General features: G+C 48.7%; 6 protein-coding genes and 4 long non-coding RNA genes across 21 annotated transcripts in view; 9 read left to right on the top strand and 1 right to left on the bottom strand.

Annotated features, from left to right (window-relative positions):
* Positions 1–3,953, bottom strand: part of maff (MAF bZIP transcription factor F) — a 5,042-nt gene extending 1,089 nt beyond the window's left edge. The window contains exons 1-3 of one of the 2 annotated variants that reach the window (XM_088607158.1): positions 3,760–3,953; positions 1,944–2,004; positions 1–794 (exon numbers count right to left, since the gene is read on the bottom strand). The exon at positions 1–794 is cut by the window's left edge and continues 1,089 nt beyond it. In XM_088607158.1, coding sequence (XP_088463284.1) covers positions 342–794; positions 1,944–1,979 — 489 coding nt within the window. In that variant the 5' untranslated portion in view covers positions 1,980–2,004; positions 3,760–3,953 and the 3' untranslated portion in view covers positions 1–341. Of the gene's footprint in view, positions 795–1,943; positions 2,005–3,452; positions 3,695–3,759 lie in introns of those variants that run through there. The other variant, XM_088607159.1, reaches the window with a different exon arrangement.
* Positions 3,954–9,749: 5,796 nt separating this feature from the next.
* On the top strand, positions 9,750–58,489 carry LOC148648609 (uncharacterized). 6 transcript variants are annotated; one of them, XM_088607136.1, is made up of 10 exons: positions 9,773–9,838; positions 10,170–10,280; positions 12,286–12,345; positions 14,014–14,076; positions 16,215–16,277; positions 17,304–17,405; positions 18,142–18,285; positions 19,332–19,433; positions 20,210–20,355; positions 24,371–24,728. In XM_088607136.1, exons 3-10 carry the CDS (start codon positions 12,327–12,329, stop codon positions 24,449–24,451), a joined length of 720 nt encoding a protein of 239 aa, XP_088463262.1. In that variant the 5' UTR covers positions 9,773–9,838; positions 10,170–10,280; positions 12,286–12,326; the 3' UTR covers positions 24,452–24,728. The 6 variants fall into 6 exon arrangements, with proteins under 6 accessions (XP_088463266.1, XP_088463261.1, XP_088463264.1 ...); XM_088607140.1 differs by lacking the exons at positions 10,170–10,280; positions 24,371–24,728 and adding an exon at positions 58,293–58,489 and having other exon boundaries at positions 9,750–9,838; positions 12,289–12,345; XM_088607135.1 differs by lacking the exon at positions 10,170–10,280 and having other exon boundaries at positions 9,750–9,838; positions 12,289–12,345; positions 24,371–24,727.
* LOC148648611 (uncharacterized) lies at positions 30,318–34,183 on the top strand. Its single transcript, XR_015926537.1, has 2 exons — positions 30,318–32,198; positions 33,221–34,183. It is a non-coding gene; the product is annotated as an uncharacterized LOC148648611 (long non-coding RNA).
* Positions 43,517–49,321, top strand: LOC148648610 (uncharacterized). The gene is made up of 3 exons (XR_015926538.1): positions 43,517–44,468; positions 45,240–47,623; positions 49,292–49,321. It is a non-coding gene; the product is annotated as an uncharacterized LOC148648610 (long non-coding RNA).
* Positions 58,490–70,912: 12,423 nt separating the features above from the next.
* LOC148648608 (uncharacterized) lies at positions 70,913–74,867 on the top strand. Of its 2 annotated transcripts, none has more exons than XM_088607113.1 (3): positions 70,913–71,888; positions 73,039–73,095; positions 73,441–74,867. In XM_088607113.1, exons 1-3 carry the CDS (start codon positions 71,861–71,863, stop codon positions 74,298–74,300), a joined length of 945 nt encoding a protein of 314 aa, XP_088463239.1. In that variant the 5' UTR covers positions 70,913–71,860; the 3' UTR covers positions 74,301–74,867. The 2 variants fall into 2 exon arrangements, with proteins under 2 accessions (XP_088463239.1, XP_088463240.1); XM_088607114.1 differs by having other exon boundaries at positions 70,921–71,888; positions 73,483–74,867.
* Positions 74,868–88,060: 13,193 nt separating this feature from the next.
* Positions 88,061–89,501, top strand: LOC148648607 (uncharacterized). The gene is made up of 5 exons (XR_015926533.1): positions 88,061–88,185; positions 88,279–88,401; positions 88,453–88,596; positions 88,873–89,016; positions 89,437–89,501. It is a non-coding gene; the product is annotated as an uncharacterized LOC148648607 (long non-coding RNA).
* Positions 89,502–100,438: 10,937 nt separating this feature from the next.
* On the top strand, positions 100,439–106,382 carry LOC148648606 (GTPase IMAP family member 1-like). Its single transcript, XM_088607088.1, has 4 exons — positions 100,439–100,653; positions 100,979–102,227; positions 103,986–104,054; positions 104,592–106,382. Exons 2-4 carry the CDS (start codon positions 102,200–102,202, stop codon positions 105,473–105,475), a joined length of 981 nt encoding a protein of 326 aa, XP_088463214.1. The 5' UTR covers positions 100,439–100,653; positions 100,979–102,199; the 3' UTR covers positions 105,476–106,382.
* Positions 106,383–107,960: 1,578 nt separating this feature from the next.
* On the top strand, positions 107,961–121,674 carry LOC148648605 (GTPase IMAP family member 8-like). The gene is made up of 6 exons (XM_088606618.1): positions 107,961–108,257; positions 111,461–112,253; positions 117,275–117,345; positions 118,012–118,104; positions 118,670–118,720; positions 119,058–121,674. The coding sequence occupies exons 1-6, from the start codon at positions 108,224–108,226 to the stop codon at positions 119,996–119,998; spliced, it is 1,983 nt and encodes a 660-aa protein (XP_088462744.1). The 5' UTR covers positions 107,961–108,223; the 3' UTR covers positions 119,999–121,674.
* A 931-nt stretch (positions 121,675–122,605) lies between these two features.
* Positions 122,606–127,762, top strand: LOC148648604 (GTPase IMAP family member 8-like). Its single transcript, XM_088606999.1, has 3 exons — positions 122,606–122,769; positions 123,875–124,600; positions 125,546–127,762. The coding sequence occupies exons 1-3, from the start codon at positions 122,766–122,768 to the stop codon at positions 126,541–126,543; spliced, it is 1,728 nt and encodes a 575-aa protein (XP_088463125.1). The 5' UTR covers positions 122,606–122,765; the 3' UTR covers positions 126,544–127,762.
* A 2,667-nt stretch (positions 127,763–130,429) lies between these two features.
* Positions 130,430–139,322, top strand: LOC148648603 (uncharacterized). Of its 5 annotated transcripts, none has more exons than XR_015926523.1 (6): positions 130,430–130,498; positions 132,618–132,686; positions 134,058–134,114; positions 135,791–135,853; positions 137,422–137,523; positions 139,157–139,322. It is a non-coding gene; the product is annotated as an uncharacterized LOC148648603 (long non-coding RNA). The 5 variants fall into 5 exon arrangements; XR_015926524.1 differs by having other exon boundaries at positions 130,437–130,498; positions 132,621–132,686; XR_015926525.1 differs by lacking the exon at positions 134,058–134,114 and having other exon boundaries at positions 130,450–130,498.
* Positions 139,323–140,476: the final 1,154 nt, after the last annotated feature.

Here is a 140,476-nt window from a genome sequence, read left to right as displayed (position 1 = left end):
GTCTCCCAGGTGGGGTTATTGGTGCAGGATGTTCACTGTGTGTCTCCCAGGTGGGATAAAGTGGGTCCCCTCTGCACATGAAGCGTTTTCCGATCTTCTGGGGGGCAAAAGGTGTGGAGGAGTTCTCAGAGGTCCGTCTCCGCTGGGCGGAGGAGCCCGTGCTGGGTGAGATCCCGGCTCCGCCAGCGGGCAGGACCAGTCCGTCCGTCCTGGGAAAAGCCCGGCGTGTCCACATCGTTCCCTCCCCCGCGGAGGAGGCGCCGCTGGTCCGGGGGTCTGTCGAGCGCGCGGGACCCGGGACCGACCCGGCCCGAGAGAGAGACGCCCCCCCCCTCCTCCCCCTAGGAGCTGGGCGGCTCCCTCCGCGGGTGTGGCGGCGCGGCGGCGGCGGCGGCGGGGGGGGCGCTCTTGACGATGGTGATGACGGAGGCGGTGTTGAGGCGGGCGGGGCCGGCGGGGCCCTGCTCCAGGCCGCGGGCGAAGCGCTGCAGGGCGGCCATGCGCGCGCCCAGCCCCTCCAGCTCGCGCCGCAGCCCCGCGTTCTCGGCGCCCAGCCGCTCCACCTCGCCCTGCAGCTCGCGCCGCTGCTGCTCCAGCGTCTCCCGCTGCGACACCCGCTTCACCCGGCAGCTGGCCGCGTAGCCGCGGTTCTTCAGCGTGCGCCGGCGCTGCTTGAGCCGCTGCACCTCCTCGCGGGACAGGCCGCGCAGGTGCAGGTTCAGCTCCCGCACCGACAGGGACATCAGCTCGTCGTCCGACAGCACCGGCACGTTCTCGCCACACTCCCGCTTCACCTGCGGGCACGGGGGGAGGGGTTACACACGGGGGCGTGGCTTGGCGGACAAATAGGGGCACAAAGGGGAGGGGCCAGGGTGATTAGACATGAGGGTGTGGCTTGTTGGACAAATAGGGGCATCAAGGGGAGGGGCCAGGGTGATTAGACATGAGGGCGTGGCTTGTTGGACAAATAGGGGCATCAAGGGGAGGGGCCAGGGTGATTAGACATGAGGGTGTGGCTTGTTGGACAAACAGGGGCACAAAGGGGAGGGGCCAGGGTGATTAGACATGAGGGTGTGGCTTGTCAGACAAATAGGGGCATCAAGGGGAGGGGCCAGGGTGATTAGACATGAGGGTGTGGCTTGTTGGACAAATAGGGGCATCAAGGGGAGGGGCCAGGGTGATTAGACATGAGGGTGTGGCTTGTTGGACAAACAGGGGCACAAAGGGGAGGGGTTTGTAGAGGGGTGTGTTTATTTAGGTGGATATGGGCACAAAGGGGAGGGGTTATGTAGAGGGGTGTGTGTTTTTAAGGTGGATATGGGCAAAAAGGGGAGGGGTTTGTAGAGGTGTGTTTTTTAGGTGGATATGGGCAAAAAGGGGAGGGGTTTGTAGAGGGGTGTGTTTTTTAGGTGGATATGGGCAAAAAGGGGAGGGGTTTGTAGAGGGGTGTGTTTTTTAGGTGGATATGGGCAAAAAGGGGAGGGGTTTGTAGAGGGGTGTGTTTTTTAGGTGGATATGGGCAAAAAGGGGAGGGGTTTGTAGAGGGGTGTGTTTTTTAGGTGGATATGGGCACAAAGGGGAGGGGTTTGTAGAAAGGGGGTGGTCTGACATGAGGGTGTGGTCTGTGGCCAAATAGGGAAGAGGGGGAGGGGTAATATACACGGGAGTGCTTAGGTTCTAGTGACACTGCGAAGAGTAAGGCATGGGGGGGTGTGGCTATGTTGGACAAATATGGACGAACGGGAGGGGAAAGGAGAGGGGGGCGTGGCTAGGATAGACAAAGAAAGACAAGGGGGAGGTGCCAGGCAGGTGGGGGGAGGGGTTATGTCAGGGGAGGTTTTACACAGAGGATGGGGAAGAGACAGGGCTCAGGGCACTGTACTCGATGAAAGGGAGAGGGGTTCGAGAGGAGGAAGGAGAGTCGGGCGAGAGCCCTCCTGTACCTTCAGCGCCTTGCTGGCTCGGCTATCGGATGTCATCGTGGGGCTGTGATCCGCGCTGCCTCTGTCAGAGAGAGAGAGAGAAATACGTCTTAGAACCCGTGTGTCTGCGTGGCGCAGGGGAGAAGAGAGGTGTTAGGCGCTTCAGGCTGGCAACGTAAAGAAACAACAACTCAAAGATTCATCACAGCAGATGAATCCAGACTCTTACAGACAAACAGTGTCTACAGTGCAGCACAAACACAAGATTCAGCAGCAGTCAGTCAGATACTGGAGAGACACACACACACACGAGTGAGTCACATATACACACACTATGTGTGCGCCCTGATTTTCCTGTGGTTAGAACTGAAAGCTCGTTTGAGGTTGTGAAAGCAGGGCGACACTCCTACCCTGATTAAACACTCTCAGCTGACAGCTGCCCCACTCGGCAGAGGGCAGCCAATGGAGAGGAACTTGGCTGGGAAGCTCGTTTCACACTCCCACCCCCCTGAGCGTAAAGAAACGCCTCCTCTTTTTTTTTTAAATGCACCCGTCTCTGGGTTTTGACCCAAAGAAAATCGTCCTGAACCAAATGGAAGGGCAGACTGTTACACTCTCCCACCACTCTTTGTGTCAAGAAGAGCCTCCTGTTCTCAGTAAGGGGAACGCAGACAGGGTGTCAACTTCATAACACCCTACAAATCACCCCCAGCCGGGCTGCGTCTCCCAGAGGGAACCGTCTCCCACTCCAAAACAACCTGTGACTCTTTCCTGCGCGGCTCTCCGAGAGACTGACAGCCGTCAGCCCCACTTCCTGCCTCCGAGGAGAGGAACGGGGATCAAAGGAAAAGAGGAAAGAGGGGAGAAACGGGAGGCAGACAGACGTTGGGGGAGACGCTTTACAAACAGTTTTCCCGTCTCGAAAAACCCGCAGCCGCCGAGTTTTGCCGAGTCACTCCGAACGGACCTGCCCCCTTTCCCGAAGGCGTGGGCAGCCCGAGGCGTGGGGGGGGCTGTAGTATCACAGACACGAGGCCGTGTGTGTGTTGTTGTAAAACGCCTTCTTCGCCGGAGTTTTTCGAGTCACTGTGAATCAGCACAAACAGCCCCCGCCCTCTCCGCCGCAGCGGGACAGCGACACGGAACAGCGGCGCTTCCTCGCTAATTAATAACGAGGAGACGAGCGCGAGTTAAATACCCCGTCTCTACCCCCCCTGTGCAGGATACCCCTCACTTAGTGCCCAGACCCACAGGGGTAGGCCCGGCTGCGATTCCGCCCGTCAACCCCCTGTCCGGGCAATCACGACCGGGACGTGCGTGGGGCTCTGGACCCGCCCGCACCGGCGCACAGACCCGGATCTGTTCAGAAACACACAGACTCACTGCCCGAACCGGCCCGGGACCGACCCCGGAACCGGCCGCGGAGCCCCTCCACATGACAAACACGAGCTCTTCCCGGGAGGCCAGACGGGTGGGCTCGGGTTGTGCGACACACACACAAACACACACTGCACACAGCCGGCCCGGTACCGGGGGCCTGGATCTCCGTGTGGACTCGAGTTCAACCCCGGGGCCCGGCCGCGGCTCGGCTCGGTTCGCCCTCGGCTCGGGCCCGCATGTCCTCATGCCCGTATCTACCGTCTCGGAAGACGACCATTTTATTTCAGAGACGAAAAACACAACAAGAGGCGAGTCGCTGACTGGTAACAAGTGACACGACAGGTCTGCCGCGGAACTGCACGCCAGCGGTAGGTCGTGGTTCGATCTCTCGGACGGAAAAGACGAGATTATTCCACGCAAGCCGCCGCTCAAACGCTTCGTTAAAAGACGCCCTCACCTCACTCGCTGGCTGTGCCGTGGCTCCTTGGGTCGGAGAGCGCCCGCTGGCCGCGTTTCGCTGCCCGTACTGGGGTGGATGTGTACGCTCGGCTGTTGTTTAGTATCTCGACGTCAGTTCGCCCCCTTTCCCGGAATTACTCACCAGCGGGGCTCAGTTCCATTCATAAAAAAAAAAACACAGGCGGGGTGACGTCACCCCCCAGGAATGGCAGGGGGGCGGGGCGGGCACGTCGCGCTCGGGATAGAAGCCGTGCAGCGGGAGCGCGCCGGAAGGGCCATGTGACCGGCGGGCCGCCATGTTGGGCAGGGGTCGGAGTCTCCGCCCACGGGGATTAGATTTTCAGGGCATACAGTATGGAACAGCTAGGAAACCCGCTGATTCTCCGCCCATGAACTCCTTGGAAGCATTGACCCCTGCTTGAAGAAAAAAAGAAATCCCAAAATATCAGCTCATCCTGTACAGTTGTTCATCTTTGACTCTCATCACATTGGAGAAAGATAGGGACATGTTTTCTCTGTCTTTAAAGCAGTATCCCTTAACTCTTGGTGTGGACGCTGTGCTCAGACATGAAAGGCTTTTCATTCGTTCCAGAATTGAACCCAACAGGAGCTGTCCATCGTGGCCCTGAGGAACGAGCTCTTTGGAGGGGTCTCTCTCGTTACCCACCCCGGCCTCCAGCCCCAGCGGTGGTCACTGTGCCCCCTGCGGTCAAACACGAGCCCCTGTGATCGCCTGCCCTGCGGTCAGTGTCCTCGGGCTGCACTCGCCCGGGTCCTGACCTGGCACTAAGACAGCAGGACAGCAGTTCGGTGAAATTATGATTAATGTGAAACACTGAGAAGGATGACTTGGATTGCACTGGGCAGCTGGCAGTGGGGAGTGTAAGTTTGGGGTACACCTCCCCAATGGGGTAACTGCCCAGCTCTGTGATTCAGCAAACCCAGCATTCCCCCACTGACAGCAAACATGGGAAACAAGCGTCTGGGGCTGTGACCCCAACACTCAACATGAAGTCGCTCCCCGGGCGACTCCTGAACTTGGGGATCCCATCGCTGCGCCCCACCGCACTGAGCCCGCACTCTGTTACAGCCCCACAGGCCAGATCAGGCCTGAGACACGGGGGTGATGTCGTGTGGAGGGGGGGTGAGGGGGGCTGTAGGGGAGTGGGCGGGGGCGCGGGGGGCTGTGGATGAGTCACAGCGCGGCGTGGGGGGCTGTGGGTGGGGGAGTGTTCCGTGACGCTGGCTCTGAGCCCCCTGCCCGACGGACCACTTCCTTCCTGTGGGAGCTGAGCAGAAACGCTGTGAGCTCCTCTCTCTCCCTCGACTGCACTGGCCTGGGGCTCGGGCCTGTTCCATTCGCTGTGCCTGTCTGCAGCTCCCATCGCTGCTCCCATCACTGCTCCCTTCACTGCTCCCATCACAGCTCCCATCACAGCTCCCATCACTGCTCCCATCACAGCTCCCATCACAGCTCCCATCACTGCTCCCATCACAGCTCCCATCACTGCTCCCTTCACTGCTCCCTTCACTGCTCCCATCACTGCTCCCTTCACTGCTCCCATCACTGCTCCCTTCACTGCTCCCTTCACTGCTCCCATCACTGCTCCCTTCACTGCTCCCTTCACTGCTCTCATTACTGCTGCTGCTCCCATCACTGCTGCTGCTACAGCTCCCATCGCTGCTCCCATCGCTGCTCCCATCACTGCTCCCTTCACTGCTCCTGCTACTGCTCCCATCACTGCTCCCATCACTGCTCCCTTCACTGCTCTCATTACTGCTGCTGCTCCCATCACTGCTGCTGCTACAGCTCCCATCGCTGCTCCCATCACTGCTCCCTTCACTGCTCCTGCTACTGCTCCCAACACTGCTCCCATCACTGCTCCCTTCACTGCTCCCTTCACTGCTCCCTTCACTGCTCCCATCACTGCTCCCTTCACTGCTCCTGCTACTGCTCCCATCGCTGCTCCCAACACTGCTCCCATCACTGCTCCCATCACTGCTCCCTTCACTGCTCCTGCTACTGCTCCCTTCACTGCTCCCTTCACTGCTCCCTTCACTGCTCCTGCTACTGCTCCCAACACTGCTCCCATCACTGCTCCCTTCACTGCTCTCATTACTACTGCTGCTCCCATCACTGCTGCTGCTACAGCTCCCATCGCTGCTCCCATCACTGCTCCCTTCACTGCTCCTGCTACTGCTCCCAACACTGCTCCCATCACTGCTCCCTTCACTGCTCCCTTCACTGCTCCCATCACTGCTCCCTTCACTGCTCCTGCTACTGCTCCCATCGCTGCTCCCAACACTGCTCCCATCACTGCTCCCATCACTGCTCCTGCTACAGCTCCCAACACTGCTCCCATCGCTGCTCCCATCACTGCTCCCTTCACTGCTCCTGCTACTGCTCCCAACACTGCTCCCATCACTGCTCCCATCACTGCTCCCTTCACTGCTCCCTTCACTGCTCCCTTCACTGCTCCCATCGCTGCTCCCATCACTGCTCCCTTCACTGCTCCTGCTACTGCTCCCATCGCTGCTCCCAACACTGCTCCCATCACTGCTCCCATCACTGCTCCCTTCACTGCTCCTGCTACTGCTCCCTTCACTGCTCCCTTCACTGCTCCTGCTACTGCTCCCAACACTGCTCCCATCACTGCTCCCATCACTGCTCCCTTCACTGCTCCCTTCACTGCTCCCATCACTGCTCCCTTCACTGCTCCTGCTACTGCTCCCATCGCTGCTCCCAACACTGCTCCCATCACTGCTCCCATCACTGCTCCCTTCACTGCTCCTGCTACTGCTCCCTTCACTGCTCCCTTCACTGCTCCCTTCACTGCTCCTGCTACTGCTCCCATCGCTGCTCCCATCACTGCTCCCAACACTGCTCCCATCACTGCTCCCTTCACTGCTCCCATCACTGCTCCCTTCACTGCTGCTGCTACAGCTCCCTTCACTGCTCCCATCACTGCTCCCATCACTGCTCCCAACACTGCTCCCTTCACTGCTCCCATCACTGCTCCCTTCACTGCTCCCATCACTGCTCCTGCTACAACTCCCATCGCTGCTCCCATCGCTGCTCCCATCACTGCTCCCATCACTGCTCCCATCACTGCTCCCTTCACTGCTCCTGCTACTGCTCCCATCACTGCTCCCATCACTGCTCCCTTCACTGCTCCCTTCACTGCTCCCTTCACTGCTCCTGCTACTGCTCCCATCACTGCTCCCAACACTGCTCCCTTCACTGCTCCCATCACTGCTCCCATCACTGCTCCTGCTACAACTCCCATCACTGCTCCCATCACTGCTCCCATCACTGCTGCAGCTGCTCTGCTGTTGCGGTGAATTGCCTGCTCGTGACCTTTTTTGTCGTCCCGGTCTCCGCGGACCCGTGTGTGTGGAGTTGTGCGTGGAGCTGTGTGTGGACCTGTGTGTGTGGAGCTGTGTGTGGAGCTGTGTGTGTGGACCCGTGTGTGTGGAGTTGTGTGTGTGGAGCTGTGTGTGTGGACCCGTGTGTGTGGACCCGTGTGTGTGGAGCTGTGTGTGTGGAGTTGTGTGTGTGGAGCTGTGTGTGTGGGTTCAGTCTGCTTTTCGGATCCGTGTCTCAGCAAAACTGAAAAGTGCAACACAGCTCCTGTCCGGCGGTCCCTTCACCGCTTGCAATGTGACGTGCGGCACTGGCTGAAGATACACAGTCTGTCCACAGGAGGGAGACAGCGCTCAGCGTTAGGAATATACGGGCTACCGAGTGAAGTTGTGAGAACTAGGACCTCTTATTCTCAGCCCTCATATTAACTCAGTTCAGAGCGAAGACGCCTGTTTTCTCCACTCTGCTGCAGATTCTCTTGTATGTGTCAATCTGCATATCCCTTGTAGCATATAGTATTCTCATACTCAATACAAACTGAACCACCATCAGACTCCCCCAGCAGTCACTCCAGGCATGAGCAGTGTCTCTCTGGCAGCTGCAGCCTGATGGCAGTGCTACAGTCCGTCTCTCATGGTACAGCGACACGGGAAAGGGCCGTGAATCACGAGCGCACGAAGAGGCGTCCTCAGTTCACAACCTGCAGGTACGGAAAACAAGTGAAGCATTTCTCTAGTAGATGCAGAGGAGCAATTATTCAATCGATGGAATGAAATGATAGATAGATAATACTTTATTAATCCCGTAGGGAAATTGATGTGTTACAGCAGTCCAGCCCAAGACAAGCAAAACAGACATCAGAATAGTTATAAAACAAAAGACAAACAAGATAAATAAAAATAAATAAATACATAGGTGTGTGCAAAATGTGCTGATCATAGTCACTGTAAAAACAATAAAATATGTGCAAAATATGCATAGGTTTATACAGATTGATTGTCCAAAAAGTACAATGGAGTAAACATGCTGCCCATAGAGGAGCAAATGAAGGGCTAACAGTCCTAGCCTAGGGCAGCGTTATACACCCTGACAGCCGCCGGGAGGAGAGACCTGCGGAAACGTTCCCTTGAACACCGGAGCTGGAGCAGTCTGGTGCTTAAAGTGCTCCGCTGCCCAGTAACAGTCCCATGAAGCGGATGAGAGGTGTTGTTCATGATGGCGGTGAGCTTGGTCAGCATTCTCCTCTCAGCCACCAGCTCCAGGGGGTCAAGGCTCATCCCCAACACAGACCCAGCCTTCTTGATGAGTTTATTGAGCCTATTTGCATGAGCATTTTGTTTGATTTTTTTATGAGCATCCAATCCCTCTTCAGTCTGGGATACCATTAACCCTTCAGCTGCCACTGTTACGGCTGCAGGACCAACACATGAAACACTGGAACGGGATCAGCCAACGGCTGCTCTGGAACGACACCAGACCAGCCAGACAGGGCCTGGGGAGGGTCAGACGAGGACTCATTGGGACCCAGGGGTATGACACAGCGCCGCCGGCCTCACTCGCCCTCGCAGGGCGACCCCAGAAAAAGCCTCAAGTGCCACAGTTGATCCCCAAAACAGGCCGCAGAGCCTCTCCGTCACGGCCTTGACGCACATCGCCGGGAACCCTGCGCCCCCCTGCCGCTGGGCCCCTCGATGTCCTGGCGGCCCCCGGCGTGGAGCCCCCAACCGGTGCCCCTGACACCACACTGGCCATGACCCCTGGCACCTCTGCTGCGGCTGCTCTCCCCTGTGCCCCAGCACAAACCCCGCCCCCAGCACCGACACCGCCTTGTCCACTGACCCCGCCCCCAGCGCCAGCCCCCTCCCACCCCCATCAAAACCCCTCCCCCTGCACCAGCACCACCCACCCCACCATCAGCAGCACCAGCGCCACCTTCAGCGCCTTGAACCCCAAGAGCTCCCGCAGCGCCCCTGGAGAGCCCCCATCGCCTGCAGTCACGTGCTCCCCAACACCCAGCGTGTTTTCCCAAGCCCTGACCCCACAGCCCCCCCCAACAAGACACCCAAACAGACTCCCATAAATTACCCCACAATTGCCCAGATTACCACCCCCAGACCCTGCCCTTCCCCCCCTGCTCCCAGAGGGGTACCCCGAAAGTGTCCCCAGCACCATCCACTGGACGCCTCCTAGAGGGTGTCAGAGAGGGCGTTAGGAGCACCAGGTTGGACCCTATGCAGCACTGAGACTGAAGGTGATCGCAGCATCCAAATGCCAGAAGCAAAAGGCAAAAGTCGTAGCCTGAAACAGAGAACCAGAGAGGCCTGGCGAAATCAGAGCAGGAGGAAACCAGGGCCGTCCCATAAGTATTAAAAAAATAAACAGCTCTTAATGTTTTATTATTCACTCCACCCATCTACTACTTAATTTTGCTGTATGACTCTAAATCCCTTTCCAATATTTTCTCACGTGTATCTGTGTGTGGCCTTCCTTGTTGTTCCTATGCCGGTCAGGTCTGGTTCTGTTGGTCACCTTTTTAAGTGAAATGTGCAACAATTTCTTTTCAGCTCCTCACTTAGGGAAAAAAAGCACACGATGTCTCCAGTGTGCGCATGCGCATTACAACAAACCCTTTCCAAATCACTTCCGGTGTTGGCGCGAACTTCTGAGTAGAGTGGAGTTGTAACTAGATGTCTTCTGTCGAGTACAGATCCCCGTGAGTATTGGTGATATTTAGGGTGACTGTTGTGTAGTTTCAGGAGCATACTGACTGGACGTTTTATTATTTTAATAATTTCAAAATTATATTTCTTTAATTAAATAATAACGATAATAATACACGGAAGCTCTTGAAGATATAAAATGGAGAACAAGGACGAGTTTTACTTTCGGTTATACAGAAAAACATACAGTATTTATGCTGCTGTGTTATTAGCAGTAAAAGGAATAAACTAGACTGCAGATTTATTTGTGTGCATAAACGTATTTTTTCAGATCTCCAAAAATGACTCTCAATTCGAGTTTGTCGCTTCTGCAAATATTTAAAGTGAGTTTCAGGAAAGTGTTGGAGGAAATGGTAGATCGTCGGCCCCGCTGGTCAACGAGCTGAACGTGTCAAAGCAGCAGTGTGAAATCTGGGGTCTCTGCTGCTCTGCCAGGTGTGTAAGAGCGCAGGGAGTCGAGCCCGGGTCATGAGCAGGGTGACAGCACCAGGACACTGACACCGGTCAGAGCAGCCGCTTGCATCGTGCACAGAGAGAAACGGCAGATCTAAAAACACCTTCTGATGTGCTATTGAGGTTTAGAGCTGTGCCAGTTTTAAAATGACTATATAGTGATTGAACCTTCTGGGGGAAATATTAAATATTTTATCTTGTAATTACGAGTAAATGAGCACATTATGACTGTCACACGATACCTACATGATCGTGAGCTGGGGTCCAGTTGTGAGCGGTGCAGTCGGCTGCACACTCGGTCTGGCTGGAGGGTAGGTGTGAGTGTCCTCACGGGGGGGACGAGTGGGGTCCCATGAGGTACAAACTGGACACCTCCCTGCAGCTGAAGCAAGTGGAGGCCACTGTGTGCAGATTCTGAGCGCTGGGCACCGTGAGCAACACTGACCCCACAGCTCCAGCTGGGCACCGTGAGCAACACTGACCCCACAGCTCCAGCTGGGCACCGTGAGCAACACTGACCCCACAGCTCCAGCTGGGCACTGTGAGCAACACTGACCCCACAGCTCCAGCTGGGCACTGTGAGCAACACTGACCCCACAGCTCCAGCTGGGCACTGTGAGCAACACTGACCCCACAGCTCCAGCTGGGCACTGTGAGCAACACTGACCCCACAGCTCCAGCTGGGCACTGTGAGCAACACTGACCCCACAGCTCCAGCTGGGCACTGTGAGCAACACTGACCCCACAGCTCCAGCTGGGCACTGTGAGCAACACTGACCCCACAGCTCCAGCTGGGCACTGTGACCAACACCGACCCCACAGCTCCAGCTGGGCACTGTGAGCAACACCGACCCCACAGCTCCAGCTGGGCACTGTGAGCAACACTGACCTAGCAGCTCCAGCTGGGCACCGTGAGCAACACTGACCCCACAGCTCCAGCTGGGCACTGTGAGCAACACTGACCCCACAGCTCCAGCTGGACACTGTGAGCAACACTGACCCCACAGCTCCAGCTGGGCACTGTGAGCAACACTGACCCCACAGCTCCAGCTGGGCACTGTGAGCAACACTGACCCCACAGCTCCAGCTGGGCACTGTGAGCAACACCGACCCCACAGCTCCAGCTGGGCACTGTGAGCAACACGGACCCCACAGCTCCAGCTGGGCACTGTGAGCAACACTGACCCCACAGCTCCAGCTGGGCACTGTGAGCAACACCGACCCCACAGCTCCAGCTGGGCACTGTGAGCAACACTGACCCCACAGCTCCAGCTGGGCACTGTGAGCAACACTGACCCCACAGCTCCAGCTGGGCACTGTGAGCAACACTGACCCCACAGCTCCAGCTGGACACTGTGAGCAACACTGACCCCACAGCTCCAGCTGGGCACTGTGAGCAACACTGACCCCACAGCTCCAGCTGGGCACTGTGAGCAACACTGACCCCACAGCTCCAGCTGGGCACTGTGAGCAACACCGACCCCACAGCTCCAGCTGGGCACTGTGACCAACACTGACCCCACAGCTCCAGCTGGGCACTGTGAGCAACACTGACCCCACAGCTCCAGCTGGGCACTGTGAGCAACACCGACCCCACAGCTCCAGCTGGGCACTGTGACCAACACTGACCCCACAGCTCCAGCTGGGCACTGTGAGCAACACCGACCCCACAGCTCACCTGATCACTGTCTGTCAAGGTCGACTATCGGCTAATAATCAGACACAGCTCACATTTTTCTCCCTTGATATGGCAGCAATGTGCTTTTGGAAAAGCTGACTGTATTTAAAATTTCTTAAATTTAAATGAGCTAGGAGAGAAAGAGATGTCTTGGATGAGGTGTTTCTCAAATTATACATAGCATTATCAAACCATGAAAACACACATCTGACTGTTTTGTTGAGTCTGAGTGATTGCTTTCAGAGAGAAGTTTCTTCTGGGGACACATGTGACCTGTCTTTAATATGAGGTGTTTTTCCTCTTTATCAGCAGAGAGGGGTGAAGAGACTGGGCTGAGGAGGAGAAACAGTATGGACGACCGCCCAGACAGTGAGTACAGAGATCAGATCACACCACAGGACAGCACAGCCAGAGGGATCTGTACTGCAGGGATATTAACTCCCAGTCCTATAGGGATCAGATCACATCACAGGACAGCACATCCAGAGGGATCTGTACTGCAGGGATATTAACTCCCAGTCCCATAGGGATCAGATCACATCACAGGACAGCACAGCCAGAGGGATCTGTACTGCAGGGATATTAACTCCCAGTCCCATAGGGATCAGATCACATCACAGGACAGCACAGCCAGAGGGATCTGTACTGCAGTGATATTAACTCAGTCCCATAGGGGATCAGATCACATCACAGGACAGCACAGCCAGAGGGATCTGTACTGCAGGGATATTAACTCACTGTCCCATAGGGATCAGATCACATCACAGGACAGCACAGCCAGAGGGATCTGTACTGCAGGGATATTAACTCCCAGTCCCATAGGGATCAGATCACACCACAGGACAGCACAGCCAGAGGGATCTGTACTGCAGGGATATTAACTCACTGTCCCATAGGGATCAGATCACATCACAGGACAGCACAGCCAGAGGGATCTGTACTGCAGTTATATGCCTCTAAAAATCTTGAGTTCAGTAGTGAAATCATGTGTCAAAATTGAGAAAAAATATTCATTTTTTCTACAACATCAGCGTGTGATTCTCCACCTGTGCTGATGCTCCTGTCTCACCATTAACCTGTTAGCCTTCCACACACCTGTACTCCTTTCAATCTATCACCATTGACCTGATAGCCTTCCACACACCTGTACTCCTCTCAATCTATCACCATTGACCTGATAGCCTTCCACACACCTGTACTCCTTTCATCCTCACCTTTGTCTTTCAGCCTTCACTGAGCCCCTCGATCCCTCTTTTGCTGTTCTTTTACACCTCCCTACTGAGAACATTCCCGTGGGGAAGAAATGATTTTTGTTCCTATTTAGAGCCATCTTCAGAGATTTTGACAACAGTCATGGTTTGTTATAAGGGAGTACAGTGCGAGATTTCAGAGGCATAACAGTATTGTCACACAAGGTTATGTGAGTAGTAGCTGTATCAGTTTGTGGAGCTCAGATCTTGACTGTTTAAACATGTCCGGTCAGTGCACTCCTAGCAGTGCTGCAGTGGCTGTACAGAGTCCTCTGTCCACACGGTTCGGCTCTCCCTCTCCTCAGGGCAGCTCTGTAGGTGGGAAGCGAACACCCCACACTGTGGGCAGAGGAGCCCAGAGGCGCCTGAGCACTGGATTTGTAAGCCTTCTTCACTGATGAGGATGGTGACGTGATTGTTGTAGTGTACAGTGGTGACAATCCCCTGTGATGATATTGGGATCGTCAGGGAAGCTGTGAAAATGCTGTACTGTGTGGGTGATTGTCTCTGCTGCTCTAATCGCGTTGGCCTTTGGAGGAATATAGACCACAGTTACAACAGTGTGAGGGAGCTGTAGAGAGGTAATAGGGCTCACAAAGCCTTTCTCTCTCATCAACAGTGTTGCTCCAGTGTTTGTTTCGGTGCAAGCAGACACCTCTGGCACACAGCTTACCGGTCTCACGGGCATCTCGGTCCACTTCGTAGACCACAGTATGAACCATACAGGGCAGATCTGCCAGAGCTGAAATAATACAGGAGGCAAATGAACAAATATGTTTTCTTTCAGTACGAGAACCAAATCAAGAAACCAGTCGCCAAAGAAGAAACAGCCTAGAAGAGCCTCTAAACTGTGAGTAGAATCCACACAACTACTGTTGATGAGTCAACGTACAAGTGTCACCAGATCTGTACTGCAGGGATATTAACTCACTGTCCCATAGGGATCAGATCACATCACAGGACAGCACAGCCAGAGGGATCTGTACTGCAGGGATATTAACTCACAGACCCATAGGGATCAGATCACATCACAGGACAGCACAGCCAGAGGGATCTGTACTGCAGGGATATTAACTCACTGTCCCATAGGGATCAGATCACATCACAGGACAGCACAGCCAGAGGGATCTGTACTGCAGGGATATTAACTCACTGTCCCATAGGGATCAGATCACATCACAGACAGCACAGCCAGAGGGATCTGTACTGCAGGGATATTAACTCACAGTCCCATAGGGATCAGATCACATCACAGGACAGCACAGCCAGAGGGATCTGTACTGCAGGGATATTAACTCACAGTCCCATAGGGATCAGATCACACCACAGGACAGCACAGCCAGAGGGACCTGTACTGTAGTTATATGCCTCTAAAAACATTTGAGTTCAGGAGTGAAATCATGTGCCAAAATTGAGAAAAAAAGATTCAGTTTTCTACATCAGCGTGTGATTCTCCACCTGTGCTGATGCTCATTTCTCACCATTGACCTGATAGCCTTCCACACACCTATACTCCTCTCAATCTATCACCATTGACCTGATAGCCTTCCACACACCTATACTCCTCTCAGTCTATCACCATTGACCTGATAGCCTTCCTCACACCTATACTCCTCTCAATCTATCACCATTGACCTGATAGCCTTCCACACACCTATACTCCTCTCAATCTATCACCATTGACCTGATAGCCTTCCACACACCTATACTCCTCTCAATCTATCACCATTGACCTGATAGCCTTCCACACACCTATACTCCTCTCAATCTATCACCATTGACCTGATAGCCTTCCACACACCTGTACTCCTTTCAATCTCTCACCATTGACCTGATAGCCTTCCACACACCTGTACTCCTCTCAATCTATCACCATTGACCTGATAGCCTTCCACACACCTATACTCCTCTCAATCTATCACCATTAACCTGTTAGCCTTCCACACACCTATACTCCTCTCAATCTATCACCATTGACCTGATAGCCTTCCACACACCTATACTCCTCTCAATCTATCACCATTGACCTGATAGCCTTCCACACACCTATACTCCTCTCAATCTCTCACCATTATCCTGTTAGCCTTCCACACATCTATACTCCTCTCAATCTATCACCATTGACCTGATAGCCTTCCACACACCTGTACTCCTTTCATCCTCACCTTTGTCTTTCAGCCTTCACTGAGCCCCTCGATCCCTCTTTTGGTGTTCTTTTACACCTCCCTACTGAGAACATTCCCATGGGGAAGAAATGATTTTTGTTCCTATTTAGAGCCGTTTTCAGAGATTTTGACAACAGTCATGGTTTGTTATAAGGGAGTACAGTGCGAGATTTCAGAGGCATAACAGTATTGTCACACAAGGTTATGTGAGTAGTAGCTGTATCAGTTTGTGGAGCTCAGATCTTGACTGTTTAAGCATGTCCGGTCAGTGCACTCCTAGCAGTGCTGCAGTGGCTGTACAGAGTCCTCTGTCCACACGGTTCGGCTCTCCCTCTCCTCAGGGCAGCTCTGTAGGTGGGAACCGAACACCCCACACTGTGGGCAGAGGAACCCAGAGGCGCCTGAGCACTGGATTTGTAAGCCTTCTTCACTGATGAGGATGATGTGGTGATTGTTGTAGTGTACAGTGGTGACAATCCCCTGTGATGATATTGGGATCGTCAGGGAAGCTGTGAAAATGCTGTACTGTGTGGGTGATTGTCTCTGCTGCTCTAATGGCGTTGGCCTTTGGAGGAATATAGACCACAGTTACAACAGTGTGAGGGAGCTGTAGAGAGGTAATAGGGCTCACAAAGCCTTTCTCTCTCATCAACAGTGTTGCTCCAGTGTTTGTTTCGGTGCAAGCAGACGCCTCTGGCACACTGCTTACTGATCTCATGGGCATCTCGGTCCACTTGGTAGACCACAGTATGAACCATACAGGGCAGATCTGCCAGAGCTGAAATAATACAGGAGGCAAATGAACAAATATGTTTTCTTTCAGTTCAAGAACAAGATCAAGAAACCAGTCGCCAAAGAAGAAACAGCAAAGAAGAGCCTCCAGACGGTGAGTAGAATCTACAGAACTACTGTTGATGAGTCAATATACAAGTGTCACCAGATCTGTACTGCAGGGATATTAACTCACTGTCCCATAGGGATCAGATCACATCACAGACAGCACAGCCAGAGGGATCTGTACTGCAGGGATATTAACTCCCAGTCCCATAGGGATCAGATCACATCACAGGACAGCACAGCCAGAGGGATCTGTACTGCAGGGATATTAACTCCCAGTCCCATAGGGATCAGATCACATCACAGGACAGCACAGCCAGAGGGATCTGTACTGCAGGGATATTATCTCACAGTGCCATAGGGATCAGATCAGATCAGGCTTATTAAGTGATTGAGAGGGTTTTATAAAGGAGTATAAATTCTGCTGAGAAGGGTAGGCTATCCAGTCGAACACTCGGGAAGGATAGGAGTCAGACAGGAGACTCTGAGACTAAAGGTTATAGCTCGATCAGGTTGAAGACTCTGAAGGTAAAGAAAGGGTAGTTAAAGATGAGCTAAACATTACTGCTCAGTCTGCTTCAGATTCCCGACAGGAAGATCCCAGGTTCAGCAGTGTTAGACTCCAAACCAAGAATCAGGAAGCCTGAGGCAGGGAGTTTAGCAGAGCAGCTGTTTTCGCTCTGCAGAAGGGGAGCTTGTACAGTGACAGAGACCACCATCAGACCAGTTCTCACAAATCAGAACTTACCTTCTCCTTAACTGTGGTACAACACTCTTAAATACACACAGTCTGTTCATTCTAGCAGACGCTGTTACTGTTGTTATCGCAGTTGTGTCCTCTTCCTGTCCCCTGTTCTTCCTTTCCTGTGGATCTCCTGTGTTCCTAGTTAGTGCGTCTGTCTCATCCTCGTTAGTGTGCTGAGCTGGCGTGAGTTCACAGTAAGGGGTTCGACCTGCACAACCTGAGCCCTTCAGCCCAGTCAGGTTACCCATGAGCCTCCACGCACATCAGCAGTGCCCATCGATCTATAATCTGACACTTCAGGTAATTTGCACATTTTTTCCTTTTCTCCAGGTGTTGAACATGTTGTGAAAGTGAAATATAAAACTATGACAAAGTACATGAGGCTGGTGAAAGATGCTGGCAGCTTTTCATACCAGAGCTTCATTTCTGATGGTGAGATATTTACATTTTTAATCATCTTGTTTGCATGTTAACTATTTCTGGTGGAAAAACATGTTTCATTGTGAACAAATAAGAGGAAACTTTAGAGTTTCTTTTCTTTTAACGTGAAATGAGGGCAGCAGGGTGGCGCAGTGTTCAGTATTTCTGGGTCGTAGTGCTGGGGTCCAGGGTTCAACTCTGGACCTGGGGTGCTGTCTGTGTGGAGTTTGCATGCTCTTCCTCCCACAGTCCAAAGACATACTTTACTGGCAGGTTAACTGGCTTCTGGTTAAATGTTAAATTGGCCCTGATGTGACAGTGAGTGTTTGTGTGTGTCCTGTGATGGACTTGTGTCCTGTCCAGGGTGTGTGAGTTTGTGTTTGTGCCCTATGATGGACTTGTGTCCTGTCCAGGGTGTGTGAGTGTGTGTTTGTGTCCTGTGATGGACTTGTGTCCTGTCCAGGGTGTGTGAGTGTGTGTTTGTGCCCTGTGATGGACTTGTGTCCTGTCCAGGGTGTGTGAGTGTGTGTTTGTGCCCTGTGATGGACTGTCCAGGGTGTGTGAGTGTGTGTGTCCTGTGATGGACTGTCCAGGGTGTACCTGCCTTGTGCCTGTTGCTTGGTGGGATGGACTCTGGCTGCCCTGCGACCCTGAATTGGAAGAAGTGGTTAGAAATTGGATGGATGAATGTATGTTTTTTATACTCGGTATGTATGGAATGAACATGTGACAGATCTCTCTTCTTCAGTCCTACAGAAATTCTCCTTGGCTCCAGGCACTCAGGTGAAAGTGACAGATGCCACAGGGACAGAAATTGATGAAGATGCCTTCTCTTGTGTGCTGACTAACAACCCACAGCTGTTACTGGTCATTCATGAAAAGACGTCAGCTGGTGAGGAATAGGAATATTCAAGCAGAATACAGCAGATCAGTCTGTCTAAATAGTACTGACAGGTGTTAACTGTGCTGTCATCTCTGACCTGCTGACTGACAATCCAGTTCTTATTGAGCTGACATCTTTCCAACCATGATAACAGAAATAACCTTTGAGGTGGGAAAGAACTTTGGGAAGGAGATCAGTGCTGCACCAGCCCTTTGAGACAGAACTGTGGTGCGACACTGAAAAGATTCCCTACTGCTTCCTCTTCCTGAGACTGCAGTGGACAGAAGCTGGATGACAAGATCCAGGAATATATTGTGTAAAGGGACATATACTTGTAGCATGGAGATGATAATAAGAGGCTTATTAAGTGATTGAGAGGGTTTTATAAAGGAGTATAAATTCTGCTGAGAAGGGTAGGCTATCCAGTCGAACACTCAGGAAGGATAGGAGTCAGACAGGAGACTCTGAGACTAAAGGTTATAGCTCGATCAGGTTGAAGACTCTGAAGGTGAAGAAAGGGTAGTTAAAGATGAGCTAAACATTACTGCTCAGTCTGCTTCAGATTCCCGACAGGAAGATCCCAGGTTCAGCAGTGTTAGACTCCAAACCAAGAATCAGGAAGCCTGGGGCAGGGAGTTTAGCAGAGCAGCTGTTTTCGCTCTGCAGAAGGGGAGCTTGTACAGTGACAGAGACCACCATCAGACCAGTTCTCACAAAGCAGAACTTACCTTCTCCTTAACTGTGGTACAACACTCTTAAATACACACAGTCTGTTCATTCTAGCAGACGCTGTTACTGTTGTTATCGCAGTTGTGTCCTCTTCCTGCCCCCTGTTCTTCCTTTCCTGTGGATCTCCTGTGTTCCTAGTTAGTGCGTCTGTCTCATCCTCGTTAGTGTGCTGAGCTGGCGTGAGTTCACAGTAAGGGGTTCGACCTGCACAACCTGAGCCCTTCAGCCCAGTCAGGTTACCCATGAGCCTCCACGCACATCAGCAGTGCCCATCGATCTATAATCTGACACTTCAGGTAATTTGCACATTTTTTCCTTTTCTCCAGGTGTTGAACATGTTGTGAAAGTGAAATATAAAACTATGACAAAGTACATGAGGCTGGTGAAAGATGCTGGCAGCTTTTCATACCAGAGCTTCATTTCTGATGGTGAGTTATTTACATTTTTAATCATCTTGTTTGCATGTTAACTATTTCTGGTGGAAAAACATGTTTCATTGTGAACAAATAAGAGGAAACTTTAGAGTTTCTTTTCTTTTAACGTGAAATGAGGGCAGCAGGGTGGCGCAGTGTTCAGTATTGCTGGGTCGCAGTGCTGGGGTCCAGGGTTCAACTCTGGACCTGGGGTGCTGTCTGTGTGGAGTTTGCATGCTCTTCCTCCCACAGTCCAAAGACATACTTTACTGGCAGGTTAACTGGCTTCTGGTTAAATGTTAAATTGGCCCTGATGTTACAGTGAGTGTGTGTGTGTCCTCTGATGGACTTGTGTCCTGTCCAGGGTGTGTGAGTGTGTGTTTGTGCCCTGTGATGGACTTGTGTCCTGTCCAGGGTGTGTGAGTGTGTGTTTGTGTCCTGTGATGGACTTGTGTCCTGTCCAGGGTGTGTGAGTGTGCCCTGTGATGGACTTATGTTCTGTCCAGGGTGTGTGAGTGTGTGTTTGTGCCCTGTGATGGACTTGTGTCCTGTCCAGGGTGTGTGAGTGTGTGTTTGTGCCCTGTGATGGACTGTCCAGGGTGTGTGAGTGTGTGTGTCCTGTGATGGACTGTCCAGGGTGTACCTGCCTTGTGCCTGTTGCTTGGTGGGATGGACTCTGGCTGCCCTGCGACCCTGAATTGGAAGAAGTGGTTAGAAATTGGATGGATGAATGTATGTTTTTTATACTCGGTATGTATGGAATGAACATGTGACAGATCTCTCTTCTTCAGTCCTACAGAAATTCTCCTTGGCTCCAGGCACTCAGGTGAAAGTGACAGATGACACAGGGACAGAAATTGATGAAGACGTCTTCTCTTGTGTGCTGACTTACAACCCACTGCTGTTACTGGTCGTTTGTGAAAAGGTGCTGTTTAAGGTAAGAACACTACTAGGAAAGCAGTTTATTTTGGCATAATTTATAAAGTCTGTTGTCACTTTACAAATTGCTTTTGGTACTATAGTCCTTCATATGTACATTTTATCTGCTCACTTTGTTCACAATGCTATTACTCCAACACTGGGGAAGGAGATCAGTGCTGCACCAGCCCTTTGAGACAGAACTGTGGTGCGACACTGAAAATATTCCCTACTGCTTCCTCTTCCTGAGACTGCAGTGGACAGAAGCTGGATGACAAGATCCCAGAATCTAACATAGACTGCCGTCTGTCCTGTAGTGTGGAGGTCTTGACTCTTAGAACAAAGTGAAGTCCTGGCACTCAGACTACTGCTGCCTCTTCCTGAGACTGCAGTGGACAGAAGCTGGATGACAAGATTGATAACGTACAGTAGGTCTAACATGGACTGGAACCCGTACCGTGGTGTGGACAGGAGTATTAAGAAGAGTAGAATTAACCTGTTGAGGGGCTTTTATAAAGGAGTATACGATCTGCTGAGAAGGGTAGGCCATGCACTTACACACTCAAGAAGGATAGCAGTCAGACAGGAGACTCAGTTAAAGGTTATGGCCCAATCGGGTCATTCTAGCACTGGTGGTGTAGGTGAGGGCTTACTGGTAAAGCCCTAGTTACCTTTCTTTAATTACAGTTATGAAATAACTGAATTGTACTCACTCTTTAATAACAAATGACAAAGCTAATGACAACCCAGCTCTGAGGCTCCTGCAGTGACAACTAGCCAGCGTCTCACTGACGGCCTCATGCTCGTCAGTGAGAAAGCACACTGGCTTGGCGTCACCTGTACAGACTGATTAGGAGAGATTACAGTGGTGCACTTCCCTTCAAGCAGACATCCTGAATCAAGCTACTGAAGTTTACTGCTGAATCATCGAGGGCAGCAGGAACAGGGCCTTCATTCTTCAAGCTCTTAGCTATCACAGCACCTGTAGTAAGATACATTAGACAGCAGCTGCTGGCCTCCCGTTGGAAGAAACCGAATATAGTTTCTCTTGCAGTCAAAACAACATTAAAAAGTTAGAAATGAAAGGAGGTCATTAGGCCCATCTAGTCTGTTTGGGAGTTCATAGCTAATTGAACCAAAGATCTCATCTGGCCACCCCACACCTCAGACGTTGGGAACATTGGCTTGAACATCCATTACAGCTGTGTAGCTTGTTCCACACCCCCACCACTCCTTGTGTAAAGAAGGTTGTGTAACCCCAATCAAAGGTATTATAGTAAATTCACATAATAAGAATCTGCAGTAGCTTAATGTGGCTGATGCTATGGCCCAGTTGAGTCAATTGAAAAAAAAATGAAACTTAATTTGGCGGTGCCTCCACCAGAAACAACTGTGCCTCATGTGAACAGTTTCCACCCTGAGGACACTCACACATATCCTGAATCAAGAGCAAGTGTTCTCTGGATTCGATTGAACAGCTAAAAACTGATGTCAGATAATCACGATGTAGATATTATATGACATCAAGTACGCAAGTAATTCAGAGATAATTTGATATCTTGTAATCATGAAATAATCTGTGATATTAATTTACCTTGGAATTACAAGGTAATCAATTCTCGCATACTGTATGCAATCACACGATAGTAAATTTTACTGGTTCACTGAATAAAAGAAATACTCTAGTAATGGTGGGTTTTAAAGTTTTCATTATCTGGATTGAGAATATCAGGATACACTCTATAATTAAAAATTAAAGGAAGTAGATGGACCCTATGCAGGTAAACACATAACACAGAAGCCGATAACGGGGTGATCAGTAATCATAGTCAGAAGAGAAGGCAAAGAGATACAAAGGCCAGAAAAAGCAACAGCTCATCAATATCCAGAACAAGCTGCAGGAGTCGGGGTCAAGTAGACAAGCCAAAGGTCCACAAACAAGGAAGCAGTCCGTTTACGAGATGACTCTGACATGAAGCTCACAGAGTACAGCCCGATACTGAGGAAACGGACAGCTGGGTTTAAATAGGCTAAAGGGGAGGCCTGCTTGACCTTCGCCTCCCTGGAGTGAAGTAGGCCGTTACTGTATAGGTGCCCTCTGGTGGTTGGAAGCCAGTACTGTAACACTAACTCTAAACTGCATAATTTTCAGTCACCTCTTGCAAACTCACACTCCTCAGCACACTCCAGTTCGCAGATCAAATAACACGCATATGAAGTCACAGTGAGGGCGGTAAAACTCAGACCATTTAATTGGTAAAATCACATTTTCCAGCACGGCCCTCTGGATACAGCTCTGCAGACTGCCTGACAGGTTGGCACTGCTAAGCCACTGTTTACAAAGCTTTGGAAACAGATGGATAAAGAGACCTGTAGATTTCCCCAGAGCTTTTCTCTCTTTTCTTCACAATTTCTTTCATTAGAACAACAGGACTCCAGTGTCCTCAAGGGTCCCGATAACAGCAGAGAGTCGACATGGAGTTGAGCCATGAGCTTCTCACACTGGAAGGCAGTGTGAGTGTTTGAGAATCTGAGTAACAGATGTACAGTATAAAACTGTACTTTTACAGCTGTATGCTTGCTGCTCAGGGTTGTGTCGTTTGGGGTGTGATGTGTAAAAGGTGAAGTATTATTCCTGCACAGTTCAGGCAGTGTCCTGGGGGAGCGACAGTCTGGGGTGTCACTGAAAGGCAGTGTACTAGTTTGACGATCTGCCTCTTGTCCACTCGACATGATTCTGCTTTTCTCTCTATATTTCTCAGTGGTGGTGTTATATCAGCGAGTGGGGTTTGTGTATAAATCTCTTGCTCACCAGGCAGTCTCTGCTCAGGGGTTGTCTGCTCAGACCGTGTTGTGAGGCAGGGGCTCACACATAGACCCGGGCCACTCTTGTGTGTGTCTGTCGTGACTTTGTCCTTCCTCTGTGCTGTTCGCTTGTCGGCCCCGTGTCTGTGCTGCTCTTGGGCTGTGCTCTGTGGCAGGAGTTGAGCTGTTGCCATGGATCCAAGTGCCAGCATCTGGGCAGCTTTGGGATCTCCCTCTTGGGGGAAAGGGATTTGAACCCCTTTCTGCTCCCAATCAGGGTCACGAGAGAGAGCGCTTGAGTGAGCCCTTCACCTCAGATTCCCTTTCAGACTGACGGCTCATCCAAGGCTGCAAGCTACACTCATTCAGCTTTCAGTCCGGAAGGATTAACCTCACTTTCTCTTTGTTATTTGGGAATCATTTTCTTTATGGTTTTTGCTTTTTTGAGAGCTAGAAAGACTTTACTTAACTAGTCTGTCTGCTCCATTTTCTAATGAGCATGTATGTCCTGCTGCACTTCATAACACTTGTGTTTCTTATATTATAATTTGTATCCTTATAACAGTTTTCTTTTATTTTAACAGTTTTTTAACTACTGTTGTAAAGTGTTGGAAGATGCAACTTCCCAAGGCACTATATCAAGTGAAGATAATTACTAAGATACATCTTTGTAATTTGTGTTTACCATTTTTAATGTTTCTTATTTTGTTAAAAATTATATATATATTTCTTTTACATGGTGGAAATCTGCCTCCACTGTTGCCACAGGGGCAGAGTGTTTTGTGCACCTGCCCCCTGTCAACCACTGCTGGGGGACAAACGCCCCACTCCTGATCACAAGTCAAGTCTCCTGACACAGGAAGTGGGCTCATGACTGCTTCCTTTCCTGTAGGGAAATGTAGTTTCTTCTGCCCTGTTTCAATGAAGAAACTACAACGTCCTCAGCCATAACTCTACTGGGTTTAGGCTAAGGTTAATGCCTCTTTGCTCTTCGGCCCTTATTCACTTGCAATACTCAGCTCTTCAGACTGGGGTGAAGGAGACAATTTGTCTTCTACTCATGCTGCTGTGATTATGGCAAGGAGACATTATCGTCATGGTCACTCATTCAGTCAGAAACAGAGGAGCTGCTGATCTGAGCTCAGTCCCTGGTCCTATATAATGTGTTGTGCTCTAACCTGTATTTCTCTCTCTCTCTTTCACATGGTCCTGCTCTGTCCACCCTGCAGGAGCAGGTAAGTACTGTTGACATGAGTGTTGTGCTGTCCTGTCCCTGTGTGATGTGTGAATTGTCATTATTCCTTCCATAGGAAGGAAGCCTGACATCAGGGCGGAGGTCCTCTTTGTGCTGGAGAGGATTCAGGGTTCAACAGTCCTCACTGCTTCCATCACAATGTCTTATCACAGTGTACAGAAGTGTTCTAGTGTAGGAACATGTACAGGTGGACTGAGGGTAGTGGCTCAGACACCTGACAGAGAGAAACAGGGTGTCCATCGTTTCTGTGATTGGAAAGAAAGAGAGAGACAGGAGGAAAGACAATGAGTGACCTAATTAGAGGATGAGTGTATGTACATTATAACACACAGACGTGGTCCAGTTGGGTTGTGCTCTAACCTGTATTTCTGTCTCTCTGCCTCTTTCACATGGTCCTGCTCCTTTCACCCTGCAGAGGACAGTAAGTCCTGTTGACATGAGTGTTGTGCTGTCCTGTCCCTGTGTGATGTGTGATATTATTAGTATTAAACACTGAGGTACAGATGTGTAAAACTGTCAGGTTTAGGATGTTGCTGCTCTGGATAGAGCTGCTCAAACAACTTTATTTTCATCCTTTGTCAAACGATGGATAAAGAGCTCTAGAGATTCCCCCAGATCCTTTTCTCTCTGTATCTTGTTTTTAATTTCTGTGTTAGTGCCAACAGGATTCCTTTATCCCAGTGGTCCTGGAGACAGTAGACAGAGAGCTGTGCTTGCCCTGCCTTCTGTACACTGAGGGAGAGTGTCTTTGCTAAAGGTTCTCCCAGGAAATGGGTGGATGAGCCCCCTGGTCTTGCTGGGAAATGTAGTTCCTTCAGGGGAACAGGGCAGAGGAAACTGGAAATGATCACGCAGGATTATACTGTGTGTTTCTACACTTCTGGCCTTATTCATAATTCATTCATTAACCTGCATATCTCTCTCTCTCTTTCACATGGTCCTGCTCTCTCCACCCTGCAGTGGACAGTAAGTCCTGTTGACATGAGTGTTGTGCTGTCCTGTCCCTGTGTGATGTGTGATATTATTAGTATTAAACACTGAGGTACAGATGTGTAAAACTGTACTTTTCTAGCTGTGTGCTTGCTGCTCAGGGTTGTGTAGTTTGGGGTGTGATGTGTAAAAGGTGAAGTATTATTCCTGCACAGTTCAGGCAGTGTCCTGGGGGAGCGACAGTCTGGGGTGTCAGGTGAGAGCTGGTCAGGCTCTGTTATCTGTGTCTTCAGTGTCGGAGTGGAAAACAGCCTCAGGACCAGTTTTCTCTCAGTGTCACAGTGCTGTGTGTCTGTTAGCACTTCCAGTGTCAGTCAGGTTTAGGATGTTACAGGAGCCTCCAGTAACCCAGCTCCTGCTCTGGATACAGCTGCTCACAGTACCTGACAGGCTGGTGTTGGTCAGACTTTTCAATCTTTGGGAATAGATGGTTATAGAGCCATATAGTTTTCTCTAGTTTTTTCCTCTCGTTTATTTAATTATTTTAGGCAAACAAATCTCCTTTATCTCGAGGTTCATTGAGACGATAGACAAAGATTGGTGCTGACCATGCCTCTTATATGCTTAGAGAGAGTGTACTTGCTGAAAGTTTCGTCTCATCTCACAGGAAATGTTCTAATTACTCCCCATTCCCTGCTGGGAAGTTTTTTTTCTTTTTGGGAACAGAGCAGAGCAAATTGCAACATGTATGAGATAGGATTATACGATGTTTCTATATACTTCTGTCTTTATTCATTATTAATTTAAGATGTTTAAATTTAGAGGTGATCAGTCATTGTCTAGTTTGTGATTATAGCAAGAAGGAGCCATTGTCTTGATGGTCACTCATTCAGTAAGAGAGAGGAGCTGCTGGCCTGAGCTCAGTCCCTGGTCCTATATAATCCCCACTCCACTGTGTCATCAGGACAGAGGGAGTCTCTACAGTAGAACACACAGACGTGGTCCAGTTGTGTTGTGCTCTAACCTGTATTTCTCTCTCTCTGCCTCTTTCACATGGTCCTGCTCTGTCCACCCTGCAGATACAGGTAAGTACTGTTGACATGAGTGTTGTTCTGTCCTGTCCCTGTGTGATGTGTGATATTATTAGTATTAAACACTGAGGTACAGATGTGTAAAACTGTACTTGTATAGTTGTGTGCTTGCTGCTCAGGGTTGTGTAGTTTGGGGTGTGATGTGTAAAAGGTGAAGTATTATTCCTGCACAATTCAGGCAGTGTCCTGGGGGAGCGACAGTCTGGGGTGTCAGGTGAGAGCTGGCCAGGCTCTGTTATCTGTGTCTTCAGTGTCGGAGTGGAAAACAGCCTCAGTTTTTTATTAATTTCTTTATAGTGCAAACAAGTACATTATTCCAAAGATTCCTTCAAATAACTTACAGTTATTTGGATGGGATGATACTATGTGTTCTGTACACTTCTGCACTGATTCATTTGTCATTCTAGGCTGTTTTAATTGGAAGCTGATGAGTAGTGTTCTAGCCTGTGATTCTGTTCTGATACAGTAGACATAGAGCTGTTCGTGCCATGACTTGTACACTCCAAGTGTACTTACTTACAGCTGAGCCTCATGACACAGGAAATTGTCTACTGATCCCTCCCTTCCCTCCTGGGAAATGTAGTTTCTTCATGGGAACGGGGTGGAATAAACTACAAAATTAATGAGAAAGGATTATATTGGATACAGGGTAAGGTCAATGATTTTTCGTTTGAGCCCTTATAGATTTGCAATTCTGATTTCTTAACATTGAGAGGTGAGTAGTTGTTTTGTAATCATGGTGCTGTGATTATAGCAAGAAGGAGCCATTGTCTTGATGGTCACTCATTCAGTAAGAGAGAGGAGCTGCTGCCCTGAGCTCAGTCCCTGGTCCTATATAATCCCCACTCCACTGTGTCATCAGGACAGAGGGAGTCTCTACAGTAGAACACACAGACGTGGTCCAGTTGGGTTGTGCTCTAACCTGTATTTCTCTCTCTCTCTCTTTCACATGGTCCTGCTCTGTCCACCCTGCAGACTCCTGTAAGTCCTGTTGACATGAGTGTTGTGCTGTCCTGTCCCTGTGTGATGTGTGATATTATTAGTATTAAACACTGAGGTACAGATGTGTAAAACTGTACTTTTCTAGCTGTGTGCTTGCTGCTCAGGGTTGTGTAGTTTGGGGTGTGATGTGTAAAAGGTGAAGCATTACTCCTGCACAGTTCAGGCAGTGTCCTGGGGGAGCGACAGTCTGGGGTGTCAGGTGAGAGCTGGCCAGGCTCTGTTATCTGTGTCTTCAGTGTCGCAGTGGAAAACAGCCTCAGGACCAGTTTTCTCTCAGTGTCACAGTGCTGTGTGTCTGTTAGCACTTCCAGTGTCAGTCAGGTTTAGGATGTTACAGGAACCTCCAGTGAACCAGCTCCTTCTCTGGATACAGCTGATCACACTACCTGACTGGCTGGTGTTGGTCAGACTTTATTTTCATCCTTTGTCAAACGATGGATAAAGAGCTCTAGAGATTCCCCCAGATCCTTTTCTCTCTGTATCTTGTTTTTAATTTCTGTGTTAGTGCCAACAGGATTCCTTTATCCCAGTGGTCCTGGAGACAGTAGACAGAGAGCTGTTCTTGCCCTGCCTTCTGTACACTGAGGGAGAGTGTCTTTGCTAAAGGTTCTCCCAGGAAATGGGCGAACGAGCCCCCTGGTCTTGCTGGGAAATGTAGTTCCTTCAGGGGAACAGGGCAGAGGAAACTGGAAATGATCACGCAGGATTATACTGTGTGTTTCTACACTTCTGGCCTTATTCATTATTCATTCATTAACCTGCATATCTCTCTCTCTCTTTCACATGGTCCTGCTCTGTCCACCCTGCAGTATCTTGTAAGTCCTGTTGACATGAGTATTGTGCTGTCCTGTCCCTGTGTGATGGTTGATATTATTAGTATTAAACACTGAGGTACAGATGTATCAAACTGTACTTTTCTAGCTGTGTGCTTGCTGCTCAGGGTTGTGTAGTTTGGGGTGTGATGTGTAAAAGGTGAAGTATTATTCCTGCACAATTCAGGCAGTGTCCTGGGGGAGTGACAGTCTGGGGTGTCAGGTGAGAGCTGGCCAGGCTCTGTTATCTGTGTCTTCAGTGTCGCAGTGGAAAATAGCCTCAGGACCAGTTTTCTCTCAGTGTCACAGTGCTGTGTGTCTGTTAGCACTTCCAGTGTCAGTCAGGTTTAGGATGTTACAGGAGCCTCCAGTAAACCAGCTCCTGCTCTGGATACAGCTGCTCACACTACCTGACAGGTCAGGGTTGGTCAGACTTTTCAATCTTTGGGAATAGATGGTTATAGAGCCATATAGTTTTCTCTAGTTTTTTCCTCTCGTTTATTTAATTATTTTAGGCAAACAAATCTTTTTTATCTCGAGGTTCATTGAGACGATAGACAAAGATTGGTGCTGACCATGCCTCTTATATGCTCAGAGAGAGTGTACTTGCTGAAAGTTTCGTCTCATCTCACAGGAAATGTTCTAATTACTCCCCATTCCCTGCTGGGAAGTTTTTTTTCTTTTTGGGAACAGAGCAGAGCAAATTGCAACATTTATGAGATGGGATTATACGATGTTTCTATAGACTTCTGTCCTTCTTCATTAGTAATTGTGAGCTGTTTTAATTGAGAGGTGATCAGTAGTCGTCTAGTTTGTGATTATAGCAAGAAGGAGCCATTGTCTTGATGGTCACTCATTCAGTAGGAGAGAGGAGCTGCTGACCTGAGCTCAGTCCCTGGTCCTATATAATCCCCACTCCACTGTGTCATCAGGACAGAGTCTCTACAGTAGAACACACAGACGTGGTCCAGTTGGGTTGTGCTCTAACCTGTATTTCTCTCTCTCTTTCACATGGTCCTGCTCTGTCCACCCTGCAGGCTGCTGTAAGTACTGTTGACATGAGTGTTGTGCTGTCCTGTCCCTGTGTGATGTGTGATATTATTAGTATTAAACACTGAGGTACAGATGTGTAAAACTGTACTATTACAGTTGTGTGCTTGCTGCTCAGGGTTGTGTAGTTTGGGGTGTGATGTGTAAAAGGTGAAGTATTATTCCTGCACAATTCAGGCAGTGTCCTGGGGGAGCGACAGTCTGGGGTGTCAGGTGAGAGCTGGCCAGGCTCTGTTATCTGTGTCTTCAGTGTCGCAGTGGAAAACAGCCTCAGGACCAGTTTTCTCTCAGTGTCACAGTGTTGTGTCTGTTAGCACTTCCAGTGTCAGTCAGGTTTAGGATGTTACAGGAGCCTCCAGTAACCCAGCTCCTGCTCTGGATACAGCTGCTCACACTACCTGACAGGCTGGGGTTGGTCAGACTTTTCAATCTTTGGGAATAGATGGTTATAGAGCCATATAGTTTTCTCTAGTTTTTTCCTCTCGTTTATTTAATTATTTTAGGCAAACAAATCTCCTTTATCTCAAGATTCATTAAGACGATAGACAAAGATTGGTGCTGACCATGCCTCTTATATGCTCAGAGAGAGTGTACTTGCTGAAAGTTTCGTCTCATCTCACAGGAAATGTTCTAATTACTCCCCACTCCCTGCTGGGAAGTTTTTTTTCTTTTTGGGAACAGAGCAGAGCAAATTGCAACATGTATGAGATGGGATTATACGATGTTTCTATAGACTTCTGTCCTTCTTCATTAGTAATTGTGAGCTGTTTTAATTGAGAGGTGATCAGTAGTCGTCTAGTTTGTGATTATAGCAAGAAGGAGCCATTGTCTTGATGGTCACTCATTCAGTAAGAGAGAGGAGCTGCTGACCTGAGCTCAGTCCCTGGTCCTATATAATCCCCACTCCACTGTGTCATCAGGACAGAGGGAGTCTCTACAGTAGAGCACACAGACGAGGTCCAGTTGGGTTGTGCTCTAACCTGTATTTCTCTCTCTCTTTCACATGGTCCTGCTCTGTCCACCCTGCAGGCTGCTGTAAGTCCTGTTGACATGAGTGTTGTGCTGTCCTGTCCCTGTGTGATGTGTGATATTATTAGTATTAAACACTGAGGTACAGATGTATAAAACTGTCCTTTTCTAGCTGTGTGCTTGCTGCTCAGGGTTGTGTAGTTTGGGGTGTGATGTGTAAAAGGTGAAGTATTATTCCTGCACAGTTCAGGCAGTGTCCTGGGGGAGCGACAGTCTGGGGTGTCAGGTGAGAGCTGGCCAGGCTCTGTTATCTGTGTCTTCAGTGTCGCAGTGGAAAACAGCCTCAGGACCAGTTTTCTCTCAGTGTCACAGTGCTGTGTGTCTGTTAGCACTTCCAGTGTCAGTCAGGTTTAGGATGTTACAGGAGCCTCCAGTAAACCAGCTCCTGCTCTGGATACAGCTGCTCGCACTACCTGACAGGCTGGTGTTGGTCAGACTTTTCAATCTTTGGGAATAGATGGTTATAGAGCCATATAGTTTTCTCTAGTTTTTTCCTCTCGTTTATTTAATTATTTTAGGCAAACAAATCTCCTTTATCTCAAGGTTCATTGAGACGATAGACAAAGATTGGTGCTGACCATGCCTCTTATATGCTCAGAGAGAGTGTACTTGCTGAAAGTTTCGTCTCATCTCACAGGAAATGTTCTAATTACTCCCCACTCCCTGCTGGGAAGTTTTTTTTCTTTTTGGGAACAGAGCAGAGCAAACTGCAACATGTATGAGATGGGATTATACGATGTTTCTATAGACTTCTGTCCTTCTTCATTAGTAATTGTGAGCTGTTTTAATTGAGAGGTGATCAGTAGTCGTCTAGTTTGTGATTATAGCAAGAAGGAGCCATTGTCTTGATGGTCACTCATTCAGTAAGAGAGAGGAGCTGCTGACCTGAGCTCAGTCCCTGGTCCTATATAATCCCCACTCCACTGTGTCATCAGGACAGAGGGAGTCTCTACAGTAGAACACACAGACGTGGTCCAGTTAGGTTGTGTTCTAACCTGTATTTCTCTCTCTCTCTTTCACATGGTCCTGCTCCTTCCACCCTGCAGAGGACAGTAAGTACTGTTGACATGAGTGTTGTGCTGTCCTGTCCCTGTGTGATGTGTGATATTATTAGTATTAAACACTGAGGTACAGATGTGTAAAACTGTCCTTTTCTAGCTGTGTGCTTGCTGCTCAGGGTTGTGTAGTTTGGGGTGTGATGTGTAAAAGGTGAAGTATTATTCCTGCACAGTTCAGGCAGTGTCCTGGGGGAGCGACAGTCTGGGGTGTCAGGTGAGAGCTGGCCAGGCTCTGTTATCTGTGTCTTCAGTGTCGCAGTGGAAAACAGCCTCAGGACCAGTTTTCTCTCAGTGTCACAGTGCTGTGTGTCTGTTAGCACTTCCAGTGTCAGTCAGGTTTAGGATGTTACAGGAACCTCCAGTAACCCAGCTCCTGCTCTGGATACAGGTGCTCACACTACCTGACTGGCTGGTGTTGGTCAGACTTTATTTTCATCCTTTGTCAAACGATGGATAAAGAGCTCTAGAGATTCCCCCAGATCCTTTTCTCTCTGTATCTTGTTTTTAATTTCTGTGTTAGTGCCAACAGGATTCCTTTATCCCAGTGGTCCTGGAGACAGTAGACAGAGAGCTGTGCTTGCCCTGCCTTCTGTACACTGAGGGAGAGTGTCTTTGCTAAAGGTTCTCCCAGGAAATGGGTGGATGAGCCCCCTGGTCTTGCTGGGAAATGTAGTTCCTTCAGGGGAACAGGGCAGAGGAAACTGGAAATGATCACGCAGGATTATACTGTGTGTTTCTACACTTCTGGCCTTATTCATAATTCATTCATTAACCTGCATATCTCTCTCTCTCTTTCACATGGTCCTGCTCTCTCCACCCTGCAGTGGACAGTAAGTCCTGTTGACATGAGTGTTGTGCTGTCCTGTCCCTGTGTGATGTGTGATATTATTAGTATTAAACACTGAGGTACAGATGTGTAAAACTGTACTTTTCTAGCTGTGTGCTTGCTGCTCAGGGTTGTGTAGTTTGGGGTGTGATGTGTAAAAGGTGAAGTATTATTCCTGCACAATTCAGGCAGTGTCCTGGGGGAGCGACAGTCTGGGGTGTCAGGTGAGAGCTGGCCAGGCTCTGTTATCTGTGTCTTCAGTGTCGCAGTGGAAAACAGCCTCAGGACCAGTTTTCTCTCAGTGTCACAGTGCTGTGTGTCCGTTAGCACTTCCAGTGTCAGTCAGGTTTAGGATGTTACAGGAGCCTCCAGTAACCCAGCTCCTGCTCTGGATACAGCTGCTCACACTACCTGACAGGCTGGGGTTGGTCAGGTTTTGATTTTCATCCTCTGGGAATAGAATTCCCATCAGCCTTATAGTATTCCAGAGCTTTCTCGTGTCTCTTTATTAGTGTTCAATCTCTGATCCTATATAATGAAAACTGTAATGTGTCATTGAGACAAAGTCTATATTACAACACAGTGAGTACTTGTCACTAGTATGAGGACATAGAGACCAGTGTGTACAACCAGTCCACTGGACACACAGTGAGCACTGGTCACTATGAGGACATATAGACCAGTGTGTACAACCAGTCCACTGGACACACAGTGAGCACTAGTCACTATGAGGACATATAGACCAGTGTGTACAACCAGTCCACTGGACACACAGTGAGCACTGGTCACTATGAGGACATATAGACCAGTGTGTACAAGCAGTCCACTGGACACACAGTGAGCACTGGTCACTATGAGGACAAATAGACCAGTGTGTTAAACCAGTTCACTGGACACACAGTGAGCACTGGTCACTATGAGGACTTACAGACCAGTGTGTTAAACCAGTCCACTGTGTGTTTCTGCACTTCTGGCCTTATTCATTATTCATTCATTAACCTGTATTTCTCTCTCTCTCTTTCACAGGATCCTGCTCTGTCCACCCTGCAGAAAAAGGTAAGTCCTGTTGACCTGAGTGTTGGGCTGTCCTGTCCCTGTGTGATGTGTGAATTGTCTTTCAGCTTTCAGTCCGGAAGGATTAACCTCACTTTCTCTTTGTTGTTTGGGAATCATTTTCTGTTTGGTTTTTGCTTTTTTGAGAGCTAGAAAGACTTTACTTAACTAGTCTGTCTGCTCCATTTTCTAATGAGCATGTATGTCCTGCTGCACTTCATAACACTTGTGTTTCTTATATTATAATTTGTATCCTTATAACAGTTTTCTTTTATTTTAACAGATTTTTAACCGCTATTGTAAAGTGTTGGAAGATGCAACTTCCTAAGGCACTATATCAAGTGAAGATAATAACTAAGATACATCTTTGTAATTTGTGTTTACCATTTTTAATGTTTCTTATTTTGTTAAAAATTATATATATATTTCTTTTACATGGTGGAAATCTGCCTCCACTGTTGCCACAGGGGCAGAGTGTTTTGTGCACCTGTCCCCTGTCAACCACTGCTGGGGGACAAACGCCCCACTCCTGATCACAAGTCAAGTCTCCTGACACAGGAAGTGGGCTCATGACTGCGTCCTTTCCTGTAGGGAAATGTAGTTTCTTCGTTGAAACAGGGCAGAAGAAACTACAACGTCCTCAGCCATAACTCTACTGGGTTTAGGCTAAGGTTAATGCCTCTTTGCTCTTCGGCCCTTATTCACTTGCAATTCTCAGCTCTTCAGACTGGGGTGAAGGAGACAATTTGTCTTCTACTCATGCTGCTGTGATTATGGCAAGGAGACATTATCGTCATGGTCACTCATTCAGTCAGAAAGAGAGGAGCTGCTGATCTGAGCTCAGTCCCTGGTCCTATATAATGTGTTGTGCTCTAACCTGTATTTCTCTCTCTCTCTCTTTCACATGGTCCTGCTCTGTCCACCCTGCAGAAAAAGGTAGGTACTGTTGACATGAGTGTTGTGCTGTCCTGTCCCTGTGCGATGTGTGAATTGTCATTATTCCTTCCATAGGAAGGAAGCCTGACATCAGGGAGGAGGTCCTCCTTGTGCTGGAGAGGATTCAGGGTTCAACAGTCCTCACTGCTTCCATCACAATGTCACATCACAGTGTACAGATGTGTTCTAGTGTAGGATCATGTACAGGTGGACTGAGGGTAGTGGCTCAGACACCTGACAGAGAGAAACAGGGTGTGCATCGTTTCTGTGATTGGAAAGAAAGAGAGAGACAGGAGGAAAGACAATGAGTGACCTAATTAGAGGATGAGTGTGTGTACATTATAACACACAGACAAGGTCCAGTTGGGTTGTGCTCTAACCTGTATTTCTCTCTCTCTCTTTCACATGGTCCTGCTCTGTCCACCCTGCAGTCTCCTGTAAGTCCTGTTGACATGAGTGTTGTGCTGTCCTGTCCCTGTGTGATGTGTGATTATATTAGTATTAAACACTGAGGTGCAGATTTGTAAAACTGTACTGTTATAGCTGTGTGCTTGCTGCTCAGGGTTGTGTAGTTTGGGGTGTGATGTGTAAAAGGTGAAGTATTATTCCTGCACAATTCAGGCAGTGTCCTGGGGGAGTGACAGTCTGGGGTGTCAGGTGAGAGCTGGCCAGGCTCTGTTATCTGTGTCTTCAGTGTCGGAGTGGAAAACAGCCTCAGGACCAGTTTTCTCTCAGTGTCACAGTGCTGTGTGTCTGTTAGCACTTCCAGTGTCAGTCAGGTTTAGGATGTTACAGGAACCTCCAGTAACCCAGCTCCTGCTCTGGATACAGCTGATCACACTACCTGACAGGCTGGGGTTGGTCAGGTTTTGATTTTCATCCTCTGGGAATATAATTCCCATCAGCCCTATAGTATTCCAGAGCTTTCTCGTGTCTCTTTATTAGTGTTCAATCTCTGATCCTATATAATGAACACTGTAATGTGTCATTGAGACAGAGTCTGTAGTACAACACAGTGAGTACTTGTCACTAGTATGAGGACGTAGAGACCAGTGTGTACAACCAGTCCACTGGACACACAGTGAGCACTAGTCACTATGAGGACATATAGACCAGTGTGTACAACCAGTCCACTGGACACACAGTGAACACTGGTCACTATGAGGACATACAGACCAGTGTGTTAAACCACTACGCTGGACACACAGTGAGCACTGGTCACTATGAGGACAAATAGACCAGTGTGTTAAACCAGTCCGCTGGACACACAGTGAGCACTGGTCACTATGAGGACTTACAGACCAGTGTGTTAAACCAGTCCACTGTGCGTTTCTGCACTTCTGGCCTTATTCATTATTCATTCATTAACCTGTATTTCTCTGTCTCTCTCTTTCACATGGTCCTGCTCTGTCCACACTGCAGCCTCTTGTAAGTACTGTTGACATGAGTGTTGTGCTGTCCTGTCCCTGTGTGACGTGTGAATTGTCATTATTCCTTCCATAGGAAGGCAGCCTGACATCAGGGAAGAGGTCCTCCTTGTGCTGGAGAGGATTCAGGGTTCAACAGTCCTCACTGCTTCCATCACAATGTCACATCACAGTGTACAGAAGTGTTCTAGTGTAGGATCATGTACAGGTGGACTGAGGGTAGTGGCTCAGACACCTGACAGAGAGAAACAGGGTGTGCATCGTTTCTGTGATTGGAAAGAAAGAGAGAGACAGGAGGAAAGACAATGAGTGACCTGATTAGAGGATGAGTGTATGTACATTATAACACACAGACGAGGTCCAGTTGGGTTGTGCTCTAACCTGTATTTCTCTCTCTCTCTTTCACATGGTCCTGCTCTGTCCACCCTGCAGCCTGCTGTAAGTCCTGTTGACATGAGTGTTGTGCTGTCCTGTCCCTGTGTGATGTGTGATATTATTAGTATTAAACACTGAGGTACAGATGTGTAAAACTCTCAGGTTTAGGATGTTGCTGCTCTGGATAGAGCTGCTCAAACAACTTTATTTTCATCCTTTGTCAAACGATAGATAAAGAGCTCTACAGATTCCCCCAGATCCTTTTCTCTCTGTATCTTGTTTTTAATTTCTATGTTAGTGCCAACAGGATTCCTTTATCCCAGTGGTCCTGGAGACAGTAGACAGAGAGCTGTGCTTGCCCTGCCTTCTGTACACTGAGGGAGAGTGTCATTGCTAAAGGTTCTCCCAGGAAATGGGCGAACGAGCCCCCTGGTCTTGCTGGGAAATGTAGTTCCTTCAGGGGAACAGGGCAGAGGAAACTAGAAATTATTACACAGGATTATACTGTGTGTTTCTACACTTCTGGCCTTATTCATTATTCATTCATTAACCTGCATATCTCTCTCTCTCTTTCACATGGTCCTGCTCTGTCCACCCTGCAGTATCTTGTAAGTCCTGTTGACATGAGTGTTGTGCTGTCCTGTCCCTGTGTGATGTGTGATATTATTAGTATTAAACACTGAGGTACAGATGTGTAAAACTGTCCTTTTCTAGCTGTGTGCTTGCTGCTCAGGGTTGTGTAGTTTGGGGTGTGATGTGTAAAAGGTGAAGTATTATTCCTGCACAGTTCAGGCAGTGTCCTGGGGGAGCGACAGTCTGGGGTGTCAGGTGAGAGCTGGCCAGGCTCTGTTATCTGTGTCTTCAGTGTCGGAGTGGAAAACAGCCTCAGGACCAGTTTTCTCTCAGTGTCACAGTGCTGTGTGTCTGTTAGCACTTCCAGTGTCAGTCAGGTTTTGGATGTTACAGGAGCCTCCAGTAAACCAGCTCCTGCTCTGGATCCAGCTGCTCACACTACCTGACAGGCTGGTGTTGTCAGAGTATTTTTTACATTTTTATAAAAAAATTGGGAACGAGCACTTCAGACTTCCCCTGAGATTTTCTGTCACTGTTTTTTCCTAATTTGTTTTAATGAGACAAACAAGTCTCCTGTATCACGATGTCTATTGAAACAGCAGGCATAGAGCTGAATTTGCTGTGATTTTCTCACACTGAAAGGCAGTGTACTAGTTTGACGATCTGCCTCTTGTCCACTCGACATGATTCTGCTTTTCTCTCTATATTTCTCAGTGGTGGTGTTATATCAGCGGGTGGGGTTTGTGTATAAATCTCTTGCTCACCAGGCAGTCTCTGCTCAGGGGTTGTCTGCTCAGACCGTGTTGTGAGGCAGGGGCTCACACATAGACCCGGGCTACTCTTGTGTGTGTCTGTCGTGACTTTGTCCTTCCTCTGTGCTGTTCGCTTGTCGGCCCCGTGTCTGTGCTGCTCTTGGGCTGTGCTCTGTGGCAGGAGTTGAGCTGTTGCCATGGATCCAAGTGCCAGCATCTGGGCAGCTTTGGGATCTCCCTCTTGGGGGAAAGGGATTTGAACCCCTTTCTGCTCCCAATCAGGGTCACGAGAGAGAGCGCTTGAGTGAGCCCTTCACCTCAGATTCCCTTCAGACTGACGGCTCATCCAAGGCTGCAAGCTACACTCATTCAGCTTTCAGTCCGGAAGGATTAACCTCACTTTCTCTTTGTTGTTTGGGAATCATTTTCTGTTTGGTTTTTGCTTTTTTGAGAGCTAGAAAGACTTTACTTAACTAGTCTGTCTGCTCCATTTTCTAATGAGCATGTATGTCCTGCTGCACTTCATAACACTTGTGTGTCTTATATTATAATTTGTATCCTTATAACAGTTTTCTTTTATTTTAACAGATTTTTAACCGCTATTGTAAAGTGTTGGAAGATGCAACTTCCTAATCAAGTGAAGATAATTACTAAGATACATCTTTGTAATTTGTGTTTACCATTTTTAATGTTTCTTATTTTGTTAAAAATTATATATATATTTGTTTTACATGGTGGAAATCTGCCTCCACTGTTGCCACAGGGGCAGAGTGTTTTGTGCACCTGCCCCCTGTCAACCACTGCTGGGGGACAAACGCCCCACTCCTGATCACAAGTCAAGTCTCCTGACACAGGAAGTGGGCTCATGACTGCTTCCTTTCCTGTAGGGAAATGTAGTTTCTTCATTGAAACAGGGCAGACGAAACTACAACGTCCTCAGCCATAACTCTACTGGGTTTAGGCTAAGGTTAATGCCTCTTTGCTCTTCGGCCCTTATTCACTTGCAATTCTCAGCTCTTCAGACTGGGGTGAAGGAGACAATTTGTCTTCTACTCATGCTGCTGTGATTATGGCAAGGAGACATTATCGTCATGGTCACTCATTCAGTCAGAAAGAGAGGAGCTGCTGATCTGAGCTCCGTCCCTGGTCCTATATAATGTGTTGTGCTCTAACCTGTATTTCTCTCTCTCTCTCTTTCACATGGTCCTGCTCTGTCCACCCTGCAGAAAAAGGTAGGTACTGTTGACATGAGTGTTGTGCTGTCCTGTCCCTGTGTGATGTGTGAATTGTCATTATTCCTTCGATAGGAAGGAAGCCTGACATCAGGGAAGAGGTCCTCCTTGTGCTGGAGAGGATTCAGGGTTCAACAGTCCTCATTGCTTCCATCTCAATGTCACATCACAGTGTACAGAAGTGTTCTAGTGTAGGAACATGTACAGGTGGACTGAGGGTAGTGGCTCAGACACCTGACAGAGAGAAACAGGGTGTGCATCGTTTCTGTGATTGGAAAGAAAGAGAGAGACAGGAGGAAAGACAATGAGTGACCTGATTAGAGGATGAGTGTATGTACATTATAACACACAGACGAGGTCCAGTTGGGTTGTGCTCTAACCTGTATTTCTGTCTCTCTGCCTCTTTCACATGGTCCTGCTCTGTCCACCCTGCAGAAGCTGGTAAGTACTGTTGACATGAGTGTTGTGCTGTCCTGTCCCTGTGTGATGTGTGATATTATTAGTATTAAACACTGAGGTACAGATGTGTAACACTGTACTTTTCTAGCTGTGTGCTTGCTGCTCAGGGTTGTGTAGTTTGGGGTGTGATGTGTAAAAGGTGAAGTATTATTCCTGCACAATTCAGGCAGTGTCCTGGGGGAGCGACAGTCTGGGGTGTCAGGTGAGAGCTGGCCAGGCTCTGTTATCTGTGTCTTCAGTGTCGGAGTGGAAAACAGCCTCAGGACCAGTTTTCTCCCAGTGTCACAGTGCTGTGTGTCTGTTAGCACTTCCAGTGTCAGTCAGGTTTAGGATGTTACAGGAACCTCCAGTAACCCAGCTCCTGCTCTGGATACAGCTGATCACACTACCTGACAGGCTGGGGTTGGTCAGGTTTTGATTTTCATCCTCTGGGAATAGAATTCCCATCAGCCTTATAGTATTCCAGAGCTTTCTCGTGTCTCTTTATTAGTGTTCAGTCTCTGATCCTATATAATGAACACTGTAATGTGTCATTGAGACAGAGTCTATAGTACAACACAGTGAGTACTTGTCACTAGTATGAGGACATAGAGACCAGTGTGTACAACCAGTCCACTGGACACACAGTGCGCACTGGTCACTATGAGGACAAATAGACCAGTGTGTTAAACCACTACGCTGGACACACAGTGAGCACTGGTCACTATGAGGACAAATAGACCAGTGTGTTAAACCAGTTCACTGGACACACAGTGAGCATTGGTCACTATGAGGACATACAGACCAGTGTGTTAAACCAGTCCGCTGGACACACAGTGAGCACTGGTCACTATGAGGACAAATAGACCAGTGTGTTAAACCACTACGCTGGACACACAGTGAGCACTGGTCACTATGAGGACTTACAGACCAGTGTGTTAAACCAGTCCACTGTGTGTTTCTGCACTTCGGGCCTTATTCATTATTCATTCATTAACCTGTATTTCTGTCTCTCTCTTTCACATGGTCCTGCTCTGTCCACTCTGCAGGAGGAGGTAAGTACTGTTGACATGAGTGTTGTGCTGTCCTGTCCCTGTGTGATGTGTGAATTGTCATTATTCCTTCCATAGGAAGGAAGCCTGACATCAGGGCGGAGGTCCTCCTTCTGCTGGAGAGGATTCAGGGTTCAACAGTCCTCACTGCTTCCATCACAATGTCACATCACAGTGTACAGAAGTGTTCTAGTGTAGGATCATGTACAGGTGGACTGAGGGTAGTGGCTCAGACACCTGACAGAGAGAAACAGGGTGTGCATCGTTTCTGTGATTGGAAAGAAAGAGAGAGACAGGAGGAAAGACAATGAGTGACCTGATTAGAGGATGAGTGTATGTACATTATAACACACAGACGAGGTCCAGTTGGGTTGTGCTCTAACCTGTATTTCTCTCTCTCTCTTTCACATGGTCCTGCTCTGTCCACCCTGCAGCCTGCTGTAAGTCCTGTTGACATGAGTGTTGTGCTGTCCTGTCCCTGTGTGATGTGTGATATTATTAGTATTAAACACTGAGGTACAGATGTGTAAAACTGTCAGGTTTAGGATGTTGCTGCTCTGGATAGAGCTGCTCAAACAACTTTATTTTCATCCTTTGTCAAACGATAGATAAAGAGCTCTACAGATTCCCCCAGATCCTTTTCTCTCTGTATCTTGTTTTTAATTTCTATGTTAGTGCCAACAGGATTCCTTTATCCCAGTGGTCCTGGAGACAGTAGACAGAGAGCTGTGCTTGCCCTGCCTTCTGTACACTGAGGGAGAGTGTCATTGCTAAAGGTTCTTCCAGGAAATGGGTGGATGAGCCCCCTGGTCTTGCTGGGAAATGTAGTTCCTTCAGGGGAACAGGGCAGAGGAAACTAGAAATTATCACACAGGATTATACTGTGTGTTTCTACACTTCTGGCCTTATTCATTATTCATTCATTAACCTGCATATCTCTCTCTCTCTTTCACATGGTCCTGCTCTGTCCACCCTGCAGTATCTTGTAAGTCCTGTTGACATGAGTGTTGTGCTGTCCTGTCCCTGTGTGATGTGTGATATTATTAGTATTAAACACTGAGGTACAGATGTGTAAAACTGTACTGTTATAGCTGTGTGCTTGCTGCTCAGGGTTGTGTAGTTTGGGGTGTGATGTGTAAAAGGTGAAGTATTATTCCTGCACAGTTCAGGCAGTGTCCTGGGGGAGCGACAGTCTGGGGTGTCAGGTGAGAGCTGGCCAGGCTCTGTTATCTGTGTCTTCAGTGTCGCAGTGGAAAACAGCCTCAGGACCAGTTTTCTCTCAGTGTCACAGTGCTGTGTGTCTGTTAGCACTTCCAGTGTCAGTCAGGTTTAGGATGTTACAGGAGCCTCCAGTAAACCAGCTCCTGCTCTGGATGCAGCTGCTCACACTACCTGACAGGCTGGTGTTGTCAGAGTATTTTTTACATTTTTATAAAAAAATTGGGAACGAGCACTTCAGACTTCCCCTGAGATTTTCTGTCACTGTTTTTTCCTAATTTGTTTTAATGAGACAAACAAGTCTCCTGTATCACGATGTCTATTGAAACAGCAGGCATAGAGCTGAATTTGCTGTGATTTTCTCACACTGAAAGGCAGTGTACTAGTTTGACGATCTGCCTCTTGTCCACTCGACATGATTCTGCTTTTCTCTCTATATTTCTCAGTGGTGGTGTTATATCAGCGGGTGGGGTTTGTGTATAAATCTCTTGCTCACCAGGCAGTCTCTGCTCAGGGGTTGTCTGCTCAGACCGTGTTGTGAGGCAGGGGCTCACACATAGACCCGGGCCACTCTTGTGTGTGTCTGTCGTGACTTTGTCCTTCCTCTGTGCTGTTCGCTTGTCGGCCCCGTGTCTGTGCTGCTCTTGGGCTGTGCTCTGTGGCAGGAGTTGAGCTGTTGCCATGGATCCAAGTGCCAGCATCTGGGCAGCTTTGGGATCTCCCTCTTGGGGGAAAGGGATTTGAACCCCTTTCTGCTCCCAATCAGGGTCACGAGAGAGAGCGCTTGAGTGAGCCCTTCACCTCAGATTCCCTTCAGACTGACGGCTCATCCAAGGCTGCAAGCTACACTCATTCAGCTTTCAGTCCGGAAGGATTAACCTCACTTTCTCTTTGTTGTTTGGGAATCATTTTCTTTATGGTTTTTGCTTTTTTGAGAGCTAGAAAGACTTTACTTAACTAGTCTGTCTGCTCCATTTTCTAATGAGCATGTATGTCCTGCTGCACTTCATAACACTTGTGTGTCTTATATTATAATTTGTATCCTTATAACAGTTTTCTTTTATTTTAACAGATTTTTAACCGCTATTGTAAAGTGTTGGAAGATGCAACTTCCTAAGGCACTATATCAAGTGAAGATAATTACTAAGATACATCTTTGTAATTTGTGTTTACCATTTTTAATGTTTCTTATTTTGTTAAAAATTATATATATATTTGTTTTACATGGTGGAAATCTGCCTCCACTGTTGCCACAGGGGCAGAGTGTTTTGTGCACCTGCCCCCTGTCAACCACTGCTGGGGGACAAACGCCCCACTCCTGATCACAAGTCAAGTCTCCTGACACAGGAAGTGGGCTCATGACTGCTTCCTTTCCTGTAGGGAAATGTAGTTTCTTCATTGAAACAGGGCAGAAGAAACTACAACGTCCTCAGCCATAACTCTACTGGGTTTAGGCTAAGGTTAATGCCTCTTTGCTCTTCGGCCCTTATTCACTTGCAATTCTCAGCTCTTCAGACTGGGGTGAAGGAGACAATTTGTCTTCTACTCATGCTGCTGTGATTATGGCAAGGAGACATTATCGTCATGGTCACTCATTCAGTCAGAAAGAGAGGAGCTGCTGATCTGAGCTCCGTCCCTGGTCCTATATAATGTGTTGTGCTCTAACCTGTATTTCTCTCTCTCTCTCTTTCACATGGTCCTGCTCTGTCCACCCTGCAGAAAAAGGTAGGTACTGTTGACATGAGTGTTGTGCTGTCCTGTCCCTGTGTGATGTGTGAATTGTCATTATTCCTTCCATAGGAAGGAAGCCTGACATCAGGGAAGAGGTCCTCCTTGTGCTGGAGAGGATTCAGGGTTCAACAGTCCTCATTGCTTCCATCACAATGTCACATCACAGTGTACAGAAGTGTTCTAGTGTAGGAACATGTACAGGTGGACTGAGGGTAGTGGCTCAGACACCTGACAGAGAGAAACAGGGTGTGCATCGTTTCTGTGATTGGAAAGAACGAGAGAGACAGGAGGAAAGACAATGAGTGACCTGATTAGAGGATGAGTGTATGTACATTATAACACACAGACGAGGTCCAGTTGGGTTGTGCTCTAACCTGTATTTCTGTCTCTCTGCCTCTTTCACATGGTCCTGCTCTGTCCACCCTGCAGAAGCTGGTAAGTACTGTTGACATGAGTGTTGTGCTGTCCTGTCCCTGTGTGATGTGTGATATTATTAGTATTAAACACTGAGGTACAGATGTGTAACACTGTACTTTTCTAGCTGTGTGCTTGCTGCTCAGGGTTGTGTAGTTTGGGGTGTGATGTGTAAAAGGTGAAGTATTATTCCTGCACAATTCAGGCAGTGTCCTGGGGGAGCGACAGTCTGGGGTGTCAGGTGAGAGCTGGCCAGGCTCTGTTATCTGTGTCTTCAGTGTCGGAGTGGAAAACAGCCTCAGGACCAGTTTTCTCTCAGTGTCACAGTGCTGTGTGTCTGTTAACACTTCCAGTGTCAGTCAGGTTTAGGATGTTACAGGAACCTCCAGTAACCCAGCTCCTGCTCTGGATACAGCTGATCACACTACCTGACAGGCTGGGGTTGGTCAGGTTTTGATTTTCATCCTCTGGGAATAGAATTCCCATCAGCCTTATAGTATTCCAGAGCTTTCTCGTGTCTCTTTATTAGTGTTCAGTCTCTGATCCTATATAATGAACACTGTAATGTGTCATTGAGACAGAGTCTATAGTACAACACAGTGAGTACTTGTCACTAGTATGAGGACATAGAGACCAGTGTGTACAACCAGTCCACTGGACACACAGTGCGCACTGGTCACTATGAGGACAAATAGACCAGTGTGTTAAACCACTACGCTGGACACACAGTGAGCACTGGTCACTATGAGGACAAATAGACCAGTGTGTTAAACCAGTTCACTGGACACACAGTGAGCATTGGTCACTATGAGGACATACAGACCAGTGTGTTAAACCAGTCCGCTGGACACACAGTGAGCACTGGTCACTATGAGGACAAATAGACCAGTGTGTTAAACCACTACGCTGGACACACAGTGAGCACTGGTCACTATGAGGACTTACAGACCAGTGTGTTAAACCAGTCCACTGTGTGTTTCTGCACTTCGGGCCTTATTCATTATTCATTCATTAACCTGTATTTCTGTCTCTCTCTTTCACATGGTCCTGCTCTGTCCACTCTGCAGGAGGAGGTAAGTACTGTTGACATGAGTGTTGTGCTGTCCTGTCCCTGTGTGATGTGTGATATTATTAGTATTAAACACTGAGGTACAGATGTGTAAAACTGTCCTTTTCTAGCTGTGTGCTTGCTGCTCAGGGTTGTGTAGTTTGGGGTGTGATGTGTAAAAGGTGAAGTATTATTCCTGCACAGTTCAGGCAGTGTCCTGGGGGAGCGACAGTCTGGGGTGTCAGGTGAGAGCTGGCCAGGCTCTGTTATCTGTGTCTTCAGTGTCGGAGTGGAAAACAGCCTCAGGACCAGTTTTCTCTCAGTGTCACAGTGCTGTGTGTCTGTTAGCACTTCCAGTGTCAGTCAGGTTTAGGATGTTACAGGAGCCTCCAGTAAACCAGCTCCTGCTCTGGATACAGCTGCTCACACTACCTGACAGGTCAGAGTTGGTCAGATTTTGATTTTCATCCTCTGGGAATAGAATTCCCATCAGCCCTATAGTATTCCAGAGCTTTCTCGTGTCTCTTTATTAGTGTTCAATCTCTGATCCTATATAATGAACACTGTAATGTGTCATTGAGACAGAGTCTATATTACAACACAGTGAGTACTTGTCACTAGTATGAGGACGTAGAGACCAGTGTGTACAACCAGTCCACTGGACACACAGTGAGCACTGGTCACTATGAGGACTTACAGACCAGTGTGTTAAACCAGTCCACTGTTTGTTTTCTGCACTTCTGGCCTTATTCATTATTCATTCATTAACCTGTATTTCTCTCTCTCTCTTTCACAGGATCCTGCTCTGCCCACCCTGCAGAAAAAGGTAAGTCCTGTTGACCTGAGTGTTGGGCTGTCCTGTCCCTGTGTGATGTGTGAATTGTCTTTCAGCTTTCAATCCGGAAGGATTAACCTCACTTTCTCTTTGTTGTTTCGGAATCATTTTCTGTTTGGTTTTTGCTTTTTTGAGAGCTAGAAAGACTTTACTTAACTAGTCTGTCTGCTCCATTTTCTAATGAGCATGTGTGTCCTGCTGCACTTCATAACACTTGTGTGTCTTATATTATAATTTGTATCCTTATAACAGTTTTCTTTTATTTTAACAGATTTTTATCCGCTATTGTAAAGTGTTGGAAGATGCAACTTCCTAAGGCACTATATCAAGTGAAGATAATTACTAAGATACATCTTTGTAATTTGTGTTTACCATTTTAATGTTTCTTATTTTGTTAAAAATTATATATATATTTATTTTACATGGTGGAAATCTGCCTCCACTGTTGCCACAGGGGCAGAGTGTTTTGTGCACCTGCCCCCTGTCAACCACTGCTGGGGGACAAACGCCCCACTCCTGATCACAAGTCAAGTCTCCTGACACAGGAAGTGGGCTCATGACTGCTTCCTTTCCTGTAGGGAAATGTAGTTTCTTCATTGAAACAGGGCAGAAGAAACTAGAACTTCCTCAGTCATAACTCTACTGGGTTTAGGCTAAGGTTAATGCCTCTTTGCTCTTCGGCCCTTATTCACTTGCAATTCTCAGCTCTTCAGACTGGGGTGAAGGAGACAATTTGTCTTCTACTCATGCTGCTGTGATTATGGCAAGGAGACATTATCGTCATGGTCACTCATTCAGTCAGAAAGAGAGGAGCTGCTGATCTGAGCTCCGTCCCTGGTCCTATATAATGTGTTGTGCTCTAACCTGTATTTCTCTCTCTCTCTCTTTCACATGGTCCTGCTCTGTCCACCCTGCAGAAAAAGGTAGGTACTGTTGACATGAGTGTTGTGCTGTCCTGTCCCTGTGTGATGTGTGAATTGTCATTATTCCTTCCATAGGAAGGAAGCCTGACATCAGGGAGGAGGTCCTCCTTGTGCTGGAGAGGATTCAGGGTTCAACAGTCCTCATTGCTTCCATCACAATGTCACATCACAGTGTACAGATGTGTTCTAGTGTAGGATCATGTACAGGTGGACTGAGGGTAGTGGCTCAGACACCTGACAGAGAGAAACAGGGTGTGCATCGTTTCTGTGATTGGAAAGAAAGAGAGAGACAGGAGGAAAGACAATGAGTGACCTGATTAGAGGATGAGTGTATGTACATTATAACACACAGACGAGATCCAGTTGGGTTGTGCTCTAACCTGTATTTCTCTCTCTCTCTTTCACATGGTCCTGCTCTGTCCACCCTGCAGTTTGCTGTAAGTCCTGTTGACATGAGTGTTGTGCTGTCCTGTCCCTGTGTGATGTGTGATATTATTAGTATTAAACACTGAGGTACAGATGTATAAAACTGTCCTTTTCTAGCTGTGTGCTTGCTGCTCAGGGTTGTGTAGTTTGGGGTGTGATGTGTAAAAGGTGAAGTATTATTCCTGCACAATTCAGGCAGTGTCCTGGGGGAGCGACAGTCTGGGGTGTCAGGTGAGAGCTGGCCAGGCTCTGTTATCTGTGTCTTCAGTGTCGCAGTGGAAAACAGCCTCAGTTTTTTATTAATTTCTTTATAGTGCAAACAAGTACATTATTCCAAAGATTCCTTCAAATAACCTACAGTTATTTGGATGGGATGATACTATGTGTTCTGTACACTTCTGCACTGATTCATTTGTCATTCTAGGCTGTTTTAATTGGAAGCTGATGAGTAGTGTTCTAGCCTGTGATCCTGTTCTGAAACAGTAGACATAGAGCTGTTCGTGCCATGACGTGTACACTCCAAGTGTACTTACTTACAACTGAGCCTCATGACACAGGAAATTGTCTACTGATCCCTCCCTTCCCTCCTGGGAAATGTAGTTTCTTCATGGGAACGGGGTGGAATAAACTACAAAATTCATGAGAAAGGATTATACTGGGTACAGGGTAAGGTCAATGTCTTTTTGCAATTAAGGCCTTATTTATTTGCACATCTGATTTGTTAAAATTGAGAGGTGATTACATGTATATTAATCATGGTGCTGAGATTATAGCAAGAAGGAGCCATTGTCTTGATGGTCACTCATTCAGTGAGAGAGAGGAGCTGCTGCCCTGAGCTCAGTCCCTGGTCCTATATAATCCCCACTCCACTGTGTCATCAGGACAGAGGGAGTCTCTACAGTAGAACACACAGACGTGGTCCAGTTGGGTTGTGCTCTAACCTGTATTTCTCTCTCTCTTTCACATGGTCCTGCTCTGTCCACCCTGCAGGAGGAGGTACGTACTGTTGACATGAGTGTTGTGCTGTCCTGTCCCTGTGTGATGTGTGATATTATTAGTATTAAACACTGAGGTACAGATGTGTAAAACTGTCAGGTTTAGGATGTTGCTGCTCTGGATAGAGCTGCTCAAACAACTTTATTTTCATCCTTTGTCAAACGATAGATAAAGAGCTCTACAGATTCCCCCAGATCCTTTTCTCTCTGTATCTTGTTTTTAATTTCTTTGTTAGTGCCAACAGGATTCCTTTATCCCAGTGGTCCTGGAGACAGTAGACAGAGAGCTGTGCTTGCCCTGCCTTCTGTACACTGAGGGAGAGTGTCTTTGCTAAAGGTTCTCCCAGGAAATGGGTGGATGAGCCCCCTGGTCTTGCTGGGAAATGTAGTTCCTTCAGGGGAACAGGGCAGAGGAAACTAGAAATTATCACACAGGATTATACTGTGTGTTTCTACACTTCTGGCCTTATTCATTAATTAACCTGTATATATCTCTCTCTCTTTCACATGGTCCTGCTCTGTCCACCCTGCAGTATCATGTTGACATGAGCTGTCCTGTCCCTGTGTGATGTGTGATATTATTAGTATTAAGATAAGATTCTTATCTTGTCTTATGATCAATTTCCCTACAGGATCAGTAAAGTCTTATCTTAAACACTGAGGTACAGATGTGTAAAACTGTACTTTTACAGCTGTGTGCTTGCTGCTCAGGGTTGTGTAGTTGAGTGTGATGTGTAAATGGTGGAGTATTATTCCTGCACAATTCAGGCAGTGTCCTGGGGGAGCGACAGTCTGGGGTGTCAGGTGAGAGCTGGCCAGGCTCTGTTATCTGTGTCTTCAGTGTGGGAGTGGAAAACAGCCTCAGGACCAGTTTTCTCTCAGTGTCACAGTGCTGTGTGTCTGTTAGCACTTCCAGTGTCAGTCAGGTTTAGGATGTTACAGGAGCCTCCAGTGAACCAGCTCCTGCTCTCGATACAGCTGCTCACACTACCTGACAGGTCAGGGTTGGTCAGATTTTGATTTTCATCCTCTGGGAAAAGAATTCCCATCAGCCCTATAGTATTCCTGAGCTTTCTCGTGTCTCTTTATTAGTGTTCAGTCTCTGATGCTATATAATGAACACTGTAATGTGTCATTGAGACAAAGTCTATATTACAACACAGTGAGTATTTGTCACTAGTATGAGGACGTAGAGACCAGTGTGTACAACCAGTCCACTGGACACACAGTGAGCACTGGTCACTATGAGGACATATAGAGCAGTGTGTTAAACCAGTCCACTGGACACACAGTGAGCACTGGTCACTATGAGGACATACAGACCAGTGTGTTAAACCAGTTCACTGGACACACAGTGAGCACTGGTCACTATGAGGACATATAGGCTAGTGTGTACAATCAGTCCACTGGACACACAGTGAGCACTGGTCACTATGAGGACAAATAGACCAGTGTGTTAAACCAGTTCACTGGACACACAGTGAGCACTGGTCACTATGAGGACAAATAAACCAGTGTGTTAAACCAGTTCACTGGACACACAGTGAGCACTGGTCACTATGAGGACTTACAGACCAGTGTGTTAAACCAGTCCACTGTGTGTTTCTGCACTTCTGGCCTTATTCATTATTCATTCATTAACCTGTATTTCTCTCTCTCTCTTTCACAGGATCCTGCTCTGCCCACCCTGCAGAAAAAGGTAAGTACTGTTGACATGTGTTGTGCTGTCCTGTCCCTGTGTGATGTGTGAATTGTCATTATTCCTTCCATAGGAAGGAAGCCTGACATCAGGGAGGAGGTCCTCCTTGTGCTGGACAGGATTCAGGGTTCAACAGTCCTCACTGCTTCCATCACAATGTCACATCACAGTGTACAGAAGTGTTCTAGTGTAGGATCATGTACAGGTGGACTGAGGGTACTGGCTCAGACACCTGACAGAGAGAAACAGGGTGTGCATCGTTTCTGTGATTGGAAGGAAAGAGAGAGACAGGAGGAAAGACAATGAGTGACCTGATTAGAGGATGAGTGTATGTACATTATAACACACAGACGAGGTCCAGTTGGGTTGTGCTCTAACCTGTATTTCTGTCTCTCTGCCTCTTTCACATGGTCCTGCTCTGTCCACCCTGCAGAAGCTGGTAAGTACTGTTGACATGAGTGTTGTGCTGTCCTGTCCCTCTGTGATGAGGTACAGATGTGTAAAACTGTACTTTTCTAGCTGTGTGCTTGCTGCTCAGGGTTGTGTAGTTTGGGGTGTGATGTGTAAAAGGTGAAGTATTATTCCTGCACAGTTCAGGCAGTGTCCTGGGGGAGCGACAGTCTGGGGTGTCAGGTGAGAGCTGGCCAGGCTCTGTTATCTGTGTCTTCAGTGTCGCAGTGGAAAACAGCCTCAGGACCAGTTTTCTCTCAGTGTCACAGTGCTGTGTGTCTGTTAGCACTTCCAGTGTCAGTCAGGTTTAGGATGTTACAGGAGCCTCCAGTGAACCAGCTCCTGCTCTCGATACAGCTGCTCACACTACCTGACAGGTCAGGGTTGGTCAGATTTTGATTTTCATCCTCTGGGAAAAGAATTCCCATCAGCCCTATAGTATTCCTGAGCTTTCTCGTGTCTCTTTATTAGTGTTCAGTCTCTGATGCTATATAATGAACACTGTAATGTGTCATTGAGACAGAGTCTATATTACAACACAGTGAGTATTTGTCACTAGTATGAGGACGTAGAGACCAGTGTGTACAACCAGTCCACTGGACACACAGTGAGCACTGGTCACTATGAGGACATATAGAGTAGTGTGTTAAACCAGTCCACTGGACACACAGTGAGCACTGGTCACTATGAGGACATATAGAGTAGTGTGTTAAACCAGTCCACTGGACACACAGTGAGCACTGGTCACTATGAGGACATACAGACCAGTGTGTTAAACCAGTTCACTGGACACACAGTGAGCACTGGTCACTATGAGGACATATAGGCTAGTGTGTACAATCAGTCCACTGGACACACAGTGAGCACTGGTCACTATGAGGACAAATAGACCAGTGTGTTAAACCAGTTCACTGGACACACAGTGAGCACTGGTCACTATGAGGACAAATAGACCAGTGTGTTAAACCAGTTCACTGGACACACAGTGAGCACTGGTCACTATGAGGACATACAGACCAGTGTGTTAAAGCAGTCCACTGTGCGTTTCTGCACTTCTGGCCTTATTCATTATTCATTCATTAACCTGTATTTCTCTCTCTCTCTTTCACAGGATCCTGCTCTGCCCACCCTGCAGAAAAAGGTAAGTCCTGTTGACATGAGTGTTGTGCTGTCCTGTTCCTGTGTGACGTGTGAATTGTCATTATTCCTTCCATAGGAAGGAAGCCTGACATCAGGGAAGAGGTCCTCCTTGTGCTGGACAGGATTCAGGGTTCAACAGTCCTCACTGCTTCCATCACAATGTCACATCACAGTGTACAGAAGTGTTCTAGTGTAGGATCATGTACAGGTGGACTGAGGGTAGTGGCTCAGACACCTGACAGAGAGAAACAGGGTGTGCATCGTTTCTGTGATTGGAAAGAAAGAGAGAGACAGGAGGAAAGACAATGAGTGACCTGATTAGAGGATGAGTGTATGTACATTATAACACACAGACGAGGTCCAGTTGGGTTGTGCTCTAACCTGTATTTCTGTCTCTCTGCCTCTTTCACATGGTCCTGCTCTGTCCACCCTGCAGAAGCTGGTAAGTACTGTTGACATGAGTGTTGTGCTGTCCTGTCCCTGTGTGATGTGTGATATTATTAGTATTAAACACTGAGGTACAGATGTGTGAAACTGTCCTTTTCTAGCTGTGTGCTTGCTGCTCAGGGTTGTGTAGTTTGGGGTGTGATGTGTAAAAGGTGAAGTATTATTCCTGCACAATTCAGGCAGTGTCCTGGGGGAGCGACAGTCTGGGGTGTCAGGTGAGAGCTGGCCAGGCTCTGTTATCTGTGTCTTCAGTGTCGGAGTGGAAAACAGCCTCAGTTTTTTATTAATTTCTTTATAGTGCAAACAAGTACATTATTCCAAAGATTCCTTCAAATAACCTACAGTTATTTGGATGGGATGATACTATGTGTTCTGTACACTTCTGCACTGATTCATTTGTCATTCTAGGCTGTTTTAATTGGAAGCTGATGAGTAGTGTTCTAGCCTGTGATTCTGTTCTGAAACAGTAGACATAGAGCTGTTCGTGCCATGACGTGTACACTCCAAGTGTACTTACTTACAGCTGAGCCTCATGACACAGGAAATTGTCTACTGATCCCTCCCTTCCCTCCTGGGAAATGTAGTTTCTTCATGGGAACGGGGTGGAATAAACTACAAAATTCATGAGAAAGGATTATATTGGGTACAGGGTAAGGTCAATGTCAATGTCTTTTTGCACTTGAGCCCTTATTTATTTGCACGTCTGATTTGTTAAAATTGAGAGGTGATTACATGTATGTTAATCATGGTGCTGAGATTATAGCAAGAAGGAGCCATTGTCTTGATGGTCACTCATTCAGTGAGAGAGAGGAGCTGCTGCCCTGAGCTCAGTCCGTGATCCTATATAATCCCCACTCCACTGTGTCATCAGGACAGAGGGAGTCTCTACAGTAGAACACACAGACGTGGTCCAGTTGGGTTGTGCTCTAACCTGTATTTCTCTCTCTTTCTTTCACATGGTCCTGCTCTGTCCACCCTGCAGTCTGATGTAAGTCCTGTTGACATGAGTGTTGTGCTGTCCTGTCCCTGTGTGATGTGTGATATTATTAGTATTAAACACTGAGGTACAGATGTGTAAAACTGTCAGGTTTAGGATGTTTCTGCTCTGGATAGAGCTGCTCAAACAACTTTATTTTCATCCTTTGTCAAACGATAGATAAAGAGCTCTACAGATTCCCCCAGATCCTTTTCTCTCTGTATCTCGTTTTTAATTTCTGTGTTAGTGCCAACAGGATTCCTTTATCCCAGTGGTCCTGGAGACAGTAGACAGAGAGCTGTGCTTGCCCTGCCTTCTGTACGCTGAGGGAGAGTGTCATTGCTAAAGGTTCTCCCAGGAAATGGGCGAACGAGCCCCCTGGTCTTGCTGGGAAATGTAGTTCCTTCAGGGGAACAGGGCAGAGGAAACTAGAAATTATCACACAGGATTATACTGTGTGTTTCTACACTTCTGGCCTTATTCATTATTCATTCATTAACCTGCATATCTCTCTCTCTCTTTCACATGGTCCTGCTCTGTCCACCCTGCAGTATCATGTTGACATGAGTGTTGTGCTGTCCTGTCCCTGTGTGATGTGTGATATTATTAGTATTAAGATAAGATTCTTATCTTGTCTTATCATCAATTTCCCTACGGGATCAGTAAAGTCTTATCTTAAACACTGAGGTACAGATGTGTAAAACTGTACTTTTCTAGCTGTGTGCTTGCTGCTCAGGGTTGTGTAGTTTGGGTGTAAAGTATTATTCCTGCACAGTTCAGGCAGTGTCCTGGGGGAGTGACAGTCTGGGGTGTCAGGTGAGAGCTGGCCAGGCTCTCTTATCTGTGTCTTCAGTGTCGCAGTGGAAAACAGCCTCAGGACCAGTTTTCTCTCAGTGTCACAGTGTTGTGTCTGTTAGCACTTCCAGTGTCAGTCAGGTTTAGGATGTTACAGGAGCCTCCAGTGCACCAGCTGCTGCTCTGGATAAAGCTGCTCACACTACCTGACACCTCTGATGCTATTATAAAATCATATATGCAGTAGAAACGTTTTCTTTTTGCAAAAATTTACCATGTTTTTTTGGATTTATACCAAGTTAAGACAAGGTGTCAGTTTGTTACATTGAATTCAATAGAAAATGTTTGTGCTTTCTGACCTCAACGAAACTAACATTTACCAGTGGTGACCTTGAGGTTTCCATGAGGTGGTAGGTTAGCAACTGACAAGAAATGAAAGTTACTATATGTCTTGTGTGCATATATATGCAGCACACACTGCTTTTCAGAGAAGCGTTTTCTTTTCACCTGTATTTCGAGGGACAGAAAGACTTTAGACGTTGAAATAAGGTTTTACTTTTGGCCGTTGTTTCAATTTGAGTTATATTCTGGTTATTCCTGCTCCTCAAAAGGAACCAATCCCAATTTCTAATTCCCAGTCCCACTTTCTCAGACCAGTAATTTAATGTATTTAAAGTACTGGAAGTCGCCATGGTTTCGCAAACCAGTGGTGTTGCCACAGGCAAGAGCAAGAGTTCCCATGAACTGCAACTTGATGAAGCCCTTTCTGCTCACTAGTCACTGTAATAGACCGGTGTGATGTGATGGATGAGCCAATACGTACTAAATTTCCTGGTTGTGCAGCAGATATTTCCCTGCAGAACTGTTCCAACATGATCTGCATGTAGAGTTAATAAGTGAGTAGTAATTGTCAGCAAAACCGTCTCAAAGACGAGAGCAATATTTCTATTTGATTAAAAGAGAGGGAGTCACAAGCCTGCTTGTTTCCAGTGTCAAAGGGCCACTTCACCTCACCAGAAGTTGTGTTGCCTCATTCTGATTCACAGAACATGGTGCTACGCAGACCTGGAAATTGGGTCTATTTTGTGATGTAAATTGGAGGATTTATACGTTACTGAGCACATTTTACTGTCATTGTGATTTGAAATGCTCTCATCAATGCTGATCCTTTCTTAACCTGAGTTCATGAGGAATGACAACGCCCAAAATCAAAGCGTAACGAACTACTGTGGAGCGAATGTTTGGCTTAACCCGCTTGGCTGAGGGCCGACCTCCTGGCCATAGGACGAGGAGGCCAGGACCCCCAAAAAGATGCAAGCGGGACCCCAAACCACCAATGCAGAGTTTGGACGGGCCTGAAGAAGGAGAGAAGGTGTGATCTGGGTTGTGGCAGCGGTACAACTGTGTTGTGGTTTACTGTAGGGAAGTGGGCTTCTGTTGGCGTAGGCGAGTCGCTTATTATGAGTACGCGTTGAGGTGTTGATGGAAGGGAATTCAAACGAACGCAGGGTCTAAATGATGAGAAACCATGTAGGCTCTTCGTAGATGGGAAAGGAAATCGCTGCTATTATTGGAATGGGTTAGTGGTACCGGTGTTATCTGGATGGATGCGGGCCTGTGTTTCTAATTGTGACCCCCAAAAGCAGCAATGGAAATTGAAGACTCCTGCACTTGATGCGTGCGGTGGTCAGAAGGAGAGATGGAGGTTGGCAGAAGCAACTAGGCCTTTTATAGCCGTTAACTTTGATGAGGGTTTCCTGGACGGATGGAGTGGCAGGCTTGAAGAAAGTGTGGAGGCTTGTCCGGGGGGTCCCGGCCCAATGGATTCCCCCCCTCCGGGCAGCTAGGCATTTATGGATAGCTCCAGACTCCAGCTGTGGTACTGTAGCTCATGGCATTTACGTGTGTGGATGTTACGTGAAGTGAGAGCAGTTCTGGATCCAAGAGGTAGCGGTGTGGAGTGGGAGAAATGATCCCAGTGCTGGATTGGACGTCGGGGATAGAGACTTGAGTCGAGGGGCGTTTGTTGGGTAGGCAGAGGTAGGAGGCTGGGTGGACCCAGGGCCAAGAGGTGGTGGCAGCAGCCACTGAGGATGAGAGGAAGAGAAATGGGCCTGGGATCGGATCGGATGCCGGGGATAAAACGCGCATGAGATGGGGGAATGAGGCGAGGGACTTACCTGTGCGGACGTCGAGGGGGGTGGCTTTGGTAGGAGCAGAGGACAGAAGGGATGAGACTGAGGCTGGACAGGGGGAGAGGGGTAAAGAGGAGACGAGACAGGGACGTGAAACATAGGGCGACTGGCAGGAGAAATGAACTTGGAGCCCGAACTGGATACCAGGGATGGGGAAGCGAACGAAGGAGGAGCAGATTGGACATGGAGGGGGGTGGGGTAAAGGACAGAGATGAGATGGGGGCATGGGACGAAGGACTTACCTGCTGATGAGGTGGTACCAGTGGCGGAAAGGGCGAGAGAAAAAACAAGTCGAGACAGAGATTTAAAACCAAATAATTCTAATGGTGAATTCTGGTATAGGTTCGAAAGCACTCTGTCTTTTTAACTTAGTTGTGTGCAAAACCTTCAGCGCCCCTGGTCAGCTGTATGTTTCAGTGAATCTCTAAGTAAAAGAAGTAGACACAAACTCTGTGTGGTACAAACCTAAACATGACACCTTTCTGCAGATGAGGGCTGCCTAAACGTTCGCACACACCTGCATCTATGGCTGATGCCGGAGCCCTGTGGCTATCTAAATGCCCAAATCACCACTGGAGAAGAGTAAATCTCCAAGATGCCCCAACCACTCCAGCTGAGTTTTGGCGCCAGTTTCATCAGCTCAAGAATGCAGTTCAGACAAGCTTTGGAAGTGGAACCTGTACGTCTCCTGCAGTTAAAAGCATAACAGAAAGAAAAGAAGAGTGTCAACCAAATATGGACAGAAAAGAATGAATGTACAGTAACTGGGCTGGTGCTTCTGGAATAGAGCCAGACTTTGAAGACATTGTTTAGAAGAAATGGAAGAGGTGTTAGTGGGGCCAGCAGGGGGCGCTCACCCTGCGGTCCATGTGGGTCCTAATGCCCCAGTATAGTGACAGGGACACTACACTGTAAACAGGCGCCGTCCTTCGGATGAGATGTAAAACCGAGGTCTAGAAGAGAAGGGGTGTAACCCCGGTGTCCTGGCCAAATTTCCCATTGGCCCTTACCCATCATGGCCTCCTAATAACCCCCCTCTTTGAACTGGCTTCATCACTCTGCTCTCCTCCCCACTGAGAGCTGGTGTGTGGGGAGCGTTCTGGCGTACTATGGCTGCCGTCGCATCATCCAGGTGGGGCTGCACACTGGTGGAGGTGGAGGGGATCCCCATTACCTGTAAAGCGCTTTGAGTGGAGTGTCCAGAAAAGCTCTGTATAAGTGTAAGCAATTATTATTATTATTATTATTATTATTATTATTATTATTATTATTATTAAATGTTAGGAGGTGGGCAGTGCATTTGTTTGGTAGATAAGGGGCTTCAGTTTTGATAACCGACCTTGATTTCCCAACCACACAAGAAACAGTTTTGATAGAAGGGGTGAATGGGACAGCCCCTGAGCTGAGGAGAGGGCTACACGAGTGTTACCCCTACAGTTTAACCAGAGTAGCCCCATTTCCAAAGGTACAATATCAGGAGCAGATATCATGGAAAAATTGGAAAGGCACATTTATTTAATAAAGTACTGGCAGTTACCGGGGAAGCCAGATTGCCATGAAACCCCGATTTTTTGTTTAAGCATGACAGTTGTCAGATACACACAGTCAAACCCATTGTGAAAAGCTGAGAAACAGAGGGGGTGTGGGGATTGATGAGTGAACATATCCAGTCTCTTGGCCAAGGCACAAACTGGATTGTGGCCCTGCCATCATGGCACCCTGCACAATTCCAGGACCACACACAATACCACATCCACACAGAGGCACAGTCAGCAGTGAGGGACCTGGCTTAGGAAGGGATAATCAGGCCAGCCCAGTCTCTCACTAACTCCCCCATGTGGTCGGTGTGAACATCTAATGGGTCTTGGCCACTTACAATTGATTACACCTGTCCAAAAGCTTGCAGCCCTAAGCTCAGTCTGACAGTGGCTAACCCAGCAACCATACTAGGGGACATTGGGGAAGATAAGACAATTTGAAGAACCTGAAGAAGGCTCCACGGCCAAAACATGTTTTCTTTCTTTGCTTTTCAGCAGGAATAAAACTTTAACTTGTTCCATGTTAAATTGTAGTTATTTTTCAGATCCTAACAGTCTCATGAGTCTGTTTTCAGCACAGGCTCCTAGTCGAGCTTATCCATCTTATAGGTGATTGGGAATAGGAAAGATAAGCTTGACTGGGAGACTGTCCTGAAAACAGTTGGAATAGGGCAATATGGGAATCCTCACCCTGCTGGTCTTCCATCTGGGAATGTTGGGGACGTGCTGGACCTTGCGGCCACTCCTACAATCATTCGAGAGCTCCCTGTGTCTAACTGGTGGACAGCACAGAGAGTTAGTCCAGACTGGAGTGGCATGGGGGAAACAGGGACCTGCAAAGGGGCACCTCTCTGGGTTTTTGCTCAAGGCCTGCCCACGTGATTACAATACAAATACCAGTGTTGTAATTGTACTGGTCCAGTGCTACCATTCTGATTCATACAATTTAAAGCAGTAGGTTGCATTGAGAAAGGATTGGAGCCTGAAGCAGCGTGCATGAGATAAGCTCTCCTGGTCAGAGTGTTGTGTGCGATGTGCCCTAGACCATCTGTGTGGCACTGGAAACTTTGTGCTTGTGGAACTCCCACAGCTGGACTGTAAGGAAAAGTTCAGAGGTGTTTTCATCTCACCACTGGTGGACATCAGCCAGCTTCCCAAAGTCCCAGCAATTCAGAGGGCCTGGGTTCTGAGACTCTAGAAAACCCCTTTCTGCCTCTCATCGCTGATGATTCTGACACTGCAAAAAGCAGTTGTAGCTACAGAGTATCGTAATCAAGCCCAAGTATAGTACAGTACATCAGCTGAAGAGGACCACGACGCTGTCGAGGACTTTGCTGCAGGGTCCCAAGGGAACCTGGTGGAGTGTTTGTGTGGGGAGGGTTGAGTTTTTGCTTTCTAATGTCTTTATCTTCCGTTTCTTCCCTGTCAAGTGAAATCAAGGGTGAAGAACAACAGGGAGAGAAGAGGGAGAGGAGGGATGCCCGAACTCTCGCCGCAGTATCGGGGACTGAGGGACGGGAAATTTATCTATGCATTCATGAAGTAATATTAGATTGTTTTTTAAACTCATTGTTTTTTAAGCTCATGGGAGCTGTAACTGAAATAAATGTACGTTCTTTATGCAGAAGTTTGTCTTGTTTTCTTCACACATATGCTAGATTCAGATCCCTGTCTGTAAGCCCAATTTACAGCTTGAGCAGGTTGTTGGTTAAGTTGAAGGGTCAGTTGCTACACCAATTTAAAACTGGCTGTAGGTTTCTGTCATATAAGGGACACACACAGCTGTGCATTGTAAGTTACATGATATAATTTGTACCGATTCCACATATACAGAATGTACATCAAAAACTCTTTTCCAGAAACCTTTTTCTTTTCACCTGTATTTTGAAAGACCCGTTAACCATTACAGGACAGTAAACTCTGCTGAGCCTCAGTCCTGCTGCCCTGTCCCTCCTTCCTCACTGCAGACACAGCCAGGGCAGATAAAGGCGATTCTCTGTACGTGTGCAGGCCACAGCTGAGAATAACTGCTTCTGATTTAGAGAGAGCTGGGTCTCTTATTGGCTTGAGGAAAGCTGTGGATCCTGGGGAGCAGGTGTACAGAATGTCCTCCAGGCTGCGCTATAAACCACAGCGACTGCGATCTTTTCACATCGCCCTCATTGTGGCTGCCAGGGCTTCTAGTCTTCGTAGCCGATGTTGAACACGTGTTCGAACTGCCTCTCGAAGAACCTCCCGAGCTCTTTCCCCATTCTCTTGTAGAAGTATTTCTAATGGGAAACAAGCCATCAGAACAAAAACAGAAGTACACACACGTCTGCCCCCTCCCCCTGGATCTCTGTTCTTGTTCATACTGTAGAGAGCAGCTGCTCTGATCTCTGTAGGATCGACACTGTAGAGAGAGCAGCTGCTCTGATCTCTGTAGGATCGACACTGTAGAGAGAGCAGCTGCTCTGATCTCTGTTTATCTTCATAGATGGGCCCTCATCTCTCTACCTTTTACACAGATCTCCATTAGTTCCACAGTGCCATGTTGTTTTGCTCAGGAAAGAAGAACTCTAGACCGTCCCAGGTTCTCACCTTGTTGTACTGGACACAGTTCTGGAAGATGAGCCGGATGTCCTGGACGAACTGGCCCACCTGCTGGTACTTCTGCTCCAGGAGCTTCTCCTTGACTTTATCCAGCCACATGGGGCGCTTGATGATCTCACAGTATCTCTTGAGCTTAAGAAAAACAAAGGGATGAAACTAAAATCAAACCAAAAATGATAAATTACAGATTCAGATTCAACTTTCACTTTCAGATCTATCGATGCATTGTGAAATCACGTAGCATTTGTGATTTTAAACACAGTTTTGTCTTGTACAGGCTGGTATGTTACAATGGCTTTTATACAGTCATCAGACCTGTATATCTGTCTGTGTAAGTACATGCTGTGGGCTTCTGTGATGTAATTTACTTCTCATTATAATAATTTATCCATAATATCCTTTATCTAGCACGGTAAAATGTATAAAATTATAACCCTTATATTCTGATATCTTATTAAAGTAATGCAATTCCCATTGTAATTATAATTACGTGTTTAGGTAATGGGGTCTCCCCTCCTTAACTACCCCTTAGGTAGTACCCCTTATTCTGCTTTTCCCCATGTATAACAGTTAAAAAATATTATTTTTACATACTGATACCTTTACTTATTAAAGTAATGCCCTGTAATTCCCATTGTACCTGTCTGTTTAGTTTACTGCATCCTTTGGGTGTCTCAATCAGCATTTTTAAAAACTGTGGACTGAGAGACTCAACAGCTGTGAGTTTACAGCAGTAGATGCTACTTACACTGCTGGGATTTTTAGTGAAAGGGCCACTGTTTTGCTTGCAGTACAGTCTGAGGAGAAGATACACACATTTCTGCAAAAAAAAAAGGAAAAAGAGATCAGCATGAATGTCAGATTTCAAACAGATTTCAAAATGTGTGCTTTTTGTCATTGGCTACCTGCCAATACCAAGTCCTGGATTTGGAAATAATAACTGAGGATAACTATATGATTATTATAATGATAACTTAAATCCCATCTACAGTAACCATCATGAGTTAAATTGTAATTTGGAAAGACTTTCACTCTAGGAAGTGATATCAGATCCTTGATCACGGGAACCAGGCGCCAGTACAATCAGTGTGAAAGATCCATCGAGTCGTGTGCAGTAGGATCAGGACACGAGCCTTACCGCCTGCTGGCTCTGCATCTCCAGCCCCAGCACCTCCGACCTGCTGTGGATCCCAGGCAGGAGCACCAGGGTTCTGCTGAACTCACACAGTGTGCAGATCCATTCTGCCCTGCAACACAGTATGTCATGTCATTTTAAACAGAGAACACTGGTTGATATTTTTCTTTCATGTTCTTCCTCTTATTCTGGTGCATTTATTTAACCACTTCTACAAAATCAGGGTGACGGGGAGCCAGAGTCTATCCCAGCAAGCAACGGGCACAAGGCAGGGTACACCCTGGATAGGACACACACACACCAGTTTTCCCAGAAGACAGTAACCCGCCCATGTGTCTTTGGACCGTGGGATCTGCAGGAGAACATGCAAACTCCACACAGACATCAACCCAAAAAGTGAGCCCAGGGTCCAGCGAGGTATCACTATGACCGACTGCGCCACCATGCCACCCTGACAAAGACCAAGCAAATGTTCATCAAGGAAAATTCTGCGCTGCAGTGACGGGCGGGTGTGACTGTGGCAGGGTGCCACGTTTCGCCTGTCTGTCTTTATTTCTCACTCACTGTGGATCCGCCTGTCCGGGGAGGGGCGGCAGGTGACATTCGCCGTGGAAAAGCCGAAAACACTGGTCGCAGCAGAGGAGGTCCCTGCCCTGACCACAGGATTTGCACTCGTCCGGTTTGTCTTTCTGCAGAGGCGACAGAGCCAGGCGCTGCGTTCAGACCCCGCCCAGAGGAGGCGGAGCCAGGCGCTGCGTTCAGACCCCGCCCAGAGGAGGCGGGGCCAGGCGCTGCGTTCAGACCCCGCCCAGAGGAGGCGGGGCCAGGCGCTGCGTTCAGACCCAGGCAGTTCTTGGCTCTTTCAAGCTCAGGTTATTTTTTTTCTCAGATGATACCACCTGTGTAAAACAAAGCCCTGCAGAATCTCTTGTCTGAGCTTTCGAGCGATATACAGGAAATGTTTTGCAAGGTCCGATACTGTGTGACTTCCACAGCAGACAGCATCGATATTGCAAATTATTTGAGTTGCTGCTTGAAAAAGCTTTGACTCACCCTTCAAACTGCACTTTGAGTGGAATGTCCAGAAATGGGCTATAGAAGAGTCAGAAATATTTTTTATAAAATAACCAATCTTTTCAGAAACAGAGACCAAAGCATCACACTTACGTTTTTCTTCACAACGGGGACACACTTCACACAGTTGCAGTCTTCCGGGTGTGGCCGCAGTATACCCAACTAAATAAAAAAAACAAAGAAAACACGCTGCCTCCTCTTGCACGGGGAAGACGACAGCGATCCTCTGATCGAACAAGCTAGATCGCCCTGCTGGGCTGGATCTGAGCCCTACCTGGATGAGGTTTGCTAGGGGAACTCCCATGTGCCAGATGGACTGGGCCCAGTTCCCCTCGTCGGCGCCGGGCGTGCCGGTCCTGCAGAACTCCAGAGGGGTGCACCACTGTCTGAAGGTCCTGATGCATCTCCCGCGGCACGCTGCAGAGAAGGAACTGCAGTTAGTTTCCAAGTCTCCTGGCTCCCCAGGAGATTCCTCAGCAGACCTTGCAGCAGCTCTGCCAGCAGGTCACTCTGTTCAGCCACCAGCCTCTGCTCCTTCTCAGGGCTTTGTTCTCAAGCTCCGGTAAAGGCTCTGAACTGGACGCGCTACACAGCGGCTCAGCAGGAGGGACTCTTAGGAGGACAGAACTGTTGAAGTCCAGAGTGGAGATGAGCAAGGACTCTGGGGTTCACATCCCGACTCTCACTGACAGCATCCCGGGATCGTTAGTGACCAAATAGTAAGGACAGTACTTCCTTCATGGCAAACACCAGACACACTGTCCGACCCCTCCAGGCCCAGGACTGGACAGCCCTGCTGCAGACACACTGACTGACCCCTCCAGGCCCAGGACTGGACAGCCCTGCTGCAGACACACTGACTGACCCCTCCAGGCCCAGGACTGGACAGCCCTGCTGCAGACACACTGACTGACCCCTCCAGGCCCAGGACTGGACAGCCCTGCTGCAGACACACTGACTGACCCCTCCAGGCCCAGGACTGGACAGCCCTGCTGCAGACACACTGACTGACCCCTCCAGGACCAGGACTGGACAGCCCTGCTGCAGACACACTGACCCCTCCAGGACCAAGACTGGACAGCCCTGCTGCAGACACACTGACCGCCCCCCCAGGACCCTGACCTGTGGAAAGGTTTATTAATCCTCAGTCCAATGTGATCTGACCCCCTGCCTCCCCAGCTCTGCCTGTAAGCCAGCCCACCGTTAGCGAAGCGTTTGCGGTAGAGTTTCCCCTTGTCCGAGCCGCAGGTGACCGCCAGGACGTCTCTGTAGACGAACACACTCCCGCCTCTCTCTCCACCCTCCTCCTCCTCCTGCTCCTCCTGCCCAGATGAGAAAGGGCTGTCCTCCTCCTCCTCCTCGCTGCTCTCCTCCGATTCATCTTCCTCCTCGGTGTCACTGCTCCTCCAGCTCACACCATCACTCTCCTCTGAGCCCGAGACAGACAGATCGATGATCTTAAAAACACATCTCATGCATCGAAACCCTCACACACTAGTCAGAACTGCAGGCCGACCTGATTCGGTGCTGGTCTGTTGAGCCCGATGGACAGTTTCTCTCTGAAAGACAGCAGGACATCAGTGGTCATGTGCTGTAAGGACTTTAATCCCAGCTCACGGAGACACATGTGAAGAGCTCCAAAGCACGAGTCAGAGGTGCGAGGGCTTCGGGATATCAGTCTGAATTTTCACTCACCGAGTCTGCGGACGAGCTCCTCTTTCGTCTCTTCACCTCGGGAGACGCAGTGGACTTTATCTGAAAGGACAGAAGAAAATTCTAATTTTTTTTTCAGATCTGCAAATCACTTGGCTGCATGCGAGGCGATCCTGTTGCGCAGCTGAGCCCTGCTGCGCAGTTAGAGATCTGCAGGTCTGCACAGCACCGGGCGAGACCTCCGATACCAACGAACACATTCCCCGGATAGACAAGTGACCCCTGTCACTGGGAACCTTTCTGACGTGCTGCTACCTTGTGGGGATTACCCGAGCTGGAAGGGGAGCTGCTAGCCCTTGAGGGTTAGGACTGCTCAAGACGGCCTCCTGATCGCCCAGATAAGAGATGGACCGCCTGCAACATCGTCATGTCCGTCAGCTGGGATACTGCCTCGGGGACAGAGGGCCAGCTCACTCCTGCTTCTGTCTGGGACTCACTGTGGCCGCACACCCTTGGGTAGTCCTGGCTTTCATTGCCCAGGGTTTCAAAAGGACCGGAGGCCCTCTCCATCTGGGTTCTGTCCGGACGACTTCCTCAGATCCTGACCCTCACATGGACACTCGGGGTCAAGTGCAATCAGCAGCCCAGATCCAGGGGTGCCGGTTAAAAGACGGACGCTTCCGGAACCACGTCTTGTGGTCTTTCCCGACAGGTGAGGCAGCTTCCGTCGGGCAGACCTACCTGACTCTGGGAGCGGGTGGGCTTTCTCTTAGGCACAGGCTTAGCAGGCTGGTCCCCCTGAAACGGATTTGAGAAGCTGGCGATCACTGGCCCAGGGCAAGCGGACTGTGTTACTAAGGACCTGTGCAACAGAACTGTGGTCTTGCATGAAGCAGGTGCTCTGTTGCCCTGCATCTGTAGAGTGGTGCATCAAGTGTGCGTTTTCCTGCTGTCAGCTCTGCAGCTGTGTGTGCTTGTGTCTCTTCTTCTAGCTGCACATTAGCATTAGCTGAGAAGTCAATCCAGATCACGGATCTCTTCCTACACTGGCAGACAGGCTGAAACAGAGAGGGGTGCGGGGCCAACCGGATCTAGTGTTTCAAATACTCAAGGGTCTTGACAAAGTCGACCCCAGCAGACTCCTTCCGAAGGAACAGGGAAGACAAGTGCGGATTATGTGGAAGTGCACTTGAAAGTCGGAGTATATGGCACCTCTTTACACAAAGGGTGGTCAGTGCATGGAACAAGCTGCGTAGCTATGATGCTGAAGCTTCCCCTATGCTGGCTTCTCTCCAGACAGACACAGCTGGATCAGTTATCCACTAACCACCGTGCATCTCGTGTGAGAGACCTCTTCCACTCCGGCACCTCGCGCCCCCCAGCCCCTCCTCACCTCCAGCAGAGCGCCCAGCGGCCGGCTTTTGTAACGGATGCTGCTCTTCCACTTGTGGCTCCTGCCTTTCCCTCCGTGCTCCTCGAACTCCCGGGGGCTCATCCACTTCCTGTTGGCCAGGACGCAGGGCTGACCTGCCGTTAAAAGACAACCCAGTGTCAGAGCCCAGAGTCAACACGACATCCCCCCCCATCGGACTGGTACCACGAGCAGCCGACACTGCGGCGCTGCCTAGATCACAGCTGCGCCCCATGAACGGGACGATTCTACACAACTGGACCATCGGAGGCTCCAGAACCAAACCACGTTGGTTTCTTCCTGCGTTCCAATACACAGAATTATTCTCTTCTTGTTCCTCCAAATCCAGAGACGGTTTCTTCCCGCAAGCTGTCAGATTATGGGAATCTGCCTCTAGCACTGGCTCACGCCGTCGTCCTGGTCTTGCACACTGCCTGTGCTGATGTGTATTTAAGCTGTGTGTTATTTCTCGTGGTTGTTGCTGCTGCTGCTGCTGCTGTTCCGTGTTGGCGTTTCCTTGAGGTCTTTGTATCGGAGCGTACATGCAAATAAGCATTTCCTCGTACTTGTGTACAGTACGTGACAAATACATCGAACGGAGCTTCTCAGTCGGCTCACTCTGACAGAGCTCCCTGCTCGAACCCGTTGGAGTATCGCTCGGCGTGTCCGCACCGCCCTCACAGCGCCCAGCCTCTCGCACACCGACGGCACCACCGCGATAACGGGGTACAACCAGGGTCCTCTCCTCCAGGCCCGACCTGCAACAGGTTATTAAACTCCGCGTTGCCGGAGCCCGTCGGCTCTCTCGCCAGCGAGACGGCACTGTCCTCACCGAGTCTCCCACGCTGCCAGCTCCCCCTTACCTTCCAGGTACTTCCCCACGTCGAAACGGCCCTGCTTTCCCCCACAGGTCACCGGCAGGACGAGCTCACGGACCGGGGCGTCTGCAGCAGAGGAGATACATCAGCTCATGAACAGATCTATAGACCCCCGCGCCCTGGAGACCTGACTGAGGGTCATTAAAACCACAGGTCTCTCATTGTTTTCAGGGTATTATCAGCTTAAATGTTTTTTTTAGTTTATAAACGCATTTATAATTAATACAATTGATCAGTTTTCTTAATCTGGAGTGACAAAATCTCGTATTTTCTCCTGTCTCTCATCCAGCCAGGTCCAGAGTCTCTTTCTCTTGGCTCTAATGCTCTGCTCACTGCTTTTCAAACCCAGTTCTGTTCTTCAGTTACAGTGTCTAGACCCCAGCAGCCCAACTCCTAATTAAGACTAAATCTTCACACCACATCATTCCAGTCTTGGAGCCTCTGCACAGACTTCCAGTGCAGTGTAGGGTGAAAATATAAAATCTTCCTTCTAGCTTTCAGAGGTTCCCTGCAAACGTCTTATCAGCACACACTCCCGACTGCGTCCTCCTATCAATCACAGAAACCGTGAGAACCGATCTCCTCCTTGCCCAGTTCGTACGAGTCACAGGTATTTCGGCACACCAGCTGGTATGGTCCGACCTTTCCTCTGTTCAATGGAACAGATTTTTCTACGACGCCAACGTGCACCAATTCTTTCACTTTCATTTCTCCCGAAAGGGCTGGGAACCTGGCCGATCGCAGGCAGGAGGCGAGACGCGCTGGCGGGACTCACGGTCGGCCCTGCAGAGCTGCAGCTCGGTGCAGGCCTGGGCACCACCCCGCTGGGCAGTGTTCCAGAACGGGCCGATCTTCTCTGGCGCCTCCTTCTCCAGCCAGGCCAGCAGCTCGGACATCCCCGTCTCCTGTCTGTCCCTCAGCTGGACCTTTAGCTGCTGATGAAGGGGAAAAGACCCTCAGGAGATGACAGCCCCCGCACTGCACAGGCCTCCTGAAGCTCTGCTGCAGCTGTGGGGTGCGTTAGGTGAGAAGCAGGGCCAATACTAACTAAAACACAAAAAAAACAACCTGTCCAATTCCAAAATAAGCCTCTAAAATAAAAACCTTTGTCAGGGTTCTCCTGCCTAGCCCCCACTTCCCTTTCCTCTCTCTGTGTTTGTGACTGAGAGCTCTCTTTCATCCTTCCACCCTGGATTGCCTAATATGGTGCACCTGGGACTGATCGGCGTGTCACGGCAGCCATGTTGGCTCAAATCATGGCTCCAGGCCTAGAGCCAACATGGCGGAGGCCCATTGTCTTTTCACTTCCCAACGGGGGGCTTAGTTGGAACCTTTTCAAGTTTTCTTCCCGCCGAAAGGCTGGAGATTTAAAATCACTTAAGAAATACAGTAGTGAAAGGGCATCAGCCTCCTAGATGTTTAGGAATGGAAAACAAATACTGCTATACACTGGTGGAGGGGAGACCCCATTACCAAAACACTTTGAGTGGAGCGTCCAGAAAACCACTAGAACGTGTAAGGAATTGTATTATTATTATTATTATTATTATTATTATTATTATTATTATTATTATTATTACCTTGTACTTCCTCTCGGGGATGATGTTTTCGGCCTTCAGATTCCTGAGCAGCTGGTAGGGGTCTTTGACAGGAACGAGTTCGGTCTTCTTAATCTGGAAGCTCTGGCTCTTCCGCTCCATGGCTGAGGGCCTTAAAGACATTTGTGTACTGAAGCTTTCAGTTCTCTGAGAATCCCAGCGGGACATGGAGAGAGGTTGTCCTCCGCATGTTGGGAAAGTCTTCTGTGGAATCGGACTTGTCCACAAGGAGGCGGGGCCTCTAGTTTAGTGCTGAGCCTGCTATAATTGAAAGCCTGCTATTATTATTGTTCCATAATATTAATATTATTTGGCTGTTCCCGCGTGGCTGATCTTCAAAATGTCTGGCACGTTAACCAACAGAATAATGTGCCCAGAACTCCAGCTCTCGGTCCTCCAGAACCTACCTCTGTGCTTGACGCCCTGTATAGGCTGCCTGTGAGTTTCCGGATTCATTTAAAAGGATTTTGTTCTTTGTTGATTTTGTTGTACTGACGCACTCTAATCCTGTAATATGTCAATCAATGAGTCAGATATGGCGTTGCATCTACAGTTTCTAGGAGTAAACTCTTTTGTCTGCTATTCCTCCCTGATGACAACTCTAGTGTCTACTTTGGTTACAGTTTCAACTGTACGTTCTGCTTGTTGAAAACCTACAACAAATGTATTTTCCCTGAGCACATCATCTCACCTCCGTCATAACAAAAAGAACACAAAGGTCATGAAGAGATCTGTCAAATAGGATCTTGAGCCCTTAAACATCGGCATGAAGGCATCAGAACCAGAAGGATTGCATTTATTTAACGGAGAAACATTTTCAATACCTTTAATTCTCCAGCATTGTGATTCCTAGTGAAATTAACCTTTTAGCCAAACTCTGATTTTTGAAGATTTAGTTTTTATTTGTTTCTGGTGGAAACAACATATCTAGTAGTTACATGTTATGTAATGACTACAGGAAATATACCCGTGCACGCTATGAAAGAACTATTTTTGAATTGAAACACATAATTAACTACTTAGTAAACCGAAATGATAAACATCTTACCGTGCTGCTTTGCTTTCCTGATGAAATGTGTGCTGGTTTTCAGCCCCTGCGCTATGAGCTTGAAAGAAACCTTCTGATTTCAAAACTCTCCTGCTTGATTCAGACTGTCCAATTCAGGAAGAGCCACACCTGAATGACGGAGAGACAGATCTGCACCACTTTGCATATCCAAACAAACTGATATCCAGGCAGCACAGTTTCTGTTTAAAATTCCGACAACTAGAATCGGTAATTCTACCTGGGAGCTAACCACAGCAAAACCGGATTTGAGACGTTAGCACACCTGCAATTCAATCTGCTTAAGATCTTTGGCAATTTGGCTTGGCTGTTTAAAGATATATAACACCAGAAATGCTTTCTGTTTCATTTCTCCAGCCTTCACAGAGTGAGTCCTGCATCTCTGTGGAAAAGGAAAGTGAAGTCTGACGTTGTTCTGTGCACAGATGATTAAGAAGATGACAAAAGGCGTCTGAGGAAGACAAGACTCGGCACTAGGAGAGTCTCGCCTGGCTGCGGGTCTTCCACAGGAACAGCCCAGGCGTGAGAATGGCAGTGTGGGGCTCTCCCAGCTCCCTCAGCCTGGTAGAACTGCTCCGGCCGCAGTCGATCCTGCGAGGGAAAGCCGTGTTTGAGGGGGTCCAGACGGGCTCTCAGCAGCACAGCACCCCAGTCACGCCTCAGGGCACGGATGTGACCTCTTCCCAGAAGTACAGTATGTTACAGGAAACTCCCAAAACGTGTGTGGGCAAGTCCCAGCTCCATCCCGAGTTCTTCTGGGAATGGCAGGGGATGGGATTGAGGACTGGGATTGCTGGTAAGGTGTTGAATGGGATCTTTGTGCTGCATTTTTAGAGGAAGTACATAGCACCCAGGATGCAGTATTCCAGTTTTCCAGTCCACCCCCAGTATCACGGGGAGGTGGGCTTGGGCAGAGCACGAGGGGCACATGGACAAGAGACGTGACTTCATGTCGCTCACCTGGGGGGGGCGCTGCTTGAGCTCAGTGGATAAGGGTGAGCTCACACCCCAGGGGACGAAGGGGTTAAAAACAGAACGAGCGCCACATGTCCACTGTGTGAGTGAGGAGGGGGAGAAGGAGCAGGGGTCTGATGCAGAGAACAAACCAGGCTGGGCACAGGTGAGAGTGGACACAGGTGAGACTGGGCACAGGTGAGAGAGGGCACAGGTGAGACTGGGCACAGGTGAGAGTGGACACAGGTGAGACTGGGCACAGGTGAGAGTGGGCACAGGTGAGACTGGGCACAGGTGAGAGTGGACACAGGTGAGACTGGGCACAGGTGAGAGAGGGCACAGGTGAGACTGGGCACAGGTGAGAGTGGACACAGGTGAGACTGGGCACAGGTGAGAGAGGGCACAGGTGAGACTGGGCACAGGTGAGAGTGGACACAGGTGAGAGTGGGCACAGGTGAGAGTGGGCACAGGTGAGAGAGGGCACAGGTGAGACTGGGCACAGGTGAGACTGGGCACAGGTGAGAGTGGGCACAGGTGAGAGTGGACACGGGTGAGACTGGGCACAGGTGAGAGTGGACATGGGTGAGACTGGGCACAGGTGAGACTGGGCACAGGTGAGAGTGGGCACGGGTGAGACTGGGCACAGGTGAGAGTGGACATGGGTGAGACTGGGCACAGGTGAGACTGGGCACAGGTGAGAGTGGACACAGGTGAGACTGGGCACAGGTGAGAGAGGGCACAGGTGAGACTGGGCACAGGTGAGAGTGGACACAGGTGAGAGTGGGCACAGGTGAGAGTGGGCACAGGTGAGAGAGGGCACAGGTGAGACTGGGCACAGGTGAGACTGGGCACAGGTGAGAGTGGGCACAGGTGAGAGTGGACACGGGTGAGACTGGGCACAGGTGAGAGTGGACATGGGTGAGACTGGGCACAGGTGAGACTGGGCACAGGTGAGAGTGGGCACGGGTGAGACTGGGCACAGGTGAGAGTGGACATGGGTGAGACTGGGCACAGGTGAGACTGGGCACAGGTGAGAGTGGACACAGGTGAGACTGGGCACAGGTGAGAGAGGGCACAGGTGAGACTGGGCACAGGTGAGAGAGGGCACAGGTGAGACTGGGCACAGGTGAGAGTGGACACAGGTGAGACTGGGCACAGGTGAGAGAGGGCACAGGTGAGACTGGGCACAGGTGAGAGTGGACACAGGTGAGACTGGGCACAGGTGAGAGAGGGCACAGGTGAGACTGGGCACAGGTGAGAGTGGACACAGGTGAGACTGGGCACAGGTGAGAGTGGGCACAGGTGAGACTGGGCACAGGTGAGAGTGGACACAGGTGAGACTGGGCACAGGTGAGAGAGGGCACAGGTGAGACTGGGCACAGGTGAGAGTGGACACAGGTGAGACTGGGCACAGGTGAGAGTGGACACAGGTGAGACTGGGCACAGGTGAGAGTGGGCACAGGTGAGAGTGGGCACGGGTGAGACTGGGCACAGGTGAGACTGGGCACAGGTGAGAGTGGGCACGGGTGAGACTGGGCACAGGTGAGAGTGGACATGGGTGAGACTGGGCACAGGTGAGACTGGGCACAGGTGAGAGTGGACATGGGTGAGACTAGGCACAGCAGGTGAGACTGGGCACAGGTGTGAGAGGACACGGGTGAGACTGGGCACAGGAGAGGTGAATGGAGATCTGGGGGAGATGTGTGACAAGCCCATTCATCTGCAAGTGAACGGAAAGCCTCTAAAGAGAGCTCAGTCCATCACGGTGAGCTTGGTGGATGCTGCGATCCAAGCTTGAGGGTAATTCTGGCTTCTGAAGACTTTCTGGAACACAATTTCTAAAAAAAACACAAGGCGCCCCATCCGCGATCCCGAACGGCACTTCCCAGTGGGACAGCGCATCCGTGTCCTGCGGCCACAACGCTACTCCCCCTTGCTTCTCCTGGTGCACTGTAGCCACCCCTGAGCCCCTCGGCCCAGCGACGTCTTCAGAGCCGACACTCAGACTCGAACCCCCCCCCTTACAAACAGCACGAACAGTCAGTCAAGCGCTGCGGTTGTGCCGGTGGGCGCAGCTGTACGGAGCGTCGGAGCCGTTTTCGTTCCCGAGATACGGCGCCTTCGTGTTTCGGGGTGTCACCTCCATCAGCCAACCCGTCCACAAGGTCCGCCCCCCCTGCCCCCTGCCCCGTCGCACACCTGTCCCCACCAGGAGGGCCGAGGTCGCCTCCCCCCCACCGCACCCCGTGTGGCGGAAACGGGCTCATCCTGACCGATCCCTTCCTCCGCGTTTCCAGTTCGCCGGCGCACGACGCTTTGTTAGGTATTTTTAGCGAATGACCCCCCGTCGCCAAACAAGCCTCCTCCTCTTCTCCCTCTCCCTCTGCTCCCGAGCCCGTTACACGTGTGGCGGTGCGCGACCCCGAGCTGACGCGCGGCCCCGTTTCAGCTCCGAGGGCGGTGTGACGCGCTGCGGCGGCGGTGTTCGCGAGCTGAGAGGCCAGACGAAGTTCGGGGTATTTTGGGGGGGATTTGGAAGATTTCCGGGCACTGCGCTGGCTGTAAGCGGCGCACTCAGCTCCTGGCTCCGGCGGGCTCCCTGCACACCAGCACCGTTACTCGGGCCACGGACACGGCATGGACACCGGGGGGCCGCTGGAGCGCTGTGAGTGACCCCAAGGCTGTGTGGGGGGGGATGTTTAATGTGTGACGTCGTCAGGTGATGAGGAACCGGGACCGATTCAAACACCCAGGCAGCTCGGGTCTCGAAGTCGGAAACGTTCGCGATCGGCCCGAGAAAATTTCCAGACATAATGAGGACGTATTTTCGCAAAGAACCTGTAAAAATCTCGTTCGGATGGGTTATTCGTCTGCAAAAAGCCGTTACCTTCTTAGTTTTAAACTTTTGGTTTCGCAATTAAACATTTCCTGTTTAAAGTTTCCACTTAAGTCAGGCAAAGCACCACTACATGGACCTGTAAAGTGTATTAGTACACGTATGGAGTTTTACGGACATTTTTATGTGTATTTTTACCTAGATTATTGCGATGCATCAGATATAATGATTCTTAATAAATGTGGGTGAAGACGGAGTGTTGGCGATTGACGGCGGGTTCTCTGTTTTATGGGACAGAAACAAAATATCCTGTCTGGAGCGAGTCGGTTTTATGAAGTTGAAATAATCTGGTGGTGATAACCCTAATCCCAGATCAAGGACGGGTCTGGGGCTCCAAACGAGAGTATCAGGAACAAACCGACGCGATCGGTGTGGAAAACGAAACCATCTTCTAGCGAAGTAAAAACAACTTCCCCAGCAGCGTTTTCGTCAGAGCCGGGGTGTCTGTCCGCCGTCAGAGAGGGTTCCTCCCCTGAGGAAATGAGTGTATGGGCCTGATGAGGCTGATGAGGGCGGGGATGAGAAACCAGCAGTGTTGTGTTGCGGTGAGAGTTTCGGGCCGTGAAGGAGCGCTTATTGCTCCCAGACGCACTCAGGAGGCAGATCAGTACGCGAATGTGGCCAACTGGCAATTTCCTCTTAATCCTCTTCCAGAATGATAGCAGACGCTCATCTCGTATCAAATATCAAATTTCACCTGCTGCATCCCGGCAGAAATGCGTTTATGCAATTAAGGAAATGAATTTTGCCTCCTCGGACCCGCAGCCTGCTGTGAGTGTGGTGTGTTTCCGAGGCCCGTGTCCCTGGCGCGGCAGTGAAAGAGCTTTCTAACAGCTGGGGGCCTGTGTGGAGGGAGGAAGGCTGATCTTCTGTGGCTGCCTCTGTCTGGGGGAGTAAGTCTTCTCCTCTGATCCACCAGGGGACGCTGAGGATGAGCTGCAGAGGAGGAGGGACGGCCTGGATCTTCCCCCAGACCGTGAGTAGGGTACAGGGGCAGAGGGGGATTCGCGGGGTCTTCACCTTGCAGTAGGGGGGCAATTAGTGGGGTCTTCACGCTGGGGTAGAGCATCAGTTATTTTGGGGGTCTCCACAGTGGGTTAGAGGTACAGTTATTTGGGGGTCTCCACACAGGGGTAGAGGGAAGGGAGTCCAGGCTAGGACAGAAGCACAGAGTGATGTCTAACTGGGGCTGGGGGCAGTTAGTGATGTCCAGCTGGGGCTGAGGGGCAGTTAGTGATGTCCAGACTGGGGCTGAGGGGCAGTTAGAGTGATAGCTCTCCTGCCTGTAGCAGCGAAACTGATTTTGATCTGTCCAGAGCAGACTCGCCCAGGAAGGGCACTGACCCCCCTCGCTGTCCCCCAGGGCCTGACCCCGTCCTGCGGATCGTGCTACTGGGCAGGGGGGGGCCCGCGTGGCTCTCGGTGCCCAACACGCTCCCGGGCGCGAGGGAGCTGGCGCTGCGCGTGGGCGCCGCGGTCCACGGCCCGCCCCCCGAGCCCGGGGAGCGGGCGGCGGAGACGCTGAGGGCCGTGCCGCGCTCCCGTCCCCACGCGGTCTTCATCCCGCTGGCCCCGGGACAGGCCGCGCCCGGGGACAGGGACACCCTGCGGCTGGTCACCGAGACGTTCGGCCAGGACCTCCGGTTCCGCACCATGCTGCTCCTCTCCAGCGACGAGGAGGAGGAGGAGGAGGAGGAGGGGCCGGGGAATCTCCGGCGGCTGGTCCGGGACTCCGGCTGCTGTTGGCACGTCCTGTCCGGGAGCCGGGGCTGCTTCGCCCGGGCGCAGGAGCTCGCGGAGGCGGTGCAGGCCATGCTGGCGCGGACCTGCGGCGGCTTCTACGCGGACGAGCTGGACCGGCAGGCGGAGGCGCTGATCCGGCACGCCGCCGAGCTCGTCCTGCGGGAGCGGGGCGCGGAGATCCGCCGGCAGGAGGACCGGCTGCGCCGGAGGCTCCGGGGGGAGCAGCAGCGGAGGGAGATCCGGGAGCTCTGGAGGCGGGAGAGGAGGGAGGCCCGGGAGGAGGCCGAGCTGTACAGCCTGTACCTGAGGGGCCTGCAGTGGGTGCTGGACGCCCGCGAGCTCGCCCGGAGGATGCTGCCGGGGCCGGTGGTCGCCGCTCTGGACTTCGTCGAGCGGGGGCTGTCCCGTCTGTGCGACGTCCTGAGGAGTCCCTTCTGACGGGAATCGGCTCTCGCAGGCGGGGGGGTTCGGCCCCAGACTGGAATGGCCGGTTGGTTCGGCGGGGGGGGGGTGGGGAGAACGAGGCGGGGCGGCCAGGCTGCCCTGACACTCCACCGTGATGCAGGCAGGGCGTAGGCGCAGGAGGGGCGTCGCCTCTGGAAGCTGTTCTGATGCCGGCGGGACTCCTGAGCTCGAGGGCAGGAGAGGACTCTAGTGGTAGAGTGGTAGACTCGGAAGTAGCCTAAGTACACCGGTCTGTACCAGCAGGGGGGAATTAAGGCTGGTGTCAACTCTGCTACCTCTGACGTCCCTCAGGGATCTGCTGCGGCACCTGTCTCACTCCTCATCTGCATGCCCTCTGCTCCATAAACCCTGAGTCCTGGAACTCTCTTCTTGGGTCTGTCAAGGACTCAGACCCTGCTGATGATTTTCAAACAGGTGTAAAGTTGTATTTTTATAAACTGTCTTATTTCCATATTTCAACCTGCCAGCAATTTGAGTTCTTTGCAAACTGATTATAAGTGTAGTGTATTGCTTGATTAGAAGTAAAATGTATGTAACGTATTGTTGCTGTTTACGTCTGTGGTCTGATTTTGTTAATTGATCTCTCTTGTTCTTTATCACGTGAAGCATTTCAGACTCGTTTGGCTGAAACAGCTTGTTTTATTGAAGCGGATGAGAGTCTCTGACACTGGTGGAACAGCACACACTGACATGAAAAAGTGACAAGAGTACAAGCAAAACTGACACACAGGATAAATGAAAGGAAAGTGGATCAAGTGTGCTATTCAGCGTGCAACTTATCAGTGCACCTGTCGGACAGAGACAAGAGTTTAACTGCATTTCCTCTCTCGGCACCAGATGGGAAACACGTCTCTCAGTTTAGACTCGAAGATCCCCTGGAGCTCTCTTCCCATGATTCTGTATGCCTTATTGTCCTGCAGGCCAGACGGGACAAACATCAGTTGAATCAGGCAATACCCTCCCCCAAAGCCCCCAGCAGAGGAGCAGGATAGCAGAGGTGTCTTGCTCTGTACTAGTTAATATCTTAGACACAACTTCGTACTAATTATCACTCCCCCCTGCCTTGCTTCAGAACTCTGTGCTAGTTCATATTTACTCTGAGATATACTCTGATGTTCTGGAACCCTTCACGTGTTCATATTGTAGAGACACTCCAAGCCTTGTGTCAGTCAGTGTCACAGAGATCCCCAGTCACTCTGGGACTTTGTATTAGCTAAAGAACCCCAACTCCTCCCAGTACACCCCCATTCATGAAATCTTTACTAGCTGCTACTATAGAGACACTGCACTAGAACTCAGTGTCAATGTTTATAGAACAGCAGCCTCAGAGCTTGTGTGGACATCCCCATTAGTTCCAGAGTGTTGTTTTGCTCAGGGAAGAAGAACTCTAGACCTTCCCAGGTTCTCACCTTGTTGTACTGGGCACAGTTCTGGAAGATGAGCCGGACATCCTGGACGAACTGGCCCACCTGCTGGTACTTCTGCTGCAGGAGCCCCTTCTTGACCTGGTCCAGCCACTTGGGGTGCTTGATGATGTCACAGTACTTCTCAAGCTAGGGCAGAGGCAGGCTTGATCACAAACACAGCATCCCGAAAGCAGTCCCAGATCTGCTCCCTTGTCAAAGAACTGATCCCAGTCACCTGCACTGGGCCTTCTGATGATCAGACCTCACTTCTACCATGTAACTCTGACTTGACCATGGAATGATTTCACAGACATTATAAATTATAATGAGGGTATTGCTCTTGAACGTAGTATGACATAAAGAAAGATGCATTTTATTAATACAACTCATTTGTAGCGTTTTGAAAACTTGTCATCATGAAATTAATTTTCATAATCTATCTGATTATTTAAATGTTTCCTTTCATTGCTGCACAAGCAATGAAGAATGGAGTCTTCAATTCCAGACCTCTGGGCCAGTACTGTACTTGACGTAGTAACGCTACTTACACTGCAGGGATTTTTACTGAAGTGTCCGCTGTTTTCGTGGCAGTACAGCGTGAGGAGGAGATACAGGCATTTCTGAAAAAAATGGTAAAAACAATGACCCAGGTCAGAAGCCGAACAATAGTACTGTCTGTCTTTCTGCAGAAACAGGAGCCTAGTAAACTAGCAAACTAGTAAACAGCAAACTAGTAAACAGCAGAGCACAGAGTTATGGAAACCCTTACTTTAAGGCCAGGCAGAGTAGCAGAGCACAGAGTGGGGGAGACCTTTACTTAAAAACCAGTCAAAGTAACAGAGCACAGAGTGGGGAGACGTTTACCATAAGGCCAGGTAGAATAGCAGAGCACAGAGCAGGGCGACTGTTACTGAAAGGCCAGGCAGAATAGCAGAGCACAGAGTGGGGAGACCCTTACCGCGCGATGTTCTTCCATCCTCAACCGCAGCACTGCAGTCTCACTTTGGAAGCTACGGAGGGGCTTCTGGGTCTTGGGTGGCTCACAGAGTGTGCAGATCCACTTGGCCCTGAAAAAACAACACATAGCACAACACTGAATTCCGGTTTCCCAGAATTTCCCAGAAAATACCCAATGCACTTCATTTGAGTTCAGAAAGATGCACATCTTTCGAGCTAAATAGCATTTTATTGTCATTATCTCAAATCTTCACGAGGGTGTGGGGGGGCAGGGTGGGAATATTATTCAATGACATCATTGAAGGTATTCCAATAACATCCTAGAAGGTACGACATCGTCTGAGAGGAAGTCTTGAATTGCACTGCTGTGTTTTAAGTGAGAACAGAGAGGAAAGTCCTCAGGCTGTCTGTGGCTCTTACTCTGGGTCGCTGGGCACGGTGACGGGCGGCAGGTGGCAGTCTCTGTGGAAGGACCGCGGGCACCCATCACAGCACAGCAGGTCGCCCCCCAGCCCGCAGGCCTGGCACTGGTCGTCGTTGTCCTCCTGGGACTTGTGGGCCTGCGTCTGCAGAGTCGATGCACAGGAAGACATCGGGCTCAGGTCTCACCTCCAGCGGGGCTGCAAGACACGCCCCTTCTGTCTCTGCAGCGGCTGGGACTCAGCGGCCAACCAGGGGCTCTTAACTTCAGTGAGCAAAGCTGCTGTGTGGACCTCGTCCCCAGAAAGATGAATTACAGTGTTCATTTTAAAAAGAAAAAGGTTTGAAACAGTCTAATGTGAATGTGCTTCTAATTTGTATAACACAGCTCCAGTCCGGCCAGATGAGACAGGGGGCGGAGGTACAGGGCTACGGTGTTTTAGAATAATTGTGTCGGAGGCAGAGTACCCCAGTCTGGGAGCTGCTGACACACTTTGGGCACGCACAGTCCTCCTCGTGGGTCTCCAGCACGCCTTTCTGAAAGAACCACGGAGAGCCCAGTTCAGCACACAGCTGCAGTTTTCCGGCAGAAGTCATACAGAAAGCATGCCCCCCTCGCAGCCTGAAGGCCAAGCGGCCCTCCCCTGCCTGCTGTCAGGAGGAAGCCGCAGGGCAGGTACGGCGCTGAACTCCACCTCGATGAGAGACGCCAGGGGCTTTCCGTCGTGCCGGATCTCTCGTGCCCAGCTGGTGTCGCTGGCGCCGTCCCCCATCCCCGTCCTGTAGAACTCCAGCGGGGTGCACCACTTGTCGGGCATCCTGATGCACCTGCCCCGGAACTCTGTCGGCGAAAGTGAACAGCAGTCTGTCACACCTGGGGTACCCTTTCCTAGGAGGAAGCTGGTTTTTCAGGGTTTATTTAGGACTAATTAAGCTGGTAATTGGGTCAGTTCCACACTGGAGGGATCAGTAAGAATGGAAATAGACCTCACTGGGCTGAACTGGACTCTCTGTGTTCCTGTCAGGCAGATGGTAGTCTGGGAGACACACGCTGATACACGAGGTGAGATAAACGTTATTTAGGTCTGAGAATTCCTGAAGAGCCACCCACCATTGGCAAAGCGCTCCTTGTGGAGTTTCCCAGTGGCTGATCCACAGCTCACCGCCAGGACTTTGGAGAGGGCAGACACATTCCATTCCCTCTCCCTTTCCTTCCCCCCCTCCCCCTCCCATTCCAATTCCGACGAGGAAGAGCTGCTCTGCTCGGAGTCTTCCTCTTCCTTCCTGTCCTTGTCCTCCCGCCAGTCGAGGTCACTGTCCTCCGAGTCTGTGACACACAGGACAGATACAGGGGTTTACTCTCCTCTCTCATCAATCAATCCATCCATCCATCACTCGATCAATCAATCAGCCAGTCAGTCTATCAATCTGTCCATCCACCCAATCGATCAATCAGTCTATCAATCTGTCCATCCACCCAATCATCCATCCATCCATCCCTCCATCAATCAATCAATGAATACATTTTATTCTTTTATTGCGCCTTTCACTGCAGAGAATTCTCAAAGGCACTTCCAGAGCTCGCTGAAAATATAGAAGGAGAGGCAGGCTGACAGGTACTGACACAAACCTGAACTGTCGCTCTGGGACTGACTGGGCAGCTCAGTACTTCCCTGAAAGACAGCAGTTACACAGAGGACACACGTCAGTGGACACTTTGCAGGCTCTCCAGTCTGTTACAGAGCGTGCTGGTGCCCAGTGAATACTGGTAAGGTACATGACTGCAGGGCGTCCTGAGGCATGTGTTGTGCTACCTCAGTCCTATTCATTACATTCACTGGGTATCTCGTCGGCTTGAAGTTCCTGTGAACTGGATGGAACAGACTGATGGAGCTGGAGATCCTGCTGTGGACAGGGTGTCAAGACTGTGCCCAGGGCGTCAGGTGTGTAGACAGTGTGTGTGTCCGGTGTGTGGAGTGTGTGTGTCAGGAGTGTGGAGTGTGTGTGTCAGCAGTGTGGACTGTGTGTCAGGTGTGTGTGTCAGGAGTGTGGAGTGTCTGTGTCAGGTGTGTGTGTCAGGTGTGTGTGTCTGGGACAGTGTGTTCCCTTGCCTGCAGGCAGCCTGTGTGTGTTTATACTCACACCCTGCGGAGAGTGGGATCTCTTTCTTTTCTTCGCCGTGGATGTCCGAAAGTTCATATCCTTGGAGAAAGGAAAATCATGAGAAAAAAGACAATTCACATTTTCGGTTAACTGTTTTTCTTGTTCCTATTTAATCACTTCAATGTTAAGATTTGTCCTTGTAAAATGTGTGCTTCATGTATCGTATTTATTACTAGTCTTGGAAGCTGGTGAAGACATTTTCTAGTTGTACAAAGAGGGAAATATGGTGGAGCTGGGAGCTGATAACAGGGGGGTCTGTGCAGGTCGGGATCTGGGGGGGCCCCTTTCCAAGATCTTGCCGAGGACCCCCAAAAGGCAAGGACCCCAAAAGGCGAGAGTAATTCGAGTGAGTAATCTACATGAGGGGTAAGGAGGGTGGAGAGGGAATGGGATAGAAGGTGGGGTGCAGAGCTGGAGAGACACCGGCAGCTGCACTGGGCCGGTCCAGGCCCATTCCAACACCCTCCGCCTGCCTACACCCCCGCGTCCCGGCAGCAGGTCCGGCGGACTCACCCGGCTCTGGGACCGCGTGGCCATCCGCTCTGGGGCGGCGCCGGCGCCGGCGGGCGGGTCCCCCTGAAAGTGGTCAGACAGCCTCGGTCAAGCGAGAGGCAACGGAGGAACAGCGCGTTGTGTCGTGTGTCTCTGTGGGGCCGCGGGGTGAGTCCTGGGACCTTCCAGCCCCTGAGAGCACAAGAAGAGCTGACGTGCTGTCTTCTCTCCCGCCTTACCTGCAGCAGCTCACCCAGAGGGACCCTCCGACAGAAGATGCTCCTCTTCCAGCTCTTGGCCTTGCCCTTCCCCCCGAGCACTTCGAACTGCGGGGGGCTGAGCCACCTCCCACCGGCGAAGATGCACGGCTCACCTGCAGCAGAGACACACGCACACACAGTGACCCCCGGTGACCCCCAGCTCCGTTCGGCCTCCAGTTCCCAGACCACAGCTGGATCCTACCTTCCTGCAGCTTGTCCGCGTAGAAAAGCCCTCGTTTGTGGCCACACTCCACCGGCACAACGATCTTGTGGTAAGAGGGTGACTCTGGGTTCCTCAGGCCCGAAGGTTGAGGGGTACCTGTGGAGCACGATAGGTTGTGTGAAAGTATTGCGACAGGTCAGCTAATGAAAGGGGTGAAATTACAGCGGACCTGCCACTAGAGGTCACTGTGGGGCCTCTAATGTACCTCTAAACAAGCCAACAAGCCACACTAGAGGTGAATCCTACAGTTATTGGTTAATTGGTCAAGGTTTTAGGAATTGACATTGTCACATGGATGCAGTTAAGGTTTTGGTATAAGAAGGGTTTGCAGGGCAGTAGTGGTCATGGGTCAGTTGTGGGTTTTTTTTTGTTGTTGTTTTGGGGGGGATGCTGACTTTGTATTTCTTGTTTAATTGTCTTTCAAGCAAGAAACTAGTAAATATATGCTTAAATATAAATATTGTCTGAAACAGCAGAAGATCAGTCATTCTGTGCTTTACCATGGTATGTTTCTACATGCGATAACGCTGGGGAATCCCCTGGTCAGGGCAGCGCTTTTCATAGTCCTTTGTGGCTTCCCACAGCAAGATGGGGAGCACCACCTGTGAGCCGTCATCAGCTGTACCAGCTGTGATCTCTGATAACTCCTCCTGATCACAGAGTCCTATGTCTTCTACAGCTCAACGTTTTTGGAAAAAGAAAACCTTAAAAAATGAATCGAAGTGACCCACTAGGGAAGAGTTCTCCCCCGTGGAGGCTGTGTGGGTGTCGGAGGCGGTGAGGAACGGGTGCTGTAGTTCCCTGAAGAGGACCCGTCTCCCGGTCTCCTGTGGGGGACGTACCCTCCCGCAGCTGCAGGTGCAGGGCCTGCAGCTCCGGGCTGCTTTTCCGGATGTGCTCCTTCAGCAGGGTTTGCATGAAGGCGGGGATCCTCTCCGGAGTCTTCCTCTCCAGCCGCTCCAGCAGCTTGTACATCCCCTCGACCCGCTCCTTCAGCGGCAGGCCCAGCAGCTCCTGCACGAGAGCCCCAGCCGGAGGAGAACAAGGATCAAGAGCTGTACAGACTTGTCCAGGAGGGACCTCCTGGATTTCCCCTGGACAGGAGAGGGGAGAATGCTTTGGAAACCCTAACACCCTCTGCCTGTGTCTGAGGCCCTTGGGATTGAAGCCTCTAGGGATGAAGTGCAGGTGTGAATTGAGCAGCATCCACCAGCCAGGGCTGGGTCCTCTAGTTCCCTCCTCTTACCAGCTTGTTCAGTGTTTCACTGCTGATTGAGTCGGCTCTGCAACTGAAGACCAAGGGATCAGAAGGACTAGTGGCTGATGACCCTACAGTGTTGGACTCAGCAGAGGGTTGTCTTGCCACCAAAATGGGACTAAGCGTGCCACCAGAGACCCCCCCCCATAAATGCACGTTAAAGCAAAGAGTTGTTAATTAAGATGCACCCCCATATTGCAGTCATTTGTGTTAATGTGATTTTTCCTGGATTGCCTGTGCTGTCACAGTGCATTGCTACTCTGGTAGAGGACACTACTGGAGCAGAGCCGAGCCTTGCTCCACTGGCCCTGACAGCCCAGGGGCTGGCTGGCTGCTCGCTGCTCCCTGCCTCCGTACCTTGTAACTGCCCTCTGGGATGATGTCGTTGTCCCTCAGGTCGCTGAGCAGCAGGAAGGGGTCCTGGATGGAGGCGATCTCGCTCTTCCTGCCCCGGAACACCTGCCTCAGCTGCTCCTTCCCCAGGTGAGCCAGCCCATCCATCTCCAGGCTGGGAAACAGCCACGCGCCTGCCATTTCAACCTGCGCAGAGAGCCCTGAACAAGTCAGGCTCTCGGCCTGATATTGAAATGGGTGACGCCACTACTGCCCACTGGCTTTCCTGTGGGACAAGGAGCATCCACACCCGAGTTTCTAAAGATTTGACAGATCGGCACACTTGCTCTTCGGTCAAATAGCTCTTGGAAGAGTGGCAGTGAAGTCCTCTGATTGCATCGCTGAGATTGAGAATCTTCACTGCAACATACAGGAGGAGCTGGTGTTTGCTTGAACTATTTGAGTGTTCCAAACTACTAAATTGCATACGGCTCAGTTTTATTGTTCTAGTCAAAGTGCCCTAGGAAATTTGAATTAAAATGCGTCTCTGCTGATGAATAACCCGCTTTATTATGTAGTGTAGCATATTTCAATGAGCCGATCTGCTCTGTCAGGGCTTGTGCTGGAAGCTCATGCACTTGCCCGGTAGGAGCTGGGGGACATTGTGGTATTCTTGATAAGCTGTCAGCTTCCTCAGGCGCTGCCTGTCAGGTAATATGGATGAGCCAATCGCACAGCAGCCCCTCCCCCTGCTGGCCTCCTGTGGCGGGCTTCGCTCTGGCTGTAGCCCAGATGGTAAACTGGCAGTGTGAGCGCTTCCTGCTCTACCGCCAAGTACAATAGCACTCTCTCACATCTCCAAAAATAGCTCTGTTACGATGACCAGATCGCGGGTGGGGAAAAAAAGTTCTGTTTTTGAACAGTAGCTTAAAGCATACTGAGGGTGATCAACTGTCTCAATAACCGCAGTCAGTTCTGGCCCAGAAGTAAAAAAACCAGCCCCCCAGCCCCTCCAGCACAACGCGCTGAGTCGGATAAGGCAGTGCAGCTCTAACACGGATAACACCCGTACAACATGTAAGTGAAAATTAACGGCCCAGTTTAACACGCGCTAAAATATTCCTCTTGCTTTTTTTTTAACTCGAGTCGCATACGTAGTCCACCTGTTCCACTCTGGACTTCCCAGCCGTCTCAGGAACCTGGATCTCCTTTTTATTCCCTTTGTCCCATTGTTATCCCAAGAACAAATCACATGTGTTAGACCCCCCCATCCTCCTGCTTCTCATCAGATTTAGTTACAATAAAGAAGAATTGAATCTCTTCCATCTGCAAGTTACGTTCATATTCAACAGCGATATTATTGCTGTTCATGTACATTTCTACTGTGTTATTTTAAAGGGTAGCACCTTACTAATGAGTAAAGCAACGGTAGAGTAACAGTAAGAGGTTGGAGATAAGAACAGTGCACTCAGTAAAGATACTAACAGGGGACACAAACCTCGTATACTTGAACAAAGCAGGAAAGGAACTTAATTAATGAACTGCAGACATTTAGAGAAGCAAACTTACCCGGTAGTGGACGTTCTCAGGTCTTGGCTAACGCAAATAAAAGCTGTAAGTGTAGTCTTCTTTAATTGGTACGAGACAATGAGCCGATCCAGCCGCAGCCTGTTTGAAATTGGCGCCCTGGCCCGTGGGGGTGTGGTTCCCGTGATCGGGCGGGCCTGAGGTCGGGTGCGATGTGACTCGATGAGTCATGAGCCGTCTCTGGCAGGTCCTTTGCTAGAGAGTGAAAACAAAATGGTATGGTGAAAACAAAACTTGAATTGAATTGAAAACTGCACCTCCCTTCCTGTGAGTCATCGGCAGGACAGCCCACACCTCCTGGCCTAATCGCCCTCAGTCAGCTGTCATGGGGTCTTCTGCTGGGGGTCTGGACAATGGCCGGACCCGGGCCCATCTTGATATCCACTGTCTGGTGTCCGTGGCTCCGCTGATGGGGGGGGCTGTAGTCCCCCTCTGTACTCTGTGCAGTACAGAGGCCCTGCTGCTGCCCCCCGGTTTCATTTTAGGGGTTCATGAGGGTAGACTCCTCCAAGGGGGGGAGGGGTTATGTGCTGTGTGAGTCATGCCCCCCCAGAGGCAGGACCATGTGCTCACAATAAAAAAAGAGATTCACAGGAGACTAAAAACAAAATACTTTATTTTTTATTTTTCATGAAATATCAAATATTATGCCTTGCTATCAAACAGTCCACCAAACGGGACAGGTTTTCGAGTGATACAGAAAAGCAGATAAAATTCAAATCGGCTGTATAAAAAATAGTTTTTTTTCCCTGATTTGAAAGTGCTGGTTCACTGACTGGCAGGATCAGACAGGTGGGGGCTGGGAGAAGAGGAACCCCCAGATCCCAGGATCTCCGGGTGCTCAGAGCCAGCCGTTGGGAAGAGAGGGAGCAGGAAGTCACCTGTCCAGGGATTTCCTTCATCGCAGGAAGCCAGTGCGAGGAAGATGAGAACAGGTGAAAGGTGCTCACGCGCTGATGTTAAAATCTGAGCCGCTGAGCTCTGAGCGCCCAGTAGCTTAAGATCTGGTTCGCTGTGAAAACATGATTGCATTCCAACAACCAGCCTCGGAAAAGGTTGACAATCGCCTTTCGGCATCAGACTAGGAGAGATGCATACAGATCCGCGCGATGTCACGAAGACGAAGAATAGAGCTCTTTTTCACACTGCCAACAGGAGCTTCAGGTGCACGCTGCTCGGCTCAGATCTGACCTGGGACTCCTCACCTAAAGACCCGGACGGGTTCCAGGACCATCACGGATGACTTTTCGTGCTTTCACAGCAGGAACTGCCAGTTCTTGATATGGAGGAGATGACACGTCCGTGCTGAGCTCTGATCTCTGATACTAAGCACTGACTGTCCAGGGACCGGGACGGGTGGACCGTCCTCTCAGGGGAGCTGGAATTGTGGTCATGATGGCTGGACATCTGGATGAGGGCCCGGAGCCTGGTCCGAAGGTTTTATCTCTTGTCAGGGGTCCTGGACCTCTGGTGGGCATCCAGCAGAGATCTAATCCTCTGACGGAGGCTGTCAGATGTCTGGCTGGGGGTCTGGCGGGAGGTGTTGGACCTCTGCTCAGTGGAGCTCAGCCTCTGGTGGGCATCCAGCAGAGATGTAATCCTCCGACGGAAGCTGTTGGATGTCCGGCCGGGGTCCGGGTTGGCAGGGCTGGGCCTCTGCTCAGTGGAGCTCAGCCTCTGGCGGGTGTTGAAGGAGCCACCAGTCTCCTGCTTGGAGTTGCTGGAAATCTGTGAAGAAAACACGGGCTTCCTGTGTAAGGTGCTGCCTTCCTGGTTGTAGGTTTCGGGTCCCTTGCTTGGGGCTCCTGGGCTTCTGGTTGCTGGGGATGGACCTCTTGTTAGGAGTGTTGAGCCCCTGATGGGGGACGGTGGGTTTCTAGTTGGAGAAATAGGTCCTTTTGTCAGAGATGTTGGCTTTATGACTGGGGAGCTTGGACCTCTGGTTGGCGTTGTTGGATCTCTTTCTAAGCGAGTGACGTCTCTGCTTGGAGATGCTGGGACACTGCGTGGGGTGTTGGTCCAGTGGATAGAGGTGCTGGGTCTCTTGTTAGGCAGCTGGGCCGCTGTTTTGGGGTGCTGCACCTCTGGTGGGGTTGTTGGACTGCTGGCTAGGGATGGACCTCGCACTGCCAAGCTGGAGGTGCTGGGCATGCTGGGTTTGAGGCTGGAAGTGCTGGGCCTCGGATTGGAGGAGCTGGGTATTTGGCTGATGATGCTGGGCTTCTGGCTGGAGCTGCTGGTCATCGCTGGTCTCTGGTTGGAGGCATTGGGTACCTGGTTGGATTCTCTGGGTCTCTGGTTGGAGGAAGTGGGCTCATAGCTGGAGGCTTTGGACATGCTGGGCCCGTGATCGGATCCACTGGGCATTCTGGACTTCTGGGTGGGGATGTTGGGTCTCTGGGTGGAGGTATTGGGTACCTGGGTGGACTCCCTGGGTCTCTGGTTGGATTCACTGGACATTCTGGACCTCTGGTTCAAGGTGGCGGGCCTTTGGATGGAGAAGCTGGGTTGCTGGTCAGAGGCACTGGGTGTGCTGGACTTTTGTTTAGGGGTACTGGGCCTCTTGGTGGAGGAAGTGGACTCATAGCTGGAGGTGTTGGACATACTGGGACTCTGGTTGGATTCACTGGGCATTCTGGATCTCTGGGTGGAGGTGTTGAGACTCTGGGTGGTGCTGCTGGACATACTAGGTCTCTGATCGGATCCACTGGGCATTCTGGGTCTCTGGGTGGAAGTGTTGGGACTCTGGGTGGATCCACTGGGCATTCTAGGTCTCTGGGTGGAGGTGTTGGGACTCTGGGTGGTGCTGCTGGACATACTAGGTCTCTGATCAGATCCACTGGGCATTCTGGGTCTCTGGGTGGAAGTGTTGGGTCTCAGGATAGAGGAGGTGGGACTCTGGGTGGAGGTGTTGGGTCTCTGGGAGGTGCTGCTGGACATACTAGGTCTCTGATCGGATCCACTGGGCATTCTGGGTCTCTGGGTGGAGGTGTTGGGACTCTGGGTGGAGGTGTTGGGACTTTGGGTGGTGCTGCTGGACATACTAGGTCTCTGATCGGATTCACTGGACATTCTGGGTCTCTGGGTGGAAGTGTTGGGTCTCAGGATAGAGGTGTTGGGACTCTGGGTGAAGGTGTTGGGACTCTGGGTGGAGGTGCTGGACATACTAGGTCTCTGATCAGATCCACTGGGCATTCTGAGTCTCTGGGTGAAAGTGTTGGGACTCTGGGTGGAAGTGTTGGGACTCTGAGTAGTGCTGTTGGACATACTAGGTCTCTGATCAGATCCATTGGGCATTCTGGGTCTCTGGGTGGAAGTGTTGGGTCTCAGGATAGAGGAGTTGGGTCTCTGGATGGAGGTGTTGGGACTCTGGGTGAAGGTGTTGGGACTTTGGGTGGAGGTGTTGGGACTCTGAGTGGTGCTGCTGGACATACTAGGTCTCTGATCAGATCCACTGGGCATTCTGGGTCTCTGGGTGGAAGTGTTGGGACTCTGGGTGGAAGTGTTGAGACTCTGGGTGGTGCTGCTGGACATACTAGGTCTCTGATCGGATCCACTGGGCATTCTGGGTCTCTGGGTGGAAGTGTTGGGACTCTGGATGGAGGTGTTGGGACTCTGGGTGAAGGTGTTGGGACTCTGAGTGGTGCTGCTGGACATACTAGGTCTCTGATCGGATCCACTGGGCATTCTGGGTCTCTGGGTGGAAGTGTTGGGACTCTGGGTGGATCCACTGGGCATTCTGGGTCTCTGGGTGAAGGTGTTGGGACTCTGGGTGGAGGTGTTGGGACTTTGGGTGGTGCTGCTGGACATACTAGGTCTCTGATCGGATTCACTGGACATTCTGGGTCTCTGGGTGGAAGTGTTGGGACTCTGGGTGGTGGTGCTGGACATACTAGGTCTCTGATCAGATCCACTGGGCATTCTGGGTCTCTGGGTGGAAGTGTTGGGACTCTGGGTGGATCCACTGGGCATTCTGGGTCTCTGGGTGAAGGTGTTGGGACTCTGGGTGGAAATGTTGGGACTCTGAGTAGTGCTGTTGGACATACTAGGTCTCTGATCAGATCCATTGGGCATTCTGGGTCTCTGGGTGGAAGTGTTGGGTCTCAGGATAGAGGAGTTGGGTCTCTGGATGGAGGTGTTGGGTCTCTGGATGGAGGTGTTGGGACTCTGAGTGGTGCTGCTGGACATACTAGGTCTCTGATCAGATCCACTGGGCATTCTGGGTCTCTGGATGGAGGTGTTGGGACTCTGGATGGAGGTGTTGGGACTCTGGGTGGAAGTGTTGGGACTCTGAGTGGTGCTGCTGGACATACTAGGTCTCTGATCAGATCCACTGGGCATTTTGGGTCTCTGGGTGGAAGTGTTGGGACTCTGGGTGGATCCACTGGGCATTCTGGGTCTCTGGGTGAAGGTGTTGGGACTCTGGGTGAAGGTGTTGGGACTCTGGGTGGAGGTGTTGGGACTCTGGGTGGTGCTGCTGGACATACTAGGTCTCTGATCAGATCCACTGGGCATTCTGGGTCTCTGGGTGAAAGTGTTGGGACTCTGGGTGAAGGTGTTGGGACTCTGAGTAGTGCTGTTGGACATACTAGGTCTCTGATCAGATCCACTGGGCATTCTGGGTCTCTGGGTGGAAGAGTTGGGTCTCAGGATAGAGGAGGTGGGACTCTGGGTGGAGGTGTTGGGACTCTGGGTGGTGCTGCTGGACATACTAGGTCTCTGATCGGATCCACTGGGCATTCTGGGTCTCTGGGTGGAAGTGTTGGGACTCTGGGTGGATCCACTGGGCATTCTAGGTCTCTGGGTGAAGGTGTTGGGACTCTGGGTGGAAGTGTTGGGACTCTGGGTGGAGGTGTTGGGTCTCAGGATAGAGGAGTTGGGACTCTGGGTGGAGGTGTTGGGACTCTGGGTGGTGCTGCTGGACATACTAGGTCTCTGATCAGATCCACTGGGCATTCTGGGTCTCTGGGTGGAAGTGTTGGGACTCTGGGTGGATCCACTGGGCATTCTGGGTCTCTGGGTGAAGGTGTTGGGACTCTGGGTGGAAATGTTGGGACTCTGAGTAGTGCTGTTGGACATACTAGGTCTCTGATCAGATCCATTGGGCATTCTGGGTCTCTGGGTGGAAGTGTTGGGTCTCAGGATAGAGGAGTTGGGTCTCTGGATGGAGGTGTTGGGTCTCTGGATGGAGGTGTTGGGACTCTGAGTGGTGCTGCTGGACATACTAGGTCTCTGATCAGATCCACTGGGCATTCTGGGTCTCTGGATGGAGGTGTTGGGACTCTGGATGGAGGTGTTGGGACTCTGGGTGGAAGTGTTGGGACTCTGAGTGGTGCTGCTGGACATACTAGGTCTCTGATCAGATCCACTGGGCATTTTGGGTCTCTGGGTGGAAGTGTTGGGACTCTGGGTGGATCCACTGGGCATTCTGGGTCTCTGGGTGAAGGTGTTGGGACTCTGGGTGAAGGTGTTGGGACTCTGGGTGGAGGTGTTGGGACTCTGGGTGGTGCTGCTGGACATACTAGGTCTCTGATCAGATCCACTGGGCATTCTGGGTCTCTGGGTGAAAGTGTTGGGACTCTGGGTGAAGGTGTTGGGACTCTGAGTAGTGCTGTTGGACATACTAGGTCTCTGATCAGATCCACTGGGCATTCTGGGTCTCTGGGTGGAAGAGTTGGGTCTCAGGATAGAGGAGGTGGGACTCTGGGTGGAGGTGTTGGGACTCTGGGTGGTGCTGCTGGACATACTAGGTCTCTGATCGGATCCACTGGGCATTCTGGGTCTCTGGGTGGAAGTGTTGGGACTCTGGGTGGATCCACTGGGCATTCTAGGTCTCTGGGTGAAGGTGTTGGGACTCTGGGTGGAAGTGTTGGGACTCTGGGTGGAGGTGTTGGGTCTCAGGATAGAGGAGTTGGGACTCTGGGTGGAGGTGTTGGGACTCTGGGTGGTGCTGCTGGACATACTAGGTCTCTGATCAGATCCACTGGGCATTCTGGGTCTCTGGGTGAAGGTGTTGGGACTCTGGGTGGAAGTGTTGGGACTCTGAGTAGTGCTGTTGGACATACTAGGTCTCTGATCAGATCCACTGGGCATTCTGGGTCTCTGGGTGAAGGTGTTGGGACTCTGGGTGGAAGTGTTGGGACTCTGAGTAGTGCTGTTGGACATACTAGGTCTCTGATCAGATCCACTGGGCATTCTGGGTCTCTGGGTGAAGGTGTTGGGACTCTGGGTGGAGGAGTTGGGACTTTGGGTGGAGGTGTTGGGACTTTGGGTGGAGGTGTTGGGACTCTGGGTGGAGGAGTTGGGACTCTGGGTGGTGCTGCTGGACATACTAGGTCTCTGATCGGATCCACTGGGCATTCTGGGTCTCTGGGTGAAAGTGTTGGGACTCTGGGTGGATCCACTGGGCATTTTAGGTCTCTGGGTGGAAATGTTGGGTCTCAGGATAGAGGAGTTGGGTCTCTGGATGGAGGTGTTGGGCTCACAGCTGGAGGTGTTGAATATACTGGGTCTCTGGTCAACTTCACTGGACATGTTTGATCTCTGGGTGGAGGTGTTGGGTCTCTGGTGGGATTCAGTGGGCTTGTTAGGTGTCTGGGTGGTGCTGGACCTCTGCACTGTAACTGCTTGTTCTCCCGGTCCTGGTCCTGGAAAATATAAATTCACATTTAAAGCTTGGCATTTCACCCCTTGGGATTTTCAGATTTTAAGGAAGAAGGAATGTTTTGCCAGCTGGTCCCTTGTTTCAGAAAGAGCTGAAAAGAGACCAACACACAGAGAAAGATGCTCCAATGCACAGAACGGTAATTCACAATTTGGGTTTTTTAATGAACAAACCGATTCAGCTTAGATGGCTGTAAATTAAAAAACACCAAAAAAACAGAAGCCCTGCATCCCTTCTCATGTTTCAGTTTTTGTTCAGTTGAATTACTGCCCTTTTTTTGTTCATACAGCCTTCGTTTTGTATTTTTGTTTCCTTTTTATGTGCCTAATAAAAAGATGTGACCATTCACAGATACATTTTCACTGGTTGATGACCAGGTGAGCCCCGCTTCCTGCCTGGGGGGCAGGGCAGTGGTGTGGAGCACCTGGGACAGGTCCAGACCCTGGACTGGAGAGTCCTGGGGTCAGTTCCCAGGTGGGGCACTGCTGTTGGACCCCTGGGGAAGGTGCTTCCCTCTGGCAGCTCCAGTAAATGTCCTGTACATATATATATATGTTGTATATGTGTGTGCACAGGACTCCTGCTATGTTACAGCACATGAGAACGCATTCTCAACCACCTTAAAGGTGAGTTGGTTGAGAAACAGGACTAATTCAATACTTATGAGAAGGGACTCGGGAAACTAACCTGGCAGAGCGAGGTCAGGTGGAGCCAGACGGCACGGGCTCATCTCTCCCTGGAACCACAAACACACAAGCGAAATCAGTAGCAGCTCTTGCATCATCACACAACGATTTTGAGACACTCAGGCAGGGCGTGAGAGATGCGTTGAGAATAGACCATGCAGCAAAACCATGCAGCTGTTCCCTCACTGTCCACCACTGTTGGGCATATGGCTCAGTCCAGTCTGAAAGTTGATTTTTTTTTAAAGATATTGATCACAACACTGACTACAATAACTTAACTCAAATAATTGATTAGAATGTGTTACATTAGCATCAGAGGCTGGGCGGGTCCTAACTCGTTTACCATCTGACAAGTCCTCATGCCACACGGCCCAGTGTCCTGGTCAGCTCAGCTCTCCGAAGCTTGACTGGGCCGAGTGGGAAGGCAAGGGAAAAAAGATCTCATTGCATGCCAGTAGGTGGCGCTTTTTCCCCTTTCCCAGCATTTCCAAGATATGGAGCTGTATAAGATAAGATCAGATCACTTTATTAGCCCTTTACAATTTCTTGCATTAGGAATTTGTCTTCTGGCATACCCCAGCTTGCTCTCCATGAGACACACAGACAGGGAGAGAAGCTGGGGGTCAGAGCGCAGGGTCAGCCACTGTACAGCACCCCTGGAGCAGCTGGGGTGAAGGGCCTTGCTCAGGGGCCCAACGGAGTAGGATTCCTCTGCCGGCCGCGGGATTTGAGCCAGCAACCTCCCAGCCACAGGCGCAGATCCTGAGCCACAGAGCCACCACACCGCCCGCTTATAAGCTTATAATCTCAGAGCAACAGCTGTCAGACGATGTTTTCTGGGGTGTTTCCTGGAGCAAAGGAAGTTACCCCATGGGCACAGATCAAAACCCTCACCCACAGGTTATAGATCTTAAACTGTTACTTCCTGATCAAAAAAAAGCTTAAAAGCAGTGAGAATGTCCATAAGAAGAGATGTGAATGACATCAGTGAGCACTGACTCATTCTGCTTTGTTGCGCACCAAGCTCTTCCGCCCAGTAGCATGTGCTGAGCGTTGATCTTGTCTGGACCTGTATGTACCTGCTCATTGTGCTGTGTCAGTTTCCTCTTCTTCGCAGGCGGTGGCTGGGCCTGTTTCTTCTGTAGGAGCAACACACACACACACACACACACACACACACACACACACACACACAGGAAACACACAGGGGAGAGAGTGAGTGACAGTGTCCTTGCTTGGATTCCTGTGCAGAGAGAGGATCCCATATTCCCTATCCAGTTCAGGGTCACAGGGGAGCCAGAGCCTATCCCAGCAATCAATGGGCACCAGGCAGGGTACAGCCTGGACAGACACAGACACAGACACAGACAGGCCCATTTTCCCAGCAGCCAATGAATCTACCAGCATGTAGGAACAAGGACTGGAGGAGGAACCCCATGTGATCATGTGGAGAGAAGATTCAAACTCCAGGCAGATAGCAGGAGAGAAAATGTTAACTGCTGTGCCATTGTGATTCCCCAGTAAAACCTTAATTAGCATAATCTACACTTATCAGAAAACTCTGTCCTTAAGTAACAAAGCACGTATTGTGTACCATGTAAAGGCTGTAATTACCAACCACTGCCACCAGTGGCCGCCAAATAGACCATCAAACATTGATCTAGTGATTGCTGGTTCGCAAGGGCTCAGTCCCGAGTGTGTTTGTGTTTCCACAGGGCACAAATAACCGGGAAGCAACAGATTGAGTTGTGTAGTTTTTCGGCTGTACTGTTAATTGTTGAGAACCTATTATTGCTCTTTTCACTCTCTGCTGGAACGGGATGTATGCCCCCCGTCTGAAGATGCACAGGGAGGGGCGCTGACCCCTGTTTCCCTGGGACTCACCTTGCCTTTCATCACTCTCTGTCCTCTGGCAGGAACTTTCAGAATGCCCTTCTGCGGAGAGAAGTGGTCAGTGTCCATCAGTGTCCATCGTATCTTTAAAGGGCAGCTTGGACCCTCCGTGCTTCCCCGGAATCGGTCTGATCTATCACATGTCCGGGGATATCTTCTCCGTGAAACCCCACCTCCCTGCTCCATTCCTAACATCCAAAACACCTGCCCACACCCCTCTCACTGTTTCTCACTCCATTCTCATTCAACCCCTCTGTCTCACTGCCCCGCTCCCCTCCCCTCTGTCTCCCCACCAAGCCCCTCCCCTATTTTTCCACCCCGCCCCTCTCCCCTGTGTCTCCCCGCCCAGCCCCTCCCCCTATCATTCTGTCTGACCCCTCCCCCCTCTGTCTCCCCGCCCAGCCCCTCCCCCTATCATTCTGCCCCACCCCCTTCCCTGTCACTCCACCCCGCCCCCTCCTCTCTCTGTCTCTCTGTGTTCTCTCTCCCACCTGCCCACCCAATACCAGTCCTCCCTCCCTCTCACCTTGATCAGCACGCCCAGGGACTTGCCCCTATACTGGATGCTCCCTTTCCAGTTCTTGTAGCTGTCTTTTCCTCCAAACTTCTGGAACTCATTGGGAGTGAACCATCTCTTCTCCGAGAGCACACACTTCTCCCCTGGGCCACAGAGATGGGAGTCACACACTCTGACCCAGTGCCATTGTCTCTATACATTCACAATATCAAAAAGCTTCTGAAGAGACTGTGTGTCATGGCAGCTGCAGTCTGCTTTTTCTGAATGGCTTTTCTTAGGATGACCACTAAGTCCTGCTCAAGATACAGCCATATCCTGCTGTTGAGGCCTAAAAGCTGCCGAGCTGCTGCCCACACTTGCTGGCCCTGACCAACTCAGTAAGTCCAGCCTGATATCGTAGAAAAAATGAACATAGTTAATGGACCTTCAGACACCTCAGAATTCATGGTGACACATGCTTGGTCTGGAACATGGGATGGCGATATCTTCCTGCCTCTCTCATACCGCCCACTACTCTGGGCCAATCCATCTCGGATCAGTCCGGTTGACCCCAGGGAACCGAGTTTCCTCACCACTTGACTTGGCCAGCTTCTTGCGGTACAGGACACCACTCTTGTCTCCGCAGGTGACGCTCAGTCTGGTCTTTATCAGCGAGTTGTCCTCGAATGGTTCCATCCTCCTCCTCTTCTTTGGAACTGACCCTGTGACACACAGATCCGCTTCTTAAACTCAATTGTTTTTCCGGACATTATTCAAGGAATGCCCGAGAGGCGGGAACAAAGCAGGAATCCAAGCCTTTCACAGGACAGAAGAGGGCGGGAGGCGATTCTGTAACCACCTGCCTGATCTGGGACCCACACCTGGGAGCTTCAGCGTCCCCCATGTGGGAAGATCAAGGTCTCAAGACTTCACTAGCATGGCTTCTGTTCCCGTTCTGGGGAGCAGTACTAGAGCAGGGGAGCACCAGGTCCAGTCCTGGACTTAATACACAATTCCTTCCTCCGTCACCTGCCGAAGAGCAGGTGGTCACAGCAGCCAGTGAAACAGATGATCACTTGGGCTGACCACACAGAGCTCAGGCTGGAAGAAACACCAGGAGCACACTTCCATCCTCAACGCCTAGACTCCGGAGAGATCTGATGGACAGTACCTCCGGCCTGTTTCCTGGGGTTCTTCTTCTCCTTCTGGGGTGCTTTCATCTTGATTGATGGTCCTGGCTGTTCCTTGGATTTAAACTCCTCCACCTTCTCCTCCGTCTTGGGCAGGTTTCTGGGGGCAGGAGTGGTGCCTGTTGGTTTTGGAGAAGGACAGGGGATGACTGCCACATGCCCAGCAGCCCTGCCAGCAGAAACCAGCTGCCACTGAGATGTGACACATCCCAACCGCAACAGGGATCCTGTCCCTGCCTAGAACTCCTCCAGGAACCTCTCTGAACACCTCACTCTCGGACCACTAACCCAGTCAGAACAATGGGAATCAGTGCTTTGCTGACTTGATTGGACCCTTTTAACAAATTCCCCCAGCTCCTGAGACACTGGTGCTTTAAAGACACCAGGAAAACCCACAGACACACTGACCCTCCAGGAGCAGTTCTGGACAGCCCTGGTGTAGAGAGACTGGACAGCCCACAGACACACTGACCCTGCAGGAGCAGGACTGGACAGCCCTGGTGTAGAGAGACTGGACAGCCCACAGACACACTGACCCTCCAGGAGAGAGACTGGACAGCCCACAGACACACTGACCCTCCAGGAGCAGGACTGGACAGCCCTGGTGTAGAGAGACTGGACAGCCCACAGACACACTGAGCCTCCAGGAGCAGGACTGGACAGCCCTGGTGTAGAGAGACTGGACAGCCCCCAGACACACTGACCCCCCAGGACCTCGATTACCCAGTCCAGGTCTCCAGGTACTCACTGGCAAACAGCTCCTCCTTCAGGCTCTTGACTTCTGGGTAGATCTCCAGGATGTGCTCCTTGAATGCACACTCCCAGAAGTCTCTGATCTTGTGGGGGGTTTTCTCCTCCAGCTGCTGCAGCAACTGGTACAGAGCTCTCTCCTTGTTCTTCGCTTGGATCACCTTCTGTACAGGCAGCGCGCACACGCACAACCACGCACACAAGACACACATGCACAACCATACACATACAAGATACACATGCACAACAGAGCACACCAGAGACACATGCACAACCATGCACACAACAAAACACATGCACAACCATACACATACAAGATACACACCCACATAAGACACACGTGGAAAACAAGGGAACAACATCATCGTCTTAGTTTTTAATGAATCAGTTCAGCTGTTGTAGTAATGCAGCTGGAAGCTCAGCGTGTTCAACCAGGCAGCCCAGCCACAGCCCTCAGTTTGCTCTCTCATGCAGGTGCTGCTGTCCCTCGTCACACTGCATTGTCTTCAGCCGGGAGACTCCTCAGGTAGGAGGTAAACTGTCCCTCTCACCGCCTTCGCCACTCAGTCCTGCTCTGCTAGCTACATCGAACCCGGAGATCTCGGATCTCGGATCTCGCCCCGCCCCGGCGCTGACCTCGGGCTGGTCCTCCGCGATGACGTCCAGGTCCCTCAGCTGGTTCAGCAGACGCTCCGGCTCCCGGAGGCAGGACAGCTCGGTCCGCTTCCTGCGGAAGAAGCTCCGCAGCTCTTGCTCGGACCTCTGGCTCAGCGTGTCCATGCCTGGCAGAGAGGATCAGGGGAGGCCGTGAGGCACAGCGCCACCAGCTGGCAGGGCGCTGAAGCGCAGGTGGTGGGCGTGTCCTGTTAACCGTGCCTGATTCCAGAGCAGCAGTGTCTTTCTACAGCCCTGCCCTCTAAATGAGTCCCTACTAGCGCGTCATACAATTTGAACACCCCCTTACTCACTGTCCATTCCTCACCTTTTAACTGCGCATTCTAACATTTTGTTTTCCTTTTATTGTTTCATTTCTTATGCTCAGCTGAACGCCCTCGGTACATACCGCTCTGATGCTACAGCATGGGTTGTTCAGTGGAAGGTGGGAAAATACCGTTAGAAATATCATTAAAAACGGACCAGTCTGCAGAAGGGAAAAGTGTTAAACGTCACAGATGAATTTCATGCGTTTAAGAATGGCCCTCTATCTTAATAATAATAATTCAGACACGGCCGAACGTTCGCTCCAGCTGTTGCAGGTCGCTGGTGTTCAGCGGTCTCCAGCTCCTGCCACAGCCTGGGCTCAAGGGCCTCCTCCTGCCCTTTAAGCCACTCTGGGCTTGTTGTGGCTCTGCGTCTGGGGTCAGTGTGCTGTCGATGTTACAGTACCGGCCTCCAGCCACCAGAGGGCACCTGCACGGTCACGGCTTATTTCACCCACTCTGGGGAGGCGTGGGTTAACCCTTTCAGTCTATTTAAGCCCAGCTGGCTGCGTCTACCCTTGCTCAGTATTGGGCTGTACCTCTTGAGAGACGCTTCAGAGACTTATTTTGGGGGCTGTGATTTTGACTGCTTCCTGTTTCTGTGGACTGCTAGATTGCTCGCTCGAGCCTGGTTTCAGGAATTTGACTGGTGTTGACGATTTGATCGCTCTTCGGCTGTCTGGACTTTGTGCTCTTTGTGTGATTCCTGATCGGCCCGTTAACGGCGTCCTTGTGATCTCGTCACCCGCACAGGGTCCATCATTCAACGCGCTGGCTGATATCCAGCTTCGCACTGGGGATCTGAACCTCCGCCCCAGTGTCGGGTCGTCTGCGGGCTGCTCCGGGACTGGTCCGTGTTTCCGTCCATCTGCTCTGCCCTCTGCTCCGGCAGGCCGACCGGTCCCCGGCGCTGGGAAGCAGCTCCCGCTAAGCTTCACCGCGGGGAGGGAGTCTCTGTGAGGGATGAGCAGCGCTCCTCTTCCGCCGGACATACCGCTGGGCGTGAAGGCCAAATCACTCCGGTTTGATCTCGTCGGTGCACAAAATCTTACACCGTTTCCGAGGCTCCGACGCGCCTTTTTGCATATTCAAAACGGGCCTTCGTGCGAGCCTCTTTCGAAATACGGCTTCCTCCTCGTGCCTCTCCATCTCGCTGGCTCTCGCAGTCTCTCCCATCTCTTGAGAGGTCTCTGGGGGTTGTCTTCTGCCTCTTGACCGCTACCCCCGTGTCCTTCTCCATGTCCGGCTGCACAGTTTTGCAGGAGGACCGGGTGGTGGACGACTCTAAAGACAGGTGTGTCCGTCTCCCACTTCCTGATAATGGCTGTGACGGTGCGATACTCGCCGCCTTCGAAATCTTTTTACAGACAGGTGTCTGTCCACAGGTCTGGTCCTTGGCTGCTGCAGAAGCTCTTGGTCCTCGTGCTGCTCTGTGCGCAGTGTCCAGCAGCGAGACCTCGCAGGGACAGCTGTCCTCAGCCGGACAAAGACGGGTCTGGAATACACCTTTACCTCTGCCCTGCTCGGACACGGTCCAGAGTCCTTTCTCTCATTTCAACGCCGTGCCCCGCAAGCTACTAAGATCAGCTTTATCGTCAGTTTTTAGGTTTTCGCCTTGAAGCTTTTTAGCGAATTGCGTTTGTTGCTTTAATCAAATTTATTACGTAAAGCGCAACGTACACCTTTCTTTCAAAGCATACCATTCTATCGGATGTCAAACATCACAGAAAGCGGTATTAATTGTCCCCTGTCGGTCGTTTTGTTTCTCCAGCGGTCGTTGAGGTCGGATTCGCGCAACAGACTCCCTCCGAGCCTCCCGGGTGTTTCCACGGGCTGAGGTCCATCTCGCGTCTCCAGAACCCCGTCCAGCCTCTGAAACCGCGACAGTCCAGTGTCCAGTGCCGAGGCTCAGTCCCTGGGTCACGGGAAATTCTCCACCCAAATCGAGTAACGGGGTTTTATTATCAGCAGAGCTAAACGGCATTTACTAAAATACTCATCTCCTGTTCTCTATACTGCTTTAAACATTTTAGAAAGATTACAGATTTCCCGTATATCGCCTATTTCTAATCGCTTTTTCATTTATTTTTTTTCCGGATTGTAACACACCCAGACTCGCATCGCGTCTAGAGTCAACGAAATTGTCCTGGATATTTCTGACTTCGCTTCCCGACCGGTTTTCATTTGATAAGCGCACGGGAAGAAAAAGTTTCTTTCCAGACCTACCTGCAGCGGCCGCGATGGTCTGTCTTGGTCTCTCTCTCTCCGCCTCCGCCTGCTGGGTCTTTTTAGATCACGCAGAAGGGAAGCAGAGGAAAAGAAACCGAAACTGTCCCGGACGGCGATAGAAAACGCCAGGGCGTGTAGTAAAACCACAATCTCCCTTCGGGATGAAGCAAGCGTGCGCGTCTTATGTGCGGAGGGAACAGGACGTCCAGTCCTCCTGCCGGTCTGACGAGCGGACAGGTACAGCAGAGCCTGGCGCTCCCGGCGGACTCCAGGAATCAGAAACCGAAAGGAGACACCCAGAGGCGGGCTTTCTGATCTACCTGCAGTCCGTTCTGCTCGTGTATTATAGTAAAAGAGCATCCCTCGTTGGTGTAAGATTCAAGTTCACGAAATCGCAAGTGAAATAAAAAAAAAAGGTTTAAATAAAATTATAAGCCCGTATAGCAGGAGCGAGGGGGGCTGTGGTTTTGTGTTGACTGAAAGGGGGGCGTTGTGTTTCACAGTCAGAACCGCTGTCGCAGAGGAAAGACCCAGTTAGAGGGAGGGAGAACGAGTACAGATCTGCCGACCCTCAGATCGACGATAATGGTCGTACTGGGATTGACATCGTACTCCCTTTGTCTGCGACTCCCCATCTCCGAGGACGAGCGCAAACTCTCCCCGCGGGATTCTCAAAACTCCCAGCTGCCCACCCGGGCCCGCCAGAGCCGGCTCGTCCGTCCCCCCAGAGCCCCGCCGGCGCGGAGTCCGGCCGCTGTGACCCGGGTCGCGCAGGACAGGAGGCGCTTGAGTCACTGCCGGCTTTCCGCAGGCGGCAAGTCTGATGCTCCAGTTCTGTCCGGTTCAGTCCGAGCCTGGATTCTTGTATCTGCATGGCGTCAGCCGCGACACGCGAACCACCGTCCCGACGTGCTGTACACGGAGGGTGGTGGGGGTGGGGAACACCATGAAGCCGATTCTTTCAGCTGGATGAGGTCCTGAGGTCAATAAACTACTAAACCCAAAGAGTGACTTTGACCTTAGACTGGTCCATTGGAACACTGTGTGTTCTTATTATATTGTAACGCAACAGGGGCTCCTGCGGGCGCCCTTGCCGCATTAGGTCGGCCCCCCACCGTCGGGGGCTCGAACCCGGGACTCCCACGTCACTCAGCAGAGACCCAGCCCGGTGAGCCAAAGAGAGATCTCTCTACAGCCCAGTAGCTGTAGTCCTGCTATCACAGGGAAGGGCGGTGACGTCACCGCTCTGGTACGCCGGCTCTTACACAGTGCCTGTCGGCCGTAAGCGTTACAATATTATTCTAGATTTTTTATATCGGAGGAAAGACGTGTCGCAGTTTTTCGGTAGTTATCGGTTTCGTTTTCGGTTAAGTTTCGTTTTCCTCGCTGTAAAAATGAATACCCGCAGCGCCCCCTTCGACGTGAAAGCGGATTGAACCCGAGAACTGAAGGCGGTTGTCGTCGGTACCAATCCATGTATTATGAAAGCAAAGAATCTTTTTTTATTATTATGTACCGTGTGCGAGAAGAACCCACTGACAATGTTCTCCGGCTGAGAACCGCGCTCTTCCCACGCGTGTCCTACAACAAGGACTCGATTCGGGATCCGGGAGTTGTCATGGAGTCTGTTCTAACATTCAGCGGTCTAGAGACCTGATCACAAGCAGTGAAAACAGGCTGAAGAGTTCTCCATCGTCCAGAGCTTTAGATTTTTCATTAATAAGCAATGAAGGGACGAGCTCTTTTCATTGTGAACCTCACCTCATCTCTAATGTCCTAATAGCTAACTTCCTTTCTCCACAGTCGGTCAAGAAAAACAGACTCCCGGCGACCCAGGCGTCGCTTCCTCCAGAGCAAGAGCAGAAGCACGCATCTTTCCTCCCGCGCCGCTGGAAGAGCCGGCCTGTGATCCACCTCCTTCACGGCCGCCGGACAAGCTGCTTCTGGAGGCTCCCAGTCCCTCTAACACGCGCAGTAATTAATTTACACGTGTATAATAAATATAATAAATTAATTACTGCGAAAATAATTTACTTCGTACACTGTGCAGAGTGCCGTATACTCCTAGTTGCGGCACACACGATACATACAGTAAAAAGCCTCAGGCACTGTGTTAGATGCGTTTTCGACGTTATATATGCGTTTATTAATGTCGTCGATTTTACGGTTGCAATTTGACGTTGATTATACGTCGAGGCGACGTGTGTATATATATACGTATAGCCGTATTTTCGCCGTGAATATACGTATATTCGACGAATCAATGCCCACTGGGGCCTGTCTCTTCTGTGCTCGTGTAGCTTAATTCAGAACTGTGCCTTTCTCGATTGAATAGTGAGGTTAATAATATATATATATACACATTTTCAACTTAGAAGTAGGAGTAGAGATCGAAATGCAAAAATATGAAAGCGGTGCGGACATTATTTTTATTTAATTTGTTTAATCTTTTTTCATAACTTGAATTGATGTAATAGTATGTACCCCTGACGATATTTTTGTTTGGAATTGTTATATGTACTCTTGTTTGTATTGTAATGTTTCTTTTGTTATGCATAAATATTTTTTTTAAAAAAAACCTAGGAGTAGAGACCGCTACACTTCAATAACACGGATACGAACGGTGTGTAATTTTCTGCAGCACACCCTACTCTTGTCCACTAGGGGGCAGGCCCGGTGCTCGACATTGTCTCCGCTTGATCCGAGCGCTCGGTGCGGAGCCGCCGGCGAGATCTTCTCGTCAATGAACAACTTTCACCTCAGGAATGGCTTCACGCCAGGTGACTTGTTTCTGCGAATATTGTTATCTTTGAAAACTATATAGCGTCGGCATAAAGTAATGAAAGTCCAACAGCGTGCTGCCTTAATCCGAGATAATTTTTAGAATAATATAATTGAGGATGGACATTTTCACCTGAACAGTCTGTGTGAAGCACCCTGGGATTTGATCCCTTCCAGTTTTCATTCCAGAGCCCTGACCCCTGATGTGATGTGGGATCTGGTGTTAAACAGTGTTATTTGCCAGGAATAATGATGGAGGAGGTCAAACCCTAATGTCACACTTCTGCTCTCTTGTATATAAAAACGGCCAGACAAGATTCTCAGATCAATGAATAAAGAGAGAACAGGAGGCACCTTTTCACTCCACACGTGCTGGGAGTCTGATCTGATCTGAGATGGGTGGATGAGTTCCTGATCAATAATGGGGAGACAGGCCCCTCCTCTGTATCCAGTCGTGAGTTTCCACTGCACTAACCCTGGAGCTGACTGATGCACCTGTCTGTTCTGTCTCCGCCCCCCCACACACACCTTGAGTTTCACGATTAAGGTTGCTCGTCAGAACAGCGACTTTTAGAGAGGCACACACCGGTCGGTCAGCAGGGAGACTTCACCCTGGCCAGCAGTGCCCAGTCCTGGTCTGGGAATAGGAAATGGTGTATAAACCCCAGCAACACTGGCAAAGACACTATTCTGACAAAACCAGGGGTTTCTATTAGCTGAGGGTCTTTAGAATAGATCTGAGCTAGTTTTGCAGAGGCACAAATTATTGTTTGGGCCGGAATGAGATTTCCCCGTCCAGCACTGCACAGCACAGTGTCAGTTTGAAAGAGAAAGTGATATAAAACCGCCAAAAAACATTATCAATGACGCAGACGTGAAGGAAGAACGGGACATTTTCTACTGGCTGTGCGTCTCCGTATCGCATTCTCCCAGTGTTGAGGACGCACAAATCGTTGTTTTGCTATAACTGCGGCTTTGTCTTGTCCAGGATTGTGTTTTCTGAGGTGTCTTTTAGAGGGACTGTTATTTTGAAAGGCGCAGCCAACAGGAAGCCAGTGAGTGTGGCTGGTTTCACTCTGAGTCACAAGAAACTTCTTGGACGAAATGGGTGCAGCATTGTCAAAAAATCCCCGTGAGTATTGGAGATCTTTAGGGTGACGGTTGTGTATCTTCAGGGGGACACTGACTGGACGTTTTATGATTATTTGAATAATTTCAAAATTATATTTCTTTAGTTAAATAATAACGATAATAATACACGGAAGCTCTTCAAGATATAAAATGGAGGACAAGGACGAGTTTTACTTTCGGTTATACAGAACAACACAGTATTTATGCCGCTGTGTTATTAGCAGTAAAAGGAATAAACTAGACTGCAGATTTATTTGTCTGCATAAACGTATTTTTTCAGATCTCCAAAAATGACTCTCAATTAGAGTTTGTCGCTTCTGCAGATATTGAAAGTGAGTTTCAGGAAAGTGTTGGAGGAAATGGCAGCTCGTCAGCCCCGCTGGTCAACGAGCTGATCGTGTCAAAGCAGCAGTGTGAAATCTGGGGTCTCTGCTGCTCTGCCAGGTGTGTAAGAGCACAGGGAGTCGAGCCCGGGTCATGAGCAGGGTGACAGCACCAGGACACTGACACCGGTCAGAGCAGCCGCTTGCATCGTGCACAGCGAGAAACGGCAGATCTAAAAACACTTTCTGATGTGTTATTGAGGTTTAGAGTTGGGCCAGTTTTAAAATGACTATAGAAAAATCTGGGGGAAATATTAAATATTTTATCTTGTAATTACGAGTAAATGAGCACATTATGACTGTCACACAATACCTACATGATCGTGAGCTGGGGTCCAGTTGTGAGCGGTGCAGTCGGCTGCACACTCGGTCTGGCTGGAGGGTAGGTGTGAGTGTCCTCACGGCGGGGACGAGTGGGGTCCCATGAGGTACAAACTGGACACCTCCCTGCAGCTGAAGCAAGCAGAGGCCACTGTGTGCAGATTCTGAGCGCTGGGCACTGTGAGCAACACCGACCCCACAGCTCCAGCTGGGCACCGTGAGCAACACTGACCCCACAGCTCCAGCTGGGCACCGTGAGCAACACTGACCCCACAGCTCCAGCTGGGCACCGTGAGCAACACTGACCCCACAGCTCCAGCTGGGCACCGTGAGCAACAGCGACCCCACAGCTCCAGCTGGGCACTGTGAGCAACACTGACCCCACAGCTCCAGCTGGGCACCGTGAGCAACACTGACCCCACAGCTCCAGCTGGGCACCGTGAGCAACTGCGACCCCACAGCTCCAGCTGGGCACCGTGAGCAACACTGACCCCACAGCTCCAGCTGGGCACCGTGAGCAACACTGACCCCACAGCTCCAGCTGGGCACCGTGAGCAACACCGACCCCACAGCTCCAGCTGGGCACTGTGAGCAACACCGACCCCACAGCTCCAGCTGGGCACCGTGAGCAACACTGACCCCACAGCTCCAGCTGGGCACTGTGAGCAACACTGACCCCACAGCTCCAGCTGGGCACTGTGAGCAACACTGACCCCACAGCTCCAGCTGGGCACTGTGTCACAGCTCACCTGATCACTGTCTGTCACTATCGACTATTGGCTAATAATCAGACACAGCTCACATTTTTCTCCCTTGATGACATCAGTGTGCTTCCATAGAAACTTACTGTATAGGAAACTCAGGCTCTATAGGAGGTGGGAAAGAATGAGATGTCTGGTATGAGTTACTTGGCAAGTTATACAGAGCATTATCAAACCATGAAAACACAACATCTGACTGTTTTGTTGAGTCTGAGTGATTGCTTTCAGAGAGACGTTTCTTCTGGGGACACATGTGACCTGTCTTTAATATGAGGTGTTTATCCTGTTTATCAGCAGAGAGGGGTGAAGAGACTGAAGAGACTGGGCTGAGAAGGAGAAACAGTATGGACGATGGCCCAGACAGTGAGTACAGAGATCAGATCACATCACAGGACAGCAGAGCCAGAGGGATCTGTACTGCAGGGATATTAACTCCCAGTCCCATAGGGATCAGATCACATCACAGGACAGCACAGCCAGAGGGATCTGTACTGCAGGAATATTAACTCACAGTCCTGCAGGGATCAGATCACATCACAGGACAGCACAGCCAGAGGGATCTGTACTGCAGGGATATTAACTCACAGTCCCACAGGGATCAGATCACATCGCAGGCAGAGGGATCTGTACTGCAGTGACAGTGCCACACACACATTTGTACACACACACTTTATGAACAGGAAATGTGATTGTGTAGTTTGCTTAAACATTCTGGTGTTTGCATTGCAGAATGAAATAAAAACCCATAAAAAACAGAGGTGCAGCTTTGTGTGAGGACAGGAGCCTGTGAACTACTCCCTGTGGGGCTACAGAGGTGCTATGGGTGCTTTCGGTTAAATGTAAAGGAATTAAGGGTTGTAAGTTTAGAAGGTGTTTAATGCACTCGCTGTTGTCTTTCAGTGTCGGGTTCTGAGCTGAGGATTGTGATGTTCGGAAGGAGTGGCCCCACTCAGTTTTCAGTAACCAATACCCTCCTGGGGCTGGGACAGGTGGCTGTGGAAGTTGCCACCATAGCTGAGAAGAAACGGGGGCAGGTCGCTGGCAGAGACGTTGCTGTGATCAACACACCAGACTTTTTCTCAGAGGAGATCCCTGAAGACAATCGGAAGAAAGAAATGTTGAGATCCATGTGCCTGTCATCCCCAGGCCCCCACGCGATTCTGCTGGTTCTGGAGCTGGGGAACATCTCAGACGGAGACAGAGAAACCCTTAATCTGGTCAAGAACATGTTTGATGAGACAGTCCTGAGCTACACCATGGTCCTCTTGTCCTACAAGGGGGACCTGCAGGGCAATGCCCTGGATGAGCTCGTCAGGTGGGACAGACAGCTCGGTCAGCTGATCAAGCAGTGTGGGCTCAGGTACCACGTCTTCACTGAGAACAGGAGAGACCCGGCTCAGGCTGCAGAGTTCATCAGGAAGATAGAGGACATGCTGAAGGCCAGGGGCAACACATACTACACCCACGAGAAGTACGAGAAGGCAGAGGCAGAGATCAGACGAGAGCAGGAGAAGAGAATGAAGGAGATGGAGTCGGAGTTAAGGAGGCAGGAGGAGGAACTTGGGCGAAGATTCTCGGGAGAGAGGCTGAGGCAGGAGAAGAAAAGGTTATGGCAAAGAGAAAGGGCAAGAGCAAGAGAGCAGGCAGAGAATTCCAATCCATTCATGTCAATGTTGCATTTGATAGCTGGTGTTTTCAACATTATTAAGAATTTTGTCAGTGTTACACTGGCTGTTTCTAAACAAAATATAGTACGTTCAGTAAACGAGTGTGGTCATCAATGATAAACAGTGCTGGAATAATAGCATGCTGTTTTTAAAGAAATAAGTCTAAGTGAAACTTTTTTATAAACTATTATAAAAAATTGAAATGTGGGCATTCTCTAGATGTGCAGATAGCTGTCTTTGACCTGATTGTCTCACCTTTCACCATGGCCAGGGATCCAGGTGATCAGGCAGGTGGTCGTAATCGTTAACTAAACTCACTTAGATCATAAAGTCAGTTCAGAATCCACAGGCTCTCCAGGTGCTGCTGCTATAAACAGACCTAGAAAACCTGCAAACCCAGTGACCAGCCCTCCAGGACCAGGACTGGACAGCTCTCCAGGACCAGGACTGGACAGCCCTGCTGCAGACACACTGACCAGTTCTCCAGGACCAGGACTGGACAGCCCTGGTGTAGACCACTCTACCCCGGGAGTCATCACACACCCTCTTGTCCTCCGCCAGCAGTATAGGGGTTCATACCACAGGAGGATCTGACCAGCTTGTCCATATAGCCAGACTGCCATACACACAATCTGCTGATAGTGACAATGAGCTGTTTTAGTACTAATGATGTTTGTAGTATATTCACTTTAAATATTACATTGTTGCTGTTTGACTACGTAAAAGAATGTGCGCAGTCATTTAAGTCACAGTAAGATTTTTAAGTTAAGGAGAGTTTATGCTTCATGCGGAAAGAGCGAGCCAGTGACCTACATCTCCACCGGGGGGCGCTGTTTCACACACCATCCCCACTCTGCTCTCACACACGTGAGGCGATCTCTGTATATTCTCTGGGTGTTTTTTTTCACTGGGAATTGTGAGTAAGCAATATTGTAAATATGTCAGGGGCGAATCCCAGTGATTTTATTGTTGTGGTGGTAATGTACAGTTTTTATAAATTCATTAAAAGATACTTCTAATCTGCTGTCCTGTGTATTTTTACAGGCATGCTACATTTGGTGTTTTATGCTAATCGCAGGGTGTTAAACTGTGTTTCTCGTCCTTATTTCTCCCTCCCTCACAGGCTGCTCACTCCTGCTCCTGCCCCCCGTCCCAGCCCTGGGAAACTCCGCTTTCACAGTTTCTGACTTGAAGCAGCTGTCAGATTCTCCACGTTTTATCCTGCCTCTGTTTTGAGAGCTTGCGGTTTCTGTTTCCTGACACCACTCCCGGAATCCCGGAATCACAGTCTCCCCACGCACAGCTGACTCACTGCCCCTCAGGCCCAGCACAGGACGGCACTCGTCCAGGGAGTCTCCGCAGGTCCAGACAGCTCGCAGCCACCTGCCAAGATCTGGGATCCGGGATCCGGGACGAAGGCCTGGACCACAGGGAAGGAGGGCAGGGATAGCAGGTGCAGGACCTGGGGGGGGGGGGAACCGGCAGGGTCCCGATGCTGTGCTGGATCCAGGGCGCAGTGAGGGCCGAGCAGTCCGGCTCGGAGTCCGGGCAGGATACTCCCAGCCGGGGCGGTCATCCTCAGGACGCCTCTGTTGCTGGGCTGGCAGTGGCCTGTGTTCCCAGGTGGAGCCCGAGACCTGGGCACCAGGACCAGGAAGGGCTCCACTGGCTCAAAGAGACTCCGGATGAAGGGTACAGAGCCAGTGCAGGGTTTCAGCAGGCTCTCAGAGCGCACGCTCACACACTGTCTCACACACTGTGCAGAGCAGAGACGTGGCCACCGGCTGAGCTGCAGCCCGACACCCGGATCACAGAACTGGTGCTGATCCACTGTGGTGCTGATCCGGTAGGGCTCTTCATTCAGCTGGTGCCACTGGCCCCTGTCTGCTCACAGGAGTGATGTCCCACACTCTGGCCTAAGGTTCAGGGAGGTCTGCAGCTGTTAAGGGTGGAAGCCAGCAGGACACTCTGTGTCTTTCTGTGTGAAAGGGGCAGTTCAGACACATGTACTGGGTCGTCCTGACTGGGACATTGGGTGGGGTCCTTATTCTGAAACTACCCTGGGATGTAGGACTATACTAACAGCAGAAATAAGAGGTCAGTAGTCAGCCTCTGTCTCATGCAGATGGGAAGACATGCTTCCATTCAGTTTTACCAGTTTCACCAGTTTACCAGAGCCTAGCCCTGCCTACAATGGACAGGAGGCAGGACAGACCCTTGATGAGACTCCTGTCCATAGCAAGCAACACACCCAGCCATGGGGCACAGTTCTGGGATGCTAACAGACAAACACGGCATTTCGTTGAGCTGTACGAGCCACAGGGAGACCTGTAAACTCCACACGCAAGATGTCCCAGGCTGGAATAGAGACCGAGACCCAAGAGCAACAACCAACACCCCACCCTCCATTATAATGGGCTGCAGCAAGCCAGCCTGCTGACATTTCTCAGGCTCTGGATGGATCGCGCTCGTGCTCTCACAGAAGTATCTAGGTCAGTGTGAAGCGAGAGCTGGAGAAATCACCTGTGTAGTGACACCTGAGTATCTCAGTGTTTCAGCAGCTGGCTGATTTCTTGGAAATCACATCACTGACACCTCACAGGAGGAGAATGAGCCGCACTCTCTCGGGCTGTATCTGTTGTGGAAGCTTCTTTGTCTACAGTAGGAAATTAATGGGAAGGGCACAATGCTGGCAGACCTGTTTGGGAACAAGAAACCACGTGATTTAGGAGAAAGACATGAGTTCAACGGATTGAAACCCTGGAAATTTACATCCCCTCCTGCCTCTCCTTGGCTTCTTTAAAAACCGGGTGCCTCCTGCAGTGTCCCAGACTCAGACCTGCAGGGACGACACCACCGGCGACCATGTCAGAGAAGATCCATCTCCGTGGGCCTGAAGGTAAGAGAGAATAACTTACAGTTTTCCTCACTGCGTCGGGAGCGTAGGAGTCAATCTGGGAGATGCAGTCCATGATAAACTATATTGGGCAGCTGGGTATTCCCACACCATGTTCAGTTTTCCTTTTACTGGTAATTCTGGGGGGGGTGTTTTGGGGACTCTGGGGAACCTTTTTACCTATTTTACTTTAGTACCTTTTACTTGGGTGAAGTCCTGTAAAAAGGCAGCCCTGTGTTCTGTGTGGTCGCTAGTGAGTGTTTAGCATTCCTTGTGATTGAAAATATCTGAAAATTACCATGTGTGTCATACCAATTCGAATTTTAATTAATTACAGCAGGGCATTCAGGTGACACACAAGAGTCTGTCGGATGAACTGAACGGGTGTATTTTTCATACCGCTTACAAGCCCATTATAACCAGAGAAAAAGACTCTGGTTTCCTAACAAAGAGACTGGACGTGTGAGTCATAAACCTATGAAAAGCCCACATCTGTCATAGAAACACCAGACTCAGGTTTCAGTCTTTGTGAAGAAGCTCAGAGTCTTTTTACAGCACCCTTAGCCTTTGAAGAGAAGCCTGGACAGCAGCCTGCGATTAGGACAAAAATGATGTTGGACGACGCTGACACTCCCCTCCAACCTTCTCCATCTCTGTCTGTCTCTGGCTTCAGCTCTTCTCTCTCTCCTTTGCTTTCTGCTCCTCCATCTCTGCAGTTTTCTTCTTGTCTTTCGTTTCTCAGTGCTCTGTCGGGTATCTTTCAGGTTCAGGCAAGGTGGGACAGGTGAGGAATCGGTGTTAATTAAATCATTCCCTCAATGCAGAGACTCATTACCAGAACAATGTCTAAAAATACAAAATGTTACAGACAGGGGTCAAGAACAGAGCTAAGTCTCCTTTCCTTAAACCCTGATACCTGAAAGTGAGTAGGTTTATATCATTAAACCTAAAAATTTAATTAAATATATCTTTCTATCTTAAAAATGAATCACCAACAAGGAGAGAACGTTTTTGGTCTGAGGTTTACTCAATAAAGGAAATCTGAGTTTCCTAAAGTCAGGTCTGCAAGCTCTCTGCAACATGGCTCATCCAGAATCTGATCAGAGGTTCTCTCGCTTGGCTTCTTCTCTCTTCTGCTCCCTCTCTCCCTCATCCTTCTGCTGTCCTGTCTCTCCTGTGTCTTCATCCTCTGTCTTTCTGGGTGTTGATTTATTATCATTAAGAACAGTCATGCCCAGGAAGATCCGCTCTGATGCTCCGTGTTAACCTGTCCTGCGCATTGGGTGAGCCAGGCATTGTTTTTAGACTCTGTGAAGTGGGAACATTAGTTAGCTTTTTGTGACCATTAGAACAGGATTAAACAGAATAAAAATGAGAGGCAGTGCTCAAATTATCTAGATTAACCTGCTTTTGACAGAAAATAACAATGACATCGTATCAATAAAACGTTTCCAGTTGACAGGTGTTACTGACTGCTTTAAATTACATCAATATTGAGTGGACCTAAAATACCATAAAAAACCTATGAAGAACTTGAACTGTTCCACCTCACCTGGCTTCTCCCTATGAAGCAGAAGTTTCGATACCTATCTCCTTTGTGCAATGTTAGTCTTATTTAAACTCAGAGAACATCAGACCTCTTTAACATCACATTCCTGACACAGGTAGAGGGGTAAACAGGTGTTTCCTGCTCTCAGTCATAATTACTCTTTAGTTTCAAATTGTTTTGTGCTTTAATGCTGATCCCAAGGGCTGACTTTCTCTATACACCTAATTTTACTAACAGTATTCTTTGATCAAATGTCGTGTCAGACTCCCTTGACCTAGACTGAAGACATTTAGCTCTGTGTGTGACCAGCCCCTGAGATCAGGAGGCATTCCTGCTGTTCTTCTGTTAAATCCTTTGAAAGCTCCACTATCCTCTCTGTGGCCTGGTGAGCAAAACCAAACACATTACTAGTTACTCACAGATATAATGTAGTTCTTACTGTATTTATGTATTTTAAAGCCTGAATTGCACACCCCCTGATTTCTTGATTTCAGTTCCTCACTTTTTGTTCTATGTCATTTGCCTATTGTTGCTTCTCCTAATTGCCTTCATGATGACACAGAACAGTCTACAAAACCACACAGATCCCTCTCATGTGCTGCTTTCTACAGCTCTGAATTACTCTTGTGATGTGTTGTTTAGTGTGGATCGTTTGCACTTATTCATGTTTAATTAAATTTACCAATTGTCTGCTCATTTAGACTTTGTCTAAATTTCTCTGTAATTGCTTAGTGCTGTTTCTGTGTCTCTCCCCCTGTTTATATATATTGTGCAATTTTAACAAGTTCACTTAATACACCAGAATATAAATAATATATATCAGGGATATCAACAGGCCTAAACAGAGCACTACTGCTCACACCTGCTCACACCTGTCCAAATTGACACACCCCTGCTCACACCTGTCCAAATAGACACACCCCTGCTCACACCTACCCAATAAGATACACTGCTGCTCATAACTGTCTAATCAGACACACCTCTGCTCATACCTGTCCAATCAGTCACACCCCTGCTCAAACCTGTCCAGTAAGACACACTGCTGCTCATACCTGTCCAATCACACATCCATGCACCTGTCCAATCAGACACACCCCTTATTACACCAATAAGACTTTTCAGAACTTTATGGAAACCTAAACATATTTTTTTAATGATAACAGGTATTCTTTTTGTGTAATTAAAGAATTCTATTACATCAATTAAACAAGAACCTTCCCTTTCCAAATCCAGCTATACAATGCCCTTTTTAGTTTAGATCTAACAGTCATTTTTAGAACAGTTTAGGTTGGAAGACAGGCTCCAGGTAGATCATTAGTTTATGAAAGCAGCCACGCCTGTCCTTATAAAGATGTATGTCTCCTTTTTTAGTGTGTTAGAGTGGACAGTTAGGGACCAGTGAAGAACTCACTCCTGTTGAAATTAATAGTTGTAAATTTTATTTTATGTGTCTTATGTATGTTAGAATGTATGTCCACCTTTCCTTGAAACGTTAATCCAAACTGGCCACAAATCTGGTATCACCATGTTCAGACTCAAGCTGTACATACTAGACATGGACTCCCTGTAAAGTCTCCTGCAGTGGTCTGTGGACTTGTAAAAGGTTTTCATCATATACAAAGTTTGAATGAAAAGAAATATCCTCCCTGTTCTACAGAAGCTGAAGTCAGGATCGTGCTGGTGGGAAAGACTGGAGCTGGGAAGAGTGCAGCTGGAAACACCATCCTGGGAGAGAAGAGGTTCAAGTCGACAGTTTCATCCCGATCACAGACTCAGGAATGTGCCCGAGAGGAGGGGAAGGTTGGCGAAGCCCCTGTAGTGGTGGTCGACACTCCAGGACTGTTCGACACAAAGTTTACAAATGTTGAACTCTTTAGCAAGATCGTCAAGTGTATGAAGATGTCTTCTCCTGGTCCTCACGTTTTCCTCCTGGTCCTACAGCTGGGCCGATTCACAGCAGAAGAGAAAGAAACAGTCAAACAAGTAGAATATATTTTTGGCAAAGGGGCAGCTAAATACATTATAGTCCTTTTTACTCGAGGGGATGATCTAGGTGAAAATGAGACTATTGAAGCCTATGTGAAGGAGGCTGAAGATGATCTGAAGGAGTTCATTCGCCAGTGTGGCAACAGGTATCACGTCTTCAACAATAAATCCAAGGATCCAGACCAGGTCTCTTCACTTATGAGCAAGATCTCCCAGATGGTGTCTGAGAATGGAGGCAGCTGCTTCACTAACGAGATGTACAGACTGGAGGAGGAGAGGAAGGCGGCTGAAAAGAGGTGGAAGAGAGCGGAGGAAGAGAGAAGGAAGGCCGAAGAAAAGACTGAAGCACAGAGGAAGCGCTTTGAGGAAGAGAAGAGAATAAGACAGGAGGTTGAAAGACAGTATCTGGAGCAATTAAGGTCATTAGAAGACAAATTAAAAGAAAAAGGCAGTTGTTTAATCTTGTAGGATTTCTTATTCTAGGTAGACACAGGTGAGCACTAGTACCTGTTCATAGGGTCTCTTACCTCTTAAACACTTCAAACAGAGCAGAAACATATAAAAATAATACCTCTCTTATACAAAACAACCTAATGCACCTCACATTCAGAAAAGTAGTATAATAACTCCCATCCTTCTCATATTCTTAAAAGAGGTAGAACAGTATAATAGAAGATACATTTGTCTGTAATCATAAGAATAGGTGGGCACAGTGACGCAGGGGTCAGCATTGCTCCCTTGCAGCCCCGAGGCCCTGGGTTTGAGTCTGTAGCCACGGTGGTAACTGTGTGGGTTTAATATAATAGGCTTAATAGGCTTCTGGGGAAAATTGTGCCTGTGTTTGTATCTGTGTGTGTGCTCTGCAATGGACTGACATCCTGCCCAGGGTGTACCCTGCCTTGCACCTGTTGTATGTGCCCTGAACTGGAAGAAGCGATTAGGATGTTCTATTAGAGGTGTGTTTTGAATGTTTCTTTCAGCTCGCAAATAGCTGAGTGAGATTGGAATTGGTAAAACAGTGTCATTCCCAATGTGAGCATGTCTGATACTGTGTCACTCCCACCTGTCTGTTCACCATCAACAGATCTCCTGCCAAGGGCTCCTTACTTAGAAAAACAGATGCAAACTGGTTCCCACTTGCTGATTATGCTGAAGAAATCATGAATTGGTACCAAGGAAATCAGGAAATCAGAGGAATTCTTGCTTTAAGGACTTTTTCATTTAGGATGTGGAATTTTAAATACCTTATTATATTTGTGGGAATTATTTACTGTCTTATTAGCAATATAATCATTAAGGTTTAATTTATTTTTACTATTTTCTATTGCTACTGTCGCGAGATCACTATCTGGATAATTGCAAAATCATTAATTTTTGATTGTTCAAGTGTTTTAAAAAAATCGGGTGAATCAATGTAGAATTTGTTTCTATCCTTTCTGTATCTAATAATAGCAATTATACCACTTAGCTGATTTGAAATTTGATCTCTAGTAGAAAAATCTTACAGCGATTAAGTGTTTTGACTACACAAGTAATTGAAATGCATTTACCAAACTAATTATTTTTTCTTCTGTAATGTTTATATGATTCTCAATAAAAGTTTAAAGTTCATGAACCTAACGAGTGTGTTAGAACTTTGTGATAAGACCATCTCCTTGTTATCTTGAAGTGTTTTTGCAACATTGTATTGAACATAAAATAATACAAAGCTTTCAGTTCTCAGAACAAGATCTGTAGACGCCTATGTGAAGTGAAAGAGAAGCAGAGCAGAGAACGTTTTAATTCTTTTCATTTTCAGGTGAATTCTCCTAAATGTTGTTTTTTCCGTAACTATGAGTGCCTGTCCATTTATTTCTCCCGATCCAATATCGACCAAACATTTAAGAGTTCCCAATACAGCATTTAGAACAGCGCACAGCGAGTCCCTGGATATGTTGGAAATATTGTTTTGGAAAGAAGAACAAGGAGTGTCTGGAATCCCGCTGTCCTGCCTCCCCCGGTGGAATTAAGTCTGCAGGAGATGAAGAGGAACAGACGACAATGTTCTTATTGCCTCTGTGAAGAACTGGTTTTGGAACTTCTCCAGAAGGCGACCAATGTTAGATCCTAGGAGCCCGGAGTGGTTTCGAAAGCCAGTAACAGTGACAGACTGGCAAAACGCACACTTACAGTATAATCTGGCGGTATGATGGCTCAGAGCCGCATACTGTATTGTGGGTCGGCATTCACAACATAGAGAGATATTTGTAATGAAGGAAGTCAGATCTGAGACTGCTATAGTAAAAAAGACACTGCGTGAATATTTTTAGTTTTGTCGGGGTACACCTGTTTGATAATATTAGTGCAAAATCCTGGGTTCCGTAAAATGTTTCAGGCATTCAGGCGAGGGACAACAGAGCTTTCACTGGCCGATTATCAAACTTTATTGGTAAAACAAAAAAAAAAAGTAAACTAGCCGATCAAGCAAGAAGAAGAAGACAAAGAAATCAAAATAACGGACACAGCGCGAGCCTGCATTCTCTCCTCAACTGTCCACACCACACTTTTCCCTGCGTCAGAGATCTTCACTCACACGAGGATCGTGAATATTGACGCTACTTAGCTCATCACACTACATGTGTAAGTCATTGCCAGTTCTTTAACATTGGAATCTTTTTACCTTGTTTGGAGTAACTGTGTTTGGATGTAGAGGTTGAAATTCTGTACGTTTTTGGACAATAAGATAAGATTTTATTGTCCCCTGAGGGAATTTTTTTTATGGACACTCAGCACTCGTGTACATTTAAACAGAATGCAAAAAAAGAGAGAAGAAAAACATTACACATTATACTATTAAAAAAATAAGAAAAACATCGCACATCACTCTATTGCACATGTACAGTATAACACATACTGTACCAACATGTAACATTTATAACATCACAAAAACATATCGCACTCAAGTGGGTTGTAAGAGTCAAAATTGTGTTTATCCTGAACATTTGCTTTGACAGCTTTAATAGAAAGATAGAAGATAGATAATGGATAGTGGAACAAAGGGGTGTTTGTATCTGTTTGACTTACATTTGGGAACCCTAAAACGTTTGCCAGAAGGAAGAAGTTGATATTCAGAGTTGAGGATGTGGGAAGGATCTGATATCATTTCTCCTGCCTGTTTGATTAGGGGTTTTTCCAAGATTGTCTGCGGGGAGGGGTGCTGTTTCACTCCCATGACGTTGTCAGATGACCTTGTCACCTTGTCACATGACCTACTGTCAGTCATTACGAGTTATATTATAAAAAAAACTTGCATTGCTGTATTGCTACAATATTCGGCAAATGAGGACAACCAGAAGAACACAAAACAGAACAGCATGCGTCAGCCTTCAGAGAAAAGAAAGGATAAGTAGGGTCTTAGATTTCAAACAACTTTAAAATTGGAAAAAAATCTTTTTTAATACAAAACATTTTTAAGCTAAAGTATGAAACGTAATTTTACGTTGACCTGCCACGCAGATCAGTGGGAGCCTCACAATAAGCGTGGTCTTTTCAGTAGGGTTTAACTGTCGTGGGTCCTAATGAACGCGACGACATCCACATGTAACAGCGAACAAGCGTTTATTCTGCCAGAGACTGTCACGATTGTAGTCCCTCCTTCTTAAGGGCGCTCCGGCTCTTTTCACTTTGGACCTAATTCTGTGCACCTGCCCCTTGTTCCAGCCTCCTTCCTGTCCCCCTTAAAAGCCAGACTTCAGACAGTTCTGGGCTCTGCATCTGATTTTTGTATCTTGAGAGCCCGGGTCCTGATGAGTCTGGCTCTGTCATGGTTTTAAGTCTCTGTTTCTGTTCCCCTTGCCGGTTCCTGATTTTAATCTCCTGTTTCGGATGGATCGCCTGGCCATGGACTCGAGCTTGTTTTTGGATTCCCTGTCTGGATTATTTTTGGATCGTTTGCCTCGGCCACACCTCCACCGTGCACCAGCGCATTTTGGACACGACCCCCTGTTTTCATCCCTATATTCCTGCATGACTTTTCACCAGTGTTTCCTCTCTACTTTGGATTGTGTCGTCCGGAAAGAACTGTTCCGTGACAGAGACAGGGCATACATTCACAATGGCTGGATTTACGAATAATGGTTTATTCTCCCGATTTACTGGAACAGGAAATGGCACAATAAAGCCTCAACACGACAAGAGGACATTTGACACCTGCGAAGTAAAAATAGCGTAACCAAATTATCCAAAACATGTACAGCAGGTAGTTACTAAAATTCGTACGAACATCTGTGTGTTCGATTGCACTCGTGCAGTTAAAAAACAAGGACTGCCAAAATCGTCTCCTCATTCTTCCCGGATCGTGCTGTGGCGGAGCAGGTTACAGGTTACAGCAGACCAGACGGTGGGAAACTGCGGTGGTCCTGCTCTGTGCCGGCGGTGGGAGGGAGTACTCAGTATTGATGAGGACAGTCAGACGAGGCAGGAGAGGAGAGACATCATGTCCAAAAAGCACCAGACTGAGCTCAGACGGGGATCCCAGCTCAGTCCTCTCTTCCTGAACTCACTGACGCCTTCATTGTGCGAAACCCATGTGATTCCTCCTTGTACTAATAAACCTTCAGCCCAAATGTGACACACGGAGGCACTTAAACACTCACTGCTGTCTGACCAAGGCTAGTGAGGATAGTGAATCTACAATCTGCCTGTACAGCAGAATAAAGAACATTCATGATCGAGATTGAGAAACATTAGAAGTCTGTCAGCCAACAGAATTGACCGTAACAAAGAAAGGACCAGACTCCAAGACAATGGGACTATCGGGTAAAATATTTTTTGTGAGACACAGTTGCCAGAGTAATAAGGACCTTGCTTTAGACTGCTTTTCATACAAACGTATCCCAGTGTAACAGGAAACATTCCATTTAACTGTAGACACTGACCTAATTGGAGTCACTACGTCTCTCACATTTCACGGTCAGCAATGAATTAAAATTCACTCTTTAGATCCTTTACAAAACATTCATAGGGTGTGCGCCCTTGCCACTCCCTGCCCAGCTTGTCCCTCACTGCATATGCTTGAAGCTGGGTCTCTGGTGTTGCTCAACAGGGGTCTTGCTGGCTGAGCTAAGTACAATGAGGGTTTCAAAACAGTAGGAAAGCAAAAGGCGTATTTCCTTTCTGTGACTGATTACAGTATTCTAGTAATACACCTGAAGAAGGCTTCACAGCTGAAACGTTTGTGTTTTCTCTGTTCTCTTTTCAACATGGAATAAACCTATCACTTGTTCCTATTACAGTAATAACTCCACTGAGTGTTCAGTTGCACAAATGCTTACCCAGAAAAAAACACCTATTAATGTTCCTCAGGGACATGCAAGTACACCGACTGTAACAGTAAACTTTCACTGACACTTGGAGAAACGATATGCGGGCATCTTACAGAGAAGGCACCAGCCTACAGATCAGCCTCCGGGCCACAAGTAGGAACAGTGTCGACTCCCCTGTTCAGAGCTCTCCTGAGCCCCCTGGTGTTCACTGACCTGAAGGACGTCACAGCTGTTGGGGGCAGGGCTGTCCCGTGTGAGTGTCGGTGTGTGTAGTTCCGTGTATCGATTTGCTCTTAACGAGGTGGACTGAATTAACGCAGCCGGTGGGACGTCCTTATAATAGTCGGTGTCGGCTGCGTCGTTCAGGACGCTTTTTACCGGCTCGATTGTATTGTAACGCAACGGGGGCTCGGGCGGGCGCCCTTGCCGCATCAGGTCGGCCCCTGCACCGTCCGGGGCTCGAACCCGGGACTTCCGCGTCTCTCTGCAGCGACCTAGCCCCGTGAGCCAAAGAGAGATCTCTCTACAGCCCAGTAGCTGTGGTCCTGCTATCGCAGGGAAGGGCGGTGACGTCACCCGCTCTGGTACGCCGGCTCTTACACAGCGCCTGTCGGCCGTAAGCGTTACACTCTCCCCCGCTTAAATCGCCGTCCCCGGCGAAGGGCTATCCCGCCCCGCTTCTGACACCAATGTAACGCAACGGGGGCTCGGGCGGGCGCCCTTGCCGCATTAGGTCGGCCCCTGCACCGTCCGGGGCTCGAACCCGGGACTTCCGCGTCTCTCTGCAGCGACCTAGCCCCGTGAGCCAAAGAGAGATCTCTCCACAGCCCAGTAGCTGTGGTCCTGCTATCACAGGGAAGGGCGGTGACGTCACCCGCTCTGGTACGCCGGCTCTTACACAGTGCCTGTCGGCCGTAAGCGTTACAGTATACTTACCGTAACGACGAAGTGAAAACTAAAAGGAGCGGTCATAGAGGGAACATGGCTTCTGCGAGTTCTTTGCTAGGAGCCGGTGAGTATTAAATCAAGCGGAGGACTAGGACGGACACAATTACAGAACAGACTTTCAATGTTCAGAGATTGTGTGGACCTTCGTACAGGCAGGAGAAGCCGGTATACCTGCCTGTTACAGTCTTGCAAGCAAGAGCACATTTTAACGAAGCTGCCTGCTATACGGCCTTGTTAAATATAGTTTCGCTTTCAGTTCAGATTCTGTCTGCGTTTTGCAGTATCTAAGTGGTAACTTAGTCAAGGGACCCACTGTGTTTATATGCATTCTCTGAAACTATCATTAATGCATTGACGTTTAAAAGCCCATATTTAACGTGTGCCTTTATCATGAATATTACTTCAGGTAAGCACAGAGGGCCAAATGACTCCTGTGTCACCAGCGCAGTTAGAGATAAGACGGGGTTTAAGTCGAAAGACGTTAGTGTGTAAATTTAGCCCTACACATTTGGTGAGATCAATATCTGTGCTTAATGTCCTATGCGAAGTAATCACGTCGTTGTTCGCGATATTGTGCACCTCGAATTTTATATGAAAAAATAAAAACTTTTATTCTCTGTTGAAAACAGATGAAGTGAAGACGCCAAGAAGAAGAAACAGCATTGATAAACCTCCAAACAGTAAGATTTTTTGTCACTTATCTCTTCTTTAGCAGACTAGAGGGTTTCAGCTGTTTTCTGTGTCATTGTTACTAATTTCAAGAAATGGAGTTTAACAAGTATTACTGCTTGTGAAATATTACAAAGATCTTCAAGTGCAGCAACTTGTGATGTTTTTGTTCACAAGGATGTTTTTAGGCTTTTCCAGAGGAATGAGAATTCTGTTTTAAGTTGATTTGATACAAATTATTCCCACATTCAGAACTTGCATTAGCAGCTGTCCTCTCATTAGGCAGTAGGGGTCTTTTTCACCTAAGCTGGTTTGGATGTGTACCGAAAATCTCTTTTGCCTTTTCAGTGTCTGTAACGAGGATCGTGCTGGTGGGGAAGACGGGAGCAGGAAAAAGTTCCTCGGGTAACACCATCATGGGAAGAGAAGCTTTCCGAGCTGCAGCCAGGGGCGCGTCTGTCACTAAGGAGTGTGGGAAACAGACAGAGGAGGTAGATGAGAGAAAGATGACTTTGATCGACACCCCGGGCTTGTTCGACACCAGCCTCCCCGAGGACTATCTGAGGCAGGAGATCGGGAGGTGCATCAACATGTCCGCCCCGGGACCCCACGCCATCGTGGTGGTGATCCGGCTGGGCCCCTTCACCGCGGAGGAGCGCAGCGCGGTGGAGAGGATCCAGGAGATATTCGGGCCAGAGGCTGTCAAGTACGTCCTGATCCTGTTCACCCACGGGGACGAGCTGACGGAGACCATCGAGGAGTACCTGCAGAACTCCGAGGAGGATCTCCAGCAGCTCGTGGAGAAGTGTGGGAAGAGGTACCATGTTTTCAACAACACCGACATGAGCGACCGCAAGCAAGTGCTGGATCTCCTGGACAAGATCGACGCCATGGTGGCGGCGAACAGCAGCACGTTTTACTCCAGCGCCATGTACCAGGAGGTGGAGAGGAGGATCCGGGAGAAGGAGGAGGAGCTGAGGGAGTTTTACGAGCAGAAGATGCGTGAGAAAGAGGAGGAGCTGAAAATCAAGTACCTAAAGGAGAAAAAGACACTGGAGAAAAAAATCCAAAGCTTGGAGGGACACCTGCAGAAAAAAGAGCAGAAAATTAAGGAAATGGAAAGGGAAGCACAAATGAAAAAGCTGGAGGAAAGGCAAACGAGAGAGCTAAAGGAATCCAGGCGTTACTATACTGAAAAACAGAGGAATACAAGACAGGAAGCAGAAAAAGTCTCTTTTCTTGATGAGGCATTGATAGAGTACTTGAAAAGCCTCTCACTGAACTTGTAACATTTGTGATCAAATCACAGCCAAGACTGACACTCCATGAGCCAATCAGAGACTGAGAGGTTCCACATTGCAACCTTTATGAAAAATTGTTCATTGGTTTTAGTACTACGTTTGTAACTGAATTACATTACAAATCTGGGACAACAAAGGGGAAAATGCTGACATTTTGTCTTGTATTTTTGCACAGGGGCAGAAATTTGCCTTTGAGTGACTGGTATCTCTTTTTTTGGTCATGTGTGGTTCAATATTAAAATTTGATCTGAATATTTCAGATATAAAGGGTATACCTGGGTAGCACAGGTGTTAAGGTTTGCACTGCTTCCTCAAAGCTGTGCAAACCTTCACACCCGATATTAACAGAGATGTTAATGTCTGTGCTGGGTTCTCCACAGTCTGATGTTCCCTAAATGCATTGACATATGTCTTAGGTTGGTCTCCAAGGCAAAGGTGAGCTGCGAACGTAATTATTGTGCTATGGATTTGAAATGCATCAAGTGGCGTATTGAATTTTTAGAACTTCAAACAATAACAAAATGCCATCTCTAGTCAGAAATACCATCAGTTTGTGCAAGTTTATCATCTCAAATTGCAGGAACTGAAAGGAATATTAATGGGATGCAAAATTATTATAAAAAAGTTATTAGGCTTCATTTACACAACAAGACATTATTACCAGAGCAGTTTGATTGAAGTAAACTTGCTGCAGATGACATTAAGATGGGATTCCCACAGTACAGGAAAAAATGAGTTGACTTTTTCGGGATGGGATGCTCATTCTGCATCTGTTGGTTTTCCTTCCAGCCAATCAAAAGTGTAACAGTGTGGCAGTGGGAGGAGCCACAGGGAACACCAGTAGTCTACACCCTGTCTGAGGCAAAAACTGAGGAAAAAAAGAAAAACCAAAGTAAGCAAAAAGCATCACTTTGCACAGCGGCGTCCAGGCTGGACTGTCCCTATTGAGCGGGGTCCAGATTGGAAGAGAAGGAGAGCAAGGTCAAAATAAAGAGAATTCAACCAGTCCAGGTGGGGAAACACAGCAGGACAGGAGAAAAGAAAAAGAAAATAAAATGAAGGAAAAATGCCGCCTTAATGCTCTTGTCACAAGAGCAAGTCCCTCTGGGACTGTCGCTGGAAGGTTCTCCCCTTGTGGGGGGTCTTAAGAATCCCCACAGCTGTGGTTTGTCCTTAATAAGCCAGGACAGCTGTGGTTACTAAGGCAACGCTCCCTCCTTAATCCAGAGATCCACCTCCACACTTATCACGCCCTGCAGAGAGTCCACACATGTCTTAGTCTACTCCGTGAGCATGGGACCTCCAGTGCTTACTGCTGGGGAGGGGAAGGGTGTTGGTGCTGGATATTGAGTCAAGAAATGGTTGAGCTGCTGAAATCTCCAGCGTGAGGACAGCTGCAGTCAGGCTTCTGATGATGGATAAAGCACCACTGAGAAAGACCAGCAAACCACAGGTCATTATATCTTTTGTATCTTAACGGAAATGTTTAAATATAACATTTTGCAAAAATATTGTAGTGGTATAAAGTACCCTCAAAGGTTTACAAAATATTTTAGGTAGATTTAGCTCTTGTTGAATTAAATATTTAGGTGCTCTAGGTATTAACATTGGCTTGTATTGATCCATTTGAGTAAGTTTTGATTAAAATTTTCATTTAAAAGTAAGATGTGCATGGATCGTTTGTAATTAACACATGAAATCTTTGTTAGGGTTGAGTACATTTTCAAGGCACTTTATAATATAAAAGAGCTGAGTGAAGTGTAACACAAAATGAGGAAAAATATATAGCCACTCTAGATCCTAAATTGTACATAATGTAGGTGTGTTTAGTTTAAAATGCCATATGAGACTCTTAGACCATGATACGCAGTATAAAAGATGAGACCTAGAGAATACCACAGAGGTATATCAGAGAGCAGAGAGAGTATGATAATTAAAGGCACTCCAAAGAAATCATTCCACCATCTTCCACAAAACCAAGGAATTTATTTAACAATTGTGTGTATTCAAAGAATAAACTACTCTAATTTTTACGTCTGGATTCTGGATTAACCAAAGCTTCTTCGATCTGATGTGAAGGTTCTGGCAATTTTGGATCTGTGTGAATGTGAAGTTCAAAGGCCTAGTAATATAACAAAACGTAGGATAGCAAATTGCTTGTGCGTTTGTAAAGTGATTGAACGAAAAACAATTATGGGGTGGTTAAAATAGAGGGGAATAATACTAGGTGTGACAAGACTGCTTGAGTTGCTCTCGGTCACGGTTTCAAAAAACCCTCTAACTTCTTAAGAAAAAAATGTGACTTTAAAATAAACATCTTGTCTGATTGTTCTGCCAGCTGAGGTTTGCTCACCTGAACCTTTGAAAGTTTGCTACCGTCTATTACATATGGGTGTGAACTAAAAAATGTAATGTTATGAAAGCCCCAAGTAAGTCAGTTTATTGCTCAAAATATTCCACTAAAAGCAAAATGCTATTTTGCATTCAAATCGCATATAAATAAAAGTAGATTTTATTCAATGGTAGTTAAAGGCACTAATTTTGAATAACTTGCCACTCTTCCTCCTTCTCATTGAATCTGTTATTTGCTGTTCTGGTATTTTCAAGTTCGCCGCAGAGCGATTTGATTGGATAATTCTTTTACCAAGTAACATCCTCAGCCGAAGCGAAACTGCCGAAGAACGGACTACTGCGCACATATAGCACTAAACAACGCCATTTTAGCTTGCGTCTTGAATAATAACTTCATTTGAAAATGGGTGAGTTTTCCCCCTTTTTACATTAAATGCGAGAGTATGGAGATCTGTAAGAGAAAAATCAATAAAAGAAAGTGTTTTCAAAGTGTTACAACAAGTAGCAGTAAAAGGTGCCGCTATACTCTGATTGCATTGAGTTGAAGAAAATGGCGATGGTATGTTTGTTGTTTAAGGGAGGTATCTCGTTACAAGATACATGTATTCACTACTTAAAGAGTCACTATGATTCTTTTTATTATTAAATGCTCTATTTCTGGAGGCGACTTACTGGGTATTCTTGCAAAAAAAAATCATTATAAAACAGTGTTTGTACGATCTGTAGAAAACACTCAGCAGTCGGGTGGTGAAATTTACTAGATGTAAAGTCAGTACACTGACAGGTCTAGCAGTCATGATCGCCGCTGTTCGCTTTCTTATGATTGACCCAAAGCGCAAAGCAGTGAAGTAAATAAATTTATCTTTAAATTCACTCTACTCACAATGACTGGCAACGCTAGCCTAATGTCTGAACCTACCGGCTCGCCTTTAGACGAAATGGGGTTTGTCTAAATTGATGTTGACTCATGTAGTTTATTTTCGCAAACGGCAAGTTTACACTTCCCTAACAGAAATAAGAAGGTAAAGAAGGATTGTATAATATTCTCATTTTCAGATGATGCCTATCGGCATGAAAATACCTTTGGTGGTATTTTAGTAAATATTACTGTATTTCACCGATTTAAGACGAGTTTCTATAATTATCATTGCTGAGCCCCTGGACTGCATTTATGTCACGTTAAGTAAGCAGAACCACAGTGACATAACTTAGGGCCATTAATAAATATTGTTCTTTACCACCAAAATATTAAGGGAGTGCTGCCTTATACGAGAATACTACTTCAGTGCGGTCAGTGTTGAGCAGGAACCAATTGTAACTGTAGCAACATTTTTTCAACGTAATTGTTAAAGTAAATTTAGTAATAAGTTACATGAACAAACTATTTTACAATTAGAAGTTACTTCTAACTGTAACTGGTTAATTTTGTATGCAGCTTCAGTTTGTATTAAACCTTGACATTGTGTTTGTCTGCCTTTTAAAAGCACGTTTTTATTCCTTTCCTTGCAAAAGGTTATCTGTCGAGGCCACTAAATCAGGGCAAGAAACAGTGCCACCAGTCAAAGATTGTGCTGCTGGGAAAAACGGGAAATGGGAAAAGTGCTGCAGGAAATACCATCCTGGGAAGGAAAGCATTCCAATCCAAACTCTGCGGTAGGTCTGTAACAAGAGAGTGCCAGGAAGAAAAAGCAATTATTGCAGGAAAGGAAGTGGTTGTGCTCGACACCCCAGGCTTCTTTGACACCAAACTCTCTCAAGAGGCAATTGAACGTGAACGACAGCGAGTCATTGAGTTCTCAAAGTTAGGCCCCTGTGTGTTTCTGGTGGTAATCAGGCTGGACAGATTTACAGAGGAAGAAAAACAAACAGTAATGAAAATCGAGGAGCTATTTGGTGAGGAAGTTGTGCAGAAAAGTTTGATTCTCTTCACGAGGGCTGACCAGCTTAAGGACATCACTGTAGAGACATTCATAGAGGATTCTGAGGAGGAACTTCAAGAAATTGTGGAGAAATATCAGAAGAGGTATCATGTCTTTGATAATACCAATGAACAGAATCATGACCAGGTCTTAGATCTACTGGAGAAAATAGACCAGATTATGACAAAACGAGAAGAGGATCCAAGTCCCAAGACCAGCTGGACAAACAAACTCCTTTTAGACAGCAATGCCTTAAGTGAGCAGATTGGAGAACCAGTCTCTTCAGAAGATGTTTTGGAGCTGGATCGATTAATACAATGTAAGTAAAAAAAAGTATTTCCAAGACACCAAAGGGCACGTTAGTTTAATGTAATATTAAAAAAAAGATGCAAAACAATCTCTTTCATCTGAATTTTTATTATAATATTATAATATTTTCATTATTTAAAATGGAATAAAAAAGTTTAGTATGAATTCAATACTTCTGCTCCAGAATGTTCAGTTTTTCAGTCCTTCTGGATTTTAATTTGTCTTTTAATTTGCATTGCTTTTTAAGATACTCGAATCACAGCTGGAGAGGAAAAATATTTAGCTTGCACTATTATATGCACAAAATAACACAGAAATTATGAACCTCAGATTGAATCGAACTGGGCACTTTTTGGTAAATTCATTTTGAAGTAATTTTTATAGTAAAATGTAAAAATACTAGAAATCAACTTGGTTATGACTCAGAATTTAATTTTCCTCCAAGTACCTTAATGAGATGAAGAATTAATAAAGTGAAGTCAGAAATGCTTGTGAAATAAAATAACTACAAACATTTTCTTGTCTTTGGGCAAACTTGGCATCAGTATTTCATCTCACCCTGATCGCCTCTGATTTAGTTCAGTTTAGGAACAACAAACCATTCCTGGAATTCTTGCAGGTTGCTCTTAGGTTGGGAGCTGTTATTGCTAACTCACTGCACCTGTTAATTAAGTTAACCATGGGTACCTGCTGCATCTCTGAACCTCACTGCGGTGTGGGCTCAAAGTAAATATTGATTAGTTCCCATTTCCCCATGCAGGATTTGTGATTCTAAAGGGCTCAGTACAGCTTTGGTTATCTTCTAGAGTTTTTTAGACGGATAGGGCTTATGCTTATGAATGCTTTAGGGGAGCTTAAGGAATTCACTTCCACTTTCCCTTTTAAAGAAAATTGATATTGCTCTAACATATATGAACCAGAATGTACCACAGGCTCATGCATTGTTTTCTTTTAGCTTCTCTAGATACAGACACTATGGAAGAGACTTGGAGAAGGCAGGAGAATTCTTCTGAGATCAGGATTGTGATGCTGGGAAAAACTGGAAGTGGAAAAAGTGCAACAGGAAACACAATACTAGGCAGAACAGCATTTATTTCAGAAAGTAGTTCTACGTCAGTGACAAAGTCATGTCAGAAGGAGACAGGAGAGGTGGATGGGAGACCCATAGCTGTGGTCGACACTCCTGGTCAGTTTGATACACAAGTCTCTAATGAGGACCTTCAAGAGGAAATAGGGAAGTGTATCTCCCTGTCAGCCCCAGGACCCCATGTGTTCATCCTGGTGTTACAGGTGGGCAGGTTCACCGGAGAGGAGAGAGACACAGTGGAGCTGATCAAACAGACCTTCGGTGAAAAAGCTCAAGACTACACTCTCATCCTCTTCACTCGGGGAGATGATCTTAAAGACAAGACCATTGACAGGTATATTGAGGAGGGAGACCGTGAACTCCAGAGACTTGTTCAGGATTGTGGGGACAGGTACCACGTCTTCAACAACAATGACACAGGCAACTGCACCCAGGTGACAGAGCTTCTGGAGAAGATCAACAGCCTGGTGAGAGAGAACGGAGGAGGATTCTACACCAGCCAGATGTTCCAGGAGGCAGAAGCTGCCATCAGACAAGAGCAGGAGAGGATATTAGAAGTAAAGGAATTACAGGAAATGGTCTATAAACTGAAAGGGACAGGAGAGCAAATTGAAATGACAGATTTAAAGGACAATAAAATAAGAAAGCAAGATGATGATGAGAGGGAACATCTAAAAAACACTGAACATGGGACCTTCCCCACCTCTCAGGCCTCAGACCCTCTCATGGGCATAGAAGAACCTAGTGACACAGGACAGGGCATCTGGCAGAGAATTTGGCAGTGTGTAAAAAAATGGGCCAGATGGATAGCAGAGAAATTTAGAAAAATTCATCGCAGGTTAATGGAGAAGTTACTGTATAAGTGAGACTGTGTCTCATATACTTTGTTTTCAGCAATTTTGTAATGTTTCATTTCTTAGCTTGTACCTTACAGTCATTAAGCAGATCAGAGAATTTGCACACTTTATTGCATATACAGTATTTGTGTGATACTACAAAGAAAATTGCTCTAACATTATTTGTTCGCAATTTATTTTTTGAAAATGTTATTAATTCTGTTTCTTCTTTTAACTTTGCACTGAACTGCATGCTACTGTATAAACTGCATGCATAGTTATATTGCAGTAGGTCTGTAGACGGTAGAAAGGAAACCCACAGACACACTGACCCTCCAGGAGCAGGACTGGACAGCCCTGGTGTAGAGAGACTGGACAGCCCACAGACACACTGACCCCCCAGGAGCAGGACTGGACAGCCCTGGTGTAGAGAGACTAGACAGCCTGCAGACACACTGACCCTCCAGGAGAGAGACTGGACAGCCCACAGACACACTGACCCCCCAGGAGAGAGACTGGACAGCCCTGGTGTAGAGAGACTGGACAGTCCACAGACACACTGACCCCCCAGGAGCAGGAGTGGACAGCCCTGGTGGAGAGAGACTGGACAGCCCACAGACACACTGACCCTCCAGGAGCAGGACTGGGGATCCCTGATCTCCAGAGAAAAGGGGCAGTCTGTCAGTCACAACAGTGACACCAGTGTTTAGAAGGGACCGGCCCAACACAGGGGGCCCAGCAGTGACAGAGAGACCAAGTACAGAATTAAACTCAGTGTGTGAAGGAACCAAACCCGCGAGCGAACGAATAAAATTGAACGAATCAGTAAGGTTTATACTGCTCAGTGATTATTGTACAGTAGTAAGACAGGTCTTGATACAGCATAAACAACGATAGAGTACAGTGTTAAAAACTCAAAGATAATAAGAGAGGAAATGTCTTTGCAGGTCACAATACAGATCCGTCCAGGTAATCAAAGCTCCATAGTAACTGTTGTTTCCTACTTGTGATATCCACCAGGCTAAAGAACTCAGTGGGTTACTGAGCCATGATTGTCCCCCTTTTGTTTAAATTTAAATTTGACACACCGACCCTATGTTGTCCTATGTTGGATTTTCCTTTTTTAAGAAACAGGTTCCCCTTGTGCCTCATCTGTTTCCTGGCTCAGATACTTGCAGTTCTTGTAAATACAAACTGTGTTTGATGAGTCTGTAAATCTTTGTAAATAAATATAACATTATTTCCTTTGTATCTTTGTAAATATCTGTTCATTTGTAAAGTTTTCTGCGTGTTTCTTTATTCTACTTCCTCACTGTTAGGAGGTAGGTAATTCAATTTTTACAATTTGCATGCATGGCAAACTGACATCAGGACCTTGTTTTTGAATGTATTTTTTTTCCTTTTTTTAATTTAGCTGTGTCCCCCAGTTATATACAATGTTGTACACAAATCTAAAGCATTTTAAAACAGGTGGCAAGGACAAATAAATCTAGATTCATTAAATCCATCATTGACAATATTTCATCCACATACTTAAAGCCCATTTCCACCTTGAGTATATACATTTTCTCAACTATTCTGTTGCTTTGAAACAGCGCAGTCAGATGTTACTGCACTGTTTCTGACCAAATCTGGACAATAAACACACCGCCATCGTAAGGAGGAAGCATCCGACATCTTGTAGAGATGAGTCGTGCAGTTCAGCTGTTCTCTGTAAATGATACAGAGACAGGTGGATACACTTCGGGTGCATAAGAGAACACATTAGGGAATCTATTTCTTATGACAGGCTACATTCATTTGTAGGAAATACAGTACTGTAAAGCAATATCATGTGCTGCAGGTGCAGGTGTGAAATACGTGGCTTGTCAGCTCCAGTGAGCTGGACTGTCACAGGGCCCAATCAGGGCAGAATCTCCCTCACTGATCCTGCTGCCTGCTGTCTGTCCTGGCTCTCCTCAGCCCTCTGTCTCCTCTTCGCTCTGTTCACGTGTCTGCAGACCTGGCCTGTCTCATAGCTCAGGGGGTCCAGACCCCAGAGTCCACACAGCGGCAGTCCTTTCACCTCCCTGCGTGAGTAATTGATCCACAGCGCCCTGTCGGTGGATCTGTGGAGGCTAGATTTCTGACTGAGCACCAGGTTTGACTTGTGCTGTGAAATACAGAATCATAATTAGTGATTCTGACTCCCTGTGTTGTACTGTAAGTAAGACTGCAGCTGGAGAAGGAGACACCTCTACATCATTGATTCTTCAAGCTCGAGCCAGTAATCCGCTGTGGAGACTCACCCAGCTGCTTCAGACCCAGAGAGCTGCAGCAGACCTGTGACCTGCAGCTCCTGATCGCCCCCTTGTGGTCCGGCAGACTCCTGGGTGGACCAGGGAGCGGACATCGCAGCCCTAGGTCCTAAAGACCAACCCGTGAGTCTGGGCTTTCCAACACTAGCCCATCAACCCCATGAGACTTGAAGAATTCTCTGTTCTTCTTTGAAGGAAGTTGATAAATAGAATGTTCTTCTTCCTGTGTAAATAAGTATGGGAACAAATGAGGTTAGGAACTGCACTTTTGTTATATGTTTATGTAAACCTGATCCCGCTGTTGTGATGGCGAAGTACAACTGCGATATTCTTTTTGGTCGAATTATTCACCCAGTAACTTGAGTGCAAGTGAGGCACAAGTTCTCAGTTAGAGAATCAATTAGTGGAGCATATGGAAATACCAACGTTATAGAAGGAATTTCATTTGTTAACTTATATATATATACACACAAAATACAAAGTCAAGACATTTTTGACAAGTGTTTTTTATTATTAAACCAAAAAAAACAGAAGGCATGTGTTGCATATTAAAGTAACGGAATCTGTTGGCATAGTGTCTCATCGGAGACTAATTTATGAAACAAGGTCAATACATTTAAATTGATCATGTATAATATAAAATGACTTTATCATACACGCAGCGTTAACTGTGATAACACCAGTATTTCACTTCGATTAGAACAATTTCCAAAGATAATGGAGACGACTCCTGCGAAGGGCTGTCTAGGCATGTTTCTTCAGGTCACTGGGGACACTGAGTGAGTGTGTTTGAGTGGGGTGTCCCCTGTTTTTGTTATGTTCTGAAGTACAGAGGGATGCTTCACAGGAATAAATAGTATATTTACTGTGTGTAATCTGCTCTGTGGGCACATGGGTGGACGAAAGCCACTGGCACACAGGGAGAACTGCAGTTCCCTGTTGATCACGCTCTGCAGACTCTTGTGCACACATACCAGTCACTACAGTGATCACAGTGATCTGCTGCTCCCTGACACTAACTCACAATCAGCTATCACAATATCGGAGTCTAATCTTGCTACCTTGTGTCCTGATCAAAGCAGAATTTGTCTACGGCTAACTGAGAAATAAAGTAAATATTAAAAATAAAGTAAGTAAAGTAAAAATAAAGAGTGAGTAGATATACAAGTGTCTCCTGTTGCTATAGCTCTAGTGACCATAATACTCAAGAGGAAGTGCATTTAAAACAGAAAACAGGAGGCACTTGTATAAGAAGTGCTCCCTTTACACCAAGGGAGGCAGGAGTGTGGAACCAGTTGCCCAGCCCTGCTGCCGAAGCAGTCTTTTAGGAAACGGATGGACAAGATTTTCAGAACAATCAATGAAGAGAGAGTGCATTTAAAACGGAGAACAGGAGGCGCTTTTCACTCCACGCGTCCTGGGAGTCTGGAACAAGCTGTTCTGAGACGGGTGGATGAGATCCTGATCAATAATGGGGAGACAGGCCCCTCCTCTGTATCCAGTCGTGAGTCTCCACTGCACTAACCCTGGAGCTGACTGACGCACCTGTCTGTTCTGTCTCCCACACACACACACCTTGAGTTTCACGATTAAGGTTGCTCGTCAACACGTCTGCAGTCCCGCCCTTTACACCTGGTTTAGAACTAACTTCTTGAACCAAATGGCTGCAGCCGTGCCGACAGATACCCGTGAGTATTTTTGATCTTTAGGCTGACTGCTGTCTAGCTTCAGGAGGATACTGACATTGATGGATATTACTGATTATTTCAATAATTTCATAATTATATTTAGTTCAATAATAATACACGGAAGCCCTGCGAGACTTAAAATGGAGGACACGCACGAGTTTTACTTTCGGTTATAAAAAAATATTAGGCCGTTGTGTTATTGACAGTAAAAGAAATGCTTTCAGATTTGTCTGCATAAAAGTATTTTTTGAAATCTCCAAATCTGACTCTCGCTGAATTCGAGTTGATCGCTTTTGCAACTATTTAAAGCGCGTTTCAGGAAAGTGAGAAGATGACAGCACGTCGGCCCCGCTGGCCAACGAGCTGAACTTGTAAAAACAGGAGTTTGAAATGTCGGGGTCTCTGCTGCTCTGCGAGGCGCGCGAGTCGAGAGCTGAGGCGGGTCCGAGGGGGTGCGCGCGAGGGCGGCAGCCGGACCGGCAGCCGAGGCGCGTGTGTAAGAGCGCGGGGAGTCGAACCCGGGTCATGAGCAGGGCGACAGCACCAGGACACTGACACCGGTCAGAGCGGCCGCTTGCATCGTGCACAGAGAGAAACGGCAGATCTAAAAACAGTTTATGGTGTGTTATTGACGTTTAAAGTTGGGCCAGTTTTAAAAGAAGAAGATCACTTTATTGGCATAAACAATTTCTTGCATTAGGAATTTGTCTTTTCACAGACCCCAACTTGCTCACCGTGAGACACACAGACAGGGAGAGAAGCTGGGGGTCAGAGCGCAGGGTCAGACATTTATACAGCACCCCTGAGCTGTTGGGGTTAAGGGCCTTGCTCAGGGGCCCAACGGAGTAGGATACCTCTGCCGGCCTCGGGATTTGAACCGGCAACCTTCCAGCCACAGAGCCACCGCTCCGCCCTATATAGTAAAATTACTATATAGTGTTTGAAACTTCTGGGGAAAATATTTAATGTTTTATTGCATAATTTTGGGAAAATTAGTACATTATGAACACGTGGTAGCAGGGTTGTCACACAATACCTACATTACTGGGCAGTGCAGTCGATTTGCGCCTGTGGCTGGAAGGTTGCCGGTTCAAATCCCATGGCCAGTAGAGGAATCCTACTCCGTTGGGCCCCTGAGCAAGGCCCTTCACCCCAACTGCTCCAGGGGTGCTGTACAATGGCTGACCCTGCGCTCTGACCCCCAGCTTCTCTCCCTCTCTGTGTCTCATGGAGAGCAAGCTGGGGTCTGGGAAAAGACACATTCCTAATGCAAGAAATTGTATAGGGCCAATAAAGTGATCTGATCTGATCTTATTGTGAGCTGAGGCTCAGTTGTGAGCAGTGCAGTCGGCTGCACACTCGGTCTGGCTGGAGGGTAGGTGTGAGTGTCCTCACGGGGGGGACGAGTGGGGTCCCATGAGGTACAAACTGGACACCTCCCTGCAGCTGAAGCAAGCAGAGGCCACTGTGTGCAGATTCTGAGCGCTGGGCACTGTGAGCAACACTGACCCCACAGCTCCAGCTGGGCACTGTGAGCAACACCGACCCCACAGCTCCAGCTGGGCACTGTGAGCAACACTGACCCCACAGCTCCAGCTGGGCACCGTGAGCAACACTGACCCCACAGCTCCAGCTGGGCACTGTGAGCAACACTGACCCCACAGCTCCAGCTGGGCACTGTGAGCAACACTGACCCCACAGCTCCAGCTGGGCACTGTGAGCAACACTGACCCCACAGCTCCAGCTGGGCACTGTGAGCAACACCGACCCCACAGCTCCAGCTGGGCACTGTGTCACAGCTCACCTGATCACTGTCTGTCACTATCCACTATCAGCTAATAATCAGACACAGCTGACATTTTTCTCCCTTGATATGGCAGCAATGTGCTTCTGGAGAAACTCACTGTATTTGAAAGGACATTTCTTAAAGTTAAATGAACTGGGAAAGAGAGAGATGTCTTGGAGGAGGTGTTTTGCAAATTATACAGAGCATTTTCAAATTATGAAAACACAACATCTTCCTGTTTTGTTGAGTCTGAGTGATTGTTTACAGAACGATGTTTCTGCTGGGGACACATGTGACCTGTCTTTAATATGAGGTGTTTGTCCTTTTTATCAGCAGAGAAGGGTGAAGAGACTGAAGAGTCTGGGCTGAGGAGGAGAAACAGTATGGATAACCACCCAGACAGTGAGTACAGAGATCACATCACAGGACAGCACAGCCAGAGGGATCTGTATTGCAGTGATATTAACTCCCAGTCCCATAGGGATCAGATCACATCGCAGGACAGCACAGCCAGAGGGACCTGTACTGCAGGGATATTAACTCCCAGTCCCATAGGGATCAGATCACATCACAGGACAGCACAGCCAGAGGGATCTGTACTGCAGGGATATTAACTCCCAGTCCCATAGGGATCAGATCACATCACAGGACAGCACAGCCAGAGGGATCTGAACTGCAGGGATATGCCTCTAAAAATCTTGAGTTCAGTAGTGAAATCATGTGTCACAATTTGAGAAAAAAATATTCATTTTTTCTGCAACATCAGTGTGTGCTTCTCCACCTGTGCTGATGCTGCTGTCTCACCATTAATCTGATAGCCTTCCACACACCTATACTCCTCTCAATCTATCACCATTGACCTGATAGCCTTCCACACACCTGTACTCCTCTCAATCTATCACCATTGACCTGATAGCCTTCCTCACACCTATACTCCTTTCATCCTCACCTTTGTCTTTCAGCCTTCACTGAGCCCCCTCGATCCCTCTTTTGGTGTTCTTTTACACCTCCCTACTGAGAACATTCCCGTGGGGAAGAAATGATTTTTGTTCCTGTTTAGAGCTGAATTCAGTGATTTTGACAACAGTCATGGTTTGTTATAAGGGAGTACAGTGCAAGATTTCAGAGGTATAACAGTATTGTCACACAAGGTTATGTGAGTAGTAGCTGTATCAGTTTGTGGAGCTCAGATCTTGACTGTTTAAACATGTCCGGTCAGTGCACTCCTAGCAGTGCTGCAGTGGCTGTACAGAGTCCTCTGTCCACACGGTTCGGCTCTCCCTCTCCTCAGGGCAGCTCTGTAGGTGGGAACCGAACACCACACACTGTGGGCAGAGGAGCCCAGAGGCACCTGAGCACTGGATTTGTAAGCCTTCTTCACTGATGAGGATGATGTGGTGATTGTTGTAGTGTACAGTGGTGACAATCCCCTGTGATGATATTGGGATCGTCAGGGAAGCTGTGAAAATGCTGTACTGTGTGGGTGATTGTCTCTGCTGCTCTAATCGCGTTGGCCTTTGGAGGAATATAGACCCCAGTTACAACAGTGTGAGGGAGCTGTAGAGAGGTAATAGGGCTCACAAAGCCTTTCTCTCTCATCAACAGTGTTGCTCCAGTGTTTGTTTCGGTGCAAGCAGACGCCTCTGGCACACTGCTTACCGGTCTCACGGGCATCTCGGTCCACTTGGTAGACCACAGTATGAACCATACAGGGCAGATCTGCCAGAGCTGAAATAATACAGGAGGCAAAATAACAAATATGTTTTCTTTCAGTACAAGATCAAGTAACCAGTCGCCAAAGAAGAAACAGCAAAGAAAAGCCTCCAGACTGTGAGTAGAATCCACAGAACTACTGTTGATGTGTCAACATACAAGTGTCACCAGATCTGTACTGCAGGGATATTAACTCCCAGTCCCATAGGGATCAGATCACATCACAGGACAGCACAGCCAGAGGGATCTGTACTGAAGGGGTATTAACTCCCAGTCCCATAGGGATCAGATCACATCACAGGACAGCACAGCCAGAGGGATCTGTACTGCAGGGATATTAACTCCCAGTCCCATAGGGATCAGATCACATCACATCACAGGACAGCACAGCCAGAGGGGTCTGTACTGCAGGGATATTAACTCCCAGTCCCATAGGGATCAGATCACATCACAGGACAGCACAGCCAGAGGGATCTGAACTGCGGGGATATTAACTCCCAGTCCCATAGGGATCAGATCACATCACAGGACAGCACAGCCAGAGGGATCTGTACTGCAGGGATATTAACTCCCAGTCCCATAGGGATCAGATCACATCACAGGACAGCACAGCCAGAGGGGTCTGTACTGCAGGGATATTAACTCCCAGTCCCATAGGGATCAGATCACATCACAGGACAGCACAGCCAGAGGGATCTGAACTGCAGGGATATGCCTCTAAAGATCTTGAGTTCAGTAGTGAAATCATGTGTCAAAATTTGAGAAAAAAAGATTCATTTTTTCTGCAACATCAGTGTGTGATTCTCCACCTGTGCTGATACTCCTGTCTCACCATTAACCTATTAGCCTTCCACACACCTGTACTCCTCTCAATCTATCACCATTGACCTGATAGCCTTCCACACACCTATACTCCTCTCAATCTATCACCATTGACCTGATAGCCTTCCACACACCTGTACTCCTTTCATCCTCACCTTTGTCTTTCAGCCTTCACTGAGCCCCCTCGATCCCTCTTTTGGTGTTCTTTTACACCTCCCTACTGAGAACATTCCCGTGGGGAAGAAATGATTTTTGTTCCTGTTTAGAGCTGAATTCAGTGATTTTGACACCTGTTGTTTGTTATAAGGGAGTACAGTGTGAGATTTCAGAGGCATAACAGTATTGTCACACAAGGTTATGTGAGTAGTAGCTGTATCAGTTTGTGGAGCTCAGATCTTGACTGTTTAAACATGTCCGGTCAGTGCGCTCCTAGCAGTGCTGCAGGATGTACAGAGTCCTCTGTCCACACGGTTCGGCTCTCCCTCTCCTCAGGGCAGCTCTGTAGGTGGGAACCGAACACCCCACACTGTGGGCAGAGGAACCCAGAGGTGCCTGAGCACTGGATTTGTAAGCATTCTTCACTGATGAGGATGGTGAAGTGATTGTTGTAGTGTACAGTGGTGACAATCCCCTGTGATGATATTGGGATCGTCAGGGAAGCTGTGAAAATGCTGTACTGTGTGGGTGATTGTCTCTGCTGCTCTAATCGTGTTGGCCTTTGGAGGAATATAGACCAGTTACAACAGTGTGAGGAAGCTGTAGAGAGGTAATAGGGCTCACAAAGCCTTTCTCTCTCATCAACAGTGTTGCTCCAGTGTTTTTTCGGTGCAAGCAGACGCCTCTGGCACACTGCTTACTGATCTCATGGGCATCTCGGTCCACTTCGTAGACCACAGTATGAACCATACAGGGCAGATCTGCCAGAGCTGAAATAATACAGGAGGCAAAATAACAAATATGTTTTCTTTCAGTACAAGAACAAGATCAAGAAACCAGACGCCAAAGAAGAAACAGCAAAGATGAGCCTCCAGACGGTGAGTAGAATCCACAGAACTACTGTTGATGTGTCAACATACAAGTGTCACCAGATCTGTACTGCAGGGATATTAACTCCCAGTCCCATAGGGATCAGATCACATCACAGGACAGCACAGCCAGAGGGATCTGTACTGCAGGGATATTAACTCCCAGTCCCATAGGGATCAGATCACATCACAGGACAGCACAGCCAGAGGGATCTGTACTGCAGGGATATTAACTCACAGTCCCATAGGGATCAGATCACATCACAGGACAGCACAGCCAGAGGGATCTGTACTGCAGGGATATTAACTCACAGTCCCATAGGGATCAGATCACATCACAGGACAGCACAGCAGAGGGATCTGTACTGCAGGGATATTAACTCACAGTCCCATAGGGATCAGATCACATCACAGGACAGCACAGCAGAGGGATCTGTACTGCAGGGATATTAACTCCCAGTCCCACAGGGATCAGATCACATCACAGGACAGCACAGCCAGAGGGATCTGTACTGCAGGGATATTAACTCACAGTCCCATAGGGATCAGATCACATCACAGGACAGCACAGCCAGAGGGATCTGTACTGCAGGGATATTAACTCACAGTCCCATAGGGATCAGATCACATCACAGACAGCACAGCCAGAGGGACCTGTACTGCAGGGATATTAACTCCCAGTCCCATAGGGATCAGATCACATCACAGGACAGCACAGCCAGAGGGATCTGTACTGTAGGGATATTAACTCACAGTCTCAAAGGGATCAGATCACATCACAGGACAGCACAGCCAGAGGGATCTGTACTGCAGGGATATTAACTCACAGTCCCATAGGGATCAGATCACATCACAGGACAGCACAGCCAGAGGGATCTGCACTGCAGGGATATTAACTCACAGTCCCATAGGGATCAGATCACATCACATTACAGGACAGCACAGCCAGAGGGATCTGTACTGCAGGGATATTAACTCACAGTCCCATAGGGATCAGATCACATCACAGGACAGCACAGCCAGAGGGATCTGTACTGCAGGGATATTAACTCACAGTCCCATAGGGATCAGATCACATCACAGGACAGCACAGCAGAGGGATCTGTACTGCAGGGATATTAACTCCCAGTCCCATAGGGATCACATCACATCACAGGACAGCACAGCCAGAGGGATCTGTACTGCAGGGATATTAACTCACAGTCCCATAGGGATCAGATCACATCACAGGACAGCACAGCAGAGGGACCTGTACTGCAGGGATATTAACTCACAGTCCCATAGGGTTCAGATCACATCACAGGACAGCACAGCCAGAGGGATCTGTACTGCAGGGATATTAACTCACAGTCCCGTTGTGACCTCCTGTGTTCCTAGTTAGTGCATCTGTCTCATCCTCGTTAGTGTGCTGAGCTGGCGTGAGTTCACAGTAAGGGGTTCGACCTGCACAACCTGAGCCTTTCAGCCCAGTCAGGTTACCCACGAGCCTCCACGCACCCATGAGCCTCCATCAGCAGTGCCCATCGATCTATAATCTGACACTTCAGGTAATTTGCACATTTTTTCCTTTTCTCCAGGTGTTGAACATGTTGTGAAAGTGAAATATAAAACTATGACAAAGTACATGAAGCTGGTGAAAGATGCTGGCAGCTTTTCATACCAGAGCTTCATTTCTGATGGTGAGATATTTACATTTTCAATCATCTTGTTTACATGTTAACAATCCCAGGTGAAAAAAACATGTTTCATTGGGAACAAATGAGAAGAAACTTCAGAGTTTCTTTTCTTTTAACGTGAAATGAGGGCAGCAGGGTGGCACAGTGTTCAGTATTGCTGGGTCGCAGTGCTGGGGTCCTGTGTTCAACTCTGGACCTGGGGTGCTGTCTGTGTGGAGTCTGCATGCTCTGCCTGTGTTCATGTGGCTTCCTCCCACAGTCCAAAGACATACTTTACTGGCAGGTTAACTGGCTTCAGGTTAAATGTTAAATTGGCCCTGATGTGACAGTGAGTGTGTGTGTCTGTCCTGTGATGGACTTGTGTCCTGTCCAGGGTGTGTGAGTGTGTGTGTCCTGTGATGGACTGTCCAGGGTGTGTGAGTGTGTGTGTGTGCCCTGTGATGGACTGTCCAGGGTGTGTGAGTGTGTGTGTGTGCCCTGTGATGGACTGTCCAGGGTGTGTGAGTGTGTGTGTGTGCCCTGTGATGGACTGTCCAGGGTGTGTGAGTGTGTGTGTGTGCCCTGTGATGGACTGTCCAGGGTGTGTGAGTGTGTGTCCTGTGATGGACTGTCCAGGGTGTGTGAGTGTGTGTGTGTGCCCTGTGATGGACTGTCCAGGGTGTGTGAGTGTGTGTGTCCTGTGATGGACTGTCCAGGGTGTGTGAGTGTGTGTCCTGTGATGGACTCTCCAGGGTGTGTGAGTGTGTGTGTGTGCCCTGTGATGGACTGTCCAGGGTGTGTGAGTGTGTGTGTGTGCCCTGTGATGGACTGTCCAGGGTGTGTGAGTGTGTGTGCCCTGTGATGGACTGTCCAGGGTGTGTGAGTGTGTGTGTCCTGTGATGGACTGTCCAGGGTGTGTGAGTATGTGTCCTGTGATGGACTGTCCAGGGTGTGTGAGTGTGTGTGTCCTGTGATGGACTGTCCAGGGTGTGTGAGTGTGTGTTTGTGCCCTGTGATGGACTGTCCAGGGTGTGTGAGTGTGTGTTTGTGCCCTGTGATGGACTGTCCAGGGTGTGTGAGTGTGTGTTTGTGCCCTGTGATGGACTGTCCAGGGTGTGTGAGTGTGTGTTTGTGCCCTGTGATGGACTGTCCAGGGTGTGTGAGTGTGTGTGTGTGCCCTGTGATGGACTGTCCAGGGTGTGTGAGTGTGTGTGTCCTGTGATGGACTGTCCAGGGTGTGTGAGTGTGTGTCCTGTGATGGACTGTCCAGGGTGTGTGAGTGTGTGTGTGTGCCCTGTGATGGACTGTCCAGGGTGTGTGAGTGTGTGTGTCCTGTGATGGACTGTCCAGGGTGTGTGTGTGTGCCCTGTGATGGACTGTCCAGGGTGTGTGAGTGTGTGTTTGTGCCCTGTGATGGACTGTCCAGGGTGTGTGAGTGTGTGTGTCCTGTGATGGACTGTCCAGGGTGTGTGAGTGTGTGTGTCCTGTGATGGACTGTCCAGGGTGTACCTGCCTTGTGCCTGTTGCTTGGTGGGATGGACTCTGGCTGCCCTGTGACCCTGAATTGGAAGAAGTGGTTAGAAATTGGATGGATGAATGTATGTTTTTTATACTCGGTATGTATGGAATGAACATGTGACAGATCTCTCTTCTTCAGTCCTACAGAAATTCTCCTTGGCTCCAGGCACTCAGGTGAAAGTGACAGATGACACAGGGACAGAAATTGATGAAGACGTCTTCTCTTGTGTGCTGACTAACAACCCACAGCCGGTACTGGTCGTTTGTGAAAAGGTGCTGTTTAAGGTAAGAACACCACTAGGAAAGCAGTTTATTTTGGCATAATTTATAAAGTCTGTTGTCACTTTACAAATTGCTTTTGGTACTATAGTCCTTCATATTGTAACGCAACGGGGGCTCAGGCGGACGCCCTTGCCGCATTAGGTCAGCCCCCCACCGTCGGGGGCTCGAACCCAGGACTCCCGCGTCGCTCAGCGGAGACCCAGCCCGGTGAGCCAAAGAGAGATCTCTCTACAGCCCAGTAGCTGTAGTCCTGCTATCACAGGGAAGGGCGGTGACGTCACCGCTCTGGTACGCCGGCTCTTACACAGTGCCTGTCGGCCATAAGCGTTACAATATGTATATTTTATCTGCTCACTTTGTTCACAATGCTATTACTCCAACACCGGGGAAGGAGATCAGTGCTGCACCAGCCCTTTGAGAGAGAACTGTGGTGCGACACTGAAAATATTCCCTACTGCTGCCTCTTCCTGAGACTGCAGTGGACAGAAGCTGGATGACAAAATTGATAACGTACAGTAGGTCTAACATGGACTGGAACCCGTACCGTGGTGTGAACAGGAGTATTAAGAAGAGTAGAATTAACCTGTTGAGGGGCTTTTATAAAGGAGTATACGATCTGCTGAGAAGGGTAGGCCATCCACTTACACACTCGAGAAGGATAGCAGTCAGACAGGAGACTCAGTTAAAGGTTATGGCCCAATCGGGTCATTCTAGCACTGGTGGTGTAGGTGAGGGCTTACTGGTAAAGCCCTAGTTACCTTTCTTTAATTACAGTTATGAAATAACTGAATTGTACTCACACTTTAATAACAAATGACAAAGCTAATGACAACCCAGCTCTGAGGCTCCTGCAGTGACAACTAGCCAGCGTCTCACTGACGGCCTCATGCTCGTCAGTGAGAAAGCACACTGGCTTGGCGTCACCTGTACAGACTGATTAGGAGAGATTACAGTGGTGCACTTCCCTTCAAGCAGACGTCCTGAATCAAGCTACTGAAGTTTACTGCTGAATCATCGAGGGCAGCAGGAACAGGGCCTTCATTCTTCAAGCTCTTAGCTATCACAGCTATTCACATAATTAGAATCTGCAATAGCTTAATGTGGCTGATGCTATGGCCCGGTTGAGTCAATTGGAAAAAAAAATGAAACTTAATTTGGCGGTGCCTCCACCAGAAAC

This window comes from Lepisosteus platostomus, chromosome 14, assembly GCF_059453375.1.
Source record: "Lepisosteus platostomus isolate fLepPlt1 chromosome 14, fLepPlt1.hap1, whole genome shotgun sequence".
In the NCBI taxonomy this organism is placed as follows: domain Eukaryota; kingdom Metazoa; phylum Chordata; class Actinopteri; order Semionotiformes; family Lepisosteidae; genus Lepisosteus; species Lepisosteus platostomus.
Note: the sequence above shows the minus strand (reverse complement) of the source record. Positions and strands in the feature narration are given on the sequence as shown.

Excerpts from the sequence above, each read along its gene's own strand:
- LOC148648604 (XM_088606999.1), top strand. Across the intron at positions 124,601-125,545 it reads GCTGGATCGATTAATACAAT|CTTCTCTAGATACAGACACT; the intron begins GTAAGTAAAAAA and ends GTTTTCTTTTAG.
- LOC148648608 (XM_088607113.1), top strand. The coding sequence starts at position 71,861 with ATGGACACCGGGGGGCCGCTGGAGCGCT. Across the intron at positions 71,889-73,038 it reads CGGGGGGCCGCTGGAGCGCT|GGGACGCTGAGGATGAGCTG; the intron begins GTGAGTGACCCC and ends CTGATCCACCAG. Across the intron at positions 73,096-73,440 it reads CCTGGATCTTCCCCCAGACC|ACTCGCCCAGGAAGGGCACT; the intron begins GTGAGTAGGGTA and ends TGTCCAGAGCAG.
- LOC148648606 (XM_088607088.1), top strand. The coding sequence starts at position 102,200 with ATGGGTGCAGCATTGTCAAAAAATCCCC. Across the intron at positions 102,228-103,985 it reads AGCATTGTCAAAAAATCCCC|CAGAGAGGGGTGAAGAGACT; the intron begins GTGAGTATTGGA and ends CCTGTTTATCAG. Across the intron at positions 104,055-104,591 it reads TATGGACGATGGCCCAGACA|TGTCGGGTTCTGAGCTGAGG; the intron begins GTGAGTACAGAG and ends GTTGTCTTTCAG.
- LOC148648609 (XM_088607136.1), top strand. Across the intron at positions 16,278-17,303 it reads CAAAGAAGAGCCTCCAGACG|GTGTTGAACATGTTGTGAAA; the intron begins GTGAGTAGAATC and ends CCTTTTCTCCAG. Across the intron at positions 17,406-18,141 it reads CCAGAGCTTCATTTCTGATG|TCCTACAGAAATTCTCCTTG; the intron begins GTGAGATATTTA and ends TCTCTTCTTCAG.
- LOC148648605 (XM_088606618.1), top strand. The coding sequence starts at position 108,224 with ATGTCAGAGAAGATCCATCTCCGTGGGCCTGAAG. Across the intron at positions 108,258-111,460 it reads CCATCTCCGTGGGCCTGAAG|AAGCTGAAGTCAGGATCGTG; the intron begins GTAAGAGAGAAT and ends CCTGTTCTACAG. Across the intron at positions 118,105-118,669 it reads GAGTTCTTTGCTAGGAGCCG|ATGAAGTGAAGACGCCAAGA; the intron begins GTGAGTATTAAA and ends TGTTGAAAACAG.